General features: G+C 36.0%; 2 protein-coding genes and 1 long non-coding RNA gene across 4 annotated transcripts; 1 reads left to right on the top strand and 2 right to left on the bottom strand.

Moving 5' to 3' along the window:
• Window positions 1-26,226: 26,226 nt before the first annotated feature.
• LOC134660679 (uncharacterized protein K02A2.6-like) lies at window positions 26,227-30,308 on the bottom strand. Its single transcript, XM_063516458.1, has one exon. The coding sequence runs from the start codon at window positions 30,235-30,237 to the stop codon at window positions 26,227-26,229; it is 4,011 nt and encodes a 1,336-aa protein (XP_063372528.1). The 5' UTR covers window positions 30,238-30,308.
• A 29,045-nt stretch (window positions 30,309-59,353) lies between these two features.
• LOC134661113 (kynurenine formamidase) lies at window positions 59,354-73,480 on the bottom strand. 2 transcript variants are annotated; one of them, XM_063517061.1, is made up of 5 exons: window positions 73,370-73,480; window positions 63,578-63,712; window positions 63,153-63,254; window positions 61,197-61,410; window positions 59,354-59,855 (listed from the first exon to the last, which is right to left on the bottom strand). In XM_063517061.1, the coding sequence occupies exons 2-5, from the start codon at window positions 63,693-63,695 to the stop codon at window positions 59,396-59,398; spliced, it is 894 nt and encodes a 297-aa protein (XP_063373131.1). In that variant the 5' UTR covers window positions 63,696-63,712; window positions 73,370-73,480; the 3' UTR covers window positions 59,354-59,395. The 2 variants fall into 2 exon arrangements, with proteins under 2 accessions (XP_063373131.1, XP_063373130.1); XM_063517060.1 differs by having other exon boundaries at window positions 63,578-63,709; window positions 73,370-73,477.
• Window positions 73,481-89,587: 16,107 nt separating this feature from the next.
• Window positions 89,588-104,519, top strand: LOC134661133 (uncharacterized). The gene is made up of 3 exons (XR_010097927.1): window positions 89,588-89,678; window positions 90,920-91,026; window positions 104,408-104,519. It is a non-coding gene; the product is annotated as an uncharacterized LOC134661133 (long non-coding RNA).
• Window positions 104,520-105,886: the final 1,367 nt, after the last annotated feature.

Genomic DNA, 105,886 nt, shown 5'->3' with positions numbered 1-105,886 from the left:
GCTGAAAATTTACATAAGTACATAATATGTAATATGGGTGACAATACAATATTTTTATGGTTACCATCGAGCTGATCTGATGGTGATGATACAAACAGTGGTCTTTTAAGTCTTTTTAACTTTGTGATAAAACAACGCAACTTAATTATATTTGAAAATATTTAAAGAAAAATACAGTCAGAAATTAGAAATTTTGTTATCTAACCTCTCTATCACTCTTGCATATTCGAGCGATAAAGAGGCAAATAGCTGAGTTTCGATTTTCGCACTTCCCGATAGGCCCCTTTGTAAACAAACCGCCTTGATGTGTCTATGTCAAATTTTTAATTGTCTGTGAAAACTTGTTAAAAAAAAGTTTAAAACAAAGGCGTAGGCAAAGAGTAGTATAATATGTATATAGCTGGTCAACCAAATCTTGTCAGTAAAAAAAGGCACGAAATTCAAATCTTCCATGGGACGATATCCCTTCGCGCCTACATTTTTCAAAATTGCCGCCTTTGTCTACTGTCAAGATCTGGTTGACCAAGTATACCTATATAGCGCTGGCGGTACACCGAGAAATTCAGTAAAATGCTGCAAATGATGTTAAAGGTATGAAAATCGGTACGATTGATCTGTAGAACATTTGAAACAATTTGACCCGAAGCACCAACAAATAAAAAGAAAACGAGAGGAGTTATGACGTCATCTTTTTTTGTAAGGAATAAAAAAATATTGTTTAAAAACCTATCGTGTTTGGTATTAAACGAAAGGGCTTTAGGAGCCGATTCCAAACATATATCACATCATTACATTTCAGTATTTTTTTTTATTATAATATAAATAATTTTCAAAACATACCAATTAAGTTTGGGTTTCTCCAGATACAATACGGCAAATTTTTTTTGTAAAATATACCTCTAATCTTATACCTAATATCCTCATATCTAACCCTAATAAAGCAATTTTGAAATTATATACATTTAGGTTTTTTTTTTATTTTTCAATTTTACATAGTGTGATCTATGAATCTCTCAATTAAATATTTAAAAAGAAAGCATAAAATTAATATAAAACGGTTTTTTTCAGAAAGTCGCTTATATCTCGGAATCTATAAGTCGTAGTAAAAATTGTCTATGTAATAATTAAGAAAGAATTAACCGAAAAAACTCACCTTTAACGTCCCCCCTTTCCCGAGTTCTCCGCCCCCCACTCATCAGAACTTTTTCTTACTTAAAGCTTAGATATTACCAAAGGAACATGTAATAGTATTTTATGCAACTGTTGTTTAAGAGAGGTCAAAAAAGGCGAGTGGCGTGAGTAACAATAACAACAAACAACAACCGAAAATTGTTAATAAAGACGCCACTAGTATTTTTTGACTCAGTTAAACAACGTTGCATACAATACTTTTTCTACGACCAAGCACTTACTTTGAAATGCAATGAAATAATAATAAAAATGGATGATGATGATTGTTTCATGTCCTAATGTGATAGGTTGTTCAGTGCGTGGGATTCTTAAGGGGAACGAAAATTTTATTATTTTTGCGCTACGACGCACGGTTTAGGAGATACAGCCCTATAAATATTTTTCTTCCTCTTTTTCTTTTTTTTTCTTTTTTTTTTCTTTTTTTGTGTTTTTTAAATCTTACTTAGGGGTTCCTTAAAGGGGAACGAAAATTTGATTATTTTTGCGCTACGACGCACGGTTTAGGAGATACAGCATTATAAAGTTTTTTTTGTTTTTTTTTAATCTCTTTTTTGTGTTTTTTTTTTAAATATTAATTAGGGTTTCTTACAGAGGAATGAAAATTTTAATATTTTTGCGCTACGACGCACGGTTTAGGAGATACAACCCTATAAAAAAAAATTCTTTTTTTTTTGTTTTTCGTGTTTTCTAAATATTACTTAGGAGTTTCAAAGGGGAACGAAAATTTGATTATTTTTGTGCTACGACGCACGGTTTAGGAGATACAGCCCTATAAAGATGAAAATAATCGTACCATTAACCAAAACATGTCTATGGTTTACTCATCTGTCAGAAATGACAATTAAAATTAGGTTGGAAACAATGTATTCCATACAATATTTTTTAAATGGTGATTACACGAAGTATCGTAAAAGTGCCAAAAAGATACTGCGTGTATGCACAAATATTTTTTTGGGGAATAGACTAAAGACTTGTGTTGATAACTATAAGTTAGGGGTTTAAAGGTGTGTGCACGACCCTTTAAATGACAAATAAAAGTACGGGAGTAGAAAAAGCAAGTTTCAATACTCTTATTTTACCCGAATGACATTATTACTCGTATTGAGTAATTCGGCAGCTATTATTACCAGAGCTCGGCGGGGATGAGCTATTTACCTTATAATTTGACATGTCTCACGTCAAATTATAAGGTAAATAGCTCACCCCCGCCGAGCTCTGATTATTACACTTTGTAAAATTGAAAAATTAAAAAAAAAAACCTAAATGTAAATAATTTCAAAATTGCTTTATTAGGGTTAGATATGAGGATATTAGGGATAATTTGAGGTATATTTTACAAAAAAAAATTATAGTATTGTATCTGGAGAAGCCCAAACTTGGTATGTTTTGAAAACTATTTTTATTATAATTTAAACAAAATGACTGAAATGTAACTATGTGATATATTTTTAGCATTGGCTCAGAAAGCCCTTTCGTTTAATACCATACACGATAGGTTTCTAAACATTTTTTTTTATTTCATACAAAAAAACATGACGTCATAACTCCTCTCGTTTTTTTTATTTGTTGGCGCTTCGGGTCAAATTGTTTCAAATGTCCTAAAGATCAATCGTACCGATTTTCAGACCTTTAACACCATTTGCAGCATTTTACTGATTTTCGCGGTGTACCGCCAGCGCTAGAAGTGGGCAGCAAAGAGTAGTATAATATATAGAACAGTCGGCAGTCAACGTTTGTTCCTAATAAATATAACATTGATGAATCAAGGCGGTTTGTTTAAAGAGGGCCTGCCGCGATACCAATTTCGTTATCTGCCACCATTAAATTTCGCTCGTATATGCAAGAGTGATAGAGAGGCAGATAACGAAATTTCCCCCCACCCCCCTTTGGATGGTTCTTGTTTGAGTTATAATGTCACTGTATTGAGGACTCAACCTTTCCATTTTTAAAGTGTTTTTATATCGACATGACACTGGCTACTGTAGTAAATGCCAAAAAAGAAAAAAAAAACTCTGTCATAGTAATCGTCAATCGAAATAAACAACGTACAAATATCCAAGAAAAATTTGCAAAATAGTATATGATAAATATGTAAAACATCATTAATTATCGAATTAAGATTACATACAACTTTGTGTAAAAAAAATTGAGGCAATTATACAGCCCGATTATACGGGTTACATCTTGAAAAAGATGATTATCTTGGAAAGAAGAGTAAATATACATAGGTGAACATAATGGTGAACAAAGGTATAGTCAAATAGGTAGGGACATAATTCAGGGTTTGCTTGTCTGGTCCACGCATGCTGTACCTATCACGACCACGGCACGGCCGTCTCCTGCTAACTTTTCGCTATAATAGTAAAATCATAGGTCTAATACCTATGATTTTAATATTATAGCGAACAATATTTCATGTTCATGATCTCGAATTTAAGACTTTAGCTTAGATTTATGGCGTGCGGCCTAGCGCGCGTTGCCTCTATGAGGAGCTGTCAAAGCGCTTTATATCTGTATGCTTTTGATGATGCGGATCAGCATTCTTATCCAGCGGGGCAAGCGGGCAGCCTGCAGAAGGGCACCCTACCGCACTTGGTAGGTCACTACACTCGCTACCAGGATTTAGGGCTAATAATTTATTTATAAGTTTTTAATACCTTTAAACGAGCAATTCTTGTAAATTTATTTATTTATTTATATGTATATATATTTCGGGGATCTCGGGAACGGCTCTAAACGGATTTAGATGAAATTTGCTATATGGAGGTTTACGGGGGCGCAAAATCGATCTAGCTAGGTTTTATCTCTGGGAAAACGCATTTTTGGGTTATTATATGTTTCCCGAGCAAAACTCGGTCTCCCAGACATTAAGTTTTTAATTTAAGTGTTTTTATCATGTTTCATATTTAAACTTACAGATGTGAATCACCAGCAGAGTTTTTGGAGAGGTGTGGTTTTCTTATTTCCTGTTACCAACCTGAAACACCATACCTACTTAAATATCAGAAAATAATAAAGTGAAGAAAATTAAATAAAGTTAAATGCTTAAAAACTTTAATGTTTTATTAAAATTAAACGAAAAAAAATGTGTAAACTGAAATAGATCTAATTTTTTTATTTGTAGTTGAATAACATATATGTATTTAATCTCCTTTAATTAAAAATCATCTCTGAGTAGATACATATTAAACAATAGGTACTTTTAGGTCTTGGTAGTAATGTTAGGTCTTATGACCTACTGTATTTGACTATATTACTTACCAAGACCGAAGCCTGACCTGTCAGTCACCAACTATTTTGATGCTCTTTGTAGGTAGCATCAAAATAGTTGGTGACTGACAAAGTTACCAAGTTACTAAGGTAGTAGGTACCTATATAGTAGGTAGCAGTAGCGCAATATTTAGTCAAAATATTTTGACTAATTTAGATTACTTTTATGCCAAAAAAGTAATACAAGCTATTCATGTTCCACTTAGTAATAAAATACGGACTTTTCTGAATATGTGGTTTACGAAATGTGTTAAGAGCCAACAGGAGTGGTCATTTCTCCATACAAACGTACTCGACTGTTTCCTCCGTGGGTTTTGAAGCTAGAGCAATGATTTTTTTAACACAGATTAATATTGTCAATAACGGTGTCGGACCGTTTTGCTTTTTTTGATATTTTTGTTTTTTAAGGCGCTAGAGCCCTTCAAAAATGGCCAAAATGGCCTAATTGACTATGCCGCAATGAGAGGCGTGGTATTCAAAACTGATATCAATTAGCCAAAAAAGCAAAACGGTCCGACACAGATAATTTCATAATCATTTAGATTTCCAAATTTGGTTACGATTGGTTAAGTTTTGGAGGAGGAAACAGTTAAAAGTAAACAGGAAACAGGAGGTTTCGTACTCGACCTCGATATTTGAGATTTTTACGCAGGATTTTTCACCTTGTCCTTATCGCATTAGTTTTAGGTGCCGCTTCCGTTAGCGAGACGGGTATATTTACCTAAAATATTTAAATCTCAGCTCCAACAGGAGGCTCTTAAGGTACAACTTGTGGTTTATTAACGTGGTTTAGAAATAGGCAGCTTGAGTTGAGAGAGGTGATGAGTAAATTGTTTCATTTTTTTACAATTTTGAGCGTTTATAGGAGAATGTGTGGAGCAAGCATTATTTGACGTGTAGGTGTGGGGTCAACAAAAAGATCGCTTGTCAATAAGGCATTCTTGCTGTTAAAATTCAATTATTAATAGCCTTTATCGACCATCAGCAATGTAGTCCCTTTTTGATTGATGGAAATTGTCACGTAAGTTCCACTACTCGCCGCCGCATCGCCTACAGCGCATTCGTTGGTCTATCGCTCACAAGATGTCATTAATTCATGTAAACTTACGTACTGAAAAAAAAAAGTTTTACTCTTTGCTATAAATTACCCTTTCGCACGTCAAAAACTCTAAGATGGTGCCGAAGGTCATAGAGAACCAAGTCTACCTTTGGAATCATTACTTGTCAAAATTTGACATTAGCAATCCACAGTTAGGTGACAACCAAACCAAACCATTATAAACCTTAAAGTAATAATAAAACAAAGTTGTTTTTTGTTAAATTATTGTTTGTACCAAATGAACTTCAGCACTTGATGAACTTCAAATGAACTTCAGCAGTTGAATTTCAAATGACGCGAAATCTGACAGTTGCACATGTCGAATAGGGGCCCAGAAAACTTGCACAGATAGAAAATGTTGATGTCGATTCTAGCCACTAAGGCATGTCTTCGAATCGCCGGAGGTAATATTAATGCTCAATTATACGCGGTTATGTAGCGGTATTAACCGTTACCTAATAAATAAAAATCAGAAATATGAACTACCTACACTAGGTAGGTACACCTACTAAAAACAATACACTCCTTTTTTGGGCAGTCGTGTAAATAGTATACTACCTTAACTGACATGGCAATGAAAATAACTATGTGTGAAAATAACTATGTGTGGAAGCCTCGAGGGCAGATCGATAGCTTTGTGGCGCATTAAATTTTTACAGTTGGACGGACGGACACGCCGACCGGCCCCTATTTCACCACGGTGACAGGTGCGACAATTGTAAAACATCACTGTTGCTGACGTCACAGGCATCCATGGGCTACGGTTACCGCTTACCGTCGGGCGGGCAGTATTCCTATTTGCCACCAACATTGTATTATTTAAAAAAAAATTTATTATATCGAAAAAAAAAAAACAGATAAAGCTGGTCAAGCAAATCTTGTTAGTAAAAAAGGAGTGAAATTAAAAAAAATTATGTGACGATATCCCTTCGCGCAAATTTGCCGCCTTTTCTACTGACAAGATCTGCTTGACCAGCATTAGTTCTGTTGCGAAGTTTATGACAATTGTTGCAAGATTTAAAATAAATTTTCTTAATTCTTGACAGGAAATGAGTTCTGTGTCGGAATTTCGTGACAATTGTCGTGTTTCTTGTGACAATTGTCATTAGCTTCGCAAAAGAAGTACTTATTTATTGGCGATATATGGAGTTACTTTCATATTAAAATGTTGGTGGCAAACAAGCACCCAGCTCGTTCGATGGTATGCGGTTACCGTAGCCTATGGAGCTCTGTGACGTCAGCAACGTGATTTCGACAATTGTCGCACCTGTCACTGTGGTGGAATAGGGGCCAGGGGTAACGCAGCCTGTCTTATTGATTTGGCATTACATGCTCATGCACTAGACTACTTCCCCGGCCATTAATACACCTGGTGGAAGTCGCCTTTACCAGCGGAGTAAGTAATGATAATGACTTATTTACACATTAGGTTTAGATACGTTTTCTTTCTATTGTACCTATATGTACGCTGTTACATAATGAAGTACGCGACTGTACTTCATCAGATATATCGGAGCGGCTAAGGCGCTCACAAATATCTGAGAACGCCACTATTGTCAATGTCAAGGCGTTAGAGTGCGTGTTCAGATATTGTGAACACCTTGGCCGTTCCGATATATCTGATGGCGACTGTACTTACAGTGAGCAATCAAAAGCGATTTTAAAATAAGCTTTGGCAAAATTGGCATTTATGTTAAATAGAAGTAAAATAAATATAACTTATAAATGCGAAAATGAATCTGTCTATCTGTTTGTCTGGGTGTTTGTCTCTCTGTCTGTCCGTCTGTTACCTCTTCACGCTTAAACCGCTGAACCGGTTTAGATGAAATTTGGCGTGGAGATAGTTTGAGGCTCGGGTAAGGACATATGGTTTTTATCAGTCATCATCTTTCTACGCAGACGAAGTTGCGGGCAAGAGCTAGTTAATTATATGCCAATTAAAAATAAATTTGATCCCTATTCATCAAGGTTGCAGAATTTTTGACCAGTGTTGTGAATAACGCTTATTTTGAGGCTTACAGACTCGAGCCCTCAAGACTCGTAAGTCTTGAAGACTCGACTATATTTGAGAATTGTATTTATTAATTTTACGCGTATGGATGTAAGAAATCGTCTTTGCCGCATTTGAGGCGTTAAGCCTTTAGAGCAGTGGTTCCTAACCTTTTCAGTCCGGTCACCCCTATGACTAACTAGGGAACCTGATTTTACCCCTCCTGTCAATGGTAATAAAAAATACAACGTGTACGTTTGTTGTATTGTTATATTAGGTTAGCTTATTACCCCCGTAAAATACCAGTTTTACCCCCACGGGGGTAATTACCCCCAGGTTAGGAACCACTGCTCTAGAGTCTTAAGGGTTCGCGTCTTTAAGCCTCGAAATGAGCGTTATTCACAACACTATAATTTTGACATTTGTACCGGTATAAATTGTCTTAATTATTGTATTTTCGTTTTTAGGGTTCCGTACCCAAAGGGTAAAAACGGGACCCTATTACTAAGACTCCGCTGTCCGTCCGTCCGTCCGTCCGTCCGTCCGTCCGTCCGTCCGTCCGTCCGTCCGTCCGTCTGTCTGTCACCAGGCTGTATCTCACGAACTGTGATAGCTAGACAGTTGAAATTTTCACAGATGATGTATTTCTGTTGCCGCTATAACAACAAATACTAAAAAGAGAATAAAATAAAGATTTAAGTGGGGCTCCCATACAACAAACGTGATTTTTGACCGAAGTTAAGCAACGTCGGGCGGGGTCAGTACTTGGATGGGTGACCGTTTTTTTTGCTTGTTTTGCACTATTTTTTGTTGATGGTGCGGAACCCTCCGAGCGCGAGTCCGACTCGCACTTGGCCGGTTTTTTTTAATTATTCCAGCACATATAATTTATTATTGTTTGACATTTTGTAATATATTAATGCTTTTGTAAATATTGGTTATTCGTCGACCGCCATTTTGGTAACATCGCCTCGTGATTCATTTCTTTGTTTTTGCTTATTAATGTTGTTTAAAGTGTAATATTGATAGCGTATTATGCAGTAAACTAATGTGGAAGTATGCAGATAATGAAAAATTAATCATGAAACGCGTTTAACCACCATTCTGGCGTCAACGCCGGGTAGCCCACGCGGGTCCTTGTAAAGTCTAGCTATCGCTTTACAAGAGCTGCATATCCCAACTACCGAACAACGTCGTGCTCTAGAGCATTTGGTATTTCTACCTCTAACCGTGGCTGGCTAGAGCCCTAGAGGCCATAATTTTATACTTTTATACCGTACACTGGCTGAAGTTTTTTTACAAATAATACTTATTAATTCGATCCCACGTGGGATACACTTTGACGTTGGCGAAATCATTGACAGTATCGATGGAGCCATATTACCCAAATATTGAATTTGTAAATATTAATTCTGTTTATTTTTAAGATAATTGGTATTTATTTTGTTTATTTGTTAAGAAATGTGAAGAATTTTTGTATATTTCTATATTTCATACACAATTAATATTGTTCATGAATAAATAATGATGATCATGATGATCAATGTCAAGTGCAAAGTCCTAAAAGTCCAGGAAAAATACCCAACAATAGGTAGGTAGTTAAAACTTAAGTTCTACGTTCTTACGTTCTTACATTTCTTAATTTTGTTTTAAGGGTAAGGGTAAACTCATGGAGTCGTTTTCTAAAACGATAATTTTATTGGTGTGTTGTATGCTAATACCTACCTATACTGAAAATCAAAAGCAAATAGCGGGGTTTGTTATTATATTATCAGTAATACCCCAAAGCGTAAATGATTTCCTAAATCGATGCTAACAAATTCCAATAACAACCATAACGAATTTACTCACCAACATTTCTACAGTTCGTTATGCTGAGATGGTGTCCCATTATCATATTGTATTTAATTAATGTCTAATCTTAAAGATACTTTAATACCATACCTATATCATAGACCTAGCACATTTTTTTCAGCAGAAAAGCGTTTCTTATAAAAATGACACGTTATTAATTTTATATTTTTTCAGAATTTTTTATTATTGCTACTCAGAATCACGAGCTCTTTCGATCATAATGTGATAAAAAAAGTCTTACAGTTTTTTTTCCTATTGTGTTACCATTTTCCCATATACTGTATATATGCAGCAACAAAAAGGAAAGTTTGAATAATATATGGAAATTTTGGGACACTTTTTTCAGTTTTTTTTCTCCTATAAGGATGAAAAGGGCTCGAGATCCTGACTAGAAATAACACAAAAGTGGCAAAGAAGGTCACACAACAAAATTGCAAAAAAATAAACGCTCAGAAATGGCTTGGCATAATTATTACCAAACAGCAGTAAAAGTGCCTATTGTGAAGCAAAATTGAAACCGTTTATTTGATCAAAGGATGGTTGGTCTCTGGCGGGTATTTCTGATTCAATGATGACTCAATAATATTGGTTCAGCGTCTTTAGGCTCATGGCGCTCTGGCTGATAAATTTACTTCATTCGAGCCTCCCTTATTATGTTGAAGCATCAGGAGTGTAATTGATTTTTGCAATCCAGTACGCCCTATTTTAAACAGATTTACAGACGACATGAACCATTACTATTATTAAATAAAATAGGTAAATAGTACCTATCTTGATACATTTTCTATAAAACAGTATAGGTAGGTATGTGCAGGCCCATAAGCAGGCTAAATAAAATAAAAACCGGCCAAGTGCGTGTCGGACCACGTATAATAAATGGAGCGTTCCGTATCATCATATGATACAAAAAACAAGCAAAAAGTATTTTTGTAAGTAGCTTTATTTTCCATTTTTAGGGTCCGTACCCAAAGGGTAAAAACGGGACCCTATTACTAAGACTCCGCTATCCGTCCGTCCGTCCGTCCGTCCGTCCGTCCGTCTGTCACCAGGCTGTATCTCACGAACCGTGATAGCTAGACAGTTGAAATTTTCACAGATGATGTATTTCTGTTGCCACTATAACAACAAATACTAAAAACAGAATAAAATAAAGATTTAAGTGGGGCTCCCATACAACAAACGTGATTTTTGACCGAAGTTAAGCAACGTCGGGCGGGGTCAGTACTTGGATGAGTGACCGTTTTTTTTGCTTGTTTTGCTCTATTTTTTGTTGATGGTGCGGAACCCTCCGTGAGCGAGTCCGAGTCGCACTTGGCCGGTTTTTTTTCATGCACTGTTAAAAAGTTAGAGGGGGCGACACAATATTTTTGGCTTTCGGGGCAACTATTTCCAAAAGTATTCATATAATCTAAAAACGTTTATAGCAACCTTAATGTTATTTTTAAAGACTTATCGAATGCTGTGCCACATGTAGATTACCCTGAATATCTTTGTTTACTTTATGTTATATGTATAAAAATTTTTTTTTGAATTTTTACTTCTAAACTAAGTAGCGGCTCAAAGAATACACGAACGTTTAAAATTTCGTTCAAATATATCTTATAGTTTCCGAGTAAAATGACTATGACACACGGACATACGATACACAAAATCGATACTCGACGACGAATTGTCATTTGCCGGCCTCGGCAATATTGTACCTTTACTATTTTAGGCCTGTGTGAAAACGAAATATTAGGTAAGTACTTATAAGTTTTCTCTCTTCCGTTTTTAGGGTTCCGTAGCCAAATGGCAAAAAACGGAACCCTTATAGATTCGTCATGTCTGTCTGTCTGTCCGTCTGTCCGTCCGTATGTCACAGTCACTTTTCTCCGAAACTATAAGAACTATACTGATGAAACTTGGTAAGTAGATGTATTCTGTGAACCGCATTAAGATTTTCACACAAAAATAGAAAAAAAAACAATAAATTTTTGGGGTTCCCCATACTTAGAACTGAAACTCAAAAATTTTTTTTTCATCAATCATTTTTTTTTTTTTCGTGTTATCTTCACGTGTGGGGTATCTATGGATAGGTCTTCAAAAATGATATTGAGGTTTCTAATATCATTTTTTTCTAAACTGAATAGTTTGCGCGAAAGGCACTTCCAAAGCTTTGAGTATATAGCCTAAGGAGATGTGATACACGGGCGACCCCCTCCGGCAAAGTACATTGGTCAACTGTTCAAACACGTTATATAAAACTACTTAAGTCGCTTCACCGCCATTTTGCATCGTTCCGTGTCGCGAGACGTTTCTCTTAAAAAAATGGTGACTTATGCAGTATTATCGTGTAAAAGGCGATCTGTAGGGCTAAGATGGCCGGCTCTTTATCACTTGTCACCATGGCTGTCACGTTCTAACAAATATGTAAGTGCGAAAGTGATGCATAGCGTGACAGGTGATAAAAATGCGACCATGATAGCTGTACTGAAAGCTCAAATTCGCAACAAGATCGCGTTTCCTATCATAAATAAGTATTTATACTAAGTATTAAATGTATATTGAAGTACAATGTCCATTTAAAGAAAAAACCGTTGCGATACATAAACGACAGAAAAATGTAAACATGAATACAGTGGTACGGGGACGAATCGGTCTTAAGGGGTGTGACAAAGTCAAAAAAGCGACTCAACATTTGAATGATTGAATGAATCATTCATTCATTCAATCACTGCAGTTTGTTTAATATAGCTGATCAAGCAAATAATGTCAGTAAAAAAAGGCGCGAAATTCAAATTTTCTATGGGACGATATCCCTATGTATCAGCCCGGAAAACCCGCGGGCGACAGTTCATTCCACAGTTTAGCTGTGCGTGTACACAAATACAGACAGCCATAGATACAAACAATCATTTTATTGGCTACCTAATATCTTCAATGTACAGAATTTTCATTTTTACAATTTTATAATAAATAGTATAAGACAATTCAGTTCATTCATCACTATCATGTTCGTATGTATGCTGCATAGTTATGTGAAAACTCTGTCTGTGTGCGTGTAATTTTTGATGTGTTGAAATTTTTTGTAGTGTGCGTTTGTCGCAACAGCAAAATCTGTGTCTGTTGAGTTACTTATCTTTTGGTGGTGTGCTGTAGGTGTTTACCTCGCCCCCCGCTTAAAGTGGCGAAAAAATTTGTTCGAAGAGTTTACGTTATCACATCTCCTTAGGCTATATACTCAAAGTTCCAAAGTGGTAAAATGTGTGTAAAAAAAATATATGATGTACATTACCATGTAAACTTCCACCGAAAATTGGTTTGAACGAGATCTAGTAAGTAGTTTTTTTTTAATACGTCATAAATCGCCTAAATACGGAACCCTTCGTGGGCGAGTCCGACTCGCACTTGGCCGCTTTTCTACTATAGTATTATTTTTTTCACATAGCTTGGGTACGTTGACAGCTGTGATCTCAATTGAATAGGTGCACGCTATGCATAGGTATTGGGTTGGTAAGGTTATTGTATGAACATGACAGCTGTTACCGTAGGTACCCAAGCTATATGAAAAATACTATGTAACATAATATTACCCATTACCATTCAATATTTTGGCAAATGCAGTCATCACAACATTAGATGATTAGATATGCAAGAAGCATTTGTTTTGTTTTTGAATTTGGAACCCTTAGTTACTCAATTAAAGTTCAAAATATGTACAAAAATTTGTACGCAGGGACTTAGGAGGATAGGTAACTTTTAGAAGTTATATGAGTACTATACTCGAAGTTTACAAATACGGAAGTTTAGTTTTTATTTAAATTACTTAATGAGAATCTACTTAATTAAATACAAACACAAATATTTTTTACTGAAATCAATCGTAATTCGTTAAATACATTAGAACAAACGTTAATAAGTTGTGACACTTTTATTAACGTTTTTAATATTTCTTGCGCTGTGCAGATTATGATCTGCGAACACGTCGGTCATTAAGCCCAACGACCGGCGTCAACGTCAACTTTGACAAGATGGCCTCAGCTCATGATTTTTAAACAAGTGAATGACGTGAAAGACAACAAAACGTTATTAAATATCATGTTATAAAAGGTGTCCCAAAAAGGACGCAAGATTTGAAATGGATTAAAAACACATTTTTGTTTTCGTTATAATATATTTGTATATAAAATCTTGAAATACATAAAATAGGGTTATTTGTGGAATAATACGTCAGGCAAATGTCCTCCTAGGCTTTGCTGGCACATACGCACTCTTTTGTCAAAATGTTCTATGACCATTTTGCATAGATGCGGCTGAATTTCTCCAATGCAGCATCGAATATCCTCTTTTAAAGCATGAGTGGTTGTGGGCTTATTGGCATAGACTTTGGACTTTAAATAACCCCATAAAAAGAAGTCTAAAGGCGTTAAATCGCAAGATCTAGGGGGCCAATTCTGATCACCGAATCGAGAGATCACACGACTAGGAAATGTTTCATGCAGTAATTGCATCGTTTCTCTGGCTGTGTGGTAAGTGGCCCCGTCTTGTTGAAACCACATTGCTTCCACATCGATATCCTCTAATTCGGCTAGAAAAAACCTTGTTATCATATCGCGATATCGAGCTCCATTAACAGTAACTGCTTGACCGGCCTCATTTTGAAAAAAATATGGTCCAATAATGCCTCCAGCCCAAAATCCGCACCAAACAGTGACCCGTTGTGGATGCATTTGTTTTTGAACAATCACAAGTGGGTTCTCTGAGCCCCAAATGTGGCAATTCTGACGATTAACAAAGCCATCGAGATGAAAATGTGCTTTTGTGCTTGAAAATGTAAAGATGATTTTGTTTGAAAAATCTGCATCCCTGTTTTGGCGGTCGATAATCCATTCAACGAACTCTCTTCGCTGTCCATGATCATGAGGCTTCAGTTCTTGTGTTATTTTTACAAACCCTAAACATTCAGCTGTCAAATAGTTTTTTTTTAGGGTTGTCAGCACTAAAATACAAAAATGGCGGAAAATTGAAATCTTGCGTCCTTTTTGGGACACCCTTTATTTAGTTGTTGTCGATACAAAAAGGCTTAGGAAATTTAATATCATTTGTTTCCAAAACAACGTCAGTTTATTTATATCAGCTGTTCACATACTTAATGTGTAATTATTCGACGGGCATAGCATAGTCCTTGTTAGGGTTCCGTAGCCAAATGGCATAAAACGGAACCCTTATGGATTCGTCATGTCTGTCTGTCTGTCTGTCCGTCCGTATGTCACAGCCACTTTTTTCCGAAACTATAAGAACTATACTGTTGAAACTTGGTAAGTAGATGTATTCTGTGAACCGCATTAAGATTTTCACACAAAAATAGAAAAAAAAACAATAAATTTTGGGGGTTCCCCATACTTAGTACTGAAACACAAAAAAAAATTTTTCATCTAACCCATACGTGTGGGGTATCTATGATAAGTCTTCAAAAATAATATTGTGGTTTCTAATATAAATTTTTTCTAAACTGAATAGTTTGCGCGAGAGACACTTCCAAAGTGGTAAAATGTGTGTGTACCCCCCCCCCCCCCCCTGTAACTTCTAAAATAAGAGAATGATAAAACTAAAAAAAATATATGATGTACATTACCATGCAAACTTCCACCGAAAATTGGTTTGAACGAGATCTAGTAAGTAGTTTTTTTTAATACGTCATAAATCCCCTAAATACGGAACCCTTCATGGGTGAGTCCGACTCGTACTTGGCCGCTTTTGTGTTTTGTGTATTTTTGACTTACTGAGTGTAGGCTGTTACCCGACGAAAGGTTAGGGAAACAACAAACAGAAACTCTTTTGCGCCTAATAATTAAGTTTAATTGTTAAATTGCTGGTTGTGTATGAATTACTCGAGAGCAATGAAAGCAGATTTTTACACAATTTAGCTCTTGACTGTATATGGGCCAAAACCGAAATTTACGTAAGTTTTCCCTATAACAAAATTGTAAGCATTCGTTTAACCAATATACTTACTTATCTTTTGGGTACAGAAACGACAAGTCAGAAGTTCAGAACTCAAAGCTATGTAGCTAGGTATTCTGCCTACAAGCTGCGCGAGGTAACCGCGGCACTGGCTCAGTCTAAATTACGCCTAACTGCATTTGTGTCGAGATGAATCTGACTCCGTGGCAGGGATTTAAAAACCAACCCCACTTTAAATAAACATCTACGTTTATTTTAAGGTCTAATTATCATTATATCAAAATATAATCGATTAAGCATGACGTTGACAGTAGATCGACCTTGCAATAAGTAGTTCGAGTTAGACCAAGATAAGTTTGGAACGATTTTGATAGCATACGCAGTGCAAGTGTTATTTATTCGTCATAATTTCATAGAAGTTTGACGTCCAAAATAACTGCGTGTGCTATCAAAATCGTTGCAGACTCATCTTGGACTTCCTATATCGTACATCGGTGTGTCGCGACCTTACAGGCTTGCTAAGCGTCAATAAATCATTCAAGAATAGATATTTCGTTTCCGCTACATTTAAATCTTAAATTGAAATTTATACGTTGCATGAAATCTTAAAATATACAATTTCATGTTCAAATAAATATCTTTCCGTAAGTCAAGAGACTGCGATAAAAAGTTTTGCGTTGGGGTTGTCTTTAATTACATATTAGCATCATCTGCATCATTCATACATGACTTACTTAATATGTTACTCTTCGAAGGCCGCAAAAATATGTGACACGCTCTTATGGCTCTACAAATAAGATCGTGTCAGATATTTTTGCGGCCTTCGTTGTGTAACATATTATTGCAGGTGACTGTACCATCATTTTTAGAAATTATATATAGGTCTAGGTCTATATAGGTTACTCTAAAAACTGTAAGATAAAATAAGAATGAAATATAGGTTTAAATTAATAAATAAAATTTATTGACTTCTAACAGAACATAATACTTACGTGCTGCCTTGCAGCGCCATGACACAAGAAGGGGGAGAGCGAGAAGCTACTTTATATACCTATCTCACACAGTACATATCCAACCTTATTACATTGTTTACAACACTGTACCTGAGCTGTACCTAAGCGTAGTGAATAAAATCAATTATATTCAAGTAGCAAAGCGAGTGAGAAGATCTTTATGATCAGAGCACAAATTAAAGTTAAGAAGAGTAATCTAAATAGATCGCGTTTATTTCAGCTCTAATATTAATTAAGTACGAGTATATTAATAACTATTGATATCAGCTAATATAATATATTTGTTAAGAAAATTATAATTATATTATTTTACTCGGCTGAAGTTGAGCACCAAAAAACTAAGGGTACCTACTGTTGACGGTGAAAGGGGTGTAGGGAAGAAGAGTAAATAGCAGAAAAAAAACAAGTAAGTAGGTATGCGAAATGAATAATCTTTAATAGAAAAAAACCGACTTCTCTAACTACTAGCCTGGACCCACTTAACGGCGCTTATACTTTATTTGGTAATATGTATACATTTTATGGTAATCATAGTGGTTTGTTTAGTTTAGGTATCATAGTGGTTTTCCGGATCAAGGTCCGGGTCCGTGTCCGGATCCGGGTCCGAGTCCGAGTACGGGTCCGAGTCCGAGTACGGGTCCGAGTCCGGAGTCCGGGGCCCAGTCCAAGTCAAAATCGAAATTCAGAATCACAAAACGTGTACTATGCGTCGTTGAAGAGTTCTGTTCTGATCATCATCAGCAGTTCCGCTTCATCAAATGCCACAGTTTGTAATGTAAATGCTTGATTTTCTGATGAAATATATAAAATTCTATACGTATGCCTTTAAGATTTGAGGAGTTCCCTCGATTACTCATGGATCCCATCATCAGAACTGGGTTTTGACAAAAACGGGACCAATCTGTATGCATATACATACAATCAAAAAAAAATTTCAAAATCGGTCCAGTAATGACGGAGATATGGAGTAACAAACATAAAAAAATAAAATAAAAAAAAACATACAACCGAATTGATAACCTCCTCCTTTTAGATTTGGAAGTCGGTTAAAAATAGGTAGGTATAGCGGCCGCGAGGGACAGCGTCTGTGTGTGACAGTGGTCAGTTAGCAACTGATTTGGGTTGGATACAGGTACCTACGTATGCACCTATGTATATGTATACAGAATGTTTGGTACATCGTTTGCTGAATTAAAATGGAAGATAGGTTGAATAATTTGCTAACTTCTCATGCGTAGAAAAAAAAATTGCGCACGTTTGTTTTTCAGCTTTGTGCCAGTTTTTCGTAAATTTCAAATTTTTACTTGCACAGTAGTAAAAATAAACAATGGCAGAAGATAGCAAATGGCTCAACCTATCTGCCGTTTTAATTTGGCAAATGATGTACCAAACACCCTGTATATGTATGTCACTCGCGCTCACTATTCAATGCGTAAGTATAGATTTATTTATATATAAGGAGTACATCATCATACAAAATGGGTTGGTAAAAAAAGGTATATAAGTAATAGATGTTAGAATAGGTAAGTATTAGTGTTAACTTTCTTTTTCAGATTCTGCTGTCTACAGGTACCATACGGTAAATGTCTGCCAGTGCCTATCGGATTTTTCCGGCCCAGGGAGGAAGATAGGCCTTACCGATTATAATCGATGTTTTCCTTCACTCAAGAGCTACTGGTATATTTCGTGCCCCAAGAAACACATAGGTACAGGTCGGGGTTCAAACCCATGACCTGGCGCTTCGACGCAGTACGCCAGCCACACCTCGTACGTAGACATAATAGGTAATGTGGTAATAGGAAGAAAAGGCTTATACACATCGAGGTTGTTTGTAGAGAATATCAAAATATATTATCTAAAGTGTCATTCAATAGAACTTGCTAACTATGTAAACAAAAGTTACTAGTAAATTGACATTCAGTGTCAATTTTAGTATCGCGGTTTGTTTACATAGTTAGCAAGTTCTATTGAATGACACTTTACTAACAAATTAACTTATATTATAGGCATATATTGTCTTTGTGTCTATTGTTTATATATTTAGCTCTTATAATATCATATGTTGCTTTCCAATAGATACTTACGCCTTCGTGTAAGGCCTGAGTGGACGCTCGAAGCGGAGCGTTCGGCGGGCCGTGCAGCGTGGCGTCGGGCTCAATAAGTGATGTGAGCAGCGTGCACTAAGGCCTGGATTTGTTTAACATGCACGCCGCACGCCCCGCCCCGCTGCACGCCCAACTCGAGCGTCCACTCGTCAGGCCTTACACTTACACTTACGGCTGGCGTAATATTGTTGTTTGTACATAGGCTCGATGGAAACGTTTAAACTAATAGATGTTTAGACTAAAATTTCAATTCAGTGAACAAACATGTCTAAGGTAATCAAATTAATCTTATAACAACAACTGTTCTATTTTACAATGGTATTTGCTATTCATAACCACTATTCCAACGCGGCTTCTTGATCAAGCTGAAGCTATTTAAATGTAGAATATTTTGACCTACTACATACAGGCATACAGTATTGTATAAATCCGATATAAGACGGTGTGCTGGAGCAACAACGTCGTTCCAGAGATACCTAGGACGTCCTATCGGGCGTCTCCCATTAGCGAAAACGATAGTTTTTATGCTCTGGTTCTATTCTCATATTTAGATATCTAATAGATTTGAACAGTTTTTTTCTTATCATACGTGCGTCGTATTCGAAAAACGTGTCAAAAACTTTCTTAGTAATTTGTAAGGCGCCATCTCGCTTCGTCCCTCATTTTTTATGCCGTTCTGATTTTTCATATTTAAAAAAAAATATATAGATAGATGGATCACGATTCGTGTGTTTTGATGACTAAACTTCTATGGGCCAATTTTAACGAATTTAGGTGTATATAATAGATTTTTCACCTCAGCAGCTCGAACAAGGGTACTTTGCTACTTAAAAACAGCGAGCAAAATCGCATTTTGCTCACTGAGTGAGACAAAATGAGCAAAATGCGATTTTGCTCACTGTTTTTAAGTAGCAAAGTATCCTTGTTCGAGCTGCTGAGGTGAAAACTTAATTGTTGGTATATCTTAAGAAAACATGAGTGAATAGAGGTAACTGATGAAGAAGGAATACATTTTTCGGGTTCTCTAATATGTTCTAACTGCTGAGGTGAAAAGTTTTGTGAACTACACGAGATCAAAGTTATTTACATCTCGTGCGCTTTTGAGTCCCTTACTACGCTCAAGATTCTAAATTAGATAGATACTTAGAATCTTTCGCTTGCACGGGACTCAAAATAAGCACTCGAAGAAATATCAAACGTTGACCTCTTGTTGTACAAATAACTATTTCACACCTCCTATTCAGAAAAGAGCTTTTTCTTCCCTGCTAGGAGGGATCAAAGAGGCACCTTTCCTCCCAGCTAGGAGGGATCAAAGTAACACTTTTCTGTTCTAGCACACTATTTTTACATTTTTTTGCACATTATTTTATTAGCTTAAATAATCTGTTTAAGCATCAGATTGTGTCAACACTAAGATTTTTCTATTTTCCTCATAGTTGATGTGAAAAGCAGTATGTGTCACACGGTATCAAAATTATTTCGTCTTGAGCGTTAACACTTGAATTCCTCATTACGCTCAGGATTCAATGTACGCCCTTGACGGAAATATATCATTTTGATCCCTTTGTAACACAAACTACTATTAAAGGCTTTTACTTCGTAACCAATCTCTTAATTATAGCTTCAGTGCAACATTTATTATAATTTTTTAAAGTTCATTTTAGACCAATGCTCGTGATTTTTTCTATAGAACGAAAGTCAAAAACTCAGGATTCGAATCGCTAGTCCCTAGAGAAAGGCATCAAGATTGCTAAATTTATGGCAGCCGTATTGTGATCCAAAAAAGCGCTAGCACTTTTTAAAATCTGTTTTCTGAACCTACTGCACCTTAAGTTTGAGGTATTAAATTAATTAGGTTTATAGAACTTTATTTTTTCTCAAGGAAATTATACATTTCAATTTAGAGATACTTAACTACATCAGAACTAAATATAAATAATCAGCAGGTAAGTATAGCGTGCATGCATGCGTACTCACTTACACATCACTTAAACTAAAACTTAAAAATAAATAAATACTATAACTTATGTTTGGTAAATACTAACTTAAATAAATATAATTTGAATAATAGATAACTACTTTACAATTGCGTACAATAATATTCTAAACCGCACAACGCGAAATAGTATTTTTTCTACTCCCGTACTTTTATTTGTCATTTAAAGGGTCGTGCACACACCTTTAAACCCCTATGTTATAGTTGTCAAGACAAGTCTTTAGTCTATTCCCCAAAAAAGTATTTGTGCATACACGCAGTATCTTTTTGGTACTTTTACGATACTTCGTGTAATCACCACTTAAAAAATATTGTATGAGATACATTGTTGCCAACCTAATTTTAATTGTCATCTCTGACAGATGAGTACTAAGTGCATTGCTGCCAATTTACGAAATATTCATTAGGTTCTATAGTAGAAACAATAAAATTGCTTCAGAAGTCAGAAACGCGCATGTGACACCCGTAATATAGCAAGATCCATAGACTACGAACACCGCTTAGCGTTGCTTGTTAGTCTCCATAGGCTACTGTGGCCAAAATCGAGAAAAAAACTGTCCAAAATTGTAATTTAACTAAGAGCAAGTACCAGGGCCTCATGAGTTACAAGGTGTCACTGACCAACCGGCCGTGGGGCGCGGGGCGCGGTGGCCGGGTCGCATATCTTAGCTGTATACTTTTGGTTTGTTTACCTACATATATGAATATGTCCTATATGATTCCACTTGTTTAAAGTATTATTTTTGTTGAATGAAAAATATTTGTTTTTACAATTTTTTTTCAAAGTAAGTGCTTGGTCGTAGAAAAAGTATTGTATGCAACGTTGTTTAACTGAGTCAAAAAATACTCGTGGCGTCTTTATTAATACTCATGCCACTCGCCTTTTTTATGCAACCGTTGTTTAAGAGGGGTCAACGTTGCATACAATACTTTTTCTACGACCAAGCACTTATTTTGAAAAAAAAATGTAAATTTAACAAATATTTTTCATTCAACAAAAATAATACTTTAAACAAGTGGAATCATATAGGACATATATGTAGGTAAACAAACCAAACCCGGCCACCGCGCCCCGCGCCCCACGGCCGGTTGGTCAGCATCACCTTCTTGTAACTTATGAGGCCCTGGTACTTACTCTTAGTTAAATTACAATTTTGGATAGTTTTTTTCTCGATTTTGGCCAACCGTGCCCCGCGCCCCACGGCCGGTTGGTCAGCGATACCTTGTAACTCATGAGGCCCTGGTACTTGCTATTAGTTAAATTACCATTTTGGATAGTTTTTTCTCGATTTTGGCCACAGTAGCCTATGGAGACTAACAAGAAACGCTAAGCGGTGTTCGTAGTCTATGGATCTTGCTATATTACGGGTGTCACATGCGCGTTTCTGAAGCAATTTTATTGTTTCTACTATAGAACCTAATGGATATTTTGTAAATTGGCAGCAATGCACTCAGTAGCTCAGTACTCATCTGTCAGATATGACAATTAAAATTAGGTTGGCAACAATGTATTTCATACAATATTTTTTAAGTGGTGATTACACGAAGTATCGTAAAAGTACCAAAAAGATACTGCGTGTATGCACAAATACTTTTTTGGGGAATAGACTAAAGACTTGTCTTGACAACTATAACATAGGAGTTTAAAGGTGTGTGTACGACCTTTTAAATGGCAAATAAAACTACGGGAGTAGAAAATAAACTTTATTTGTGTAATAATTTCTATATTACTAAACGGATAATTACGTTTGGTGTCAATCGGATTTTTTAGGTTGCTTTTAGCGTCAGCGTTTCAATAAAGAGCAAGTATGCAATGGATAATATTCTCTATTAGTCTTTGAACTAATTAATGTAATAATTAGCAGACCGGGGACTAATTTTTGTAGCCGTGGAGGTACTTGAGCTCCGGAGGATAAGTGCTGCCAACTCGATTACGCTGCTTATTTAACTTTCTAGGATATTCCTTTTTTACATTTAATTTTCTCTCGACGTCGCGATAATATTTTAAATACGACTAAGTAGATTGATTTACAATCGATATGTATAGAAAATGTAGTCTGTACATTTTTAAGTGATACGTTTAAATGATGATATATACTTAACCTTATATAATTGTCTAAAGTCGTATAAAACTGTAAATAAGTACCTACTATTGTGTGCCCTTACAGGGTGTCATGAACTGGCCTGTTAAATTGTAACACCTTATTATGTACGTCATGTACAAATTGTACAATGCAATATTGAATAAGTTACTAAATGACTAAGTTAAAGCAAGTAATTTTGATGCACATTTTGTTTTCTATTGTTTTTTTATGACTTTTCGTAGAGGGAAGTAGATTCCGTCGTCCGTATTTAGAATATAATAGAATATGTTTTTATAGGGAATGATCCTAATTGAGTCTCTCGACTTACAGACAGCAAAAGCTTATGATGTTAGTAACCCATCGAGTACGAAACCCTATGTTACGCTTACACAAGTATTTTACAGTAGTCACATTATTCTTGCTAAGCCTATAGGTATTACGTTACAATAGTAAGTAACTAGTTTAGGACATTATGTAAGTGTTTTTGAAGTGAAAACTTCTTTAGCGGCGCTGGGCACTTTTTGAGATGGGGAAAAATGATGAGACAGCGTAAGGCGATCACGTGACCTTAAGGGGCGTAAGGTTTAGATGGCCACTCATAATTTAGATGGCATTTAAATCAATAAAGAAAAACTCAATGTTATTTGACATTTATGTTGCGGACTCCTTTTCAATATGTTCAAATAATTTGACGTTGTCATGGCAGTATGTATGTAAATAAACGTGTCAATGAAAAAGTGTGATCTTATTTTAGAACGATAATAATATATAATAAATAAATAGAATACCTCCGCTAAACGTATGTATCATGTTACCGGGCGTCGGCAACATAGTGATGTGAGTTTTCACTTCTATCAGCACTCCCGGAGTGCAACCGTTGTTGCTTGTTTTGTATTATGGTAAATAGATAAGCAACCTAGCGAAGCATCAATTAGTAGGTTGTTGTTGCAAAATCAATAGATTATTTTATTTATAGGTATTGCAAAACTTTTGTAAGCTTCATTAATAAATTTGTTAACAAAACTCAAATTTTCCTGTTTTACTTTAAATACCTACCTAGTCAATCAAATGAACGAAAATATCTAATACTTTTAAACGAGCAATACTTGCATATTTATTTATTTATATATATATTTCAATGATCTCGGAAACGGCTCTAACGATTTCGATGAAATTTGGTAGGTATATGGGGGTTTTCGGGGGCGAAAAATCGATCTAGCTAGGTCTTTTCTCTGGGTAAACGCTCATTTTTGAGTTTTTATATGTTTTCCGAGCGAAGCTCGGTCTCCCAGATATTTTACCTTGGAACAAAGAGTTAATCGTACGTATAGATAAGGTGCAACTTCTAAGAAATAATCGTGCCTCCGAATTTGACAAATGTGTGTATTTTACCATCGAAACAAAACTCAAGTCAAAAGTAAATCATGTTGTGTATTTTGTCTCACCATGCATAACAGACGTTACAGTAATTAATTAGGAAACGCATGCTCCATTTTCCATTATTTTCATACAATAAATTTGAAATTCAAACTGGTTTTTCAATGATGGTTTGGGGTTTTCAAATCACGCTACCAAGGTATCATTGGTCATTGAGTCATCGAAGTTACTGTGAGTGCATTATATTTCTAGAAAGCCACTCACATGTTTCATTTCATCCAATCTACCTAACACAAACATAAGAACGACCATAAACACCTTTATAACGGCGAAGCTGTTTGCAATAAACTTGGGCTACATTTCCAAATGTACAATATACGTATCACACCGGTGTCGAAAATATATTTGGTAGCCTGCTTTCGCTCATTCCATATAGTGCTGCAAACACGACGCTCCGCTGTTCAACTTGCATTGCTATTATATTGGTGTTGGATTCCCGTTCTAGAATACGATGTATGTTTCGACTCAGGCCGCGTAGCCAAGGTGCCAATCGCTTACGCTCCGTAGCGATCGAAACGCAACTGTCACTGTCGCACTAATATGGAAGAGTGATAGAGAGACACAAAGCGTTTCGGTGTCGAAACGATAGCGATTGTCAGCTTGGCTAGGCCGGATCGTCATGAGAACATATGTATTTCCTTCTGTTAACGTTCAAACTGGGAATATTGAGGGACGGTCCATAAGTCTCTGCTATAAATTCGTTAACTTTACCTTTTTCCCTTGTAAAGCTTGTGACCTACTATACAGTGTGTAAATCCAATACGGGCGAATATTTAAACGGTGGTTAGCATAGGACCTAAAAAGTATATTGAGATACATTTTACTTAGAAATGCAATGAAAATTTTAACCATACAAAATAATTCGGCCCGCAATGTAATACACCACACGTTACGGGATACGAGCTTTTTAAAGTAACTGTCAACGTTTGTTAGCAGTTACAATAAAAAGCTCGTATCTCGTAATGTCATGTCATCTTCTGTTTCTTAATGTTTGCAGTACATTGCTGCTTGGTACATGTGAAAAAAATTTATTACGGAGTCATATTAAGTGTAACTTTAAAAAACTTCTTAATTAATTATTAGACGGGTAAATTCTTATATCTGGTTTAATTTATTGCCCGTATTGGACTTACACACTGTATATTAATGTATAAAAGTCTTATTTTAGCCGATTTTTATTTTTAGTCAGTGGTTATTTGTGGTGGTGGCAGGTGTCAATGCAATTTGGCGGACAGATAGAGTTTCTTATGCTGTACAATAATAAGCGAAATTACACCGTATGACATTGATTTAAACTTTCACGATTTTTACACATTATTAAATTGTACAACGGGACTTAATCGCGTATCTAAATGCGGGTAGTTCGAAAAACTCGCGCGGTTAGTAGATGCTGATGTCAACTTGAGCCAGTCTTCTCCGAAACCACGGGGACAACGCCGTCCTCGAAACGTCGGAGGTAAATCTTAAAACTTAGATACGCGATTAAGTCCCGTTGTACAATTTAATAATATTACACCGTATGTAAAAAATAAAAATAAAAAATCAGTCGCTAAGTGACGAAAATGTATAGTATTTTCTTAACTCAACGGAAAACTACATATTATAGGAACATTTTAGGGACACAATGGGATTTCGTGTTTTATTCTGCCCAGATTGAGGAGCTCTGAATTGAATTTTATCAGTATCTAATGAAAAAAAAGACGGACCTTTTAGAATAGATACAGATAAGATATTTTTTGTTAGTGAGATATATGGGAGCCAGGAACTAATTAAAAAGGCCAAACGCGTTGTTCGTATTCAAAGATGTATTTCGAAGAGAGTTACAAAACTACCACCAAAACATGACATTAAAATATTTATGAAATCTTAACCTACCCGCGAGTTCACTGACCCAAGTCAGCTGTGATACATGTCTATGTATAATATACATGTACATATATCACACCCTACCACTTAACTAAAACTACATAGTGTACGGTCGTCGCCCATCCACCAATATAGCAAGTACTTAAGGATCCTGTGAAAAACTTCTCCTCCAGGCCAGGTGAATTGAATCCTTAAATAAATGCTAATAAGACTGACATGGAAAAGCCGTGTCCACTATGCATACGACAAGTACACAAGTAGGTATACCATAATAAATACAACTTCCTTAAATATAGTTATTTATAAAGTACAAACCAGTATTCTTCTTTCTTTTTTTTTTTTTTTTTTTTTACTAATTCTATGATTACAAATCAGTACTTAATATAATACGGGATTACCATATCTTTCTACGGGCACTGGCACACGTTTCGGTATCGGGGCGGGAGGCACAGCGGTGGGCTCCGGTGGCGCACACGGCTCCGAGTTCTCATGGTTATTATTATCGTCATCGACCGCCGCTGGGCACGCCGTTATAGCTAAGCGTGAATTATTACGTAACTGATCTATATGCCTTTTAATAATTTGACCGTCTTCCCTTTGCACCAAATAATTACGTGAACCCAATTGTTCCGTGATCGTACCGCTAACCCATTTCTCCCCCTTGCTAAAATTCCTAGCCCAAACATTATCACCTACACTACACGACCTCGAGACGCCCCCCGCGTTTTCGCGCTGTTGGAGCTGCGCGGCGCGCGCACACTCGTGCGCCCTGGCGCCGGCATCGGCGCGCAGCAGGTCCAGTCGTGTGCGCAGACCTCTTCGCTGCAGCAACCTCGCCGGCGACTCCCCTGTGCTACTGTGAATAGAATTCCTATACGCTAGTAAATATGACTGGAGCGCAGCGTCCATGTCTTGCCTATCCCGTAACGCCTTCAAAATGGTTTTTTTGACTAGCTTTACTGCACCCTCTGCTGCTCCGTTTGAAGATGGATGATACACCGGAGAGAAGGTTTGTTTTATGCCATTAAATTGCATGAACTGAGTGAGTTCTCCGCTCGTGAACGGCGGGCCATTGTCCGATACCACAACTTTTGGTAGCCCGAAACGAGCAAATATCTCCCTTAAAACTCTGATGACGTCATCTGCCGTCGTCCTCGTCATTTGTTTTACTTCGATCCACTTGGACGATGAATCCACGACCACTAAATAGGTCATGCCGTTTAAGGGACCTAGGAAATCCATATGCACCCTACTCCAAACTTCTTCGAGATATGGCCAAGCTTGGGGTGTAGATTTGGCTGGGGCCGGTGCTTCCAAAGCGCATGTGGTGCATTCCCGACACGTTTTCTCGATTTCAGCATCGATGCCGGGCCACCAAACATAGCTCCGGGCAAGACTTTTCATCTTGACAACTCCAAAGTGGCCTATATGTAGCTCACGCAGAACGTCATATCTTAATGTCGTGGGTATCACCATTCTGTAGCCCCACATGATACATCCTGCTTCTGAGTACAGTTCGTGACGCCTTACCCAATACGGCTGCAGCTCTGGTTCGTCGCACTTTGCTGGCCAACCTGACTGCAAATACATAACCACTTTTCTCAGTAGATCATCTGTTTTTAAATTGGTTCTGACTTGATCACTAGTAATTGGTAAGAAATCCTGCACGAATTGTACATATGTTACCTCTGTCCTGTCCGCTGCCTGCTTCCCCACTGGTAACCTGGACAATGCGTCAGCTCCATTTTTGTCCGTAGGCACGTATTCTATGTCATACTGGTAACCCGATAAAATTACCGCCCATCTTTGTAGTCTGCTTGCGGCCATCGCTGGAATACCTCCCTTATCTCCGAATATGGAAACCAACGGCTTATGATCGGTCCTTAGCAAAAACCTTCGGCCGTACAGGTACTGATGGAATTTTTTTATACCAAACACAATTCCCAAGGCTTCTCTTTGAATCTGAGAATAATTTACCTCCGCCGCATTGAGCACTCTGGACGCGTACGCAACAGGCCTTTCCGTTCCATCTGGCATCTGGTGAGAAATCACAGCCCCGACGCCGCTCGAACTCGCATCCGTAGTCAAACATAACGGAAGTTCAGGGTCATAGTGCGCCAAAACCGAACTGGAAACCAAATAACGCTTGACGGCATTAAACGCTTCCGAACACTCCTTGGTCCAAATAAACGACGCGCCTTTCCTTAATAACTTGTACAATGGTGTTAACGTCATACTTATATTCTTAACAAATTTCCCATAGTACATAATCATTCCTATGAATGAGCGAAGCTCGGTTACATTGGCCGGTATCGCCATGTCCTTAATGACTTTAATCTTTTCCGGACACGTGTGAACCCCTTGTTTACTAATGCGAAACCCTAAATAAGTCACCGATTCCGCGAAGAATGAGCATTTTTCTTTCTTTACTTTCAACCCAAATTTCTCGAGGCGTCCTAGCACTTGATGTAATGTACGCAAATGATCCTCCCTGTCTACGCCCGTTATAATTACGTCATCAAGAAACACGCCTACTCGCGGTAAGTCTGCAAAAAGTTGTTCCAGTTTCCTTTGAAATATCCCCGGACTCGATGATAGCCCATAGATTAGCCTATTACACATATACAAGCCCTTATGCGTGTTGATTACGGTATAAGGTTTTGATGCCTCGTCCAACTCGAATTGTGCATAAGCTTGAGACAAATCAATTTTTGAAAACGTTTCCCCCCCGTGTAATTTGACAAGCAGGTCCTCAACTCTAGGCAAGGGAAAACGGTCAATTTCTAAACATCTGTTCAGTGTTAATTTATAATCGCCACAAATGCGAATACCTCCATCACGCTTGACTACCGGTACTATCGGCGTGGCCCAGTCTGACGTCTCAACCGGCGTGATAATGCCGTCCCGCTGCAGCTGGTCCAGCGCGCGCTCCACCGGCGCGCGCATCGCGTACGCCAGCGGCCGCGCGCGCATGTACACCGGCGCGGCGCCCGAGCGCACGCGCAGCGCCACCGGGCCGCCCGTGTACCGCCCGAGCCCGTCCGCGAACACATCCTTATACCTAGAAATCAATGAATCCATAGTAAGTTCACATTTGGTATCGATTTTATTACAACTAAATTGCTCCAAACCCATTGTCAATTCGTACAGCCATTGTCTACCTAACAATGGGTTTTTGCCCCCATCTATAACAAATAAATCTAAAGATATCTCTTTGTTTTTATATTTAACAATTGGAGTAATTCTACCGAATGGGCGAAAACCTCCTCCTGCGTAATAGTTGAGTAATACATTAGGTGTTAAAATAGGTAAATGTTTAAATAATTTTTGATAGCATTCTAGACTTATACATGAAATGGCACTACCGGTGTCAACTTCCATTTCTAAACATATTCCGTTAACGTCCAATGTCATCATAAACGGTTTATAACGACTTAAATTGCCTACAGATAAAGCGTTAAATGGTACCTCGTTCAACAACTCCTCCTCATCCTCCTCATTTGCATCTAACGCATGCACCCTCGCTCCGGTTTGTAGTCGGGGACACATCTTCTTTAAATGACCTTGTTGCATGCATACGCGACAAGAATAAATGCGGAATTTGCAAGTCGCCGCATCATGACTGCCGCCACAAGCACGACACTGGCCCTGATCGCGACCGCGCGGCGCTCCTGCCGCTCCCGCCACGGGCGCCGGCTTCGCCTGCGCGCGTCCGCCCCATGCCTGCGACGCCGCCTTGCTGCGCCCCGCTGCCTGGTTTGCCCCGTTAGCCCTCCAGGGCCCCGACGAGCCCTGTGTTCTGGCCCCGCTGGCCGATGCGTATAGCACTTCCACGACCTCTTTACCAGTGCCGCGCGTCCTACTATCGACTGCCGCTGCGTCTTTCTCTGCGGCCTCCATGGCAACCGCCAACTTCCAGGCCTTGGCGAATGTCAACCCGTCTTCTACGAACAACCTCTGCCTAATAGTATCGTCCGCTATGCCGCACACGAATTGATCCCGCAGATTATTTTCCAATTCAGTCTTAAAGTCACAATATTTAGTCAACTTCTTTAAATCCGCGACATAGACAGCCAACGACTCGCCTTTTTTTTGTATTCGTTGACGAAATTTGTAACGTTCCGCCATTATGCTCCTTTTAGGCTGTAAATGATTAGTCATCAGTTCTTTTAACACTTCAAATTTCTTTGTTGACGGCTTGTCCGGCGTACACAATGTCACTAGTAACTCGTAACTTGCACTGCCCATCACTGTAATTAACGTAGGGACTTTCAATTCCTCCGTTACGGTATTCACGATGAAATATTGTTCTAACCTATCCACATACAACGCCCAATCGTCCGCGCTTGGATCAAACGGTTGTAACACTTGCAACTTTCCAATCGACATTATAACACTGTTTTTTCACTGCCGCACGCTTAATTGTCCGAATTCGTCGCCAAATGAGATATATGGGAGCCAGGAACTAATTAAAAAGGCCAAACGCGTTGTTCGTATTCAAAGATGTATTTCGAAGAGAGTTACAAAACTACCACCAAAACATGACATTAAAATATTTATGAAATCTTAACCTACCCGCGAGTTCACTGACCCAAGTCAGCTGTGATACATGTCTATGTATAATATACATGTACATATATCACAGTTAGGTATTGCAGTTGATGGGTAACACAACGTACTAAATTCGAACATTAATAATACACGATTTTCGTAGCCTGTCCTATTTATAGTTTTTTTATACCCACAAAGAACTACAGACTTGCACATAAATAAAAAGGCAATCCGTTCTACCCAACTGTATAAAACTAAGGGCCCGATTCGGATTTTGAAATAGACATCTGTTAGATATCTTTTAAACATCGCCAGGGGGCTCAGCACGGTTCCATTTTTTATCCACTATCACTATGCCCGTCACTTTCGCACTTACATACTTGTTAGAACGTGACAGGCATGGTGATAAATGATAAAAATGCGACCGTGCTACTAGGGCAGGATACGATAACGATATGTTTAAGAACTAACCTGTCAAATTTGACATTTGCGCCATTCTAGAGATACTCTTGAACGATTTCCACAAGATATGGCTTGGAGATCCAATTCACATCTAATAGATATCTAACTCTATCTAACGTAAAAGTGACATTGGTTGCTCGAATTGCGCTGCAAAAGAGAATTAGTTGAAATCTAAACTATAACTTATTAGAATGGATCTAGTACGTGTCGTCTCTTGTGAATATCTTGAAGTTCGAATACGGCAGTAAGTTCTTACAAGAACGTCTAGACTTCATCATCGGTACTTCTTGCTGAAAAACGTTTACAGGACATTAATCACTTTAATGAGTTCGTAGGTTGTTGCATTCGTCTTGAGTTGAGAATTACAAACATTCCTCAACTCGTGACTTACTTAGTAATTACATTTTAAATGTGCTTGTCACTAATTTACGACTTGGGCCGAATATTTTACTTAATCGATGGAGTCGAGAGCTATGCGATAAGTTACTTTGTAAGTTGTAACGATTATGACATTTTCGCGTATGTTGCGTGAAACTTTAAAATTGTTGAGTTTATGGGCGATTTCCTTTATTTATACAGTGAAACCTGGTTAATTGGCACCTGGATAAGTGCATAACCTCAATAATTGCAACCAAAGGTCCGGTCCCGGCCCTTGAGACCAAAAGGCAATTAATAATAAGGCAATTAAGCGCCTTATAGAGGCTTCTGGTGACCAGAGGGCTGGGCAATATTTTGCCCAGCGGATCAGCATTGCCATCCAGCGGGGCAATGCGGCCAGCCTTCTGGGTACCCTACAGAGCGACCACGACCTAGGTCAATATTTTTATTTATAAGGTTTTATTTTAAGTGTTTTTATCTCATTGCAATAAAGTGACCTAATTGCAATTTAGATTTTAGTGCTTTTCGTAATTTTGCCTCTGTAATTGACCAAATCGCAACTAAGACCTCTATAATTGACACTGTGCTAAAAAAAACTGCTATTTTAGCACCTCTATTATTGAAAAGAGTCTTACTTATTACCACTGTAATTGATATAATGTACTTATAGAGAGCAGAAACAATATTTTAATAGCAATTTAGTTATTTTATTTTAAATCTTCATCCAACAATTCAATTTATTTATTGGGTATCTATCACAGACTGTAGTCCGTGAAATAGTTTTGATTAAATCAAAAACATAGTAATCTTTTTACATTCCAATAAACTTATCATCTTATTACATCCATATATTGCTCTGAAAATTAGCTTAAGATAATGTAATTATAATTATGTAATAAGTAGCTACTATTAATAAGTGCTTGTTACTAGGCCTACATGAATAAAGTATAACATTTTATAAACTTTCTTCTACAATTCAAGGGTTTTTTCTTTTCAACCCAAATGATAATAAGAAAATAAAGTAGTAATTCATGTAGTCTAAAATTGCAAGTTATATAATACATATTATATTAACTAATAATATTTAATTGTATAGATCAGAAACCCAGAACGTAAGCTTGTAAATCCACTTTCAATGGTTATTTGCACCTCCATAAAAGAAATTTGTCAGAACGCAACCTCTATTAATGAGAACCTCTAAATATGTAGACGATATCAAGAGGCCTATATAGTGACATTATTTGACAATGCTTGCATGCTTGCAGTGCATCTCACACCCACCAATAAGCACTAAACGAGTTGATGATCGCTTAAATTTTGCTAGTAATTTGATTTCCCGATGCCGAGCAATACTTACAAAACGCTTAGGTTCTTAAATCTGGTTTAATGTCAATATTTATAAGATATCTTGAAACTGGATAATGGAGAACATTAATTTTATGATAATGCAGTATTATCAAATTGTAATTTACGATTTTATTAAATAAATTATCCTACATTTATATTGCAATTCAATCCTAATTCCCATTTTATTAAATTTCGTGTTTGTATGTTTTAATATTAGTTACATGATTTATTAATTTCACTGGTGAAGATCAAAAACACAGAAATACAAAGTCAATTTAATTATTGAATGTCTAAATAACTTAAATTTAACTAGGTATAACTTTTTAGTGGTGTTATCGGAAATCAAAATCTATTTTTTATTGTCAACATATAAAATATATAGGCAGTCACTCGCCTCCACAATCCAGTGTGCTCATTCGCCAGGATATATCTTATATAAAAAAAAACATTATTCAATTTGCTTTGACAGATAAACATATAAAATAATCACGACGTAGCATATACACGTGCAAAGCATAAAAGCTTTGTCAGTGAAGTAACTTAATGATACCATAAGGGCTGACGCAATTTGGATGGATAATAGAGAGTGAATGTATTGTCTCCACCCCGAGGCACTTTTGAGGCTCATTCGCGGCGACTGCGCGAATAACTCACGCCTCTCCAACAATTCCCCTGTGATTAATGTTAATCGCTACGGTATCGTTTGATGTACAATCGGATTCAAATTAATCGTTACTAACGAAGCGGTCAGACTTAATAATACCCGCAGCAGAAACTCTTACGACTTTAAAGTTTTGAAAGAAATCCACGTTCACCATTTTTAGCATTAGCAAAAATAAATAAGAACAGTTCACATAACTGTAGCTTCAACGAGTACTTCACTCCAAAGTACGGTGTGGAAAAAGTAGTCTGAATAATAAACATATTCTTATCGTAACATATTTCTACGAAGAGTTTTGGTATGCACCTTGTTAGAGTTGTTAGTCGAGTACGACGATGTAACTCTTGCATTAATGACAAAATTCTCTTCCATTTTTGCATACAGATTTCAGACAAAGAGTTTTCGAGGTACGAGAGAGTTGCTACAGAACGATTCAGAATATCAATTAGTCATTTACGCTAGTTAGAAACCATTTAAAAAGCGTTAAAAGGATGATTTTACAATGTAACATTGCAGTTAACACATTCGATGCGGCAGCGCAAAACTCAAACTTACTGCGAGTGCTTTACGAGTCATATACTTCCCGTATTGAGAAAGCCAAATTTGCGGCACGACCTCCATTTTCCCGTACCATGTCCTGACTTTAAAGGTCCATACAGACCTGGAATATCATCGATTTGAACTAAAAGTCATTCTGATAAATAGACTATATCCTTGTGTATATACAGCTGCCGTCGCCCGCGGATCTGTATAAAATTCCAAAAGATATAGGCATTTTTCAAAACCCTTAATTTTACGGGAATATACTTCCTTTGCCGCACAGGCCGTATATAACACTAGTGATGGGATACTAAAGAATCGATTACGACTTTAATAATCGACAAATTATTTATTATCGTCATCGTGTCTATACGTGTTCAAAACAAATATTATTCATCCTCGTATAATTATAAAAAGGGGTCGGACTTTTAGAGTAGGAATTTCAATATAGATGTCATAATTTTAATTTTTAACAAGCAGAAACGTCTGCGAATGATGCTATTAAGCTTAGAATAAATTTAAAAGTGGAAAAAATCATAGATCAAAAATCATAAATATCATAAATGCCATAGTCTTGAATTGTTGAATTAATAAAATGTCGTATCGATGCGGCAATGTGAACAATGCGCAGCACTATACCCAATATTGAGCGCTGCGTACCCGCCTTTCGGTGCGGTACTGGGTGATGGAGTAGGTACGGACAAATAGCACCCGAACGGCGCTTAAGAAAAAAAAAATACCTTTCAGTGCGTTACGCAAAAATACTTCCCGTGAATTTTTTCTTTTGAAATAGAATATACTTGAAGTAAGAATATCGGGAGTATAGTCATCTTTTTCTTACTCACACGAGAACATAGAAAAAACACCGCCGCACCGGGGGTAAGACAAGCGCAGATAGCTACCGCACCGGCGGAAAGTCAAATACGGCCAAATGCTTCCCGTAACGCAGCGAATGTGTTAAACAAATAAGCATATTGGTAACTTTATGGCTCGATTACGAGCATGGAGGTGATTACAATGCTCTTGCCAGAACGATGTAATCCGTGGGTTGTTTTTATGTAAATATTTTACTGTAGGTACACCTGAGCTTCTGTAGATATGTGTACCCTGATACATTTTATGATTTACTGACCCTGCTGTACTTTGATATGATACAGTTTAATGCAATATGGAAATGCGGAATATGTGTAATATTTTCATGAGTCCCGAGAGGTCTTCCACGAGTCAGATAAGTGGCAGACTCAAAAGGAGTAAATGTGAATATACGCACTTGTGAAACGGGGTTTAAAAACAGGGCTACGGCCAAAATTTTAATTTTGTAGAGGTTGTAAAATTAGCTATTGTGACTGATGCATGCAGTGGATTAACCATATTATTACATATATGTATAGTTACAAGTTGCGACCAAATAAATAAATTGTAAATGAAAATATGAATCTGGGTTATGCTTATCTTCCTAATAGTTTTGCACTTTTTAGGGTTCCGTAGCCAAATGGCAAAAAACGGAACCCTTATAGATTCGTCATGTCTGTCTGTCTGTCTGTCTGTCTGTCCGTCTGTCCGTCTGTCTGTCCGTCCGTATGTCACAGCCACTTTTCTCCGAAACTATAAGAACTATACTGTTGAAACTTGGTAAGTAGATGTATTCTGTGAACCGCATTAGATTTTCACACAAAAATATGAAAAAAAAACAATAATTTTTTGGGGTTCCCCATACTTCGAACTGAAACTCAAAAATTTTTTTTTTCATCAAGCCCATACGTGTCGGGTATCTATGGATAGGTCTTCAAAAATGATATTGAGGTTTCTAATATCATTTTTTTCTAAACTGAATAGTTTGCGCGAGAGACACTTCCAAAGTGGTAAAATGTGTGTGTCCCCCCCCCCCCCCTGTAACTTCTAAAATAAGAGAATGATAAAAGTAAAAAAAATATACGATGTACATTACCATGTAAACTTCCACCGAAAATTGGTTTGACCGAGATCTAGTAAGTAGTTTTTTTTAATACGTCATAAATCGCCTAAATACGGAACCCTTCATGGGCGAGTCCGACTCGCACTTGGCCGCTTTTTTTTGGGTCACGACTACCACCAAATAGTTACCTACAGATATGTATACTTATTCAGCGGACTAGTAGACAGTGTTTAATAGCAATATAAATGCTTATAGATTTTTTTTATTTGTAATAGTAAAGTCTGCAATGTTAGACATCAAATAATCGGTATTTTCTACTGAATGTAAGTTACCTTTGTAAGTTATTCATGTCAAATTGCGCAGGTACAAATATTAATTTTTAATATGTACTCTTACTGTTTTCGATAAGTAACGTCAGTTCAGTCAGCAGTTAAATAAGTAACTGAGCGGGCATAGTCTTCAAAATAATCTAAACACCACCGGTTTGACATCTTAATATGTGTTAGAATAAATTATAAACCATAAATGTAAATATAACGTTACCAAGCAAATAAATACTATGCCTGAGTGTTTACTTATAGCAAAAATACCATCAGATCAGAAGGCATTATTAGGTTCTGGCATTTCTGACAAAGTCAAGGGTCGATTTAACAAAAGAATCCACGTTTTCCATTTCAATTCTAACATAAAATAGTAGATTGTACAACAAGGGCATAAAGTGGCCCATTTTTACCCGAGGCAATTTTTTGTAGAGGCAAAATAGTAGACGAGGGTAAAAATTCACATTTATGCCCTTGTTGTACACTCTGCTTTTCACTTTGATTGCGAGGAAAATAAAAATATATTTTTTGAACGATAATCGATTCCTATTTTATGTGATTTACTAAATTTAATGACAGAAAATACGGATTTCTAATAAATTGTAGCAAAAATAAAGTAATATAATAAGTTTTGTCATCTACACAATTTTATTGCTCGGTAAAATTGTGCAATATGTTTTAACTGTTTGGCTGTTGAGACCGATTACCTTAGAAGAAAATTTTACTTTTATGCTCTAGAGCATAAAATGCGATTTGATGGTCGTCTACGCACGACATAAGGGTGCACTTTTTGAGCATGAGAAGTGAAAAAGTTTTAAACATCTTCATAATTCATTACAATTAAAAATAAACCACGCTCATAAATGTAGCTAAAAATAGATGTCTCAAATGTTTTCTTTCGAGCGGCAATGACGCTTACAAAAATATATTTGGTTTCATGGCCGATTTATGTTAAATTTTAATTAGATTAATCTCCATATTGAGATAATTGATTTGTTATCTTTCATGACCGATTTTGTAAGAACTTGTCAGGTTTTAACTAGATTAATCTCCGTATTTAGTTAGTTGTTTAGTTTTAGCTTTTAAATAATCTCAATACGGTAAGTATTTAAAATTCTAAAATTATTATTTATTCAAGTAAAATCTCTCTTTCGAATCATTGATTAACAATATCATCTTAATGGTCACATCAATTCATTGATGATGTCATTATTCATATTATAATTTAAATTGCATTTAAATTGCTGCAACCTAACTCCTAGAGAAGTTATCAACCTTAGAGGTCTCACTCTATAAATAGGTAGATAAAAACCCATTTATATTAAGCCTTTAGCGAGTTTTGCGAAAGCTTTATTGGGTTTTCTCACGGCGCTTTTCTCCGCCGGAAAGCGACTGGTAAATATCAAAAAATATTTCGTATATAAGTTCCAAGAAACGCATTGGTACTCGTACAGTTAGCATCAAAAGTATTCATCATACCAGATTATACGTGAAAAGTATGTAACATTCTAAGTATAATAGATTAACAAAAGAGACATGTATGTAGAGCAATTAGATTGTAGCATACCCTTTTGGACGTGAACTATAGAAATATGTATATCTCTATTTGGCAAAGTGTTCGAGGGTGACAGAGACAGAGACGAGCGTTGTTTCATACGCTAGTACTGATGCTAACTGTACGAACCTCCTCCAACTCAACCTCCCGTTTAAAAATCGCACTTCTTATTGCTAAATTATTTATCTTTACATGTTTAATACGGGGTAGCTCTAAATAGAATAACGTATTATACAAAATCACGTATTTCGAGGAGCCCTCACTTTAATTTCCTAAATGGCTATTACATGCCAGTTATGGGCCTCTGATCACCATCCCCGGTAAACCACAGCTCTAGTTAACAGATGAGGGTTTAAAAGAGATGATACAATTACCCTAATGTAATAAATTACTCGCTTAATGGCTCCTCTACACGATGGGCCAACGCCGGCCACTCCAAGGGACGCAGCCATGCGGTAGAATGAGATAGCAATATCACTTGCATCTAACGCATAAATGCGTCCCTTGGAGTGGCTGGCGTTGGCCCATCGTGTAGAGGAGCCATAAGAGGCATATATTTGTTCTAATTTAAGACGGTTCAGTGAGGGTCCGCCGCCTCCCTCGCAATAGAGTCGAGTTACACGTCAGACCTTCCGCGTCGACGCCGTTCTACGTGCGTACGGCTCAAATTGGGCATCCACTCGAAAAAGTGGTGATGTACGACTTTAATTTTATTTTTACGGTAAGATAGGGGGGGGGAGATAAATGATCCATTAAGCTGTTAAAGTCCGTTAGGAATCGAAGTGCACATATGCCCCTTAAATAAACCCATGTGAGCCCTTCACGTTAAGGCTAATTCGATCCCAAAAGGACTTTCGATTTTGAAGTTAAGCTTTAATGAACGTTTAATGGACGACGAATGTTATGGTCATGGCCCGGTCTGCCCAACAGCACCCAAGAGTGGCCAACAAAATAAAACTACTGAGTCGAGGTCGAGGTTTATGGTAAAGAATTTAAGAAGAAATGATATGTACTTTTTTAAATTCTTGACAAAAAATCATAACAAGTTGCAAGAACTTTCAAGTTCGAGGGTAAAGTTAGGTTATAACACTTATAACTTATGAAACAATGTTCTAGAACTCTTACGTCATATAAAAATGAATTGCTTGGTACATTTATTCAAATCGGCATGGTAGATTCGACATTGCTGTGGAACACACGACACATCTGCCAACCCTACCACCCACCTACTAGATCAATGAAATTTTTACCAAGTAAAGCATTGACTTTATTTTTATTTTCCATCGTTGGTTTTAAAGTTTTACACAAAATATAGATTTTAAAAGGCGATCTTCAATGGTATAATATTAGGTATGATTACTAGACTGAGTGACTTAGACGGTACAGCGCAGCAACATTAATTCGGCTGTCAAATTTGAGGCTCAATTCTTCTTTACATCTAATGTCCTATTTATATAAATTACAATAATTATTAATAGAGAGTAGGTATACGGTTCTACCAAACGCTTGATGTGCAACGGGATATGAACAATTAATTAAATAAGAGTTAATGAATCTGAATTGAAAGGCTTCCTCTTATAATTTATAGCCGGTCATTAGTCTTCACTAATTGCTGGTTTCGGAATTTCTTAAATATTCTATAGGAGCATTCATTTGGCTCGGTGATCGATGTTGACGACCCATTTAACGCCTTAAGCTCCATTTAGACGGTGCGAGAACTTGTATGCAATTTTTTCTTTGCATTGTGAAATTTGCGAGATACTTATTTACTGAATCTAATCGTTCGATTATAATCCACTGTAACGAAAATTTCATTCAACTTCTACCACCGTTACAAACACATCTATTTTGTTTTTGTATATCCAAGTTTTAAGTAGGTACCTACAATAAAATACAGTCAATAAATTTCAGGTAAAAGAAATATATTGGGGTGTATTACCGTAAAGACTTCTAAATAGGTACTTAAAAATATAATAGGACAATTTATTTTCATAAATTATCTATAGTTTTCACTTTAGATCTACACATATATGTATCTCTTTATATGTATGTGATATTACTTTGTTCCATGGATGTATTTCACTCGTCTAACTGGTAAGCGCGATGTGGCTAACACAATGTCCACTTTAATCATAAAATTACACTAAAGTAGGATATCGAAACCATAAGGCCCCTGCTAATGGCTGCCTCGTATCTCGTATGCTTTTGTTATTACTTACCTTTTCAAGTTTATTGTTTGGATACTGATTTGCTTAAGTAAGTACCTACTTCTAGTTGTTTGGGAGGTCAGCAACATTATCCACCTCTAGAAACAAAAAGGTATCTGTAAAAGTATTTTTGTAGGGACTTATATCTTGTGATTTAGTATTAATACCTGAGTCAACCCTGAAAAATTAATCAAATTAAAATTATTAAATGAAATCGCTTGTGGTCGTTATGATTTGTATTTACAGAGGTCTGATACGTTTTGAAATGAGATTTTAAATATAACTAGGTATAAGTAAATTATCAGGCAAATTATATTGACTACTTATATACTTACTAAAAATATAATTTGCCTTTAGGAAACCTAACTAGTGACGGGAGAATATGCCAAGCCCTACGGCATGAATGAAATGGTCCAAATCGAAAAATAACATTAAGTAATGTAATGAATTCGTGGCCACAATTGACAACTAAAGAATGTTTGCATTAACAATATCAGCGGACGAAATTAAATATAGCAGGTATTTAGCTGGTTATCTACTGCCTACTTAGCCTATGAAGGTAAGTAGTATAGATTTATTAGTTCCGATAACTAATGTTTTTAATTAATGGGAACTTTACACTAAAAGCTTTATTTCACGTCATATTTGAAGTTTTTGGCCTTGTCTTGCTCGCCGAACTCCCCAACTTGAGTTGAATTCTAACAATTATGTTCTTGCCATGGAGTTCAATTCCCTAGTTTTTATTCTACTCGATACGACAAAGTTCAAGGGCACGTGTATGAGTTTTGCAATTTAGCAGATTTGGTACTGGTATGTACATATATGTAAGTACTTCATATGCTTTCTCCTCGGAGCTATACTTTGCGGTGACAACCGACAGAAAAACCCCTTATATACCTAAAGTTTAACCGTAAGTCGAGTTACAGATTTTAAATTTCGTAACATTGGAAAACTTTTTGTTTATAATATCTGGATAGGACATATCAATGACTGCGTAGTGCGTAGGTATTGTTGTACCAGTTGCCTACTTAAAAGGGAGGAGCGAACAATTTTTTGCTAAACAGGTTTTAGCGCCTATTGTTTATCGACTTTTAGAATATTTATAAAATAAATGCTTTATGGTCTTTGATATATTTTACAAAAGGAAACATCCTAGTTATGAAACATAAACGTTGAAAAAAAATTACAGTTTCCATTTTTGTAGCAACATTTCACGTAATTCCTTTATTTATGCTTCAACGACATAGTGGCACTTTATCCAAAATGGATGCAAAAGGAAAATCTGTTCAAGGAAAAGGGGAGGTGTTGTTGTATTGGTGTATACGTGCGTAGAAATTTCAGCCGTCGAAGGAAGCACGATTATATCGCTTGACCGCCGACGTCGAAGGACCTTACGTGCGTTTTATTTTATATTTACGATACGTGACGAAGCCGGCTTGGAATCATTTGAAAATAGTTAGTTATAGTTTGTCAAAGGACTGTCTCATTTTAAACATAGACAGAGAGATTAATACTATCTTTGTCTTACACTAGAACTAGCACCCAAAAGAAAAGGATGAGTACCTATAGTTTTCCTGGTTTTTACTAACTGACAAATAGGTTATTATCATAAAATATGTTTTTTTAAACTGTAAGATATGATTATATGTATGATGGTCGTATATCATCTACGTGACAGCGTCACGGTCATTACCGTGTCTGTCTTTAAAAAGTGCCTCTATACGTATTTTTATTTAAAAAAAAACCTGTAGGGGACGTACCCTATTTTTTTTCGAACGAGCGAGCGAAGCGAAGCGAAGTTCTTACATTCGACTTTGAACACACGGCTGGCTAGGGGCACGTCCTGGCATTTCAATGTTTTTAAGCTGAACTTTCAGAGGATAGTTTGATACTCAATAACTTAAGTAAATTTGTTCTAATTTAAATGAAATTGGGTGAACGTATAGTCGAGGGCATTATATTTTAGTCATTAAATTTTGAGCTGGCTTGAACAAGAGGTTATTGAGCTAGAAGAGCTTAAAATGCTAAAAAGCCATTTGTGAGGGGTCTTGCTATTCTGGTCATTTTAATTGCAAGAAAGTATGGTCGAGTTTGGTATCAAATGAAAGTGCTCGGTTTACACATTTATAATATTGTTTTTTTAAAGATTTTTTTTGAAAATTATGACAATTTTGGAATCCAAGATGGCGGCCATGCACTGTCATTAAATCGTAATGGATATCATTTTATAGGTTTTAGGGGGCGCAGATTTCGAAAATGATGATCATTTTGGATTCCAAAATGGCGGCCATGCACTCCATGCAGTATGTCATAAAAGTCGTCATGGATATCGTTTTATAGGTTTTAGGAGGCGCAGATTTCGAAAATGATGACCATTTTGGATTCCAAGATGGCGGCCATCCAGTATGTCATAAAAGTCGTCATGGATGTCGTTTTATAGGTATTAGGGGGCGCAAATTCCGAAAATGATGACCATTTTGGATTCCAAAATGGCGGCCATGCAGTATGTCATTAAAGTCGTCATGGATGTCGTTTTATAGGTTTTGGGGGGCGCAGATTTCGAAAATGATGACCATTTTGGATTCCAAAATGGCGGCCATGCACTATGTCATAAAAGTCGTCATGGATGTCGTTTTATATGTTTTAGGGGGCACAGATTTCGAAAATGATGACCATTTTAGATTCCAAGATGGCGGCCATGCACTATGTCATAAAAGTCGTCATGGATGTCGTTTTATAGGTTTTAGGGGGCGCAGTTTTCGAAAATGATGACTATTTTGGAATCCAAGATGGCGGCCATGCAGTATGTCATAAAAGTCGTCATGGGTGTCGTTTTACAGGTTATAGGGGGCTCAGATTTCGAAAATGATGACTATTTTGGAATCCAATATGGCGGCCATGCACTATGTCATAAAAGTCGTCATGGATGTCGTTTTATAGGTTCTAGGGGGCGCTGGTTTCGAAAATGATGACCATTTTGGAATCCAAAATGGCGGCCATGCGGTATGTCATAAAAGTCGTCATGGATGTCGTTTTATATGTTTTAGGGGGCACAGATTTGGAAAATGATGACCATTTTAAACTCCAAGATGGCGGCCATGCACTATGTCATAAAAGTCGTCATGGATGTCGTTTTATAGGTTTTAGGGGGCGCAGTTTTCGAAAATGATGACTATTTTGGAATCCAAGATGGCGGCCATGCAGTATGTCATAAAAGTCGTCATGGGTGTCGTTTTATAGGTTATAGGGGGCTCAGATTTCGAAAATGATGACTATTTTGGAATCCAAGATGGCGGCCATGCTCTATGTCATAAAAGTCGTCATGGATGTCGTTTTATAGGTTTTAGGGGACGCAGATTTCGAAAATGATGACCATTTTGGAATCCAAAATGGCGGCCATGCAGTATGTCATAAAAGTCGTCATGGATGTCGTTTTATAGGTTCTAGGGGGCGCTGGTTTCGAAAATGATGACCATTTTGGAATCCAAAATGGCGGCCATGCGGTATGTCATAAAAGTCGTCATGGATGTCGTTTTATATGTTTTAGGGGGCACAGATTTGGAAAATGATGACCATTTTAAACTCCAAGATGGCGGCCATGCACTATGTCATAAAAGTCGTCATGGATGTCGTTTTATAGGTTTTAGGGGGCGCAGTTTTCGAAAATGATGACTATTTTGGAATCCAAGATGGCGGCCATGCAGTATGTCATAAAAGTCGTCATGGGTGTCGTTTTATAGGTTATAGGGGGCTCAGATTTCGAAAATGATGACTATTTTGGAATCCAAGATGGCGGCCATGCTCTATGTCATAAAAGTCGTCATGGATGTCGTTTTATAGGTTTTAGGGGACGCAGATTTCGAAAATGATGACCATTTTGGAATCCAAAATGGCGGCCATGCAGTATGTCATAAAAGTCGTCATGGATGTCGTTTTATAGGTTTTAGGGGGCGCAGGTTTCGAAAATGATGACCATTTTGGAATCCAAAATGGCGGCCATGCGGTATGTCATAAAAGTCGTCATGGATGTCGTTTTATAGGTTTTAGGGGGCCCCGATTTCGAAAATGATGACCATTTTGGAATCCATAATGACGGCCATGCAGTATGTCATAAAAGTCGTCATGGATGTCGTTTTATAGGTTTTAGGGGGCGCAGATTTCGAAAATGATGACCATTTTGGATTCCAAGATGGCGGCCATGCCGTATTTCATAAAAGTCGTCATGGATGTCGTTTTATAGATTATAGGGGGCGCAGATTTCGAAAATGATGACCATTTTGGATACCAAAATGGCGGACTTGCACTATGACATATAAGTCGTCATGGATGTCGTTTTATAGGTTTTAGGGGGCCCCGATTTCGAAAATGATGACCATTTTGGAATCCAAAATGACGGCCATGCAGTATGTCATAAAAGTCGTCATGGATGTCGTTTTATAGGTTTTAGGGGGCGCAGATTTCGAAAATGATGACCATTTTGGATTCCAAGATGGCGGCCATGCAGTACTTTATAAAAGTCGTCATGGATGTCGTTTTATAGATTATAGGGGGCGCAGATTTCGAAAATGATGACCATTTTGGAATCCAAGATGGCGGCCATGCACTGTGTCATAAAAGTCGTCATGGATGTCGTTTTATAGATTTTGGGGGGCGCAGATTTCGACAATTATGAACATTTCCAAAATATCGGCCATGCACTATGTCATAAAAGTCGTCATGGATGTCGTTTTATAGGTTTTAGGGGGCGCAGATTTCGAAAATGATGACCATTTTGAATTCCAAGATGGCTGCCATGCAGTATGTCATAACAGTCGTCATGGATGTCGTTTTATAGGTTATAGGGGGCTCAGATTTCGAAAATGATGACTATTTTGGAATCCAAAATGGCGGCCATGCACTATCTCATAAAAGTCGTCATGGATGTCGTTTTATAGGTTTTAGGGGGCGCAGTTTTCGAAAATGATGACTATTTTGTAATCCAAGATGGCGGCCATGCACTATGTCATAAAAGTCGTCATGGATGTCGTTTTATAGGTTTTAGGGGGCGCAAATTTCGAAAATGATGACTATTTTGGATTCCAAGATGGCGGCCATGCAGTATGTCATAAAAGTCGTCATGGGTGTCGTTTTATAGGTCATGGTCATCATTTTCGAAATCTGCGCACCTGTTTCAAATAAGATATAGATGCATCCTAGTAAGTCAACAACATCTATATCTACTATCGAAATGTACTTTTGATAGTAGTAGTATGAGATGTAATCTGAAAGGAATCAAGTAATGCATTCCTGTAATGAGGAATCGACATTGATTCCAATTACTAGTAATTGTAATATTCGAGAAATTGATTCCTGATTCCTCAAATGGAATTGTACTTAGTAATTCGGTATTATTACATTACAAAGTACCTAATCTGGGAATCGGTAATCAGATTAAACAGTAATTTCAAGTAATCGTGGAATCAGGATTCAATTACGAAATGCCCATCTCGGACTAAGTAGCACTGCATTCAATTGATCTTTTTGACGAACCGCGAGTTCTCAGTTCGGGGCGAACTACTAGTAATAGATTTAATTTTACCATTTTGTCGGATTGATTGAGTTATATATTCATGTCAAATTGCAGCTTTCTAGCACTAACGATCACGCAGCAAAGCCTCGGACATACAGACAGACGGACATGGCGAAACGAAACCCTGAAAGCGACAACAATTCTTTTGAATAGGTTGACAAAAGCGAACTCTCGACTCATTTAATCACTAAAGAAGAAAAAGCTCATTGTGACATATAAGAACCGAAAAGGTTGCTTCTCCCAGTAATCATCTATAGGGAAACTGACTAATTTGGTAATACATATATTATAGTGTCATTAACTAGTTCGCGTCTTTTTCCTGTAAAAATCGTAAAGATAAGGTAAGTAATGTGTGTAATGCAAATTTTTATGTTGCACCCTTACAGGCGGGGCACATTTTTTCAGCACTTTAGACACAAATAAGAAAAACGGTATACACCTATAACCAGAGTTAATAACTTCATGTATTGTTTACAGAAGTGACCTTTTTCTTAAATGTTTTTGACCCAATTGTAAGTCAACACCATTATTTAAAACGGTCTAGTAGTTAGAAGGAACTGGTTGAAATAAAATAACACATTTTATAATTAAGTACCTACTTAAGTTACAAAGAAATAAGGTTTAACAATTTTGCTGCTTCAAATGCTAATTTTGATTGTTTTTGCGTCCGTGAGGAATCCGCTCGTGAGAATGCACACGCTCAACGGATTACGCACTTAAATAGAATGTGTGCATTTCGATACATCTCAAAATGCGCAAACAGGACAGGACGTGTTTTTGATCAATTTATTGTTAAAAACATGGTCTTGCCTAGAATGCCTAGCCAACCCTTATAACAGACATACTTAAAACACATTTAATGACATATTATGAATTATGTTTATTGTTTACCTAGGGATTTTTCAACGATATTCGTTTACTTTATCGATAAAATGTGTTTACTTGTGATACACGCAGGTATAATGAGAATGCAAGTGGTCTATCACACCATAAAGGTCTATTTTCTGGGACGTAAAATATAATTATTTATTATAATATTAGAGTAGGTAGTTATATTATTAGAGTGTGTTCAGAAAGAGAAGAGTCGTGGAATGTATTGGGCCCCATATATTCCACGACTCTTCTCTTTCCGCACAGACTCTATAGTATTACTTTTCCGTTCCTGAAACAATGGTGTTCCGAACATTTGGGAATTTAAGTTGTGCGTAGCCAAAGCCTAGAGCCTCTAACGACAATTTGAGAATTGTATGGGGTACAAAGACTGGACCCTTGCCCGGGTCATGGGACGCACGCAGAGGCAGCACCCGCCAGGGTATAAGAACAGAGTATGAGTGCATGTAAACTAAAATGCATATGTAATTATTTAAGAATAAGAAAGTTTTTATTGTCCACTGTGTAGGTATACTGTGTGTATTAGGTTTATGGGGTGAAACTGATGGCCTAAACACTGGATGATGGGATAAAAAACCGGATGCGTGCCAATAATAAATCGATATCCATGTTTTTAGTAGTATTTATTTAACATAGTACCCATGTTAGGTCGTATTCGTGCCGACGAGGTGTATTAACAACAATATTCTAGACTATATGGTAGTGTAGTTTATAGAAGAATATCTTTATTCATGAAGATCATGATCATAAACAAAAATAAGCTTGGAGGAGCGCGAAGAGCAAAAGAGGGTTCCTTTTTGCACCGAATAATCGCATCGCTTTCGTTTTGTAATAGGGGTAGTTTGATACTCTCGCTAGTTAGAACCGCTTTATCTGATTACCTTTCCTTTGACCCCACACCCCACCCTTACTCATTCAAATTATTAAGATACATCTTTGATGTGGTCGATAAAAGGCCAGTACCCGAAAAAGGATTAAAAATAAACCAGTGTAATTGTTCAGATTTATGCTACACTTTCACGGCAGGTTACGCTCGTATTTAATTTAACTAAAATAAAACTTTTAAATTTAAAACCGCAATAACTTTTACTTTAGCAAGTCTTAAGACGCAGTTAGTTTGGAAACGATAGTTTGCCAAGTTTATGCTTGCCTAAAATTGGATCATTGTTATCATAAACTACAGACTTTAAATAACGTATTATGTTGATAGTTTTAGCGACGGCGTCCCAACCACTACGCTCTACAAATTGTATCTTCAGGCAACGCTTTACTGACATGCACATTTTTTGTCTATTTTGCAATACATTTGCAACACAAAACACTACATTTCCAGACTGAAGTAAGGTTGCTCGAGTAAAAAGAACTGTATTATGTGAAATAAAGAAGATAGGTTGGCGGTTGGGGTGTGAATAGACGCATGAACGGCGTCTGAAGATAATGATCACTTGGAGTGAGCAATGCAAAGTATCATGTAATATTCTGTGGCTATTGCAGTTTCAGAATTATTTAGACGGTTTTCCTGTCGATAGCTTTCTAATATAACTTTTCTGTATAAGTTTTTGGCAACCGTATTGTGATCTAAAAAGCGCTAAACTTTTCAAAGATTCCGTTCTCTGAGCCTGAGTGCTCTGGACAAAGATAAAAATATAATAATTGTTTCTAAAAATGCGCAAATTTATTTTGATCGAACTCATCGATTACTTAAATTATTATTAAAACACACAAAAAATTTAAATTAAAAGACATGTTTTTTTTCTTCTATTATTATAACATGATATCCGTGGTAAGCACGTACATTCATCTCGCTCATGCTTACTCTCAGTGAGAGTGAAAGAGAACACGAACCTACTGGGTCTTAAACACTCGAATATCTATCATAGTTACCTATTATTAGATTGACAAAGGTTTCATTATTTATTAATCGAGTCGAGTGCAAATTGTAATCCTTTCATAATGCCTGTAGGTACCTAAGTCCTAATGTAAATTATATGGTGAATTATCGACGAGCGGATTCTCGAGTCGAACAAACGTACAATTCTGTGCATAAAAGATGTATGTAATGTCATATTTCATCTCTTTCAGTGGGATTTCGCATTAATGCTTGATTAGAGCATATTATGACAGTACCTAACCCGCCCAATTAAGTTCGTATCAATATATCTTATTTGTTTTTCGTTGTAGGGAAAACTTAATTTCACTGTTTGATCGTAAAAACAATATATACTTAGCTATAAACGGTTTTTTTTTACTTTTATACTGCTGTCTCTTTTGTGACTGGTGGTTGATCATAACTTGAACCTGCGCGCGCACTTCTAGGTCGTGGCAATTCTACCGCGACCTAGAAGTGCGCTGGTGTTCACCAGCGCTGCGGCAGCTCTGCTGCAGGACATGCTGGCCGCGTAACCAACGCGCCAATCCCTTACGCTCCGTAGCGATCGAACCGCAACTGTCACTGTCGCACTAATATGGAAGAGTGATAGAGATACACCAAGCGATTCGATGGCGAAGCACAAGTGATCGTCACCTTGGCTAGGCCGCCTGAGTCGGCGCCTTTTCGCGACTACACCGTCGTGACAAAAAACCTAAGTTTTATTTTTATTATAAGTTCATAATTTTTGAAGTGAAAACTTATTTAGCGGCGCTGGGCACTTTTTGAGGTGGGGAGAAAATGATAAACTCGAGACAGCGTAAGGCGATCACGTGACCGTAAGGGGCGTAAGGTGGCCACTCATAATTTAGATGGCATTTAAATCAATAAAGAAAAACTCAATGTTATTTGACATTTATGTTGCGGACTCCTTTTCAAAACCTTTTTACACACTCTTTACCTATGTTCAAATAATTTGACGTTGTCATGGCAGTATGTAAATAAACATGTCAATGAAAAAGTGTGATCTTATTTGAGAATGATAATAATATATAATAAATAATTAGAATACCTCCGCTAAACGTATGTATCGTGTTACCGGGCGTCGGTAACATAGTGAGGTGAGTTTTCACTTCTATCGGCACTCCCGGAGTGCAACCCGTTGTTGTTTTTTTTTGTCACGTTAATGTTTTTCAATAAAGTTTTTATCGATCTATCTATCCATATAACAGTCAATCCATTATGAAACTTTAGCTACACATCCCGCCTCACCAATGGTCTTGAGATAAATCACTTGTTGATTTTTTCTTTCAGTGGGAATTTCTTCGTATAAGAACATAGTCTAAAGAAATTGTTAAATGTCTTGCCTGTGTTTAACGTTTCACCGAGAAAATCGCTTTTCCGGATTCAATCAGATAAATATCCAATAATTTCCTATTATTTTAAATACAGGTATTAATGGTTATAATAAAATTCGGAAACTAACAAGTTTTGGGTTATTTAGACTCAGAATCACTTTTTTTTCGAATCGAATATTGATTCGAAAAAAAGTACTTATCCCAAGTTTAAGTGTCAGTTTTGTGCTTCACAAAAATGTTATTTACCAGACATCTATCTATATAACCATTATAATAATCCCTTTTCTGGCTTATCCGACGGTTTTCAACATTCCGAATTACCTACATCTTACCTATCTTTTAGTACCTACCTTCAAATGGGTGGGTAAGTACAAGATAGGTATTACAATACTTGTTATAAATAAATTTTAAGCAAACGAAGTTATATATTTTATGACGTTAAGGCAGGTCAACGAACACAGTATGCACTTTTGAAGCTCACTGTATACAGGGGTATAGATGTACAGTCGACGTCAAAGATATGTTTACACTTTTGCACCTTATGCCTTTGTAATAAGGCGAAAAATGTAAACATATATTTGACGTCGACTGTACACTGCGAGAATAAAATTAGGTAAATGGAGTCAGGAAACTTGTTTAATTGATTAAATGGCGTGATCTTCACCAGTCGCTATAGCTATGATCAAAGATAAAGTTAATCCTTTGGAAGAAGACATAACCAGTACAAATTGCAGCATTATCTTGAATTGTTTTTAATATCTGGGTGACCGAGCTTCGCTCGGAAAACATATAATAACTCGGAAATGCGCGTTTTCCCAGAGATAAGACCTAGCTAGATCGATTTTTCGACCCCGAAAACCCCTATATACCAAATTTCATCGAAATCGTTAGAGCCGTTTCCGAGTTCCCCGATATATATATATATATATATATATATATATATATATAGATATATATATATATATATATATATATCGGGGATCTCGGAAACGGCTCTAACGATTTAAAATATAATAATAATATATAAATAAATAAACAAGAATTGCTCGTTTAAAGGTATTAGATAGTATACCAAAATTTTGCGGTTACTACAAAAATACTAAATATTGCAATTAAACTATGATTCAGTAAAAAAGCTTTGCAAACGTGAGACAAAGACATTTTGTTGTCGACATTTGTTTAGAATAAGGTCATTGGGGTACAGTCAGCAAGTCAGCATCAATAGCGTGTCATACTTTGCGTCAAAAGTATCTAGTATCTACCATTCTGTGATAGCTTAAGAAAAAGGGTTACGTCTCTAATTTGCAGATACATACTTTTGAACGTGGACTATCGAGAAAGGTATATCTCTATTTAAATAAGTTCCGTACTCTACTACTAGTTGTTACATACGGTGCTGACTGTACCTAGTTGTTATGGGAGTAGAGTAAGACCAAAGAAAGTCTGCAGCGCCAGATTAAAAGTAGATTTTAAAAATCAGTATGTGACAACACCACAGAAAATGGATAAAATAGTCTTGATACTTGTGAAATTTCTACCATATTTACCGTCTATGAAAAAAATTAGTTATGCATTATGGTTAAATATGGGTTAAATAAATTTAATTCCAACTAAGTATAGGTGTCACTATATATGTATACATATACTAATATATTGATAAATAATATTGGGAGAATATGACATTTGGCTCCATCAAAATTATTGAGCTTTTGTAATATCCGTGACGGCCTAGTGGTAAATAGGTACAGAGGGCCTGCCGCAAACACCGAAGTTCGCAAATTGCGGGCATTTTTCTCTTTTACATCCATTAAGGCGTTATTAGATTGACAGAGAAAGATAAAAAACCTATTAGGTGTGTTCAATTTGCTGTGAAACCTTAGTCTAACTCTAAACCAATATTATATTTTACGTCACGCGAGAAGAAAATCTCACTTCCTGGCCAAGGCAAAACGTAAAACTTTAGACAAACCACGGGCGGCTTAATTTGTAAAGCCCCAGATCGCATATGTATGGCCCTCACCTTCGGTTCGAGCCACAAACACCTGTGATCTGGAGCATTTACCAATTCACCTTCCTAGGTATGTAATGTACTAATCTACATATGGTGCAAGTATTAGGATGTTTCATTCCACTTACCCGTCATTAACTCCAAACTTTGTAAACATTGTCGTTTATGAGCTTGAATCGCCTCGTGCTGATTTTTTACTAGTGTAAAATTATTCGTCATGCCGAAAAGTAACTCCCGCACGCCGGTTTTGTAAGGTTTCACCATGTTTTTTCCGTTCATCACAAAATGAAACGAATATTTAAATGATTTTAACAAACATATACCATAGTGAATGACGTTTACTGACTGCTAAAAAACATTGCCATATATAGGTTTTTAATTCGCTGTCAGATTATTGCGCTGCAGACTTTCTTTGGTCTTACTCGAGCTAAAATGTCATTAAGTTGGTCATGTGGTTAATGTATGTTTAATAATTCGCCTTGCCTTTAAATTAACTTATATGTATAAAAAGTTCACTGCAAATTATTACTTACGGCAAGATTCCTTAATTGTAAAGTAACAAAAGTCAGTTATTAACACTATTTAAGTATATATTAAGTGCTATTAAAATACTTTTCTAAACCAATAACGCAAATTATTAGGACCACGTTAACGCCGTCCGTCGGATTACGCTAAACTTCAAAAGCGTCATAGCGAAACAAATTCCATTTAGTATTTTGGACAATCATTTGTATTATATATACGTATTACAAAACAATTTCATTATTGATTTTAATTCTGAAAATGTTTACGTTTCTATATTATTGAAATCACGGACGTTTTGGATTTCTTATGGTAATATCTCACATTCATCAGAATCTCTGTTGAGATTAGTTCATCCACAGAGATTTTTAGGAAAAAATTACAAACAAGATAAATTTTACTTTGGTAGTTACAAAATGTCTTTGAACCTATGTATTTCAATTTCATGTGGTTAACGAGGTTAAATAACTTCTTACCAAATATTACCTAGGTAAGTAATAAATGAACTTTAGAGATTTGTTTTAGCGTTTATATAGCGTTAATTGGATAAATTCGCATCTGATTAAAGCATCTTATAAGTAAGTTAATAATTTATAAAGTTAAGCATTAATCTTACCTTCCTTGCAAAGGCGCACGCCTCCGAAAAAACTTCAGCAAACTAAGTTGCAACTTTTCAAAGTAGCGCGATAGTGGCCGCAATATTTTTTTCGAGTGTTCGGTCGTTTTTACGATTGTAAGTAAGTTAAACCACGTATTTGTGTATCAACAAGTTGAGGCGGTGTTTGGACGCAACCAAGGCTCGCATGGTGTGTGGCTTGCCGGGCGTCCGGACGCGTATTGCAGCCTCCGCGGCTCCGCCCGCCCTTTATATACTTCAGAACATCCCACGGGCTTCGCGAACCTCCCGAACGCATGCATAGACGCTGTTTTACTGAGAATTAACCAAAGTATATTGCATTTGATGCTGGTACAATGATTATTTTAATAGGACGTGAATAAATTCCAGAAATGGAAGAAAAAGTTAATTTACAATTACTATTATAATAAAAGTAGCAAGAAACTCTTGTAGTTGTTATATTAGGTACAGACAGGTGTCGTATGGAAACACATATGTCTGATAGGTAGTTGAAGGGGACTAACATGTATTATTTTTGACACAACAAATTAGGTTGTGTTACACCAAATAAACGAGGGTTCCTAGTTCTAAACAGAAACCTGCTGATTTTCTGTGCTTTGTGTCACCGCTAAATTTACAGATAGCTTGGAAACTTTTTGTCTTCAATGGGGGTTAAATGCAAAAAAGGTTGACCACTTCTTTATAATGTGCAAATTTCTTCTTGGCCCAGAAAAAATATAAAGAGTATGGTTAGGCTGCTCTTTACGTTGTTTGGTTTAAACGTACATTAGGAGGGGTTACGTATATGGAATTTTTACACGGGTTTGTCTAGGGCAAAGGCCATGAAAAACATCACACGAAAACTAGACTACATTTGCAGGGTGGACTCCGCTCAAAACTTTAAAGTTAGCTTGATAGAAAAGTATCACGAAACCAAGGCTAAATATCAATTATTTTCAGTTGTATATCGTTACCCTGATCGGAACACTAAAAATTGTCACCGTATATTTGGGCCACCTTGTACCTATAGTAGGTACAGCGTTAACTTCAGCAGGCCGCCAGTGAAGGCGCCCGCATTCCAGCGAGATAGGAATCTATCCTCGACAGTTGGAGTTTATATTTATGCAGATTATAATATTCACTGGCTCGTATATGTTTTGCTGTAATATTTATTTGAACTCGGAAGCATATTCTACCCCATCCTGCATTACTGATGCGGACTCGATTGGTGCTGCCGCTATATATGTTAATTTCCTTGACAGATGAATGACGGAATGAACGCCACAATCGCGGCGTAAGTGTAAAAGTGTAAGCGTAAGGCCTGAGTGGACGCTCGAAGCGGAGCGTTCTGCGGGGCGTGCAGCGTGGCGTCGGGCTCACAAGTAATTTGAGCAGCGTGTACTAAGGCCGCTCCTATACGCTTGCATTGCTCCTATACGTCCACTCAGGCCTTACATTTAGTGTAAGGCACGCCCCGCCGAACGCTCCGCTTCGAGCGTCCACTCAGGCCTTACAAATGCAGCGGCGGAAGTCACTCAATTTATTCAGGAAATTCCAAGATACAGCGGCGGCAACAACGACGCCGCAACAGTAATCCAGTTACAGTTGACATCCGAACAACAACATCATTATCAACACATTAAGTTTATTAGAAAACTAATTCAATTGTTTACCGTATTCTTCCGGAATAAATCACAATTTCAAAATGGTTTTCTATCACAGTACCCGCACTTTGAACTTGTACAAAAATGTTGACAAGGAAGAACGCACTGAGAATAAAATCTTCGCCTGTCTCAAAGGTGACTGACTGAATGTTTAGTCTGACAAGAAATTGTAGAGCTCCATTTTTTTTTAATTTCTACTATTTTATGTCGCACTATAGTTAGGTTAGGTTAGTGTTTGCGGAAGAGTACTTGGGCGTTCCTGGGACCTCGCCGTATAGCAGCGAGGCGGCAACAGAGGAGTTTTAGTGGGTTAACCTGGGGTCTCATTAGCCCACAACAGGGAGTCCCACATAACCATCCCGGCCCGTCCCCGCGCCGGGTGGTATGCGTAAAGCATTTCCCCTCTTTAAAAAAAAGGTTAATTAGGTTAGTGTGTTGTAGTTCACGTGAATTTATCAATACGATGACCGGATGAATTGTAGACGACGTTGTTTTTGGAGTAGGTAGCGCGGGCAAGACGCACAACAACGCACAATAACTAAATTCCTTAATTAAAATCTTATCTTATCTTATACCTTTAAACGAGCAATTATTGTATATTTATTTATTTATATGTATATATATTTCGGGGGTGTCGGAAACGTCTCTAACGATTTCGATGAAATTTGCTATATGGGGGTTTCCGGGGGCGAAAAATCGATCTAGGTGTTATCTCTGGGAAGACGCGCATTTTTGAGTTTTAATAGGTATGTTTTCCGAGCAAAGCTCGATCGCCCAGATATTATACTTCGGTTGTAATGTCAGTGTAGACACGTTCAAATTGGCATGTAAGATAAATAATTAAATGTGCGCCGTGTAAAATAGCAACCTGTCTAAGCCTGCTTATCAATGGCCGAGCGCTACACAGATACGCGCTACGCCGTAGCACTGCATCGTAGTAAAACAGAAGCTTTGAGGAATTAACGTGACAAAATGTACAGTTTACAGCCCCATCAACCACGATGTATGACCCCTCTAATCCCTTCAGCTGTGATGACAAGAAAAGGCGCTCATATAAGTAGGGGTTTGCATAAAAGGAATAGAAACAAAAAGTGAACGTTATTACCCACGTGTTAAGCATGACTCATGCTCGCTATCTGTTCAGAGCCTGAATTGCCCGACCTGGAGGTGTATTCTGACTTTAATAACAGCTTACGAATGTGTCGTTACTGGTTGAGGAAATGTCACTTTTGATACTATTAGATCATATTCGTAACAAATCCAGTACAAATTTATAACCAATAAGTTGAAACTTATCAAATGAAACATTTAGGGCTGATTTAGACGGCGCGCGAACTCGTATACGATTTTAGTCGCATTGCGGACCTTTGAGGTTACAAAAATTCAGCCGACCGATAAAATAACGCAATGTAATGAAATTCGCATGCGAGTTCTCGCACCGTCTAAATGAGCCCTTAGCATTCGTGGTAGTAGGGATAGGCATTTGTCGATAAATGATTGTCATCTTGGTTACGACCCCCGGTTTATTATCTGATAATTGGTAATGCAGAGATTGGACTGATCCACATTTGAGACGTTATTTCGGGCGCCCTGCTTTTCTTACGAGTAAAGGATGACTCGCGCTAGACCGGGCCGGGCCCGGGCCGAGGCGTCCGATATGTCATTTTCTATGACGCCTGATCACGTGGTGCTTTCCATAGAAGACGAAGCCCCGGAAGAAAATAAAGGTATCTAATATTGTTACGGTTTAAACTAGAGATGCCACGAATATTCGGCAACTATTCGGTATTCGGCCGAATGTTGCCTACTATTCGGCCGAATATCGAATATCTGTTGCACCTACTTAAAAAGAAAATTTGCACAATAAAAATAACCAAAAACTATGTAGGTATATTTAGAGTGTGTTCTTGGAAAGTTGTTGTTAAGACCATTTTTTGAGCATTTGTTGGTTAAAAAACATTTTATTTTTATCATGAGTCTGATTTGTTTGACTCTATTCATTAATTCTGTTCAACAAAAATATATCTTAGCTAACGTCACCTAACGTTGAGCTTTGTTGGCGATCAGTTTTCATAATAATTGTGACTCAAAATGTTCGCATGTCATGCCGAATAATCGGTATTCGGTATTCGGCCAAAACCACTATTCGGGGCATCTCTAGTATAAACACCCCTTGGCACTGACTTAACACATTCAGTGCCAGCGGCTCGCTAGGGGAGTTCACTGTTCGTAAGCTCCTTTCGCTACATACCGTTTTTCCCGTGTTATCGGCTACGCTCGTTGCGCGTAGCTCGCCCTGGCACTGCCGGGCTAGCACATGATTGGCGCGACAGTATCTCGCGGCGAGATAGACTACCCGTCTTTTACTAACTGTGTTTATAAAAGAGGGACGGGTAGTCTATCTCGCCGCGAGATACTGTCGCGTCAATCATGTGCTAGCCCGGCAGAGTTGGTTTAACATTACATCTCAAAACTTTTTTGTAGTAGATTATAATTGCGTTACGAGACTTTACATATAATGTTTTTTATGGGATATGTTTAAAAATACCTACTGAAACCCGACTCTGTTTAATTATAAGTATTTGTACTGCCGAATAGCAAGGTCCGAACTTTATCCTTCCGAAGTTATAGCACTCTTGACCCACAGCGGAATTAGAGCAGCCTTGCATGTAAGACCGTGTGATTGACGTCGTATTGGTTTATATCGATAACCGACGAGTGCGTGACTTTTTCTTTTCCACCCTTTTTATTTAATGATTTCTCCTTTGTCCCGGTTTCCAATTGTTTGTTTACCTAATCTGAATTCTATTCGTGTGTCTTAAGGTAGGTTTTTCATTTGGCGGTTAGATCAATGCTGCAGCGTTGTCGATATATGGTTACTTTATTGCAAATTGATGTTGTTGGTTTGAATGTCAGTAACATTTGAAATTTTTAGCACCTCAGAAAAATGGTAGTAAGTAGGTCATCATCAATATTTAAGAGCTATGCTCTTGTCGGTGGAGTAATCGCCACTTTTCTCTTTTCTGGGCCAGCCTTTTAACTCCCTCGTACGACACGACAGAAACTCTATCATTTATTTGGCTGAGATATGTGATCCTAGGCCTTCCTCTGCGTCTTTTACCCTTAATCTTGCTCTCCAGGATGTTTAAAAATAATCTGTCGTGCCGTATCAGGTGCCCAACCATCTTGCCCCTTCTGTTGTGTCTAACATGGATCTCTTCTCTCCTGCCATGCTCAGTACCTCTTTGTTTGTCTTCCTTTCTGTCCAGCTAATCCTTAGCGTCCTCCGCCAACACCACATTTCAAAGGCCTCCAATCGCCCTCTGTCCCGTTGTGTCAGTGTCCACGTCTCACACGCATATAAAGCAATATAAGTAAGTAGGTACGAGTAATATATTTATATATCGTCTGTTCATACGATTTTTTATGCGGGGTGTTTCAAAGATTTAGATTCTACTAGCTTTTTGCCATACATACTTTTAGTAATTTAATGGAAATCTTCTTCGAATCCTTATAAAACTGTAAAGTGTTATAGTATAATTATGATTAATTAGAATGGTAAAAAAATTAGAGGATTACCTATCTACCTATAAGTCTCTTTGCTATAAGTTCGTACATATTTCGACATTTACCATTTAGGTACCTATGCTTTTCGCTACGCATGGCAATCGTGTTATAGACCTTTGGAAACTTAAAGAAAGATACAGTAATTAAGTATCTTCTCATTTTTGACCCTTAACCACTAATGTACGAACGTGGTACCTAGTACCTACGTCCCTGGCGTGTCTGAGGAAATTTGTGACTTTATGGTATTTTGGCCACGCTGGAGGTTCACTTCGACCACGCCGTATTTTATGATTATTGAACATTGGTATGAATATTTTTCTTCGAAATTAATGTTATGATAGCTTGACAAGAGTGTCTTTACTTTCCGTTACAGTGTCACTAATCATAGGTAGTCGCCTTATAGAGGCATTATAGAGGCGACCATTTAGACAGTTAAAATATTCTTTGATATTTTTCTTTTTAATTGATGGCTTTTTAAGTAAAGTAATAAATTATGTAAAATAATAAAATAAATAAGGAGTGATCAAAATCTGTTTTACAATTATAAAGAGTTAAATTAAAAGAGAGTCGCTTTTACAACTGAGATGTAACAAGAGATCTACTTACACCTTTAAGTGGAAGTTTCAGCACATACGCCGTTTCGTGAACCGAAGATTTCTGCTTGGCGGGATTGGCCCTTAGGATTCAAGAAATATGACATTATATACTGTGTATTCATATTCGACATATTTCGACTTGCATAACAAACCATAACAAATATATAGGTAAGAGAATGGATTCACTCTTATAGTATTAAGCTACGTTATATTCCTTAAACAAATTCCTTGCAGCATCACCTCGTTTTAAGTTTGTATGTGGCTATTAGGTTGTCCTTATACACCGCGTATACACCGAAGCATATGATCAATTAAACGCCAAATGTGTTTTAAAATAATATTTTAAACCAATGATTTTTTTTTAGTGTACCAATGTTCTTATTTATTGTCGTAGGTATCAATTAATCCAATTATACAGAAATATCAACAGAATACATTAAAATAATTAATTTACCGCCTTGAGCAATAAAATTGACAAATTAGATAGAATTTCCATAAAGTCATTTGACGTAAGAGAAACAGTTTATTTTGGTCGAGTCAAGACTGGTAATAAAAAAGAAAATAAGGATCCCCTACAAGCGTTTCTCTTGCTCCAGGGTTTATCTTACATGTTTTAATTGCTCTTGAGTGTAAATGCTTACGCAATATTACATTTATTGACTACACACAAGTCTTAAATCTTAATTAAACTACGTTAATTAACAGTCTTCTTCGTACCCACTAGTACCTAGTTAGATTATACTTAAATGTATAAAAATATTTGCTCTTGAAATGCCATTTGAACACAATATTTATTTTAATCAACACGCTAGACAAATATGATCGCTTGTGACTTTTTCTTAAAAGCTTTCACGAAAAAAAATTTTTATCTACTTATTAGGCACACAACTTACCAAGAATTCCAAGCCAAATATAAGTATATTATGATTTATATAATTAACATTGATAGATCATCACAAATGCTTTCTTATGTCATGTACCAGTAGGTTTTTGAGATAATTGTCGTCATTTGCGAAACATTCTACTATATCGAAGTGGTCCACCTCATCCTTAATTTCGAGGTACATGTTAGCGGTCAGGCAAGTGTTTAGCAGAAGTTCATAGAATTCTCTCGACTGTTTTTTGAATACTGGGCTATCGTTTTGTCCAGCCAAGATGTATAGTCGTACTCTTCTAGCTTGCAGGTGCGTGTAGCAGTCGAACTGTGGGGAGAGCGGGACAGCCCACTCGGTGGGAAGTTGGACGGCGTCATTGACGGAGGTGAGGACTAGTTCGCGGAGGTCGTAGATGCCGGAGATCAGGAAGGCGCCCTGCAGGTGGTTGGAGCCGGGCGTGTTGTCCAGGAAGTCGGCGTCTGACAGGAGCTTTGCCACCAAATGGGCGCCGGCTGAATGGCCAGCGAAGTATACGCCTCTGTCGAAATAAATAAAATATTATCAGATTAGATCAGACTACGCGTCAAAAGTATACCAATACCATTCTATAATGACTTAACACAACGGGTATGTCTATTATTTAGAACAATTAGACTGTAGCACATACTTAAGATCGCGAACTGTTGTAGAGATTTAGATATATCCACGGTATCTCTATTCGGAAGGTGGCAGATACTTTTGGCGCGTTGTTTCATCCGCTACTATTGATGCTGACTGAACAAGAGATCATCTTGCAGCAGTTTCTTTCTTTAAAAGTACAAAAAATAAAAGTGCTCATGTAGTCCCATTTGTAAAGTCCCTCTTTCGGTAACTTCAGGTAATAAGATAGCAGCGAGTTGTGTAGAAAATATAAACATATAATAAGTAAGTACCTACTCGTACATTGTATTTCGGATACTTCTTAAGCTGTTTCACGTAATTTGCATTTACATATATATTGAATACGTTGCAAAAAAAACTGCTCAATATTATATTATGTTAAATTGATCTATAAAGTCCTGCAATATATCTGAAAAGTCCCTCTTGAAGCAAAATTCGTAATTAAGAACTGGTTAAAAGTCTTAACTACAATCAAACTGAGATGCTGTTGAAGGTCATCACCTAACTTACATGCTAACAATCTTTGTAGCCTTACACGCACACGCACACATACACACACACACTCACTCACACATGCACGCACGCACGCATCCACCCACAATTTTTTCTTTCCTTTTCTTTTAATTGCTTAATTTCTCTAACTATTACATTCATTACCTCTATTCTATTAGATTAGTCATTAATTCTTTACTTAACCTTCACTTTACTAATTTCAATTCCGGCCACCACGTGACAGGCATAGCCTAGTGTGGGGGCCACTGGACATTATGTATTATTAATAAGGTTTTTTCTTTCAAATAAATATTATTCTTATTCTTATTCTTATTTATTAGGTAAAAATATCAACATTGGCACAAATGTATACGAGTAGATAGTATTAGTTATCACTAGTTAGAGTCGTTAGAGTGATGCAATCGAAACAATTGATGGCGGAGCATGATTATTTCGTCATTCTTTACATTCTCATCTATAAATATGTATGATTAAAATATCATATTAAAATACTAATGTAACTAAGTATAAAAATCTAGGAATGAATAAAAAATATACTCGTACCTAAACTAAGTACTTATCATCAGAAATCAAATTACCTATCATTAATTTCATCATATAACTTTACTGTTGCTTACCAGCTCCATAATTATATTATCTGCCTAACGGCAAAACATGAGAGCAGTTACTTTAAAAATAATTTAGATGTTAACAAGAGACGCCGTACCTCGATCCCATTTTGTCAGCGTACTCGAACACGAATCTGGCGGCAATCTGTATCTGCTGAACGATCTCCGGCAAGGTGGCGGATGGACACAAGTCGTAGCCCACCACCACGGTCTTGACACGTGCCCGGTACAGCGGGCCAGCCGGGTAGCGCGAGATCTCGCGGTTCAACTCCTGCCAGTAGCCGCCGTGCACGTACACGAGGATTGGCGAATCTGAAATATTTCCATCGAGCATTATCAGTTAGCTAAGTATAGTTATTTATAAACTCTCCGAGCAAAACTTCCAGCCAGAATTAAGATAAGATAAAGATAAAAAGATAGTTTATTCCAGTAGGCATAATTACAATGCGCTTATGAACGTCAAATAAAGCTAACCGGCTCCAACCCTACACCTCTGCCCCGAGAAGATTTAAATCCCCCCTCAATTGGAGGAGGGTATCCCAATATGGGACCGGCAACAAACTCGGCGAGACACATCTTTTCAAATAAAAATTACATCTTATAATTAACATACATTACGAGAAAATAAGGAAAAAAATACAATTTAAATGACTATAGAATTCATGCACATAAGGTGTAATAGAAATTTGATTAAAAAAAATATACATAATATGTACATGGAATCATACAAATACGTAGCTCTTTCAGAAAACATTATCAATTCTTACAAAAGGAAAAGAAAACAAAGTTATTAAAAGAAATGGGAAAACATCCGATTGATTGTTATGAATTACCAACATAAAATATTTGATGTGCTTTCTTACCTGAGCTAGGTCACCTATAACTCTATACATAATACAATGTTTTTAATTGCTACTACTTTTTATTAGTTTCTGGTTTGGACCATGCATATTTGTATGTCAAGTACCTAGTCCTCGACTCTGTAATAAGCCTTCAACATCAATGACTTTTTTAAGTAATTCTTAAGAGCTGGAAAGGGTAATCTTAAAGCATACTCAGGTAATTTCTTATAAAAATGTACTGTACTTTACGGACACGAAACTTTCTGATAGCAAGCTTATTTTTATTTCTAGTGTTAAAGTTATGGATATTCTTAGTGAAGGAGTCTAGATTCTTAATAACATAAATAATACTATCATAGATGTATTGGGAAGCTACAGTTAAAATATTAATTTCTTTGAAAAGTTCTTTTAATGATTCACGCGCTCTTAAGTTATATACAGGGTGACATTTAAGTCGTGATCAGTAATATGTTTTTCTAACTCCATAAACAACGAGCAATTTAATGCCTCTACTCTTACTAAAATCAGACAAGTTTTTTTTTGTTTATTTTTTGTCATTTATTTTACTTTTATAAGTGAATTTAGGATATTACAACGGCTTATTAAGATATTTAAATTAGTAAATTGAATCGCCTCTTTGAATCGGAACTGTCATTGACATCAATTTTGTCATTTGTTCCAGTTAGAAATAAAATTTACTTAATTTTTCATTTGAAATATCTTACAAAGCTGTTTAAATACCACATTGCCACTTGTAAAACTAAAATAAATGACAAAAAAAAATCTTGTCTGATTTTAGTAAGAGTAGGGGCATTAAATTTCTTGTTGTTTATGGAATTAGAATTACGGGTTTATGGAGTTGGAGTTACGACTTAAATGTCACCCTGTATAGAACGAATGGCTCTCTTTTGCAAAACAAATATAGTCTGTATGTCAGCTGCTTTGAACTGGCCTTCCCTGAAGTACATTGTAGTACCTACTAACTACTAGTACGAATCAACACTCTTTTAAGAAAGTATCATCAAAAAATTGAGCAAGAGCCAGAATTTGCAACAAACTGTACTCATTAAATACCGCCCAATTGTAGGTAAATGTCGCAGTGCTTGATATTTTCATCCCAACAGCTGCCACCTGACCTTGATTCTTAGCAATAGATGTCATTAAAGTCTCTCCCCTATTGTAGCTAAATGATGTTTACTTTAAGTAACTTACCGTTTGGTAAGTCGGTGCCGAAAATATCTAGTTTCTGATTTAAGGTGATTCCGTATTCGATCTCGAGTTTATGAGGAATGTTGTTGGTTGCCTCTTCACTTGCTGAAAAATAGAATTAATATTTGATTAATACTATTGTCATACCATTTCACGTCTGATAGAGTATGTGCGGAAAGAGAAGAGCCGTGGATCGTATGGGGCCCAATACATTCCACGATTCTTCTCTTTCCGAACAGACTCTAGCTAATTTAATAGGGCAAAAGTGTATTATTACTAGGTACATATGAAGTATATCTTTGACAAATTAAAATTACTTATTATGTAACTGATGATTTCCATAAACCATGATACTTATTCGTTATCTGCTCTCTAACCTCTAACTATCTATACCGCCCTACTACCCATGGCCTACTCTGTCTACGCACCTGCCGTTACTAGTTGTACGTGGTTTTGGAGCACCTCCTGCGAGGTGGCGAAGCGCGTCGACCACCGGCTCGGAGAGTATTCCCTCTCCAGGTCCGATGGGTCAATTATAACTGACATGGCGATCCCGTCTGCTACTGAAACCAAACATGTAAGTTACCGAACGCCCGGGCGAAATTTATTTTCCAGCTGGGATGCCAAACAGTTTTAAACATAAAATAAAAAATGCTCTTTAGTGGGTACAGTCGCCATCAGATATATCGGAGGGCCCAAGGTGCTTAAAAATATCTAAACACGCACTCTAAGGCCTTGAAAACAGAGGCGATATATTTGTAGAGTAAAATACTTATTACATTGCCCATCAAATATCTGATATTCTTCAAAATGAGAAAGTTCCATTTTATCCACAAGAATGGCAAAGTAAGTTGATGCAAATTTTGAGCTGTTTATCACTGGACTGGTAGAATTTATTTTTAAATGTTGAATTTTTAATGATGATTGATAAGATAAACATTTAATAGCGTTCATTGTGATTTTATTTGTAATTGTTAACACTTGATATTTTTTCGCGTAGGTGTTTCTCTTGTGTTGTCTTGTGTTTCACTCGGTAGAAAAGTTTGTTTAACTCTCCTGCCCTGAACCTCAAGATTCTACTAATCGAACCACTCGGTATAGTTTGTAGCTTTCTAGTAGAGCCCGAAGGCTTATCCTATTGTCTATTGTTCAGTAAAACCGCACGTGCTACTTACCTGCAAAAAAGGGTCCTAATTATTCTATTTGGCACCTGAGCGCGGGCTAGTCCAACGCTCAAAAAACCAGTGTAGGTGCGCTCTCCGATAACGCGCCTTTGTTACGCATCTCGAGGACACATTTTAGACTGGTTCTGTAGCGTTCGACTCGCCGGCACTCAGTAACCGAAGTACCGATTTTTTATGCAGGTGGTTGTGGCACGTGGCACGAGCGGTCCTTCGGGCTCTATTAGAAAGCTACAAACTATACGCTCGTGGTTCAATTTTGAGATCTTTCTCTTACTCGGGTACTATACTATAGGGTACTGTACTATACTAAGACGATACTTTTCAAAGCGCCATCTAAAAAAATTCTGCGGACAAAGGCGTAATATATTTCGTAATATATTTTTTATGAATATTTGTAAACTCCCAATGTATTTCTTATCGGCACGATGGTAAAAAGAAACGTTAAGTCGACTCATACAGTATCCGCCAATCATGAAACATAGAAGCAAAAGAAGATACATATTTAAAGCAATATATTTAAGGTAAGCACTCCTCCTTTCAACCTACTATTTAAATTGTTCCCCAAAATAAAGGTAGGGAGACTGCTATTGGCCACTACATAGTAATTGGCCATTCTTAACAATAGCACTTCTATTGGCATGTTTCTTTCTGATTTATTAGGAGTAGAAGTACCAATAACTATAGGTTTATTCAGATGTTAAGAATACATTTTATTGGAAATGGTGGCCATGCTTCAGGTATCTAATCAATTATTGTTTATTATGATATTAATAAATTCAATTTATTATTCATTTAATTTATTAAATTAACGAAAAAAAACAATAATTTTAAATCAATCTTAATATGTGATGTGATGGTTATGATTGGGTTGATTATTTATAAAACATAATAGTCTGTGCGGAAAGAGAAGAGTCGTGGAATGTATGGGGCTCAATACAATCCACGACTATTCTCTTTCCGCACAGACTCTACATAGAATAATTAAATAATAAACGTTAATTCCTTACACTTCAATAAAATAAAACATAACTTCACGGTTCCAGTCTCTTATCAGAGAGATGCGAGAAAGATTTTCTTTGCTATCGAGTGTTTTTTTTTTTAGGTACAAAAAAAGTTCACCCCAACAGTGTGTGCCCGTCGTTAATGATTTATACCTATACTGCCTACACGGGATTTACATTGACGCATACGTTTCTTATGCGAGAGTTGGTCGTGACTAACCTTTCTTTTCTTTAAGGCCCAGTATGTTCGTGTTCTTCTCTCACTCTCACTGAGTGTAAGCGTTAGCGAGATCATGCGAGATGGAACTCCGTGCCCGGTAGTGCGCATTATCATGATTTCATATTTAATTTATTGTACGTTTAAAAAAAATCGATACCTACGTTCCCTCAAACATGACATTGCCGATTTTTAGAAGCAATTTGCATATTTTTGGCTTTTGTGCATAATTTGTTACAATTTTATAAAGTGCCTTTTATACCTATGTTCGTGATTTTTGCCTATGGAGCGAAATTAAAAACTCAGGATTTAATCAGTCCCTCGAGAAAGGCTTCAAGATTGCTAATTTAATTTATGGCAGCCGTATTGTGATTAAAAAAAGCACAGTAATTTTTTTAAACTCCGTTTCTGAACCTACGGCACTTTAACCGCTTTGACTTGTCCCCGGTCGGGCGACTTAAAAGTGGATGTTTTACAGAAGCTAGACATTCTGTGAAATGAATTCAACTGTCGTCTAGACTGAATACCTACAAAGCTTTATATGTGAAACAGCGAGCTCAAACCACTAAGCACTTTAACGATGATAAAAACAAGTTTTTGGCAGCGTCACGTGCACGCAGGTTTATTTCCAGCTGATGTTAATGATCAATGTTTGACTTGTTCTTTAATTACATCGGAGAGGGGGAACAGTCTTAGAAACTCAAACCTAGACGGCGCCATAGAAAAAAAATACATAGATTGCTCACTCCATACATCAGTTTTAGTACCAAAAAGACTATTAGCATCTAGCAGCGGAACTATAAGTACTGCTACTTGACAATAGATGTAGCACTGACCGGAAAGTCTTATGCTGTTGAGATAAGACTTTCCGGTCGGTGCTACATCTATTGTCAAGTAGCATTACTGATAGTTCCGCTACTCGATGCTAGATGTAGACACTGAAATTAATAGTCTAACTGATATATGGAACTATGGTGTGAGCACTCTTGTCTTACTATATTTCTCTATGACGGCGCACAGGGAAAGCTGTCGCCGTAGTGGATTACATACAAGTTTTGTATGTAATCGATTACGGTACCAAATACACCTTTAGATAATTATATTTAGTTTTACGTTCAGTTATTAGTTTGTAGGTATAACCTATAGTGCAATTTTAAATGATACATTTAAAGTAATATTTTGCGTTTAATAAGATAGTCATAATACTTAATTCAATCGATCTGTTCTGTGATAGGTAGCTTTTAAGGCCTGAGTGGACGCTCGAGTTGGGCGTGCAGCGAGGCGGGGCGTGCGGCGTGCATGTTAAACAAATGCAAGCGTATAGGAGCGGCCTTAGTGCACGCTGCTCAAATCACTTGTGAGCCCGACGCCACGCTGCACGCCCCGCCGAATGCTCCGCTTCGAGCGTCCACTCAGGCCTTACACTTAGTTCTATACGCAAACTAATAAGTCAAGACTTCTCCCACTGTTAACTCTTACATGTATTCTATACTGTTTTATTTATTTAATGTTTTTTCTTTTGTTCTTCTCGTTCACTAAACCCTTTCTACCTGTCAAGCAAGACAAGCAAAATATAACTGTAAGTAAAATAAGTATGTATTACTAGATTTGTAATTTTGCACGCCATGTAGGTACTCTACGCAGCTTCTATGCGGTTTCTATGTTATTACCTAACTTGTTACTCTAGCTGTAAGTTTTCCTAACATATTTAAAATAAAATATATATATTTTTTTTCAAAATCACTTAAGTTGTAGATGCCGCTTAAACTAATTTAGTAATCTTTAATTAGTAGGTAGTAACTAGAGGATAAAAACTCGAACAATAGAAGTATTTTTTTTTAATTACTTACATAAATGATCTTGAACCGACCTCCTATTTATCTTACCAAGATCACCTTAGTGGCTCACTGCTGGATCTGCATTTAGTGCACTTAAATAGAAACCTAATAAATAAATAATTAATAACAATTATGCCCGATAAACTATACTAAAATTTTCAATACTAGGCTCCACCAGTCATGTGAATGTTATGATAAATGCGTTACTAACTATTCAATTGTTTCTACAAAATAACTTACTGTAAATAGATAACATATCTAGAATAAACAAAAGAACAAAATCACGGATATTATCTTTTTGTTCTCCATCACGCAATAAGCCGCAACTGCCAATAAAAAACTCATTCAATAGTTTAGCGATTTCTTGCATCATACATTCCAAATCAAATTGGTTTTGAAATGGCGGTTATGTGACGTAGGTACCCGTGGTAGGGCATAATATAGGTTAGCTACTACTTAGCATAGATTTTCGTATATTTTACATAAAATAAGGAAACTTGTGTTATCAATCAAATTACATGTTAGCTGTAGGTACCTGAAAGGCTACTAGTTAAGCGTTGGTAACCTAGCGGTTAGGCATAACTACCTACCCTACCCCATCAATAATTTCTCACAAAACGACTCAGAAGAAGTGAAGTCAGCATCAAAAGTAACCGGTAAGATAAGAACTACGTCTCATTGCCTGTAACACGAGCAAATAATTAAAACGTATATACTCCTCAAACTATAAAACTTCTGTTAAACAACTTTTAAAAATAATGAATCCTTCAGACTTCCTCTTTTTCATACAAAATAAATATTGCCTTCAATGTACGCTGACATCATGTGTTTGGCGTTGCTTGTCCTTGTCACGCTTTAAACATAACAAAATTTGCAATACATTACGTCTTAGAATAAATTTTAAAGTGTATAAATCAAAACATAAGTTTTTTTTTTAAAGTTGTTGAACAAATGTTGGTCAGTTTGAGGATTACAGGCTACAGTTTAATTTATTGCTCCTGTTACAAGAAACACCCTGTATGTAGAACAATTCGACTGTGACAGATACTTTTAAACGCAAACTGTTAAGATAAGTATATCTCTATTTGGAAAAGTATTGCAGCATACTTACAGGTACTTTTGGTGCATTGTTTCATCCGCTACCATTGATGTTGACTGTATAGGTAATAAATCAGCCAACAGACCAACAGTCTATCGCAATAGCGATCTTTCGCACAATCGTTTATCACACGTTTGTAATTCTTTGTAGGTCGTACACGTATCCATTATCATCTAATACGATGTATTGTCAACTAAATTCAGTCGACAAAGTATCATGCCAATTAGTTGAAGTTTTGGTGACGGAAGCAATACAATTAGTTATAGAATGATAATTTATTATGCTGCCTTAATTACTTTAAAAATAGAAATATCAGTAATTAGCGATAAGCAAGTAGGTAGGACGCTAATTTGTGCACTTACTAGATTCCATGACGTGAGTAGTAAGATACTTTTACAACTACGTCGTGCCCGCACGATCGACTGCCTAACAACTAATTATATGACCACATGTAACCTGACACCGGTAGAGCGTTGTTCTAAGGTATCGATATTGAATTTCCTAACATTGCAACTGCATAAATAGAGGTAAACCACACATATGTATGTATAGACTAATAAAACTTAACGTCAGTAGTTTGGTGTCTTCAATTAATCACATAGGTACTACCTATCGAGTGAGCGAATTGTTTAGATATTATTTATGTACCTAAACAATTTGTTCAGACCAATAATTTCTATGAAATTTACAAAATAGGTTCAAACTACATAAAAATTTCCATCTAGCTGTGGGCTAGACAGCAATAGCTAAGCCTGTTTTCAGATTTATGTATATTAAGTAATCGATTCTTTCGTGCTGATAGTAGGTAGATGCCGCTGCGTGATAATGTGATAAGGACAAATACTCGTAATTTACCCCGACTGAATATCCAAAGCAAAAAATATTCTCGACTGTTTCCTCGTTTAAAGGTTAACCAATACCAAAGAGTTATTGATTGTAATATAAACTTGGTCAACCAGATCTTGACAGTAGAAAAAGGCAGCAAATTTGAAAAATGTAGGCGCGAAGGGATATCGTCCCATAGAAAATTTGAATTTCGCGACTTTTTTTACTGACAAGGTTTGGTTGACCAGCTATAGATGTAAAGTCAAGTTTGAGGCTCGAACCAGGTGGCGCTGTTATGTGCCTTATGGCCAATATGTTTAGTTGTCACTGAATCGTCAAAATGCCAAAATAATTTATATACTAACTGAATAAGTCATAAAAATAAATTCATAAAAAATATTGCCAATCTTAAATAATAACAGTAAAATAGAAACATTTCCAACACATTAAAAATCTCTTTACCTACAAGTCAAGGTACTTTAAAAATATATTATTATGTTTAAAATTTGAGATTGAATATATACATCTGTCTATAAGTAAAATTGACAGCTTTTTCTCAAATTGTAGGATTAGAACTGATTTATTTTTTCTATCTGGAAATTTATTATATATTTTGCTTGGTAAAGAAAATATTAGGTTTTTTAGGTTTACCCTACGGGTTTACCATAGATTACTTCTTACTTAAGATTATAGAACAGTTTAAAATTATTTTAGTCTTTTAAAATAAGGTTTTTACAGCTATATTATTTATTATAGATCAGTTTGTGTATCTTGGTATAGTTACATTAAAGTTATTTGAATGCAGTCATGTTCTCAGAATTTGAGTATAATATGAATTTGGTGATGAGTGACCCACCCAATTTGACTGGAAACTAGTATTGACCATACTCGTATATGAATACCAGATTCATAAATTTAAGTAATTAAACGTACATCCAAGTACATTACCTTATACCTAATGTAAAACATATATAGTTTATAAAGAAAGTATTTGGATGCACACTCTATATTGTTCGTTGACATTGGCCAACCCGTGCGTCCGGTTTAACAACTTCTCATCGAGAACTGATACCTAAATGTCAACGATTTAACCATCTCTGTGGTTGAAATCGGTAAAAAAAAGCAAAATTGTGTTATGACTTAAGACACACAACTTTCTAAGCAAATAAAATTACCAAAACTTAATATACAGACTAGCAGTAGCAGGGTAATCGAGGAGAGCAAGCGTTTTTAGGGTTCCGTAGTCAACTATGGAACCCTTATAGTTTCGCCACGTCCGTCCGTCTGTCTGTCTGTCCGGGGCTTTGCTCCGTGATCCTTAGTGTAACTTGGCATGGATATATAAATCAATAAATCCGACAAAGTCGTACATAAAAATCTAAAAAAAATTTTTTTAGTGTATCTTGTGTAATTTTTTTTCGCTTCTACCCTACAGTGTGGGTGGGGTATCATTGGATAGGTTAGGTTAGTGTTTTGAGTGTTTTTTTTGTAATATTATTATTTTTGCATAGAGATCCACATTGATATAGGTTTATAGATATCGTCTTCTTCGTATGAAGTAATTTGTAAACGAGTATAAATAGATGAGAACAATTTTTATAAATTTTTGTCGGTCGAACGGCGAAATAACTGCTTTGGATTGTAAGATGTTATTAGAAAATTTCCCTAGGCAGTTTATTTCTCCGTAATATGGTCCGGTAACAATAATAAATATTGGATACCTAATATTAATTTTCCGTGCGTATTTCAATCCAGAGGTTAACCTTACAAATCGAAACGTCTACATTTTTTGCCGTAACTTATACAGGCCGTTTTAATTATTATGTCTGTAGATACTCTGAGAGGTGAATATTTAGGTCATACTTAACAACTTTTACTATGAGTCCCCTGTTTTAAAGCACACTCAATACCAGAAATATATAATATTTTATATTATATTTTGAATATACCGGCCAAGTGCGAGTCGGACTCGCGTTCCAAGGGGTCCGACTTACGCTTGACTGCACATTTCCATAGGTATTCCTGTCGTCTATAGGTAAAGAACTATTTTGTGTATTTTTTTCATAATTAAAGGGGGAATGTTAATTTTTCGGCTATTTTCTTAAATAACTTCTAACCTATTTATTTTAAAATTATAATAAATATATATTTGAAACTATCAAAATGAGCTCTTTAAGCAGAGAAAATAGGCTGTGACAGACGGACAGACAGTGGCCTCGACCTCGTGGGTTCCGTTTTTTTCCTTTTGAGGTACGGAACCCTAATAAAGAAATATTGTTTTCGATGAAATTCCCAGTTCTATCAGGAATAAAAAGAAAAGAAATGGGATGTAGAAGTGTGACGGGCACTTTGCAGTTTGCACCCAGTACAGATGGCGGTAGTCATTTCGAATAAAACATAATATTTAGCATAGTAGTTTTTTCAAATATCAAAGGGCCTCGATAGGGAAAAGTACTTACTACTGCTCGAGTTTACCTACTTGTATGACCAATTTCACAATAAACTTATAGAGAGCGGTTCAATTGAGATAAAAGAGTAGATAAGAGTTGGGACGCCAAATATGAGTGCCTAAGGTAAAGCATCGCTCGTTTTATTTTTAGTTAATTTTATCGTTCTCAGTAAACATGGCCGGTATCAAACACCTACTCGAATACATTATAATTTATAATACAATAATGAAGATGTATGTATTTAAATTCAAGGGCAACAAGTCAAAGAGATTAAGAGTCTGTGCGGAAAGAGAATAGTCCAACGACATTCCACAATGTATGGGGCCCAATACATTCCACGACTCTTCTCTTTCCGAACAGACTCATAAAGCCAATATCGTAAATTAATGAGTTACTTTAATAACTTGTATAATATGTTGACCGTTTTAGGGTTCCGTAGCCACATGGCAAAAAACGGAACCCTTATGGATTAGTCATGTCTGTCTGTCTGTCTGTCCATCCGTATTGTCACAGCCACTTTTTTCCGAAACTAAGAAGAATATACTGTTGAAACTTGGTAAGTAGATGTATTCTGTAAACCGCATTAAGATTTTCACACAAAAATAGAAAAAAACAATAAATTTTGGGGATTCCCCATACTTAGAACTGAAACTCAAAAAATTTTTTTCCTCTAACCCATACGTGTTTAAAAATGATATTGGGGTTTCTAATATATTTTTTTTTATACTGAATAGTTTGCGCGAGAGACACTTCCAACGTGGTAAAATGTGTCCCCCCCCCCCTGTAACTTCTAAAATAAGAGAATGATAAAACAAAATATATATATATGATGTTGGTACATTACCATGCAAACTTCCACCAAAAATTGGTTTGAAGGAGATCTAGTATCTATTTTTAGGGTTCCGTATCTTAAAAGAAAAAAAAACGGAACCCTTATACTCCTTATAGGATCACTTTGTCGTCCGTCCGTCTGTCTGCCAAGACCATTTATCTCGGAACGGGAACTGAAATTAAAACCATATACCTACTCAAATCTACAGTTCCTTGAAGATGTGAAAAAATCAAACTTATAACGTAAACAATGATACGGCCGTTTAATGTCGCATTAAACGTATATTTCGACACTCTCAAGGGAATCGAAAATGATAGGGTTAACCTAATTAATGTTATTTTAAAAAGAATATTGAAGGATTAAAAAAATCAATATAACTACCCGAAGAAGCAGAAAACGGCTGCGCGTACTAAATTAAATTTATTTAAATTATTAATAAGTATTATTAAATTTAATAATACTTATGTACTTGGTAAGGTAGTGTCACTGCACAATTAAACGGCCATGCGTTTCAACTGTTTTTGCTATTATGTTAGAATGAGTTTCCAGTTTATTTTACAATTTTATACGCCATTAAAATCTTAAATTTTGAAGCTACCACATTAATAAGATAAGATTTCCATACAAACGGTGGTTTGGCGCGAAGCATGTACCTATCGTTCATATTTAGGGGTCACAAGCATAGTTAAAATTTTACTAGAAAATAACCAAGAATTTAATTCGCAGATGCACAGACCAAGACTCAATTATTTTAATAACAGTAATAAAACTTACCTCAAGTTTCTCCTGTTAAAAGCTTATAAACGAGGAACGTCTAAGCCGGTTTGGTTGTTTGTAAATAAATATTGTTGAGCATGCGCGAGCGCCGCGCCGAGGTTGCGCGAGTAGGGCTTGCAATTCGAATATTCGAATATTCGAATTTGTCGAATATTCGACCTGTTTTGATATTCGAATATTCGGCCGCTCAGGTTTCGAATATTCGAATATTTTTTATTACTATAAAAAAATCTATGTCATCCGCTGTAGTTACAGTTTCTGTGTGTTTTACGGGTATTTACAGTGAATGAGGAACGGTAGGTACCCAAATACGAAGGAAATAATATTTTTACTGTATTCCTCTCGATAGACTTCGTGAATACAGTGAAACCTAACTCAATTTAAAAGAAAACGAAATCAAAAAGTATGTTATTTTTACGGTGCGTAAGTTTTAAGTTAAAGGGTCATTCTGTTTATTCAGTACAAGCGTACGTTAAGCGAATTTTTGAAGTCTACGCCTTGCCACTTATCGCAATTCTCAAATTTAATCATACCAAACCTGCCCAACTTGGTAATCTAACCATGCACCTTTAGCTGACGAATAATCCACCCAGTACTCAACTAACTTTTTCCCTTAAATATTCCAATATTATATAATTAGCCGACCATTAAGAATAATAACTTGCCAAAACAAATAAAGTCAATAAAGATTCAAAATACAATGAAAATAAAAGCCTTTTTACAGGCCTCTGAGTGATTACAAGTTAATTTAAATCGGAAAATAATTACCTAAATAAAAAAATATCTTACATACCTAGGTGTTTGGATGGTTAAAGTTATATTATTTCACGCACCGACGCATTTATAATAAGTTTTATCTAGAAATATTAAATACGTCTAATTTTGGCGTTTTACTTGTTTTTATAAATGTGGGCATCTTATAAATAGTACGATGATAAAATCTAGTCAATTAAGTGGATTTCTGCCAAATATCCTTAGTTTTAGCAATATGTGAAAAAAGCTTTTGAATAAAACGATAATAAACCGATTTCTCGTTCCTTTTCTTATTTTTTATAATATTCGAATAATTATTCGAATATTCGAATACGTCGTCAGAAAAAGTCGAATATTCGAATATCTGAAAGTTTCGAATATTTGCAAGCCCTATGCGCGAGAGCGGCCGAGCGAGCCCGAGTGGCGTGTGGCGCGTCACGTCACGCAGTCTTAATATAACTTGCACTAGTATTCTGTTCTGACCGTGTCAATACAACAATATTCCAAGAGCTAGATACACTTTATGGCTTTTTTATCACCGATAATACCGTGATTAGTAAAATGTTTGTCCCTCACTTAGTTTTTAGAAAAAGCATTACCTATACGTCGGGCATAAACGGGACTCACACATTTTATGCTTCTCTTTTGTTTACCTAGACTGCGCCCTCACAGGCTGGATAATGTTTTTAGTACTTACTTGAGACTCAAATAAGAATCCGTGATAATTATAGCTATGTGATCATATCAAGGTCGTTAACTTTTATTGTATCCTTAAAGCGGTTCTCACAGGTGGAGACGCCTAGTTTACTTCAGTTACTTTCACAGTATTATGTCTTACGGCTTATGGCATACCGGCCTGTGGCAAAGCAGCATAAATAGAAACCATCTTTGTTCTTCATTTAATAAGTGGTCAAACTGTCAGGTCACAGCATTTTCGCGCTTCGGGTACGTTTCAAGGTCTGGATCTGTAGCCATCAACATTTAAGGAGTTGAACCTCATGGAACCCATCATCAGAACTAGAGCTTAAACCAAATATTCCTCCAAAACTTACTTGCTTAACAAATAACGAAAAGGACAAATCTTTTAAAGATCTTTAAACCGAAATCACCAAAATTGAAATATGCGTTGTTAAAGAGTTCCTTTCTGGTCATCACCATCAGTTCCATTTCACGAAATGGCACTGTTTTGGATGAAAATACCCGGAAAATACGGTCGAATTGATAACCTCCTCCATTTTGGAAGTCGGTTATAAAATATACCTACTGCTCTTGGTACAAACAAACACGTTCAGTAGGAACTAATCGTCTTTTCAACGCTACAGGTTGGTTTGCGTTGCGATAAATACTATAAATAGACATTATAAACACGACCATTACTAATGGAGAAAGGAATCTAGGTGTATAATATAAACTATTAACATTATTTTATTGTGTTATTTACACAGACTGTCTTTAATAAGAAACAAGCATTCAAGAGCAATGGAAACGGGTAATTTTCTATGTAAATTTCCACACAAAGCGGCTTTCCCTTGTACCCAGGGCTTTAAATACCGTTAAAAAGTTGGTATCGTTACCACAAGGTGACAGATTTAACGTTAAGTTGTAACTAACGTTAGACCAGGTACCGTTAGTTATACTACTCTTTACCGGTAACAAAATGGTAACGTTAGCAGCTGTCAATTTGAGCTAACGTTAAGTCAAAGGTATCGATACACCATTGTTAACGTTAGTAGGTAACGTTAACAGCTGCTTATTTACCGTTTGATTAACTGATAGGTGCCATCATCGTTGACAATCGAGCGAATGTTCATTCACTCTCAAGCAGAGATGGGTAATTTTAATAACAAAACTTCCGTGAGACAAAGACATATTAAATGGAGATGGGCATTTCGTAATTGATTCCTGGTTCCACGATTACTCGAAATTACTTTGTAATCTGATTACCGATTCCCAGATTACTTTGTAATCTAACAATACCGAATTACTAATAGTGGAGTCAATATAAAGTTAAAGTTACATTAATTGCACAGTAAAATGTTTCTACACGGGTGAATTATATATCATATTGAATACCCGTCTGCGAATTAACAACTTGATATCTGTTCCCGTTTTTTATAAATAACATTTTTTTTTTTTTTTTTTTTATACTACCTAAACAGTAATTTCTAACTAGAATTTTTTTGAAGAATGGGCTATGAAGCTTATACGACTACACGGTCAGAATTTCTCCCGACAATAATATTAATTATAGATTTAATGAAAAAAACAATAATTTTGTAAGTTTTCCATGACCGAGAATATCCCACACTGAGAGAAAAGTTTACTATTGTGGTTAATTTAATAGTATTTGTTTCGATCATGTTTAATTTATCTGCCCGAGGAACTGCTATATTCGCAGAATAGCAGCATGATTTTGGAAACAAACAGCAAATAATGTTCTACACAATTAATGGACACTTCTAGTTTTTTGGCAGTACATAACTGTACAAGTTATTGAAGACTACATACTTATTTTTCTCGCAATAATTAAATCAATTTCCAGCATAAAAAGTCAATGAAGTATGCTGTATTTCCAGGCTTCCACAGAGGCCAAGTCAAACTTTGTTTAAGATGTCAAAAAGATATATCATTTTGTTATCATTCGCCCAACCGTCTCGCTCGCACCAATACATATTTCATCTAGTACGAGTGAAATACACGCGCGAATGATATAAAATGACATCTTTTATAACAAAGTTCGAATTAGCATCAAGGTATATTAGGAAAATATACCTTATGACTTATGGCATTGCGTTAAGGTTTAATAATTCAATGCATAAAGTGTCTGTGTTTATGTGAAAAATGATAGGTGTCAATTTTTATATCTATTCACAAAACGTTTAGAATACAGGATGCACAGTCAGATATAAATAGACCCTTAAAGTCTTACAACTATCTATGATACTGGATCTCAAGCTTATTTGGTTAGTAAGTACCGTCCACCAAGTTATACTTCGAATAGCCACCCGGACAAATTCCAAAGCTAATTTCGAATTTTAAAATTTGACAATTCACGAGAAGAGTAACGTAACGTCAAAGGATATGTTTGTCCCTTTTCAACGATCCTGTCATCCGATGCTTGAGTAGAGAAACTAAAAGAAGCAAATGTCAGCAATTCGTAACGCTTAGTTTTTGTTAGCGATAGCGCATCGCGACATGAGAACTAGTATGAGCCTGGCTCTCGATTACGTATAATTGCAAGGAAACTTGGGATCAAGTTATCTTAGTCAATTTAGAGCAGTTGGAAATCAACTCATTGTGAAATTTTTGAACGTTTTCAAATAATTTGTTGGATTAAGTAGTAAAAGTGTTACAGTATGTTATATATTTGTGATCTACTCACAAGGCCCTTTCATTTGGTACCCCACATGGTATGTTTAAAAGAAAAATGGTAAAAACTTTGCATCACAGTAACTACCCTCACCACTTTCGCGCTTGTCATCTCATATATTTGTGTTCAGGATATTATACTGAATGCACTGATACCAAATATACTCATATCCGAGACGACATGAGCGTAAATTTTTCTAGAAGACTTTTCGAGAAAAGGCCAGGCTACAATATCTTTACAGGTTGATTGATACTGAGTGTATTAACACCATGTTCACCCATATCCAAGACGATATGAACGAAAAGTAACCTAAAGCCACCCTACCAACATTTTCGTAACAATGAGAGATTACACTGATTTAAACTTTCACGATTTTTACACATTATTAAATTATACAACGATACGCGATTAAGTCCCGTTGTATAATTTAATAATGAGAGATTATTTCTTGGAAATAATGTTGTAATATAAACTCCTTGTAGAGCACCTACCTGCGAAGAGATCGTGCTGTCAAAGTTGTTAATGATTTAATATAATATTGTTAGTTAACTAAAGTTTTATTAATGCATCATTTCATCTTATACACCGCGGGATTTAATAACCCGAAAGATTTAAACCACGTATTTTTGACGACAGTACGAGTAAATAATGTTATATCAACATGGGTCCAATTATATATTTTAATTAAACTACTATTTCAGTACAAATTAAATCATATTAATTTACCGCTTCTTTGTGAACAAACCTTTATTCAGAGAGTGAGCGAGTTTAATTAATCTCAAGTAGAGACACAGAGAGCGAGCATGACATTTCACGAATCACTCCGATATCATACGATGCACGGCGAATGCAGTGACATGTGTTCCATGACAAGAAGTGTCAAGTTATGTCTAGGATCATGTTTACGTTGAAATTATTTCAATTGATTGGCACCTCAAAATACCACAAAATGTATCAAAACTTTATTAATTACTACAACAGTAGGTACAGTGCAGTTATTATTGTTGAAACTTTGCGATAAAATCTTTTCCTTTGAGTGAGATAACCAAAGCCATTAACCATGATTATATCCGAAAGAAATCATGTCTCTTATTGTTTTAACTCATACTACAGCTGGAAAGGGATGATTACTTTGTTAAAATCAATGAATGACCTTTTGTTAAAATATCGATCATGCTTATCAGTACGTATTTTAAATTCTCGATGTGTTGATTTATACTGAGTAAAGTAAAATAAACAACTATGTTAAACAATTACGCTTTTTTATTAATTTAATGAATTAGGTTTTCACACCTGAGGATGCCGAAGACCGGGCAAAGTGGAGAAGGCTGAGCAGGAAAGCGGACCCTGGCGCTAGACCGGGAAAACGCTAGGTTGAAGAAGAAGAATGAATTAGGTTTTCGAAGTGTGTACCACCGTTTTCAGCACAAAGATTTAATTTTAAACGGATTTCATTATTTAGGTTTACAAAAGTGTTCTTTATTTCTTCGGAAGCCGTTCGAATTTTTATTAATAATTCTTCTCCAGACTTCACTGGTGTTGAGTATTCCTTCCTTATCTTTCAGAGTTCCCCATAGAAAAAAAACCAATGGCGTTAAATCGGGTGACCGGGCGGGCCAGGTTAGGACGTTGCTTCCACGGCCAATCCACCTCTCAGGGTATTGTTCGTCTAGCCAATTTACGAACTGGGAACGAGGCTGAAGTGGGTCCGTCGTGCCGGAAGCACATAGTTCTTCGGGTTTCCAAATCCGTACACAAAGTGAATATCCGCTAAATGAGCCGGAGGATAATGCGGCATGGCGAATTTTATTTATTACAGTCAATCAAATTTAAAGATTTTATCTTGCGCATATCTTGACATCAATTTCGTCATTTTCGTCAAACTATCACCCAGTTATCGTGAAGGTAAATAGTTTGCACTCTCGTGATTGAGAACAGAACAAAATTTCGTTAGAAGTTCGAATTTGGCTAATAACCATGCAGTTAGTGCGTCTGCGTGTAAAATTAGTTGGTGGCTACGTCACGCATAAGGGTGTGTTAGAATTGAGATTTTTTAACTTGTGATTTGTTTTAAATAATTAATATCTTTTAAATTAAGGGTTTTTGGACTATGTGTTATATAACTTTATATACTCTAATTAGGATCTAAAATCGTTGGTTTAAATCTTTCGGGTAATAACCCCCGCGGTGTATATAACCCTATTACCCTTTGAATGACCTTTTTCACGTTTTCTACAGCAATGCAGTCGACTGCAGCAATTTTGAAGCGCCACATTGCTACCGACCGCATTACTGTGGTAAATGTCAAAATCGAAGTTCCTGTCTGGATTTTGGCGTCCATTAAAAATAAATAATCAAAGGAGGTCATCGATCAAATGGCCCGGAGGACAAGCCATCGTTAACTGGTAGAGAATGCCTTATGGCATTAAGTCCGCCTCTTGTACTATAAGGTTTTTCTTTTGTGCAATAAAGATTAACCACTTTATTCATAAACTTTACGGGCCTGATTTAGTTCAATTATGTTTATCCCTTACTTACAAATACATAAGTTAAAGTGACAGATAAGGACAAACGATTATTACTATTATTAGCTAATTGAAGTTTGTAGCGCGTTTATGAATAAGGGGTTAAAGAAATAAAATAAATACAGATGATGACAGTAATTATATACGCATTTTATTACGGAAAAAGATTTAATATTGGGTGTAAATGAAACGGAAATTGGAAATGTAAAATAAAATGATATTAAAATCTCGAGTGTCGGATTCATGTTTTGATATATTTTTTGTATTTTAATAATAGTTTGGATTTATTAAAAGAATGTGACATATTTTGTGGAGATTTCTTTTTAAATATAGTATTTGCAACATAGGTTATCACATCTCAAAAAATCTCTGGTGTGAGAATTCATGTAGAGCTCTCATACATTATGAACTGTGCTGACCAGACTATTTTACAAGCAAGCAGTAACATCAATAAATAGGTGTCTCATTTAATATAATCCGACTAAATTACATTTCAGCAACACCTCCATATTTCACAAAAAAAATCAAGACATTATCCAACCTATATAATCTAGACGTATATTATATCAAAGACGCCTGTACCTAATATAAACCGACCAAGTAACGAATTAGCTATACCATCATATTTAACAAACTAATTTATGACGTTTTGCAACCTTCTTATTTTGGCAAATATATTCCGACACAGCCGGGTGGTATTTTATCTGTCCAATCTCGGTCCATTGTGTATTTGCGTCTCACATTTTGCTTAATGAGAGAGTGAGACGCAATGCATATTGGACAAAGATCTTAAACAAGTAGAATACCACCTCTTTCATTTGATAAACATAAAGAATAATGACAAAAGACTATGAACTCTAACTACTAGAATTAAAGTTGAGTTTTACTAACGTACATAATTATCTTTAATGTATTTTGACTGATTCTATTTCAATTTGACAGAAGCCCTGCCGTATTTATGGTCAATAAGGTCTACTGGCCTTAAAATTGTGTATGAAATTACAAGCAAATATCAGCCTAAAGAATGATAGTGTTAACGTTAGTTTGGTAACGTTAGTTTATCATGTGAATTGGGTAACGTTAACAAGCCCTGCAATAAAAAGTAAAATTACCGGTAAAATTAACGTTAACTAGCTAACGTTATAATAATGTTAAGTTATCAAGTATCGTTACCATTTACTACCGGTAATAAGGTATTTTTATGATTTTAACGTTAAGTAACGTTACTTTATAATGTGAATTGGTAACGTTAACAAGCCCTGCTTGTACCTACTGTAGTTACCCATATATTAAAATGTAAAAAGTTTAAAACTTAACCTGAACCGGCTACGGCTTTTTTCGTATAAAACCTCGACATATTTCGAAGTCGGTTAATTTTTTGTTCTTAACATTGGTGTAGAAATTTGTACCTACCTAGGGTACTGTCACTACCTACTTATCATCCGTATCCATCGTTTGACGAAACAATGTACATACAACTTTAATTTGCGTTCTACATTTTAATGGTAGGTATAGAATCTATTTTTAAGTTATATTCATTCATATTCATATTCTTTATTTGTATTGATCATACATTATCACAGACGCGTTATTTACATTATTATATACAATAGGTATGTCGGAAATATATACAATTAAAATTAGGTATCATTATAAATATTAGAAAAATAAACATAATTAAATTGACAATAGAGTAGCTATACCCCGTTCCAATAAGTTAGGAATAATAATACTAGCTTTCCATTTAACATTAATTAGCCTTCCATGAATTCCTTGACCGAATAAAACGCCTTTTGGATCAGGAAACACTTGAGTTTTTTTATAAAAACCGGCCAAGTGCGAGTCGGACTCGCGTTCCAAGGGTTCCGTACATTACAACATTTTTAACAATATGTTTTTTTTTTTATGAAAAGTGAGTAAAATGTCTTTAAAACACTCATCAAAAACTGCAAATTTCTAATAGGTTTTCCTGTCATCTTTAGGCAAAGAACTATTTAGCGTATTTTTTTTTCAAAATTTTAGACTTAGTAGTTTCAGAAATAAAGAGGGGGGAATGGTCATTTTTTGCCTATTTTATTGAATAACTGCTAAACTATTTATCTTAAAATTATAAATAAAATATATTTGTGATTCTCAAAATGAGCTCTTTCATTTGATATGTAACACGATATAGTTTGGAAAACTTTATTTTTTAATTTTCTCTTTTACCCCCCAAAAGTGGCCTCCATATTTCAAATTAATTTGTTTACGTTACATGTCCGTCTTTGGGTCACAAACTTACATATGTGTGCCAAATTTCAACTTAATTGGTCAAGTAGTTTCGGAGAAAATAGGGTGTGACAGACGGACGGACAGACAGACAGACACGCGAGTGATCCTATTAGGGTTCCGTTTTTTTTCCTTTTGAGGTACGGAACCCAAAAAATGAGATCTGTGGCAATATCCTTTATATCAGACGGTAACATGTTGTAGATGCGTGGGCCTATAATTTGGCAAAAGTTACCTGTTTTCGCAAATCTGTGCCTAGGAATTACAAGTGCCTGCGTTCGTCTTGACGACTCACGCGTAGAGGCAGAAAAGTGTTTCCTACTCCTACCTACTCCTCCTCCTACCTAAAAGTGTTAGGTACGAGTAATATATGTTTCAAAAATATATATTTTTATTATTATTAGTGGGCGCTATTTTCATAATTTTATTAAAAATATACTTTTTTTATTTACTTTTAAAGTATACTTTTTTAAGCATCTTGTTGTAAGACTCATCTTCGCCCCGTGCAACAAAATTGCTCATTCACCTAGGATCTCTGCAATAATGTAATTAAGTGCTATTACAATGTTCATGGTTACAAGGAAAACTAAACGTAATACTTGTTATCTCCTCTGTACCTGATTGTATTCAATTTCATGATTACTTCATCAATCACCTGATATGGTCGAGGTCAACAAATAGGTGTTAGTTTGTCATCCCATCGCGAAATCGCGATCGAATAGGGAGTATTACTGCAATATTTTGCCGCCAGAGTGCAGCACTAGCGACGTAAGTATACCATAGAGTAACTTATACTGTACCTTAAACTGTTTTTTGTCAATTTTACACAGACATTCAAATATGACATTGATACATCAAGGCGGTTTGTTTACAAAGGATCTACCGGGAAACGCGAAATCAAAGCTCAGCTATCTGCCTCTTTATCGCTCGAATATGCAAGAGTGATAGAGAGGTTACATAACAATATTTTGAGTTTCTCGTTTGCGGTAGACCCTTAGATTATGACTTATTGTGGGAGTGGCGCCCCCTACGCAGACTTTCGCGTATTATTCCCTATAGAAACGAGACGTTTAGTTTTAAACAGCCGTAAACTCGAGACTTTAGGTACCTACGTAAGTATTACAGAAGACATAAGATCCACCGATGGACAGTTATATAGTAAGATTGTTGCTGTTTGTTCGTATATTTCTTTACAGAACATTATCAGAATTCTAATTCGGGTACACAGAATGTAGTTGAACAATCCGTGTAATCATTCATAACAATAAGCAATATACCTACATTATTGCTTCAAACGATGCTTTCAGAATATTTTATACATTTTCCTATATTCCTATGAAGAATAAAAATCAGAGAGTAGTAACGGTAGTTAAATTATTTTTATCTCGGGACACTACGCTCAAGATAAAGAATAAGAATAAGAATAAGAATTCGTTTATTCATGGCTAACTAAACTACATTTAATACAAACGTATTTCAAAAAGTATATTTTAAACAGAAGTAGTCTATTCTAGAATACCTCGCCAGATAATAAATTCTATTCTTGGGTTTTCCGCTTCGCTCTAGATTCTCTCTCTCGACATTGCATTTTGCTCCCTTCTCATACAATGTTTTATTATCTATTTCTTCACGACTCATATAATATGCTATTTTCTGTCCGTTACTTTGTCTGCTTGGAATGATGATGATGATGATGATTGATAAAAACTCTCCTATTTCCTGCCTCGGGCCTCAAACTATCTCCATATCAAATTACATCTAAATATGTAGGTTCAGCGGTAACAGCCAGGCAGACAGACAAAGATTTATAATAGGGATCAATAATGATCTAATTTACCTACAACTTTTTTATAAGTACCCATTTTTATTGAATGGTGAACTTTTTAAATAAATCTATAACTGGATCAGGCATGAGCGGCGACGGAAATCGTGTAGAAGCCTGTTCGAAAAGAGAAAAGTCGTGGAATGTATTGGGCCACATACATTCCACGACTCTTTTCTTTCCGCACAGACTCTAAGGGGAGTCTTCTATATTTCAACAGTCAACAGGAGTAGCAGGGAAAGCGTTTTTATTGCTTGTCCTTATCACAATATTACTTTTTTTATTCCCTACTTTTCCCTACCCTGAATTTGGTTTTATGGTGGGTAACAATGAACTCGAACAAATTGCGTAGGTTATGTTTGGTATGTAAGTTGTATTGCCGTGCATCGAAAAATAACAGGATCTTAGAAACGTGGCAGTGGCTAGCCCCGGAAACAAACAGTAGTGATTTTCGGATATATGTTTCTTGACTATATGATAAGTGATTTCGTAGTAGTCGAAACACGAATGCTTAAAATTTTCTCGATAGAAAATAAATCCAAACTTACGTGTTCATTTTTCGGTTTTAGTTTCGTGCAACTAGAAAACACATCCATATCCAGCACAATCCACCTTACAGCAAAGGTTTTCATCTCGTCTTAACTTTCAAAGAACTAAATATTAACTTATTATCCTTTACCGATGGATTTATTATCGATTTTTGATTTCATGAATTCAACAGCAAACGCCCATTTTACGCAGTTCGGTTTCTCTTTCTGTCATGCGTCAAAGTCATAAATGCATCCTTTATGCCAGTAATGTTAGATGGCCGTCGTGCCTCAAAGAGGTAAGACCTATGTCACTTCGCGCAGCGCTCCGAATTACGTAAAATTTTAATATCCAATAAACGTTGAGTCGTAACTCCATTGAGTAGTAACGGAATCGGAGGTAAACCTATGATGGTGCCTTCTTACAGGCCTATATGTTACGCATGTGTGCGTGTTTGCTTAGCTACGTCATGCTACGTCGAAATCTATACTCTTTGTCAGTTACAACGGGTTAGGAAATTTCGACAGATATTGAAATGTATCGGTAGCTGTTTGGTATATAGCCATCAGAATCTAACCGTAACTTTTTGCTTTATTTTTGTTTGAAAATAAAATATCTATAAGAATATATTTTTTGCTTTTTTTCTATTGTAATGATAAAAATAAATCTAGTATGTTTCATGCTCAAATAATTTAAAATAATTGAATAAATATTATAAACTAATTGATATTATTCGTTTTAATTATTATATTATTAAGTTTGTTTGAATAAAATATTTTATTTCAATAATACGAAAAGTTATTATATTTAAGTACCACTAAAAAAAGTCCCTACTTACAAAAACTCACTTGCACGGGCCGGGGTTCGAACCCGTGACCTCCGGTTTGAAAGTCGCACGCCACTACAATTTCACATAAGTAATTTACAATGACATGATACCGTGGAAAAAGTGAATATTACAATGTACTGTGTTACTCTCATTTTATAGTTTATTTTGGCTTGACAAGGAGGAATGAGAAAAACGTGCAGAGCGAGAGGATTAAATCTCTCTGTCCCTTTCTTAAAGTAGCCAATCCTAATTATGACATCTGTTTTGATATTAATTCTTTGAACATAATTTGTCGATGTTCTTTTTTATATCATCGAGAAAGATTTTTATTAAAAAAATGTGTTGAATTTATATGTTTTATTTATGTTTTTTTGGCATAAATTTCATTACTTTTGACAAATTTTGATTGTGATGACAAACGATTTGATATGATGTGTGAAACGAACCATGTGATCAACGATTTATCTAATAAAACTTCATTTAGTCGAAAAAAATAGTTGTCTACTACCGGGTGGAAAAAAATTATGGGCCCTGGAGGGAAAGTGCCTTAAAACCTTAAGTTTGCTCATTTTACTTAAATGAAACATTATTGTTTTTTAAAGAAACAACTGCATTCAAAGATTTTTGAAGTGAAAACTTCTTTAGCGGCGCTAGGCACTTTTTGAGGTGGGGAAAAAATGATAAACTCGAGACAGTGTAAGGCGATCATGTGACCGTAAGGTTTAGATGGCATTTAAATCAATAAAGAAAAACTCAATGACATTACATGAAAAAGGTTATAATCTTGTACGGGCTGAAATACGAGGATCTCACAGTATTATAACTTTATATCACTCAAATATAATTCAATAAAGCTACATCTTGATGAAATCGCTAATAAAAGTGAACTCTAGTACTGGTGAATAAAACTCAAAATATCATGACCAAATATATTTAGATGCGAGGTCTGCAAGGTAACTTTACAATTTCTATTCGAATTTTAAACAATTAACGCTATAAATTTGAATTTCGAATTTTAAACAAGCTCACTGACCAGCAATTTCGGAACCAAAAGTTTTCAATAGAAAGGAGGATGGGTCATTTATACATAGTGCTGCAGACATTTTGGACTAGTCATTGAGTTTTCACTTCTGTCGGCACTCCCGGAATGCAACACGTTGTTTTTTTTTTAAATTCGCTTAGTCGCGCCCGGGAATCGAACCTACTTTTTCCACACTGTATAAAAGAACACAAATGCTTTTCTTCTGGTAACTTAAATGTTCTATCTATCTTGGTGATATGTCAATGCAATCAAATAATCTGAAAAAATAATAATAACCCAATTTATGAATTCCGTTCCTTCAGAAAAATGCGAAATGTACGTACAATTTTTAGGGATATCGTACTTTTCCCAGAGACAAATTTAGTTGGCTAAGACACATTTTCACTGATTTGGGGTCTGTACTAAAAATCTAACATAATATGATAAGGACTTAATCGTTTTAAGCTCAAGAGTGAGTTTTCCTAAAGCTTTTTCTAAAAATTATGTCTTTATTAACGTTAGGAGTGCACTGCAGCATGTCAAATGTATGCCAAAATGTCAAGGGAGAGAACAATAAATTAAGTTTAAATTCCACTTCCACTCATCAGCAAAGTGATATAAGTATATCAGCAGTTTAAAGTTATTTTAGATTACAAAATTAGCGCATCAAAAAAATCAAAGTGCATAGAAAAAAAGTCTCCTGAGTCATAATAAAATTGATGTCTCTTGGGTCACCAGAAAAGTCACCAGGGAGAACGATGACCCAAATCACATTTAAAAGAAAATGTAAATTTTGTGTACTACCTACGAACATTTTTCAAAAAACTATGTTTTTATAACATATTAGACCCAGGATAGATCTAATACCTCTTTTCGTACCCCGGATAAAATGGTCGGCGACTAAAAAAGTAACTGAAACGTTACGTTATTAGGTTCACGATGCCGCGTTGTACCCTTGCCTTCGTTGCGATATGTTTGGTAAGTCAGGAGACTTAAAAAATGAGCCATGATTTTGGGACATATTAACAAATATTTTTTTGAATATATATTAATTTTAGCGGACTTTAATAATTTACCAGTTAAATTAGATGTAAATACCTTTTTAGTTAATCGTTAATATGATATATTAGTAGCAGTAAAACACTTTATTGTACAAAAAGACACATAAAACATGAAAAAACACACATCCTTCGTATATGGTAGAATATATTTTTCACACTTATAAGTAAAAACCAAAACCGATACGCGATTGGGATACGCTCTTTTTGTATGGGATAAAAAAAATTCTCCTGGGTCACCAAGAAAAATCGACATATTAAAATAATTCAGTTCGTTTTTAAGTTCTAGTCAGATTGACTTTTTGGTTATTTGAGATAAATTAGATTTAGATTTGAAAAACATGATTTTCTATTTTGTTGCGATCGACCCGGGTAATAAAAATACGGCGAATTTGTACTTTTGTTTGTTGTCGTTGTAAAATGTATTAAAAAATAATGTAGGCTCCCCTGACAATTGAAATTCAAAATTATCCAGAAAAAGCGGCCAAGTGCGAGTCGGACTCGCCCATGAAGGGTTCCGTATTTAGGGGATTTATGACGTATTAAAAAAAAAACTACTTACTAGATCTTGTTCAAACCAATTTTCGGTGGAAGTTTGCATGGTAATGTACATCATATATTTTTTTTAGTTTTATCATTCTCTTATTTTAGAAGTTACAGGGGGGGGGGACACACATTTTACCACTTTGGAAGTGTCTCTCGCGCAAACTATTCAGTTTAGAAAAAAAATATGTTAGAAACCTCAATATCATTTTTGAAGACCTATCCATAGATACCCCACACGTATGGGTTTGATGAAAAAAAAATTTTTGAGTTTCAGTTGTTCTAAGTATGGGGAACCCCAAAAAAAATTTTTTTTTTCTATTTTTGTGTGAAAATATAATGCGGTTCACAGAATACATCTACTTACCAAGTTTCAACAGTATAGTTCTTATAGTTTCGGAAAAAAGTGGCTGTGACATACGGACGGACAGACGGACAGACAGACAGACAGACATGACGAATCTATAAGGGTTCCGTATTTTGCCATTTGGCTACGGAACCCTAAAAATGAGTGTTTCAAAAAGGCACCCTGTATTCCTTACATAACTAAATAATCTCTTATTCAATAAAACATATAATTACTAAACACTGTGATTTATTTCAAATAAATGCAAATCGATCGGATAAAAGATATTAATACCTACCTATACAACAATGAATACGAGTACAGTCAGCTGCAATAATATGTTACACACCGAAGGCCGTTTTGCGGTAGATCATGTTAGATCTTATTTGTAGAGCCATAAGAGCGTGTCACATATTTTTGCGGCCGTCGAAGAGTAACATATTATTGCAGGTGACTGTACCTATGAAAAATTCGAGGGTTAAAAAGTATTTCAACCAAAGCATTTATAATAATAACGACTATGGACGCCTGCAACCCCAGGGGTATTGTAACCCCATAACAATAAGGTTGAAATTTGCATTTAGTGACCGCAAAGTCAGGTGAGCGTAATCAAGTAAATCTGTTTTCATCATATTTTATCAAAAATAATCTCTTTTCTGTTCTTGTGCTATTTTCTTATTATCAATACTCTTAACTTATATGCTATATACGCTGCTGCTTCTATGCTGTTAACGTCTTCCAAAACAACAATAAATATGCAGGTTTATGAATTAATTATTTTATTGTTTGCTATTATGAACAAGTAACAACGCCATCTGTTTCAATTTTTTCCGAATTTAAGTTTCTGGCCGACCGCAGCGACCGCGTATAATGGTAGTTAACTTCTGTAACGTTAGATGGTGCTAAAAGGTCACACAAACTTCACGTGGGGCGCGAAGCGTTTCCATGTGTGCGTGTTAGCGGGGAGGGAAGAACTAGCGGGCGTGGTTTACGAAGCGCCAGACGCGGCTGCAGTAGGCCCTTAAAACGTGTTTTAATTTCATCGCATAACGTATATTCTGTCCCTCAAGGGCGCACACGTATGGCAATACTAAGTCTATGACTTTCTTTAGATAAAGTGTCAGATTACGCGAATAGTAAATATTATAAGGTTATAAAATGAGAATTTCTGTTTTTTTGCCTAACAAAAATAGTTATTGAGAGAACACCGGAAATCTACAATGGAGAAAATAATAATAGACCGGTTGGTACCCAGTTTAATTTTATCATATCATAAAATAGTTAGATATAAGACTGATACCCCACGCTACACATTCTCATGCAAAAAATACCTACCTACTATCGATATTATACTTGGTCAAGCAGATCTTGTCAGTAGAAAAAGGCGGCAGAAAAATGTAGGCGGGAAGGGATATCGTCCCATAGAAAATTTGAATTTCGCGCCTTTTTCTACTGACAAGATTTGCTTGACCATCTATATGTATTTAAGTCTCACACATATGGGTTACCGGCTGGTTACCGGAGAGTAAGAGCAACAGCAACATTTACAAGGAAACATGATTTTTAGAGTACTTACCTAATTTAAACGAGAAAGGTTCATTTGAGACAATAAAATAATGGCTACGGGTACCTATCCGTATCCACTTAAAGGTTGTTAGTTGTGTTTGTCAAAGGTCTGTTAGTACCTACATAGTAGAGAGGGCATCCACCAGTTCACGTCACATGGCTCGATTTCCAGCAGAGGCCTACGGTTACTTCGGTCCAGCTGTAGTTAATAGAGACCATTAGTTACTTTAGTTTGTTTGGATCACAGTTTATGAAGTTAAGAGGGAAGTACAGCTACTGACAAAAGGTACTTTTTACTTACATACATATTCCATTTCGGGAGAAACCATTTCCACGAACTAAATCTTAACATATCACTTTGATTTTGATGTCGATTGCTTCAGCATAATGTATTCTACGTTTATAGGTTTCGCTTTAAAAACAAATGTTTTTTTACGACACAGCAAGGTACCAAAATGTATGAGGGTATGCAGACGCTTTTATACGATATCGTCCACGATTTACAGTGACCATCCACGATATAAAAACAACTGCATAGAACCTCATACATTTTGGTCTTAAAAACCGCCCTAGCTCTGTACCTAAACTATGTATTTGGTTTTTTTTCGTGCACAGTCAAGTACAGTCAGCAGCAGTGCAGTTGCTAAGCGGGCTAGGTGTTCATAATGCACTTGACACGACTTTATTGTTAAGAGAATAAGAGCGCGTCAAGGTAATTTTGAACACCTCGCCCGCTTAGCAACTTCTGCTGCTGACTGTACATTAACTGTACCACAGTTAGTGCCCTAACATAAGTGATGTACTTTATATCGGGGCACTTACCGTACAAGCAGAACTTAATATTCTACGAGCCTTTACTGACAGGTCTGTTAATTACATCACTAGAAGAGTTTGAATAAAACATTTGTTTGTTTTTAGTTCTACGGAAGAATTCACTCGCCGTAAACGCCTTTTATTGGCCCTGAATGTAATCGGATTGATGGGTTGCCTTATTTTAACTATTCTTTTAGTCCTATGGGCTCTGGGTAAGATGTGAGATTTTTATATACCTAGTTGTAGGATACCAAGGTAGATTATTATTTTGTTGTCGATTTTATTTTTGCTATAGTACTTGCATAATATAATTTGGCCGGGTTAAAGAGCGCCTCATTTTGGAATAAATACGAAATACGTAATGTTTCGTTGAGTTACCATACATTTTCGTAACTCAGTAGATTTTTTTAGGACAGACGGTGAAATTGTGCTTATTAAATACAGAATAGGGAATTCAATCTATCCACAAAATTTTATCCAAAGGATGATGTTCCACTCCCATACAAGATTGGCCCAACACTCGCTAAACATGGGTGGTATATTATTAGGCTCCAAACATGAAATGAAAGTCCCGATAGTTATTAGAAATTCACGGACACTTCACAGAACATTATAAAAGCGGAATTTCTCTACGATTTTGAGGTTAGGAATTCTGCCTTGTATCGGGCCATGTTAAATATTATTATGCCTTATTACAAGGAAATAAGGTGCCGTAAATAGTGTAAACATATCGATGATATTGGGCGTTTAAAGGCTGTCAAGGAACAAAAATCGAATGAGTTGCTATTAGGATATATTTTTTTAAATAAAATAATATATTTAATACGACTTCCTTAAATGAATAAGACATAGCATGCGAACCGGAATAGACTATAACAACTAGAGCTGATTTATAGTCAAAATTGTTATAGCATCAAATGTAAAACCAATCACTTAAGTAAACATATATATTATCAATTCCAGAGAAAGAAGAAATACTTACAGTAACAATCACAGGATTGTTATAATGAATTCGATAAGTCTAGCTCATTTCAAAAAAGAATGTTTCAAAAACAAATGTTTGCCTAAAAGGTACTTAATATTAAACTTAATTTATTTCAAAGAAGTTAGAATTCCTATTTTGTATGTTTATCATATAGGTAATTTATAAAAAAAGTTAGATTTATATTTTTCCCTTTATTTTAATATATTTTTAAGTTTTAACCTATTTTCGTGTTATTCATACCCTGATATCAAATAAGGTCTTATTAAAAAAGTTAATCAATTTTAAAGTAAAAAACGACTTCAGTGGGGAAAGCCGGTGAAAGCTAATTGTAAATTGGTGCTCTTCTAGATTTCATACAATACTATCAAATAAATATGTAATAATTAATATGAAAACACAATCCATAGCGACTCTATTCGTTAATTCCATGAACCTATAATATTACGGACAGAGTTTCGCTTACAACACAACTGTGATTCCAACATCCACCAGTTTCATAGTATTTACGCGTGACACACACACATTGACAGCCCACATCCACCAGTTTGCCGTCAGACGAATCGAAACGTCATTGAAGTAAACATGTCGAAGAAAAATATAAAGTATGCCGGCATGCGTAGTTAAATCCTGCTAGAATTGTACCGATCGAAAGAAAAAAAGTCACGGAATAACTTTTCATACTTAAGTTTATCAATTAGTACGTAAAATCACGATAATTTGTTGTTTATAAATTATGAAACTGCAAAACAGGAGTGTGACCAGTAACATGAATAGGGTAATTTCCCGAAAGTAGGGTAATTGATACCCTTCTTATTAAATCATTATGTATTAAGAGATCATTTAGGTAAATGGTTAAATTATTGATTGTGCATTTCAAACTAGGTCGGTATGGTAATTTCCCGATAGCATGCATGTTTGATAGTTAACGTTTGTTTGTTATGTATTATATTTTTTTTTGTTGAAAGCCAGATATGTTTCAAGTTAAATGTATATATTTAAAAAACATGACGAACTGATTTCATTACGATGCTAAATATCATTAGGTATTGAAAATAATGTTTGCACAAAGTAATTGTGCAATATTGCGCATTTTCAAGACCTATAAAATCAAATACGTACACACCTTTTTTATTGTCTAACGTAAAACTGTCCTAAATTTTTTATTTGAAAACAAGGACGATATTAAAAATAATTGTTTCACCATTAGGGGAGAATTTGTGTTACATGGTAACACTCGTCTACACGCACACATTCAAACCGTCCGCCATTGCAGTGTCACAGTTTGTCTTAGGTGACAGTCCGTCCGTAATATTCTAGGTCCATGGTTAATTCGAATAAAAAGTTTTTACTGTATCGCAGTTCTTTATGCAATTATGATACTTAGTGTTTAAAACAGTATGTCGTTAGTGGTATGAATGTTTTTCTTTGAAGTGAGCGTTATTAGCATCAACAGGAACATCGTAGAAAAGTATTTTGTTGCCATACTTTTTTGTTTGACTCTGGACGTCCATTTATGAAATGTCATTGATTCTATGTACCTAATGGCGTGGGATGTGTTGATTTGGTTTAATTACTCTTTAACTTATTTTCTTTACTAAGAAGTGTCCGTTGGAATCTAATATATGTATGAGATTGTAAGAAATATGATTAAATTTATCGTATATATAGCATGCTTATCGAATCATAGGCCAAATTCGGCATGATCCTTTGACAATAAATAATCGACAACATAGTAAGAATAAGTCATACCTATTTAAGAATGAATATTTGTAAAATACAACACCGGAACCCTAGTTTTATGAAGCTAGGGGCTTCGAAACTTCGAAAATGTCATTTATAGGATCTGCATATTCAATTAGGTAGTATACATTTTCGATCACGTATTAACGGGCGCGCATTCGCTGGCCACCAGTGAGTGCGCTAATTAAGGTCACTGCGGGCAAGACCGTCTACAAGGCAAGTCCGTCTACACATTATAACTTTTGAATTAAGAGTAGGGCTTGCAAATATTCGAAACTTTCAGATATTCGAATATTCGACTTTTTCTGACGACGTATTCGAATATTCGAATAATTATTCGAATATTATAAAAAATAAGAAAAGGAACGAGAAATCGGTTTATTATCGTTTTATTCAAAAGCTTTTTTCACATATTGCTAAAACTAAGGATATTTGGCAGAAATCCACTTAATTTACTAGATTTTATCATCCTACTATTTATAAGATGCCCACATTTATAAAAACAAGTAAAACGCCAAAATTAGACGTATTTAATATTTCTTGATAAAACTTATTATAAATGCGTCGTTGCGTGAAATAATATAACTTTAACCATCCAAACACCTAGGTATGTAAGATATTTTTTTAGTAGGTAATTATTTTCCGATTTAAATTAACTTGTCACTCAGAGGCCTGTAAAAAGGCCTTTAATTTCATTGTATTTTGAATCTTTATTGACTTTATTTGTTTTGGCAAGTTATTATTCCTAATGGCCGGCTAATTATAATAATATTGGAATATTTAAGGGGAAAAGTTAGTTGAGTTGAGTACTGGGTGGATTATTCGTCAGCTAAAGGTGCATGGTTAGATTACCAAGTTGGGCAGGTTTGGTATGATTAAATTTGAGAATTGCGATAAGTGGCAAGGTTTTCACTTCAAAAATTCGCTTAACGTACGCTTGTACTGGATATACAGAATGACCCTTTAACTTAAAACTTACGCACCGTAAAAATAACATACTTTTTGATTTCGTTTTCTTTTAAATTGAGTTAGGTTTCACTGTATTCACGAAGTCTATCGAGAGGAATACAGTAAAAATATTATTTCCTTCGTATTTGGGTACCTACCGTTCCTCATTCACTGTAAATACCCGTAAAACACACAGAAACTGTAACTACAGCGGATGACATAGATTTTTTTATAGTAATAAAAAATATTCGAATATTCGAAACCTGAGCGGCCGAATATTCGAATATCAAAACAGGTCGAATATTCGACAAATTCGAATATTCGAATTGCAAGCCCTAATTAAGAGGCGTATGCCGCTTTGGAGTCTAGTCGATTAATCAGTTTTGCGCGTTAGTTCCCTCACTCTAAAACAGATGGCGCTGTGACAACCAATTTCAGAGCAATCCGCCTAAATAAGTCATTTCGTGTCTTGAACTCGAAGTCATAATTCGGCAGCCGTTCGAAAAAAAAATTGTTAAAAATAGTTTTTGACAAGATTGTGCATCAGAAAGTACCTACGTAAGTAGCATAAGAACCAGTTATCTTTATTCTGTGTTTAAAATATCAGAAATTGGCTTAGTTTTGTAATTATACGTTCCACCATTTATCACATTAAAATTTGACTAAGTTTGAAAGTCCGTCTATTATATACAAGGCAAGTCCGTCATATGCCGGACTTTTGTTAATCAGAGATTACCAACTGTTTTTGCGACTTTAATATTATAACGATTTGATAAGGTATCGATAAATCCTCCTGACATTGCGCATGATGTTAGTTTCCTAAATTTTCATCTCAGTAAATCAAAAGAAACTAATAAAAAGTACATTTTAAAATTTCTATTGATCTTTTATTTCGGAAATCCAAAAAATAATTACGTGTAATTATTAGCCTTAAAAGGTTTACCACCCCATTTTCGTAGTATATGCCGGACTTGCCTTTATATTAGAAAAATGGCGTTTATTTCGAATCTGAACCCTATATTAACAAGTTGAAAGTACACTTTTCATTGTCTTGATTCATTCTTTTTAGGAATTCGACTACGAACATATACGCACCCATAGATTGGCTGATATCATTACTAGACGGACTTCCCTTAAACTACAAGGGAAGTCCGTCTACTCGCCGTCTTTTTAAAAATACTAATGTTTTTGCTTAATTTATGATTAAAATGATCTGTCACTATGGCTAAACTATGACTTATTAAATTCTTCATCGTATGCGATTACAAACGGTAACGGAGGTGAATAATTAACGAAACTAGATCACTCCAAAGTAAAAAAAAATAAAGTATGCCGGTCTTGTCCGCAGTGACCTTAACTAACCTTTTCACTTGCAAATATAATTACACGCCAGGGGTAAACCTGAACTAAACTATTTTATCTTATCAATGTCTGAAAATATGGTATTGTATTTTTTATATTGGCAATTAAATAGAGCGCGAAACATTGGGTATGAGGCGTAAATAGCAAATCAAACTACTTCGGTAAAACATTTTCATATTTACAACCCAGTCCCAACTATCTCTAATTATTTTTGACAGCAGTTATGTCTGAAATTTTAATTGCAAGAGCTCAGCAGCGTTTAAGTAAATACCTACCTACCTACCAACGTATAATAACTAAACTCCATTCCCTCAGTAGCCCCAGAAATTTGCAAATAACTTGCAAGCGTCACCTGTTTTTAATGTAGTCTTATTTTAGGCCACGCAAATGGTCCTGACATTAAGGAGGGGAGGAGGCTTATAACGAATCAAATTAGAGAGGTGACGTGTCTGTCCTGAGCGAGTGTGAGAGTCTTCAGTGTTTAATTAAGGGCTCCGTTGGCTTATTCAGATTTTTAAATATTGTAATTGGTTTGATACTTGTTATCAGTGTGCCCCTCTTGCGCCAATATAGTCTAGTACGGTCGAAATGAACTGATATTAATATATCAAATCAGTAGGCAATTATATTTTTTAAACTGAATTCGTTTCTTGCACATTTATAGCAAGAGATTCGTGACCAAACTCGTAATCTTTCGATGTGTTTAGAAAATTACAAACTAATTTTATCCGAATTTTGTTGCATGCATTATCAGAATACTGTGCCATTTTTGTTACATCTTTGTACATGGGTACTTTCACTGATTACTTCGTTATTAAATATGTTACTTATATTATATTACGTAACTATACAGCACAAAATGCAAGAATTTCAGATTACTTTATTGTATTAGGAGTGGGATTTACTCATCCAATCACTGTAAGAATATTCTATTATATTAATTTATGTATGATTCTAAACCTCCCTTCTTCATCAGTGGGCATAATTATGTATCTAAATACATGGGTACAACGAGTTAATTTTTCATAATAACTATTAAATTAAAAAAATATTTTGAAATGGCCATTCAGGGTGGAAACAGTAAGTATTAAGCATATCTGTGCTATGCTTAAATTTTTAATAACAGTAGGTATGTTATTTACGTTCATAATTGAAATTTTCTCAATGGAACGGGTCGCCGGAGATTAGAGCCCGAATTACCGCCTATATCCGGGAAGCAGCCTGCCAGGGAAAGGTCATACGTGTTTTAAATCCTTCTAGAATAATTTTCGGTACGAGTAGGTATATTTATTTGGTGGAAAATAATAAAAGTTTTTGGCAAAAATTTCATTTTTGGTAAGTACAAGCTTTTATCGCTGACTGTACTTTTATTACGACAGACAACTAATACTCATCGAGACAATCCTAAAAACCCCTAACACAATTAGGTTGCGTTGTTTCATCACAGAGTTCCTATGGCCACCTCCTGTCTCCATCATCAGATCAGCTCGATGGTACCATAATATTGCATTGTCACCCGACTTACATGTGTATGCAAAATTTCAGCTCAATCGGAAACCGGGAAGTGGATCAAAAACTTGTAAGATTCCATTACATAGTTACATACAGGTGGACCTAATAAAAGCGTGTTAAAAAGAAATCCTGCGGGCTCAGCATGGTTCCATTTTTAGACGGGCATAGTGATAGTCGATAAAAACCGGCCAAGTGCGAGTCGGACTCGCGCACGGAGGGTTCCGCACCATCAACAAAAATTAGAGCAAAACAAGCAAAAAACGGTCACCCATCCAAGTACTGACCCCGCACGACGTTGCTTAATTTCGGTCAAAAATCACGTTTATTGTATGGGAGCCCCACTTAAATCTTTAATATCTGGGTGACATATAAAAACTCGAAAATGCGCGTTTTCCCAGAGATAAGACCTAGCTAGATCGATTTCTCGCCCCCGAAAACCCCCATATAGTAAATTTCATCGAAATCGTTAGAGCCGTTTCCGAGATCCCCGAAATATATATATATATATATATATAAATAAATACGAATTGCTCGTTTAAAGGTATTAGATAGATAGATTTTATTCTGTTTTTAGTATTTGTTGTTATAGCGGCAACAGATATTTACATCATCTGTGAAAATTTCAACTGTCTAGCTATCACGGTTCGTGTGATACAGCCTGGTGACAGACGGACGGACGGACGGACGGACAGCGGAGTCTTAGTAATAGGGTCCCGTTTTTACCCTTGGGTACGGAACCCTAAAAATGGAACCGTGCTGAGCCCGCTGTTATGCCTAGTGATAAAAACTCGATTAATATTGGGGTCATTACTAAAACAACATCAAAAATTAGGGAAAAATGATGAAAACAGTTAGATACATTTGTTTATATTGCCTGTTGGCATCTATCGGTAAGTAGGTAGGTAGGTCGGTAGGCTAATAATATTTCTTAGGTATTAGGTACGTACCTATAGATAAAAAAGTTATCTGAAGCCCTTGTTGCATGTATTTGTGTACAGTTTACAAAAACGCGGAAAATAGCTTACTTAGCATTGTCTCTTTACATTTATCTTATACAAAATCGTTAGCATATGAAGGGATTTTTATTTCCATAAACCTCTACCTGTATATATTTACTCTACCTAGACCTAGGGCAGGCGACTGCCACCACTACCAGCACCATGTATTTTACACCGAATTAATTTGGTTGAACATCTCTCTGTAAGTACGTGTACGTGTGTGTACTGTCAGGACGGGTGCGGGGCGGGACGTCGATCCGACCCAGTTTTCCGAACAGGCTTGATGATACGTTAATCGGCCCTAATCTCTCCAAATATGTCACCGACAAACCAAATTTGGTTGATTTAGCTACGCAGGTGGGTATTATCAGCGTCAAATATATTTATTTATACTAGTTCATCATCAATATTTAAGAGCTATGTTCTTGTCGGTGGAGTAATCGCCACTCTTCTCTTTCCTGGGCCAGCCTTTTTGTTACAAGTTCTTAATTTCACTACCAAACCAAATAAAAATAAAAAACCCGTCAAGTGCGAGTTCGTCTAATTCGCGCACCGAGGGTTCCGTACAAACTTTCAATTATCTATAATTGTGTACAGCACCATCTATGGTTTTTGTTAATTAGAAAAAAGTTTATTAAAGGATGTAGCAGGATAGCCTTTGAAAAATTGCCCCCAGAGCTTTTGGTTCGAAACTATAACCAAACGATACCTTTTAAAGAGGATTTACCTTTTGACGACCGGTCTGGCCTAGTGGGTAGTGACCCTGTCTACGAAGCCGATGGTTCTGGGTTCGAATTCCGGTAAGGGCATTTATTTGTGTGATGAACACTAATATTTGTTCCGGAGTCATGGATGTTTTCTATATATATAAGTATGTATTTATCTATATAAGTATGTATATCGTCGCCTAGTACCCATAGTACAAGCTTTGCTTAGTTTGGGGCTAGGTTGATCTGTGTAAGATGTCCCCCAATATTTATTTATTTATTATTTATTTATCATACTTTGCACAACATTTCAACCCCCCCCCCCCCCGCGACCCCCTGGGGATCTACAATACCCTAAAACTATTATTTTTTCTCCAAATCTATGTGACGGACTAATCCCCAATTTTGCTCAAATATTATTGGAACTGTAAGTTGTTAGAAATGTAAAGCTCTCTATCTCATTCCCTTGTAAAAAAAAAAAACAAAATAAAATTTGTATCAATGCTGCCTGCATTAGATACATACTAAAAGGTACTAAATGGTACATTTACATTTATTTCACAGTGTTCCACCCTTGCTAAGCGGATGAATTTTGGATATGACGTAGATAAGACATTAGTACATATTAAAAAAAAATGTTATTTGTGCCAAGACTGGGAGTCATTACTCATTATACAGGTTGTTACAAATTTTATTTTATTTTGAATTTTCATGACTATTCCAAATTTCAAATCGATAAATAGCTGTTTTTTTAATTAGCAATGTCACAGACGGATGGACGGACACACAGAATCGCACCACAAGGGTTCCTTTTTATCTTTTTCGTACGGATCCTTAAATATTGGGACTTGGGACTGATTTTAGTGAATGCTATGCACTGATGTAACTTCTTGTGTTCCGACTTTTTGCCTTGCAGATAAAATGGAAATAGGTACCAAAACCGTTTCCTAGTTTTATCTTCCTAATTAATAATGATGGGTGGATATCGAATATACCTGTTAAGGTAGTTATATCTGGGTATAAGTAAATAAATGGACAGTGCCCAGTGCAATAAGTACTTCAAAGTTGCTGGGACAAAGATTTTCATGAGCTAATTGTCAATATTAGCAAAGCATGAGATGGAATAACGAATTATATGCTTAAGAAATAAATTCTAGTATTCAATAATAGTATTGATCGAACGAGCGAGCGAAGCGAAGCGAAGTTCTTACATTCGACTTTGAACACGCGGCTGGCTAGCGGCACGTCTCGGCATTTCGATGTTTTTAAGCTGAACTGTCAGAAGATAGTTTGATACTCAATAACTTAAGTAAATTTGTTCTAATTTTAATGAAATTGGGTAAACGTGTAGTTGAGGGCATTATATTTTAGTCATTAAATTATGAGCAGGCCCGATCAAGAGGTTATTGAGCTAGAAGAGCTTAGAAGGCCAAAAAGCTGTTTGTGAGAGGTCTTGCTATTCTGGTCATTTTTTTGCAAGAAACATGGTCGAGTTTAGTATCAAATGAAAGTGCTCGACTTACACTTTTATAATATCGTTTTCAAATTTACCATTTTGAAATAATTAGCAACATAAAAATAAAATAGAATAAACATAATATATGTATTTGACATTTGACAGGAAATATTTCGGCTTAGCACAGATACAGTTTATTTTAATCTCTATGGTGGTGACTTAAATCCAGGGGAGGGGCAGCCGTATACGAAGCCCTTTATTCGAAAAAATAGCGCCATCTATATTACTTAACGCTAAACTTGTAAATGGCGCTTCAAAATTGATGCAAAAAAGCAAATCTTGTCAGTAGAAAAAGGCGCGAAACTCAAATTTTCTATGAGAGCATATCCCTTCGCGCCTACATTTTTTCTACTGACAAGATCTGCTTGGCCAACTATATTATACATACTACTCTTTGCTTAAATCAATCAGTTAAAGGCTCCACATACCTTGCAAACAATCCATCTTTGATCTATTGCCGCCTATAGAGCGACATAAAATAGTAGAAATTAAATAAAATGGAACTCAAAAATGTCCATACTAAATTGTTGCCATGTGTAATAGGGTGGGGCGTCGTTGTATGGGAAAAAATAAAAATTTGATTATCAATGTGGAACCGGTACAAAAAGTTGCAGTTTGTCATGTAGATTATAGTGATTATATCAAGTTTCAAAATAAACACTACTTTTAGCCCTCTATCCAGCCGCTAAAGAAATTAATAAAGGTACATTTTCATCAATTATTTAAATATACTAATTTCACTAATATGTGTACATTTTATTGAAATTATATAATACTTAATAAGCGTATAATAAGTTATTACCAAAATGTTTGTACCTTTTTCAATATTTATGAAATAATAAAATTTCAAACTTTCATATTAAACAGCAATTTCATGCAAAACAAGGAAAATGCTACAGTGTAAAAAATATGTATGAGTTATTTTTTTAGACGTTCTTGTGGCAAAGTAACGGTGTTATTGATTACGAAAAGTATCATTTTACTGCAAAAATGGGTTATTTATATGATTAAATGAGCGTTAAATTTTGCCCTTCGGCGTCGCTTACGCCCTTTTTGGGTCTTGTTCACACGTATGTTAGGCATATATTTACTTTTACTAGTAGTATTTTTATTATCTTATCACGTTCAAAATAGTTTTCACGGTTCTGTAATTAGTTGTTAACTCCAATTTGTGCACAGTATCCGGGTTAAAGGGCCTTTTCCATAAAACCTCGATTTACGTGGTTTTACCGTGTCATAAAAATATACGTTATAAACAAAAATAAGTATAGGAATCGAGTATATCTGTAACAAAAAGATGTTATTTAATGCATGATGTTGTTATAAAAAAAATAAGCATAAATTAAATTAATTAAAAATATGCATATATTGCTATACAGGGTGGATTTTCTTTTTGGGTCAGTGAGGGCAGCTACCAGATCCCGTGCTGCTGTATATAATCGAATAGTAGAGGGCTAAAAGTATATACCAATATTTTTTTTATTTTTTTTCCCTTAAATAATAAAAAATTTGACATCCTTTTAGAGGGGTTCCATTGCTATATTCAAGAATTTTGGACTTCGCTCCACTCTAATGTGTAAGCATTTTACGTCACAAATGTGACAGTCACGTAGAAAGTGGCGCCATCATTTATTTTCTATTACAGGGTGGCCAAATAAGAGGTATACACTTTATTTTTGAAATTTTATTCTATAAAACATAAAAAGTATTAAGTATTCCTTGTTAAATATAATATGTAGGGTCAGCAATTACACATGGAAAATAATGTCAGACAAATGTCCACCTCTAGCAGCATGGCAGATGCGAACCCTTTTCATCGCGTTTTTCATCACTTTTTCACACATTTCTGGCGTTATCTCAGCGACAGTGTTTCGAATATTTTGTTTTAATTGCTGAAGGTTCGTTGGTCTATTAGCATAGACACGTCCCTTTAGATAGCCCCACAGAATAAAGTCAGGAGCTGTTAAATCAGGCGATCTTGGGGGCCAGTCAATGTCACCGTTTCTCGAAATTAATCGACCGGGAAACGTTATTTTTAATGTTTCTATTGTTTTTAATGATTAAAACACGTTGTTCCGTCGTAAAACGCTCCATAATAAATTTGCTGTATCTACACAAACTAATTTTCATGCAATAACTGTCATATTTACCGCCAAAATAAAATGCCGGCAAAAAAAAGTTGTATACCTCTAATTTGGCCACCCTGTATTTTATGTCGCACTATACGAGTACCTAAGTAGGTGCAACAAAGTCAATAGCTATATAATTTTTGGTTAACCGCGAGTTCTGAGTTCGGGGCGAACTACTAGTATAGATAAGGCATAGCTTTTCCATATGTCTTAGGCAACAAACGAACGAATGTCTTAAATAGACCACTAATCTTATTTATGTACCTACTTAATGTGCCCCTTCGTTTGCACTTGGATATTTTGGTATAGGTAGGTACTTATAGGTAAAAACATTGTGCTAACGCGTTAGGTATAAAACACAAGCATTCTATACATAAATTGTATGAAACTAAATTACTAAGGTGACCACTTTTATAAACTTGAAGTAGGTATAGTGTCTCGTAAGTACCTATGTATATTTTACTGGAAAAAGATGGTAAGTAAAAGATCGTTTCATCGTTCGTCGTTTATGATATCAGTACAGCTACCGCCAGTTTGACACTGCCACAAATGCCAATGTGAGCGTACCGCCCATATTAGTGCGAGCGAGATGTAGAGAAAGTTGATTACGTAGACCTTAGCGCAGGTATGTCTGTGCTGATACTGTCAGTGACTCCCGTACCATGAGTCACGGTAGGAGTTAAGTACGGTTAGGGGTACGATTTTCTGCAGTATCCCGTTTTAGTAGTATACTTACGTGCAGTATCCCTGAAACAGAATGCTCGTGTGACCGTTTTTATATTAGCACCTACCTACCTACACTACTACCTAAAACGGGATCCTGCAGAAAACCCTACCCGCAAAAACAGGATGTTCAGTGGGAAAGAACCCTTAAGTAATTTCGGTTGCTAATCATCACCATCTTCATCGCGATATCCCGGCATTTTGCCAGAGCTCATGAGAGCCTGGGGTCCCCTTGACAACTAACGCGGTTGCTAATTGCCACAATAAAAAAAAGCGGCCAAGTGCGAGTCGGACTCGCCCATGAAGGGTTCCGTATTTAGGCGATTTATGACGTACCTATAAAAAAAAACTACTTACTAGATCTCGTTCAAACCAATTTTCGGTGGAAGTTTACATGGTAATGTACATCATATATTTTTTTTAGTTTTATCATTCTCTTATTTTAGAAGTTACAGGGGGGGGGACACACATTTTACCACTTTGGAAGTGTCTCTCGCGCAAACTATTCAGTTTAGAAAAAAATGATATTAGAAACCTCAATATCATTTTTAAAGACCTATCCATAGATACCCCACACGTATGGGTTTGATGAAAAAAAAATTTTTGAGTTTCAGTTCGAAGTATGGGGAACCCCAAAAATTTATTGTTTTTTTCTACTTTTGTGTGAAAATCTTAATGCGGTTTACAGAATACATCTACTTACCAAGTTTCAACAGTATAGTTCTTATAGTTTCGGAGAAAAGTGGCTGTGACATACGGACGGACAGACAGACGGACAGACGGACAGACAGACAGACAGACATGACGAATCTATAAGGGTTCCGTTTTTTGCCATTTGGCTACGGAACCCTAAAAATGGAGTAAAACTCCCTTGGGTCAGAAATGTGTTTTTCAACCAGGCTATCTATATGAAAAGTAAACTTTCCGAGGAGGAGAGTTTATAAAATCATTATGTGATTAACCTACTTTACAGGAATACTATGGCCGGAGCCTAATACAGCGGAGTTTTTGGTCAAAGTAATTGAAGGAGCAAAAACAAAGACAATCGGTCGACATAAAGATGAAGATTCTTGTGAAAAATGTGGATCTTTAAATGAACTTATAATGACTTTGTACTAAAACTTTAGTAATGTGACAGCTAAGTATCTCTAAGTTCTTGTATTTAGTAGTTAGTGGCACCAATAAATGAACGATTAAACGACTACCTACTTAGGCCCACTTGCACCATCACACTAACCCAGGGTTACGCGGTTAAACAGTTAACCCAATGTCAAATTGTACTGGTAACCATGGTAAATTCAGGTTTAACAGGTTAACCCCGGGCTGGTGAAATGGTGCAAGTGGCGCTTAGTTTTTTTTTTCTATATGTTAACAACGCGTTTCAACTGATTTGTATTTTTTTTTTTACATGATTCAGCATATAAACGAGTTTTCCTAACTCTAATTATTATTCGAATACATTTTTCTATACATTTTTTCGAATCCAATGAGGTATCAAACGTATTTCTAGGAGTAGGCAGTAGGTATCTCTATATTTCACCATTTTGAAGTTGTCGACTAGACTAGTACTTTGGACTGCCTATACTTAATATACTTATTGATTATTTCGTTTTGGCGGTCAACTGACGATAGTCACCTATCTGAAGTACAGTTCATAAGTTTCATAACCTCCCCAAGTACAATTATCGCTAACTAAATCCGGCGGGCAATGGGTTCAACGGTTTATTTGTTTTAGATAAAGATGATAACACACAACGGAATGGAATCGTACGTCAGTGGAGCTGGACGTGTTCAAACCAGCTGTTTGCATAATAACATTTGTGTTATCATATCCCCAGCTGGTAGACCTAACCTACCACAGCTTTGTCATAAACACATGTTCGTATAAATAGCTCCAATTATGATAGGGGCCACTAGTGCATCTCAAACTGGTATGTACCCACGTATGCTGTTTATAAATGATATGACACTCTCTACGTATACCTTGTACGAGGGTAATTTGAGAAGTAACTTGTTTCGCCTACGTATAGATGGCGTTGGCGTCAACTCTGTATGTATTGATTTAGTTTAGTAATTAAACATATTTAATATGTGGCGTCATGTCATTTTTGGTAGGAATTTGACATTTGACAGTAGTTCAAACAAAACTGGTCTGAGTTACGCGGGAAAATGGAGAAAATTGGAATTCGTGGAGTTTTTCAGTTCTTTTTTTGGAAGGCAAAACTGTGAAACAAATCCATAAAAGGATTTTACCTACGTTGGGTAGTTCGTGTCCTTCCTAGGGAACGATTTGACTTTGCGTAAATGAGTTTAAGCGAGACAGGACATGCATTAAAGATGCACCTCGCCCTGGAGTCCCGAAAACAGCACTTTTACCCGAAATCATCGATAAAATCCGTGATTTAGTTTTAGCCGACCGAAGGTTGAAAATACGCGAAATAGCTGAAGCCAC

Source organism: Cydia amplana, chromosome Z (assembly GCF_948474715.1).
Source record: "Cydia amplana chromosome Z, ilCydAmpl1.1, whole genome shotgun sequence".
Classification (NCBI taxonomy): Eukaryota; Metazoa; Arthropoda; class Insecta; order Lepidoptera; family Tortricidae; genus Cydia; species Cydia amplana.
The sequence above is the reverse complement of the archived record's forward strand: the minus strand, read 5'-3'. Positions and strand labels throughout refer to the sequence as shown.

Excerpts from the sequence above, each read along its gene's own strand:
- LOC134661113 (XM_063517061.1), bottom strand. The coding sequence starts at position 63,695 with ATGTCAGTTATAATTGACCCATCGGACCTGGAGAGGGAATACTCTCCG. Across the intron at positions 63,255-63,577 it reads CGTACAACTAGTAACGGCAG|CAAGTGAAGAGGCAACCAAC; the intron begins GTGCGTAGACAG and ends TCTATTTTTCAG. Across the intron at positions 61,411-63,152 it reads CGGCACCGACTTACCAAACG|ATTCGCCAATCCTCGTGTAC; the intron begins GTAAGTTACTTA and ends GAAATATTTCAG.
- LOC134660679 (XM_063516458.1), bottom strand. The coding sequence starts at position 30,237 with ATGTCGATTGGAAAGTTGCAAGTGTTACAACCGTTTGATCCAAGCGCG.